Source organism: Heteronotia binoei, chromosome 17 (assembly GCF_032191835.1).
Source record: "Heteronotia binoei isolate CCM8104 ecotype False Entrance Well chromosome 17, APGP_CSIRO_Hbin_v1, whole genome shotgun sequence".
Lineage (NCBI taxonomy): Eukaryota > Metazoa > Chordata > Lepidosauria > Squamata > Gekkonidae > Heteronotia > Heteronotia binoei.
In genome coordinates, this window is record NC_083239.1 from 14258769 (window position 1) to 14402558 (window position 143790).

Genomic DNA, 143790 nt, shown 5'->3' on the forward strand with positions numbered 1-143790 from the left:
CCCATGCACAATTACAGAAACTGGATCATGCATCAATGTGTAGCAGGTGGGTACACTTAAGGAGGTACACTTACCCAAGCTTTGGATACCTACCAGAAAGTAGTACCTCTGGTCAGGACTTGAGAGAGCCAGCATCTGACTGTTTATATGCCTGTAGAGGTACACTTGAGAAGACTCAAACTGAAGCTATATTTGGTTAGTCTGCATGCTAACATCAGGCTATGTATATATCGTCTTGAATGGCTACATTCATATCTCAGAATGCCAATGAGAACCTAGTTAAAGGATAAACCAGAGCTGATCCTGGACACTTCTGTAAGGTGCTGATTGGGGTGCAGAGCCTCAACACTCTCCATAGTTCCCAATACATACACTGTTCCAAAGAAAAGCCAGGCCACAGGGAATCTTTTGGATGAGTCTACTGTATACCAGATTATACAAGGCATGCAAAAACCTGGAGCATTGCTGGCATCACCACAATCTCACTGTGCACTATTATGCAACGTTAATCTGTCAGTACACATGGTGAGCAGTCTATCAGCTCAGTGGTGGTAGTCACTCTTTGCTCTGCTTAAGACTTTTCCCTCCACAGTGTGCATAAATTGCCATCAACCCCAGTTATGGCAACCCCAGTAACAGGCATTCAAGGCAAGGGAGAAGCACAGGTGGTTTGCCATTGCCTTCCTCTACAGAGTCGTCCTCGATGGTCTCCCTTCCAAGTACCAACCCTGCTTAGTTTCCAAGAGCTGATGAGATCAGGCTATATCCTGCTGCCTTTCCTCCCTCCCTTCCTTCACAGTACAGGGTATCAAATGTTCCTGAATGTGTTGTGTGGTCTCAGCAGCCCAGACCACAAGAGCCAAAACATTTTGTTGTTTTCCTGGGTTAGGTACACCCACCATGCACCCTCCCCAAGACCCTGCCATAGTCCATGCTCCTCAGCAAGACAATTAAGAAGATAGTTATAATTTATTTTAATGCAATAGTTCTTTTAAAATGTTGCCTTCAAAAGCTTTACAAATGGAAATGGAAAATGCATGAATAACCCCTCACATAACAAAAATGTTTCAATTATATACATCCAATACCCATTCACCCACCAGGTGTCACTCACGGCAACAGTTCTCAAGTAAGATTCAAAACATCACAAAAGGAATCAGGACAGGATGTTATTTTAATGAGTGTTGGATCTTTCCTCTCACTTGTAGGAATGCCTCTAGAAACCAGAAATGTTGGCTTTTCATTGAGCAGATACAGGATTACAGGGCGAGGCAACAGTTCACATTTATCTAAAAAAAACCATCCTATTTCACCACTTCTCTAGTAACTCATATGACAAAAGCCAGTCCAGGTCAGAAGAGCAGAATCTGCTCCTCCCAACACTTATGGCCAGATTCTACTGGGACACATCTATGGGAAATGAGCAAGGAACTATCATCAACATGGGATATCAGGCTGTTTTGAAAACACTTCACTACTCCACTGAAACATCAGTCCATGTCCCATTCTCACACATCCTGTCTAAGTTGCTTTGTTCTTTCGCAAAGCAAAAATTAATCTGAATCACCTTCACTGAGACTCACTTGCCGTAAAATCACCGCTAAAGACCTGCAATGTCTAACAAGAGGCTTGATGGGTATTTGTGTAAATCCTGCAATCCATTCTCCATATCTCTGATTAACCACTCTCACAATTTTATACTGTGCGCTACAGACTAAAAATGCCAGTTTCTGCTGGTCATATTTTGGGACTCCAGACAGGAACCAGGATCATGGCGCACACTGTGCTTCACCAAGGAAGGTAGGCATTCCCACTTTAATTTAAAAGTTCTCTTATAGCCAAACATAACTGCTGCATTAAGTAGAAAAATGGCAAAGATCTTGCCTGAAGAGAATTGTAGGCTCTCATGATGCACAGAGAATGATCTCCTTGGTAAACACAATTTCATTCTCTAATGTCATTCACTAGTGAAATTCATGTTGATTTTCCCTGCCCAAAACAAATCTTAAGTGCTCTGTACCAACCCTGCATGCAAGCATTTGCATACAGCCTCATGTGACTCAATCAGATCAAGAGCTTCTTTCCATAATATTCTGAAAGAGAACTCTGGCCTCCAAACTGCTGCTCCACCCCCACCCCCCAAGACAAGCTCTCCACTGAAAAGCCAAACACAACCATTCAGAATAAATGGCTGGTCATTCAAGAAGAAAACGTGTTTTAACTATTTAGTCAATTAGTTATACAAATCATGCCTGCTCTGAGCTTTAAAAATCTGCCTCCTGAATTTATCTGCTCAGATGATTATGCTTTTAAAGACATTTCCAACATCATTTGAAAAGCAAAACTGCAAACTAAGAAAGCATGCTGTTGCCAAATCTCCTTGAGGGTCTCTAGCAGATTAGAGAAGATGGGCTGAAAACAACAGAGCACTCAAGCACTATTTTGTTCAGCACTGGAGAATGTCCACAGAAAGATCATTCACACAAGAATGCCACTTCACTCTTTTGCCCGAATACAGGCCTCTTACTTTGTTTTGGTGTTGGAAACAAAGGATATATATAAACTAAAACAATTTTTCTTCCCTACATAGCACAACTAAAGAAGCAGCATGAGTTCCACTAGCAACTCCAGCTTATTTCAAATTATAGACTGCTCTCCTTGTAATCTAGAAATGGCTTCCTGCTTCCCATAGACGTATGTGCATTCTGCCCACACACGTATGGGCAGAAAGAGGGTGGTGGTGAGAATGTACTGATTAGCTTCTTCTGCAACAAAATTAGTATCTTTAATTGGTATATGAGGATCAAAATGATAAGGTTTTAACAGTCCTGTCTATTGGTGTGGAGCCAACACATAGAAGCTACAAATGGGTACTCATTTTCTCCAAGGAGTACAAAAAATATCTTGTAGGCTATGAAGGCCTTTGATACAAATCTGGTGGAAATAAAACAGAACAAGTCAAACAGTTGCTTCCTAAGGAAATAATGTAGAACATCTTAATGAACCAAACTGGGCATCTGAATGTAACAGAAGGCATGATGTGCCTACAAATCCCAGGTGGGTGGCTCATCCCCTCCAGTTCAACAGGGAGGCTGCCCTTGGACTCACTCCTCTCCTGCAGGGAGATTGTCTTCAATCCGCCTGATAAATTTCATTCTGATTTCCGTGACTCCATCTCCTTTCAATGTGTCTTGGACAAATTTGACATCAACAGCCATCTGAACCTGTGGTATAAAAAGAAACAGAACCCCATGCTTTTGAGACACAACTAGAACACCCCACAATACTGCCTACCTAGCACAACTGGAAGCTCCACTGAAGATGGAGGACAAGGGAAATCCTTCTGTATTATTGTACAAAAGGGTTGCTGGTTACCCCCTCTCTTTACCACCCTTGCCATTTGCCATTCAAGTAGTACAGAACAGGAAGTGTTAATGGATTTTTCACAACTACAGGAACACTCTGCCCATTCCCAATTAACCGTAGTCCCAGCACAATAGTGTTACTTCTGCCAAGCAAGTATGGCCAGACATGAACAGAACTGAAGGAAACACAAATGAACACCCTCCCTCTCATCCTCTGCTGCACACTTCCATTCTAGAAAAATTTAGAGCAGACACTGCCCTTTCCAGAAAAACGTAGACATCAGCTGCAAAAACCTTGCATAAAAACACAAGAGCTGAGTGTGTGCTTTTTTGCAAGCACAGAACATGGTGGCCATTACCAGCCTGAGGAATCTTGGCTGTCATTAAAACTAATTAAAAAATAGAGCAGACCAGAATATGTGAAGAAACTGTTCAGTGAATTCTAGAGGACTAACTTCAAGTGAGCATGTGTCTGCTGATCAAGGAACAATGTTCTCGTGATCTACTCCTCAATTGGCTTTTATGGATGACCATTCTAACCCTGATCATTGTACCCTCCCTCCCTACTTACTTTCTTAGACACCATTCCATTCATTTTAAAAAACCAATCGAAATTCTTTGAACACCTGAATGCTGAAAAGAGATGAAGTCTCCCAAACCGGATCATATACATAAGTGATGTTAATGGTGTGGATGTTTCGATAGGATATAGAAGACTTGCATGAACTGCTACTTCATTCACTCCAACATGTCCTTCCTCACACAGAAAGAGCTACAGCTGCTGCTTCCTCCACCATCTCCCCCTCCTCACCATTTCCAGGGCTCCCCGCAGCACTCCACACAAGAGGTTAGAATAAATAAGAGATGAGTGGTTATCAGGCAGCTCCACAAAGTCCACTAGAGGATTGTTTTCAAGGATGAGGGAGAACTCATCACCTGCCGGGCTCCAGTTTGTGATGCTTGGGGTGATGCCCAAGTACATTTTAAAGGCTACCTGTCAAACAAGAAAAATATGAGGCAAGGAATGGACTCTGGAAGTGCCATGTTAAAAGTACTGCTGCCCAGTGAACCACCAAATGACCACCATAAGAAGCTTAGCAGTGACTATCCTAATTGAAAACTTTTGTTTAAAACAATTTTATTTAGTAACATATGGTAACAATATCTATTTCTTGCATCGTTAATAACTTCTTTTTATCTATCCCATATATTACTTTCTAGCCACTCCTCCCCTTGTTACTTGACCCCCGCCGGTGTTATTTGCTTAAAATACTAACATTTAAAGTTATCCTTAACTAATAAAAACAAAGATTAATATTCTTCTTCCTTCTAAGACTTAATCATTATCAAAAATTGTCCAATGTCCTTTTATTTTCCACTCTTTTTCTACATATCTTCTAAACTTTTTCCACTCCATCTTAAAAACTTCTAAGTCATAGTCTCTTAAAATTCTTGTTAATTTGTCCATTTCACTCCATGGCATAACTTTTACAATCCAATCCCATTTTTCTGGTATTTTTTCTTGTTCCACAACTGTGCATACAGTGTCCTAGCACCTGAAAGCAAGTACCAGATTAGTTCTATCTTCTTTTGGAAATTTTTCCATTTGTAATCCCAACAGAAAAGTCTCTGCAATTTTCTTAAATTCGTATCCCAAGATCCTAGAAATTTCTTGTTGAATCATCTGCCAATACTTTTTTGCTCTTTCACAAGTTTACCACATATGGTAGAAAGAACCTTCATGTTTTTTACATTTCCAACATCTGGCATCTTATTGTTCATCTTTGCCAACTTTTTAGGAGTCATATACCATCTGTACATCATTTTAAAACAGTTCTCTTTAATACTATGACACGTCGAAAGATTGATAGAATTCTTCCACAAATATTCCCAAGTTTCCATCTGTATTTCTTTATTTACATTAATTGCCCACTTAACCATTTGAGATTTCACTACTTCATCTTCCTTAGACCATTTTAAAAGTAATTTATATAATTTTGAAATTAATTTTTCATTGTCTCCAAGCAGAACTTTTTCCATTTCTGTTTGCTCTCTTCTTATTCCTTCAGTTTTAATATCATTTTCCACCAAGCTCTTTATTTGTTGCATTTGGAACCAATCATATTTATTATTCAACTCTTCAGCAGTTTTCAGTTCTATTTTGCCACTTTGTATTTTTAGTAGTTGATTGTATGACAACCACTTTTCTTCACCCGTCTCAGCTGTTATTTTTATTACTTCTGCTGGCACTATCCATAACGGTTTTCTCTCATCCCCATACTTCTTATATTTCATCCAAGTATTTAGCAAATTATTTCTTATATAATGGGGGGAGAAAAAACCATCCATCTTTTTTTCCCCATAGTACATATAAGCGTGCCAGCCAAATTTATTTCCATGACCTTCCAATGCTAAAAGTTTTTTGTTTAACAGCGTCACCCATTCTTTTATCCACACTAGACAAACTGCTTCATGATATAATTTTAAATCTGGTAATTGGAATCCTCCTCTCTCTTTTGCATCTATTAAGATTTTCATTTTGATCCTTGGTTTCTTCCCAGCCCACACAAACTCTGAAATTTTCCTTTGCCATTTATTAAATTGTTTACTGTCTTTCACAATCGGAATAGTTTGAAACAAATACATTATTCTTGGCAAAATATTCATCTTAATTGCAGCTATTCTGGCAAGCAATGAGAAATTAAGTTTATTCCATTTTATCATATCTTCATCCATTTTACACCATAGCTTCTTATAATTGTTTTTAAACAAGTCAATATTCTTCATTGTTATCGCCACACCCAAATATTTTACCTTAGAGGTAACTTCACATCCTGTTATCTTCTGCAGTTCCTTTTGTTTGCTTACTTGCATATTTTTACATAGAAGTTTTGATTTTCTTTATTAATACACAATCCTGCCAATTCCCCATATTCTTGTATTTTAGCTAACAACAAAGGTGTGACTTGTATGGGATTTTCATTTATAAACATTATATCATCTGCAAATGCTCTATATTTGTAAGTAAATCCTTTTACTTTTAATCCTTCTATTTCTTTATCTTCTTGGATTTGCATCAGTAAGATTTCAAGAGTCATTATAACAACAGTGGGGAAAGCGGACAGCCTTGTCTTGTACCTTTGCTAATTATCATGTCTTCTGTAAGATCTGCATTTATACATAACCTTGCACGTTGTTCAGTATATATTGCTTTTATCATCCTTATAAAGTTTTCCCCCCAACTCCATTTTCTCCATTACTGCAAACATAAAATCCCAATTTAAATTATAAAATGCTTTCTCTGCATCTGCAAAGAATAATGCTACTTCCTTTTCTGGACGTCTTTCATAATATTCTACAATATTTACAACAGTTCTAATATTGTCTCTTATTTGCCTTTTGGGGAGAAACCCCGCTTGATCTTCCTTTATAAAATTTATCAAATATTGTTTAAGCCGTTCTGCCAAGTTTCTTGTATATATTTTATAGTCATTATTTAATAGTGAGATTGGTCTATAATTTTCTACATTCGTGACACGAAATAATAGCTTCCTTCCATGTATTTGGTATTTTCCCTTTTATTCTTATCATGTTCATCAATTTCTGAAGTTTCGGAATTAACTCCTCTTTGAAGGTTTTAAAAAATTTAGTTGTATATCCATCTGGCCCAGGTCCTTTTCCATTGCATTAATTGCTGCTTCAATTTCTATTTTTTCAATTGGATCATTCAAGACTTTCCCCATATTTTCTGTTAAGGGTGCTATTTTAATCTTTTGTAAATAGTCTTCCATCTTTTCTTTCTTTATTTTAACACCCTTAAATAATTTGGCATAATACTTAAAAAATTCTCTTTTTATTCCTAATTGAAAACTTTTGATGCAAACCACTATCATCATCAAGGGTCCTCAACATGGTGCTTGCCAAGTGTTTTTAGAAAGTGGGCAAGGCTTCTTCCTAGCAGGGCTTTTGATTGGCTATACAGATTTTCAGAAACATTACTTCTGCAGCACCTATCACCGCAGCATAAAGATCTTCACTGCATGACTGAATTTAAACTGTGCATATGCAATAAAATATTTTTAAACAGAATGTTTCTTTTAAAAGGCATCCTGTTAAACGGAGCTTCTGCCTGTAATGATGAAACTCACTATTAGGGTTATGCATAACCTCACTCCCTGACATTTGACGGTTGGCTCAACCTCCGATGGCAAGCATTTTGTGGCTGGTCTTGCCTCCTGCAGCAGCCATTTTGTTGTTCTGTCCACCCCTACCCCATGTCAGAATTCCAAAGGTGCCTGCACACAAAAAGGTTGGGGAACCCTGGCTTACATCATTCAGATGGAAAATGACGGACCCATCTTATAAGAAGCAGGTTTTCTACAACAGACAGTGATGTCTCATCTTGAAAATGGTTCTGAAACAATTGAGTCATGTGCTGTATCACTGCAAACAATTTTGATTTATCTTGGTTGCCACTTTAATAGGTTAACAGAAAATATCTGATGCAAGCTGGCTTGACAATTTCTAGAAATTAAACTTAGTTGCGCCACAACTCATTTTATGTTGCTAAAAAACCAGAAGTCACAGTTACATATTACATGGAACTGTGAGTAAGCCGATCAAGCTGCGAGAAGCTGATGTGTATCAATAGAGTTGGACAAGTCCATAGTTGGTCAGGATTATGAACGTGTCTCTGAGGTCAAATGTCCTGCTCTATCCACCAGGCTAATATGCCCAAATTCCATGCCTCTCCAATTTTTTGCTTCGAAGAAGGCGCACTGCTTTTTCCATGTACTAACTGGAAAAGCCTGCATCCAGACTAGTAAGATAGACCCAACTGGGGTCAATGCAAAAACTACCTTCCTTTTAGGCTGGATGCTATACTTATTGTTACCTAACTCCACAGGCATCATACAGACACATATGGAGTAAGAGTTATTTTCACATACTTCCCTAGCGGCAGTTCCCAGCTATAAAATCCAATTTCAAACGCAGTTTTATGGCTTTGTATGAGAAGTTCAGTTAGGTAAGCTTAAAGGGACACGGGAAATAAGGGAAATTGCCTTGGTATATGTGTGCTGTCATTAGCCCTCACATCAGACTTTTTCTGAACTCTGAAGCACTCTAGGGCTTGTCAATAGAAAGTGCTAATACTGGCACATAAAATTAATTAAGCACACAATGCATGCTTCTGGACTGCACACATTCAACAAAGATTTTCTAGTGTTCTTTATATTGTTCTACATACAGCAGGAAACACTGCCTAGCATAATGCCTGGCAGCAGGAACTAAATTTTAACTACATGGCCAAAATTTCTTTATTAGACATTCACAGTAGAAATCACAGACATATTTAACAGTGGAACATATTAGGCACAATGGAACATAATCAAGGCCAGCTGTTACCTTTGCGATGACATCTGCAGTTTCTCGGAAGTCGTGGCATCTCCCCACATTGGATCGGGCCAGGAAGTCTTCTATGAGTCGAACACCTATGTTGTAACCCCTGCCAAGACAGCCAAACAGCAGCAAGCAATATAACCCAACAGCACAAGAAATCTCAGCCTTGAGGAAGAATATTCTAAATATTGTTGGGTGGGAGGGGAGAGAATGCTCATGCCATTTGCGTTATCTCTCTTTTATTAAAAAGAATACAGAATTATGGAATTAACAGTCCCCACTAAGTGTCCAGCAGAAAGGGAATCCCCCCCCCGACCCCAGCCAGATTAGTGCTTGCCAACATCTTGTTCCCTTACATTTTATCGAGCTGCTTGTTGACGTCTTCGTCATTCTCGTAGTCTTTACAGAGCTGAGTGACCAACGCCCCATAAGTCAGCGTGAAGAGCTCCGAGCTCTAGATAAATTAAAAATGCATTTAGCGTTGGCCAGACACGGAAAGTCTGCAAATGCATAAGGGACTATTATCCCGCGGGACTAGTATGGGTTGGCCTGAAGGAGAAAGGGGCAAAAAAGCTTCTGCCTGAAAAGGAACATGCTGGGCAGCAAATTCTGCAGGTACCTCTCAGCTCCACACTTTAAAGAGGGAGGGGGGGGGGACAACATTTAGCTCATTCAGAAAAAGAAAGATGTCAAACCATTCTACACACGGGTGTCAGCTGACTACTACAGAAAGGAAAGGCTACTTCAATGGATAGGTAGCTTCCAATTCCCTTCCTCCTCCTAAGGGCCTCAAGCCCCAACTTGGACAAAGCAGCCACCTACAGACTACTTAACCCATTAAAGCCTGTTCTGTTCATTGTATTGTTGGTTCATCACCTGCTCCTATATCAAAACCAAGCTGGTCTAGTTAAGAGTTGGAGTAGCCTTCTTATTCTTTTTTGAACTAGTTGCTTTATATTGCAAAAAAAAAAAAAAAATACTTATATTCCAGGCAACATGAACTTGATTTTAACTGATGAAAGTGAAGGCACCTCCCCCCGTTTATCCCGGCTATAGCTTTTCAGTTTGTCACATCTCTCAACTACTTCACATTCCACTCATGGCTGGCTACACTAGAAACAAACTGGAAACTATTTTTCATGAACTCCAGCAATAAAAACTATTCCTTATAACAGAGGTGGCTCACCTATGGCAGACATTACTTCTGAATAGGCCCCAAATGGGCTCATGGGTCAGGGGGTTTGACCGAGTGTGCTCTATGGTCCTCTCGCCTCACTCCATACATTCTGCTTGCCGTTTCATCTGGGAGGACTAGGAGCCATAATGTTTTAGAACCATAATGGCATTCTCTTATTCTCTTGATCTTGTCTCATCACTTGCCAAAGGATAGCCTCTTCTACCTTGAAAAAAACTGCTCTAAAAATAAGAACCTAAGCAGAGCCCTGTGCTGGATCAGACCAGTGGCCTATCTAATGCAGCATCCAATTTCACACAGCAATTAACAGGACACAGAAGCCAAAGCCCTCTCCTGATACTGCCTCCTAGTGCTGGATTTCAGAGATGTGCCACTTGTGAATACAGAGGTCCCCTTTAGTCACCATGGCTAGTAGCCATTGGTGGCCTGCCTTCCCCACCCCCAGAATATCTCTAGTCTCATTTTAAAGTCATCCATGCTTGTGGCCATCACTATGTCCAGTAGCTGTGAATTCTACAATTCAATTATTTGTGTAAAGAAGTACTTCCTTTTGTCCCACCTGAACCTATTGCCCATCAGCTTGGGGTGCAAGTACTAGTGTTATGGGAAAGGAAGAAAGAGTACTCCTTATCCATGCATAATTTTATAATCCTCTATTATGTCCTTCCTTTAGTCGTCATCTTTTGGAACCGAAAAGGGTAGACTATCCATCCTTCATAGGTTATCCGTAAGAGTACACTGTTCCTCCCTTTGGAGAGAGTTTGTGACAGCAATGTTTCTTTGGTATCAGGATAGGCATGCACCGGATCTGCCCATATCATCAAAGGGGAAGGAGCTGCTATGCCTCCATCACATTTTCCACATCTGGAACTGCTGAATTATTATTACTATTTTGCCATCAAGTTGCAGCTGACATATGGAGACCCTGTAGGGTTTTCAAGGCAAGACACAGTTCAAAGGTGGTTTGCCATTGCCTGACTATGTGTAGTACCTCCGATTTTCCTTGGCAGTCTCTCATCCAAATACTGACTAGGGCTGCTTAGCATCCGAGATCTGAAAAGACTGGGCTAGCCTGAAATATACTATCAAATTAAACCAGCAGTTCTAAGGAAGGTTGTTAAACCCATGCCCTTCTGTTAAAGATTGAAACTTATCAAAATGTAAATGTATCTGAAATAAATATCAACTATATAAAATGAGCAGGGCTCTGCTCAAGTTTCTATTCAGATTTCGTGTATACAGCAGAAATAGCTTGTCTCAGATTAAGAATCCTATCACCTACCATGAGATGCATAGATGCAGAAGGTGAAATGAATGGCAAATACCAATACTAGAGAATGAAAGCAGCAGGCAAGCAGAAAGGGGAGGGAGGAAAAAGACAAACATGAGAATTTAGTGAGACAACAAAGATCATACCACATTCTCACATGCTCCTTCCTACAAAGCCAAACTGCAGGAAAAAAAATGTCTGCATCAAGGTTTTTTAGCTGTTGTAAAGGATCCCAGCATGCTGTTCACACCCAGCAGCAAGCGATCAGGTCAACTACCAGCTGATCTCTTAGAAAGCTAAAAGATTCTACTTTTGTTCAGTTTTAGAAAGAGAAAAGAAACAGACTATCTGCAGCCCAAAGGCTGGAATCAGATGGGTTAAGTAGCTTGACAAGCAATGTCAAAAGACACCTTTGGCCCTAGCTAGTCCAAGTATTGGGGGGAAAGTCAATAGGCAGACATACCCACATACACAGAAAAGGTTTCATTGGTTACTAACTGAAGAATCACGGCGTTTCAGCAACTCTTCAGTAAGTCAGTTGAACAGAACGGCATATGAAGGAAGGGATATTGGTTAATATTAGTGCAAAATGCAGCTGCAAAATGCTTTCAGTTCCCGGGTTTTCCCTATCATTAGCTATTAAGAGAGAGAAAATAAATTTATGCACAATTTCACTGTTCTAGATCAAAGCTATTGCTTAATTATCTCCTAAGTTACAAAAAGAAGATGATAGGTAGCTAATTAACTTTTGAACCAAATGAGCAGAAGCCTCTTCCAAGCATCTCTGTTGGAAGAGAATACCTAAAGTGTATAAAGCATTCACGCCAGTTGGGTATTATACTTCATATCCTCCCCGCATATGAGCAAAGCTTTCCCTGTATGCTAGCCTCACCTTCTAGCCACTAGTAACCCTCACCCATTACTGGGGGGAGGGAGGAACCAAAGCATGGATACTTAAGACGTTTCACACACATCCCTATTAATGCATGACCCCAGCACGTGATAGAAGGCAGCAAGCCTGTAGTGATGTTAGCATACTACATCTTTGCAGGACTAGCCTGATGAAAACAAAGCTGAATACAGAAGGAAGGGAGATAATATGAAAACCTTTTTCTGGGTCTGCTGTCTATGCTCAACTACTCTGCTTTACTTACACTGTACTGGTAATACAGAACTAGGTTAGACTCAAGATGTATAAATACAATACATAAGATGAGATGCACACATAGATTGTGGTCCCTAATACAAAGTATTTTTATGAAACTAATAAAGTACCCCTGCAAAAACTACTTACTACCAAGCCGCAAATCAGTCTGTGGCACTCACTAATATGTATCCTGTTACAGTTACTCATGACATCTGCTCCACAATCAAGTCAGACAGCACTAAAAATTGGCATTAATTCCGGAGACTTTGTTGCAACAAAAATGAACAGGAATCTAGATGGCACCTTAAGGACTGAATAAGCTACTGAGCCATAATGTTATCCCAGGGATTCTTAACATGATTGCAAAGACGTGGTCACAAAGACAATCTATAAAGCTTCAAAGACATTCAGAGTTTTGGGGTATGAATAAGGGGGCATCCAAGATTCTAGGCAGCCCCATCTCCCCACCTGTAATGGCTTCTGACAGCCTCTAGAAGAGAGTTGCTTTATACTGCTCACTGAGCGGGCATTTGATGATAATGCTGCATAGTAGGTGGCTGGGAGTGAGTGACTTAAAATAAGTCACTGTTTAACACTGGCCCAAACTTTCTGAGGTCTAGAAAAAAGACTGCCAACCTGCATGTGGTATCTGGACATCTCCCATAATGACAACTGATTCCCAGTCTACAGGATATACTCTACAGGCTTTGGAGTGTGGGACCACAGAACATTCTACCCAATGAAGTTCCTCCCCTCCTCAGGATCCACCTCTACATTTCCAGGAAGTTTCCCAGCTTGGAGTCAGCAACCCCAGCTATCTCCAATGGCACCTGAAAAGAATCGGGGGGGGGGGGGGGGTACCCCGACGGCTACCCAACCCAGACATTCCCATATAACCCAGAACTCCCTCCAGCTCCTCCTTTTCAATGTACCCCACCACCTGACAAGTCCCACTCCTCAGTTTGTCCCTCTCTCATCCCACCAAGCCTCACCTACTCCGTCTGGCCCCTCCGGCCTCCACCCTAGGGTTGCCAAGTCCAATTTAAGAAATACCTGGGAACTTTGGGGGTGGAGCCAGGAGACTTTGGGGGTAGAGCCAGGAGACATTAGGGGTGGAGCCAGGAACAAGGGTGTGACAAGCATAATTGAACTCCAAAGGGAGTTCTGGTCATCACATTTAAAGGAACAGCACACCTTTTCAATGCCTTCCTTCCATAGGAAATCATGAAGGATAGGGGCACCTTCTTTTGGGGCTCATAGAATTGGACCCCCTGGTCCAATCTTTTTGAAATTTGGAGGGTATTTTGGGGAGAGGTACTAGATGCTGTACTGAAAATTTGGTGCCTCTACCTCAAAAAACAGCCCCCCCCCAGAGCCCCAGATACCTGCGGATCAATTCTCCATGATTGTCTATGGGAGTAAATCTCCATAGGGAATAACAGAGTTCCCAGCAGACATTTCCCTCCCCTCCCCCCGCTTTCTGACGACCCTGAAGCGGAGGGAGGGCCTCCAAACCGGGGGGATCTCCTGCCCCCACCTGGGGATTGGCAACCTTGCCCCATCCGCTCCCTCCAACCGCCACTCAAAAGCCCCGCCCCGCCCCCCAAGTCGACCTAATACTTTCTTTATGGCTTAATCCCCTTCCAGGAGCCACCACCATTCATGCTGCCTCCTGCCCTCGACCCCTCCGGGGAGCTACTCCCGCCGCATCCCTCTATACTCCTCGACCACCGTTACCATTTTCTTGCTCTCGACGCCCCCGCGACTGCCCTGCCGCGCCATCCTGCCGGCTGCGCCGTCGACTGCCTCCTCAGCCTGGCGATACCGGAAGAAGCCCCTGCGTGTGGACCTTAAAAACCTCGGACGAGCAGGAGGCCCTGCTCGGCTGCAGTTCCGCCTTCTCTCAGAACGCAGGCACTACAGCTCCCAGGATGCACCGCGCAGAGCAGGTAAGCCGCCGAGCACGCCGGGAACAAGAAGCCGCTACAGCGTTCCTCACAAGCCGAGCCGAACAAAAAGTGGAATGCCTCGAGAGACTCCCAGCTTGAACTTCCGCTTAAGTCACCATTTGCCCGAATGCTCCGTGTCGCTCTATTTTTCTGCATCTCTGTGGTGAAATCTCCACTATTTTTTCTCGCGCGTAGTTAATGTGCAAAAATTCGGGGTTTTGTTAGGCGAACAAGGGCATCTTCCCTGCTCTTCTCTCCCCGCCCGCCTCTCTTTCCTCAGAAGGGTCAGACCTGGTCAGAACGTGCCTTGAAATTACCAGAAATCATCTGCGACTTGACGGCACCTTCCCCACCCCCAAAAAACCTGGGGGTTTCTGTATGGGCGCTACGTTGTTGTTGAATTACAATTTCCAGCATCCTCTTCTGACCGCTCAAGGCTGAGGCTCAAATAGAATTCACATGATACTTTCAGTTCTGCATTGGATGGTTTCGAAGGGAAGCACATGCGGAAAGAATTAGGACAGGGAACCCTGTTTGGTGCTTTTTATTACTTAGATTGCTGTTGCCCCTCAAATGGCAGGTCTCTATGACAAACGCCTTTTAAGACTTCAACTCCCAGCATGCCGTGTAATGTAGCAGTGTGACTTGGGTCCAGAGGTGGGTGCTGTTTCCCAAGAAAACGTGTGAAGGGGAGAAACCAGAAACAGGTTCTCGAGTGCTTCACACATGCTGAATGAAGCACTTTAATTCTAGTCTCAATACACCTTAGCAATCGTTTGCCAAGTGCGTTTTGCGATTTCACACAGTGAAATCCAGTGGCAAAGTGGACTGAAGGTTGTTCATTATTCATTGTGTGTGAAAGTACTATGTTTGAAACAATGAGGAAAGTGTGATATAAGAGGCATGCAGTTAATTGTTAGAAGTTGCTGCCTAACCCCTCATAAGTGTCCATCCACATGCTAAAAAACAAACCAACCTTTGCAGGAGAAGAATAATGTATTCAATTATCACCTGGTGTCTAATTTGATCTTCCACAACAAGACAATAGAGAGAGCAGTGATACAACTTCAGATCTACCTGGATGTTTTAGCAGCTGTAGACCCCTTTCCTTTTGGTTTCAAGCTAGGCTATGGAAAGGAGAAGGTGTTGGTGGCTTTTATCTATCACCTCCATTTTAATACAGGCAACAGCTGCCCCTGTCTTACTCTTACTGGATCTATCAACATTCAACACTGCAGGTAATGCCAGCTCTTTGAGGCATTTGGAGGCAGATGTAGGGATTAAGGATTCTGTTTTGGATTGGTTTAAATAATTCTTTACTACAGGATTGTGGTTGGAGACCAATGTGAAATTGGTCTTCTGGTGTTCTTCAGGGCTCATTGTGTACAGTTCTGGATACCACACCTGAAAAAAGATATAGCATTGGAAAAGATGCAGAAAACAGCAACTAAAGTGATTAAGAGGGTAGAATGCTTTCCCCATGAAGAAAGGTTAAAGAGGTTAGAGCTCTTTGGCTTGGAGAAATGATGACTGAGGGGGGTCCCTCATCTCATACAGGCTTACATATCATCTTGCTGCTCCCTTCAGTTTTGACCCGAGGTCATCCACTCAGCTGAACTCGTCAGAGAACGTGTTCCCCCAATGGTCAAAGGTGATGGAAAGCTGAAGTCAGAGGGGCAGATAAAGGGACGGAGATAGGTTGCCAACTCCAGCTTAGGAAATTCCTGGAGATTTAAGGGGCTGGGCCTGGAGAGGGCAGGGGTGGGACCTCAGAGAGGTACAATGCCATAGTCTCCAAACCAACAATTTCCTCTTGGGAACACTGTTGCAAATCTCCAGGTGAGGGCTGGAGATCACTCAGAATTACAACTGCTCTCCAGATGCCAGAGATCAGCTCACCTTGAGTGGGGGGGGCGGGAATGAATGCCTTCACTTGGGTGGGAAGACAGCAAGGGTGGTAGACACTTGCCTAGAGGCCTTGAGTGGTACCTTTCCATGTTGATGGGAAATTCCTGGAGATTCTGTGGTGGACTTTGAGGAGCGCATAGGAGTTAGGGCTTCAGAGTGAGGTCTACTGGACCCAGTCCTTGCTGTGGAAGCTGACTGACTGATTTCAGACCAGTCACAGACTTCCAGCCTAACCTGCCTCACAGGGTTGTTGTTCAGATCAAAGAGAGCAGAAGAGAATTATGAAAGCTGCTTTGGTTCCCCACTCTGCACTGTGAAGAAAGACAGCCTATGTAGAAGCTGCAGGGAGGGGGAAGGAGATGGAAAGCTGAAGTCAGAGGGGCAGATAAAGGGAAGGAGATAGGTTGCCAACTCCAGGTTAGGGAATTCCTGGATATTTAAGGGGTGAGGTTTGAGGAGGGGTGGAACCTCAGACAGGTACAATGCCATTTCCTCCTAGGGAACCACTGGAGATCATGCCGATTTACAACTGCTCTCTAGATAGCAGTGATAAGCTCCCCTTGAAGTGGGGGGAGGTTAATGCCTTCGCTTGGGTGGGTGGGAAGACAGCAAGGGTGGCAGGCACTTGCCCAGAGCCTCCTTCTAGAGCCCGTTGTATTTTTTTTTCCACAACGGGCCTTACTCCTAGTGTCTATATAAATGGGGAATATTTTGAGACGATCAGTGTGTTTAGGGTGCAAAGGTGTTTCATTGGATTACTAAATAACAGAGATACAGAATTCTTCAATTTGTTTTATACATTCCACAGCATGGCGTAGAGGTTAAGAGCAGCATTTTCTACTCTAGAGAACCAGGTTGATTCCCCAGTCTTTCACATGAAGGCTGCTATGTGATCTTGGGCCAGTCATTCCCATCGCCCTCTACCTCACAAGGTGTTTGTGGGGAGAGGAAGGGAAGATGATTGTAAGCTACTTTGAGACTGCTTGAGGTAGAGATTATAAATCTCACTCTTCTTGAGTGGTAGAAATGCCCAAACAGAGCTGTTGTTTCCTTTTGTGGTGTGAACACTGGAATCTTACAGGATTTTCCAGTATCTGTTTATTAATAAAGTCTACAAGTTGTGGAGATCAGAAGCACATATACGGGCACTACTATTGAGCAAGCAATACCATACCAGTTTCCCAACATTTTAGGAACACTTTCCAGCAACCACAAGTTCAATAGCAGAGCATTCGCTTGGTATGCAGAAGGTCTCAGGTTCAATCTCCAGTTTAAAAAGAACTGGCAGTAGGTGATATGAAAGGCCTGTGCCTGAGACCCTGGAGACCAGCTGCCAGTTTGAGTAGGCAGTGCTCTCTTTGATGGACCAAGAGTCTGATTCAGTATAAGGCAGCGTCATGTGTTCATGTGTACGGTAAACTCCACCGCCTTCCTTCATTCAGCCACATTCGAATTCCAAACACCCTTTTTCTCTTTCAGCCTCCTCCTAGGCCAAGTGTATGTGGTGTGATGTGACTCACATGCCAGTGGCTTGATACAGCCACCAGCCATTGCAGGTCAAATATATCATCTGTCACCCAAGGCCAGTCTATACAAACAATTAAAGTCAGGATGGGTTGTTTTGCATACCCAAAGAGCATGCTTACAACACCTCCTCGCAGTTTTCGAGGAAAACTATCACAAATAATTTTGACAGGTGGCGCATGCCATAATCTTCCATGACAGCCGTTTGGCATGAGTGGTTCTTAAAGATAGGAGAGGGGAAGCTGCCTCTATTAATAAGGCAGAGTGGTAAGAGGTTGCACATTCATCCCACTGTGATGATAACTCCACATGAGACCTATCATGCATGCTTCCGAGCAGGGAAACAGAAACTGGGATACCAGAATACATTAGAAGCAGCATGTTCTATAGCAAAATAATCTAATAAACCCAGATTTCTTAGAATAGAATAGGATTGTTGTCTGTTGCATCTTGCTTTTACTGCAATGTCTTTTACCTTTTGTGACCCACTTTCTGTACTGTTCCTGGTTTGTTATGCCTGAAACAAGAATGAAATCAGTGTTAATGCTTTTTATGGGGGCCACCCAGATTGACACAAAACAATGTGCAAGCTTTTGACCTCACCAGAGCTTCCCATTGGGCTGTATGTTGAAGTCCAAAAGTATACGCACAGGGATAGAAGGCAGATTTCTCCAACCGTGATCAGTCATACTTTATTTCCAGCTGCACTGTTTTCTTATTCCATAATCCTAGTCTTGTTGCATTGTTCATAGGCTGTTTTATGCTGTCTGATTCAGTTGATTTTATGTTTTGTAATCTGTCTTGAGTCTTCATTAGAAAAGCAGACTGTAAACAGAGTAAATAAATAGTAGGATTTTACAGTAATGGGCTGAATAGTACAGAGTCTATTTAGATCTTTGAAGCTATTGGAAGCTAAGCAGAGTTAGCCCTGGTTACACTTGGACAGGACACCAAATAAGAAATCTAAGGTTGTCACACAGAGGCAGGCAATGGCCAAACTACCTCTGGACAACTCTTGCCTTGAAAACCCTATTCAGTTGCTTTAAATCAGTTTGATGGCAAAGGCAGGGGCAGGGATTTTGTTTTTCCATTGCCAGAGTGTATATTGCCTGGTTTTGCTATTTTGCAATTTGTTTATACTGTTGTTAGCTACTTGGAGCACATGGAGAGAGGTGTGATAGAAGCTTTGAAATGAATACATCCAATTATCTCAAGGAATACCATGCAGTCACATCAGTATAGCATCTTGGATATCTGGCACAGTGTTATGTTTCATAGTGTTTCAGCAGCAGTGGACACCTGAGACAAATTGCTTTTTTGCCTTATCACAATTGCATCTTACCCTCTGATCAAAATGTTGATGGAAGTTGCCCCGATGCTATTGTTGCAAAATCCTTATTGGGTAGGGAAGGCTAAGACAAGGAGGGTTACTCACCCTGTTGATTCTGTGGCTGAGCAGGGGTTTGAACCCAGCGCTTCCTAGTCCTGACTCCCCAAGGCTGTTGTACATGAGTAGACACACTCTTCTGTGGTTTTTTACATCTGTGTTTTATGTGTATGCAAGATGATTGTTATAGATGGTAGTTTATTTGTGTGTGCGTGTTGTGATTTGAAATAATAAAAATAATACATTAATGTAAGTAGGAAGTTGCCCAAAAAGACCAACACAACCACTTTTCACTTTAGAAGGCGTAACTTTTCTCAAATCACCAGGCCCAGATGGCATACATCCTAGAGTTATGAAAGAACTCAAATGTGCCCTTAAAACATGCAATATATAAAATAAAACACGCTATATATTATTAAAATCTGCCTCCATTCCTAAGGACTAGAAGGTAGCTGTAAACCCCATCTTTTAAAAGGGTTCATTTATTTATTTGGATTATAGCAATGGCTTATCCTTTGCTCCCCAGAGGTGAGAGAAGAATTGGGGGGGGGGGGGGGAGGCGGAGAAGGAACATGAGGAGTGTTGCAACCAGCTTGTCACTCTGAACCTGTTTCTCTCTCAGGTACAGCAATGGCTCCTGGCAGATCCATCATTGATGCGCTTGCCTGGTACAGAAATGTTGATTTTTAACTTATAACTAGAATGTTTTAAGATTAATGTTGTTTTTAATACCTATTGTATAACTTATTGTATGAAATGCTGTTAGCCGCCCTGAGCCTGCTTCGGCGGGGAGGGCGGGATATAAATAAAATGTTATTATTATATTATTATTATTATTATTACTGCTGTGGAGACTCTCTGGGTATTGGGGTGTCTCTGCTCATGGGAAAGACCACCCCAGGCTGGAGGGCAGGTACCTTGGCAACAATAGTAAACCTTAAAAAAATAGTTTCCTTACAAGGGGAGAACACTGGAGACCTGCCCTGCCCAGTGATGCTGAATTATTTTCAGTTGTACAAATGCAACAGCTCAGAAGCAAATTATGACTGCCTACACAATTGCAGCATAGTGCTCCAGTATACTAGACGCTGTTTTCTGCCAATCAGAAACCTTTTACAGTTTCTGTCTAGAACTTCGAACTTCCAGCAGAAAATATTCAACAAATCATGGCTTGGGGGAGGCCTGCATGGACAGGCACCTTCTCATTCTCTTCCCTTGCACATTCTGAGCAGGGCACGGCATGTGCTCTAAAGATAGGGTGTCTGCCTCAAATAGCATCTCACAGCTGAGCTGTGACAGCTCTGTGCTAAACTGTGAATTGCATCCCAGCGAAGGGTTTGAATCCCAGAAGCTTAATGCAAGCACTTTCTGTTTATCATTGGCCTTAACCCAGAACATGTTAGAGCTTTCGCAAATTATCAGCAGCTTACCTCTGCCTCTCTGTACAGGCATGTTTCCTAGGCTTTGAAGAGTTGTTGAAGGCTTAATCCATCATTAATATGTCCAGAACTATTTGGAGATAAACAAGGAAGACATTCCTTCTTTATAATTTATGAGAATGATGGCACAGAGATTTTGTTTTTGAAGACATCACCATTGTGAACAAACCACCGTTAAGTCCACACATGTCACTTACCAGTATAACTTAAAATCCAATGAAAACTTCCAGGGATGGAGGTGGTTAGGTGGTTTTTTAAGCTTCTCATCATCCTGATCCACCAAATTGTTTTCCCTGGGCAGGAGAAAACTGATGGGGATAATGGCATCATCTGGAGAGGGAGGAGAAACATTACTGAGAAAACCCAGATGCACTTTGCTGTTGACTCCTGGCTTGTTGGATACAGAATTCACCCAAGATACAGCTAGCTTTATTTAAATAGTATATTTTTCTATTGTATTTTTTGTACAGCTGTGAGATAGTTTGGGCCTCATTAGGAAGAAAACCAGGGAATAAATACTCTTGAGTACAAATGCAGATCAAAATAGCATCAGTCAGTGCGGATTGTGGGTTAATTTCATTGGTGCAATCTTAGCACCTATCTCTCTGGGTCAGCTTACCTTCCTGCAATTTACTCTACCTTTCCTTTGATAGTATTTTAATTGTAAGCATAATTCAGAAAATATCATATGCTGTGAAGTAACTGTTGTAAGTACAAATAGTTCTCAGATTTTGTTATGGTGTACAAGATTTGTGCCCATACTGGTTTCTTCTAGCAACCTCGTTAGGACATATATTTATTTCTGTAGCAGTTGTTAGTTGCTGTCAGCTAGAAAAGGAAAGTGAGATTATGAAGACCTAGGAACAGGACTTGTGGAAATGTTGTAGGGGCTGAAATCTGGAATTCCATCCCCGCACCATACAACACTATCTACTCACAAGGTTGAAGTTTTCTTCTGCTCATGGAAGAAGTCGTCTTGTAGGAGTGCCAAGGGCACCTATGGATACACCCAAAGAGGTAAATCATAGTGGGCTGAATCTAACTAGTTCTTTGGCAGTTTTTTGATCATCCAAAAAAGCTATGCTGGTGATCATGGGACCATCTCAGACAAAAACCGTGTGGAACGGGAACTATAGTAAGGAAGGATATTGGGCAAGATAAAATGAAAAAGCTGGCTGGATCCAACACAGTGCCCGCCACAATTGTTGCTCTGAATTCACACACTACTGGCTTGCATGCAAGGAATATGTAACCAAAGCAAAGGAGGGCAGATTTCACTTGTACCATTGAACAATTGTTAGAAGAGAGAATATATAACTTTTCCAGGCCTGCATGACAAGCTCAGCTTCCAAAATTTATTTTTTTTCTGTGCATGGGAGTATTGAGATTCTTCTGGCACACTTTTGATGCCTAGCAAGCATACAGATAGCTTTGGCCCAAGTCCGAGAACACTGTGAATCCAAAGGCCTATAGCAGGGGTTCTCAAACTTTTTAAATAGGGGGCCAGTTCACTGTCCCTCAGACTGTTGGAGGGCCGGACTGCCGTTACTGTACAAGGCCGCGGGCCGTCAGTTCTCCGTCTTCTGCATCTCTCTCCCTTCCCCACACCACACACCCCAGCCTGGGAACTCACCTCACCTCGGTATCACCTCACACTCTGTCTCCTCCGCCTCAGCCCAGTGCCGGAAGTGTGCGTTGCTAACGCAAGTTTAGGTCGAACGTCACTTCCGGTCTGATTTTGCCATAACCTGGCGGGCCGCATAAACGTCCTCAGCGGGCCGTAGTTTGAGGACGCCTGGCCTATAGTAATAAGCATTGATAGTAAAGCATATCTGAATGGGGCGTGCAGAAGACCCTGCTTGTGCTTGGGGGCCTGCAGGGATGTTCTCCAAATACGTGTTTATCTAGCTGTGGAGAATGTCTGTTGATGGACCCTGGCTTTGCAATTGGGATGAAATCCAGATCATCCCTTCACTCTGGTAGAGAGCAAGTCGGGTTGGATTAGATCTGACACTGCTGCAGTTCATGGCCTTCTGCTTTTCCTCTGTGTCAGACAGCAGGAATGAAGATGAAGTAATGGATAGACAAAAAAACCCACAAAAATCAGCAAACAGAGAACTTCATAATATTTGTTTTCCAGGCCTGATCTTACCAGAGTCTCAGGCAATAAAGATCTTTCCCAGTTCTCTTTGCTTGATACCTTTTAAACTGGAGAACCTGAGCCCTTATATGTGCAAATCAAGAATGCCTTGTTGAATAATGTCCTGTCCTGCATGGTTTTTGCCTGAGATGGTCCCATGATTACAAGCGTAACTTTTTGGGGTGGTCAAAAAACAGCCAAAGAGCTAATTAGATTCAGCCCACTGTGATTTACCTGTTTGGGTGTATCCAAAGGTGCCCTTGTACTCCTCAGTAATTCCACAAGAAGTCTCCTGTGAGCAGAAAACAACTTTAGCATCCAACCTTGTTTGTAGATGGTGAAAACTCTTGCACTGAAGGGGTTCAACTTGATCACAGGCCTAGTTTCAGGCTGTAGCTAGTGTTGTATTTAAAAAGGCAAGGGAGAAGGAGAGGTGGCTTGCCTCTGTGGAGCCTTCCTTGGTGGTCTCCCATACCAGTACTGACTCTGCTTAGCTTCCAACATTAGGTTATACCATGCAGCCTTCCCTTCCTAAAAGGCGGTTATTTGTGTGTCTTATGGATGCAGTGAACTTCAAGTGCAGGGCTGTTTTTTTATAGCAGGAACACGCAGGAATGCAGTTCTGGCTGGCTTGGTGTCAGAGGTGTAGCCTATTATGCAAATTTGTTTCTGCTGGGCTTTTTGTACAAAAACGAGGCCTGTGTGAAACAATTGTGATATAAGGGGTGTGTGGCTTAATATGCACATAAGGTTCTGCTGGGCTTTTTCTACAAAAAAGGCCCTGTTCAAGGGCAATAAGAACATTCCCATTTTTTTTCATAAAAGTGAATGTTTTGCCAGCAGCACCTTCCAAAATTACATACAGGCAAAAATGCAGTCAGCACAGCAGATGCTCGCTGTTTTTAGCACAGCATCCACTGGAAGACCAAGCAGTCCTGCCAAAGATGTATCCAAGTTCAGTCATATTTTTCAGCCAGAATCAGTTACTCATAGCTTGGGTCCTTTTCCAAACAAAGAGTGGGAGCCAAACTGTATAGGATATATGCTTATTATACATGATACAACCCCCCAGTCAACAATCACAGTTTCAATTGCCAAGCACCAGAACTTCAATTTTATCTTGCCCTAGTCTGAAAATGCAGTTGCTTTTCTGGTCCATACACTACCAATTGCAGTGTGTTGAGTCTATTGGAGATGGCAGTCTGTAGATCTGGATGATGCTGACTATTAGGAGGAGAATTTGCATTTGACTACGATGAAAGAGAGAAGAGCTTTGCTTGCTTTGTGCTTGCAATGGGAAAAGGAGGCTATATAGACAGTGGGTTTTCCCCACACACAGATGAAAATAGAATCACTGAACCAGGCCTCGGATTCAGTGGGAGCTTGCAGGAGCACAGCTCCTGAACCTTTCTGAGAGTTCCACCTCCTCCTTCCCACCTTCTCCATTAGATAGTAGGTGCAACTGCATAACAATCCTTGGATGAGCTCCCATTACCTATTTTTCTACAAAATGACCCCTGCACAGAACCATCCTTGTTTATTGTGCATAATCTTGCTGTCATCCTTGGTTTTCAGGGTTCTGAAACATTATAAAAGCCTGCTAAAAATGACTGATAAAAATGGCCCCAGGAAAAGAAGTGAATGTGCAGAAAATGAATGTGCACAGGGATCTTTTTAAAGAGGCAATCAGGCAATCACATATTCATACACCAGGGGTGGCCAATGGTGGCTTTCCAGTTGTTTTTTGCCTACAACTTCCATCAGTCCCAGCCAGCATGGCCAGTGGCTGGGGCTGATGGGAGTTGTAGGCAAAAAAACATCTGGAGAGCTACTATTGGCCACCACTGGCATACACACTACATTTCACTATGCTGAATAGCAAATTAAGAGGTAGGCAGAATAATCTTAATCTTGATTTTTTTTTCTCCAGGACATTTTCCTGAAGCCAATCTAGCAAGGCTATGCTTTGTCATGTTTCTTTCTCAGTCATTTCTGGCAATTCCAAATCAAGCCTCTTTTCTTTCAAATACTGTTTGATTTTTTTTTTTTAAATCAAATCTGTCCTCCTATAAAGAGGATACCCTCTCTCATGAAGCTCACTGAGATGCCTTGCAGCCTTCCTGATGAAACATTACTCAACTTGGTCTCTTTATGACATTTTTATTGGCTTCAAAGCCACTCTTTCATTCTGTTGGCTGGAGCTACCTGCCCAAATATAATCCTTTTACCTACATGTGAGTGTTGTTTTAGGTCAACCTGACAGTGCTAACAGAATTTAAACATGTACTTACCAAAGTCATAATTACGCAGATCCTGAGGAGTTATCATTTTGCTATTAGTCATATATCTTTAAAATTATCTAACACTTCAGCTGATTGTCAGCATACTTACTGAAAAAAATAAAATATTAAAAATGGCTTTTCCTTCTAACAAATGGTTAAAAATAAAATTTAAAAAAATAAATGGATAATGTCTTGCATTTTCTTTTTTAAATTGGGACTTTTATTACATATGGTTGATTTACATGGTATTGATGAATTAAAAAATGAACCAATAATTATCCAGGAATTCTTGCACTTGTGTCATCCTGTGGCCAGGAGACACTGCCTGCCTATAAGGGGGTATCCCACTGGAATAATGGGGTTCCCAGCTAAGGAAAACAAAATGGATTCTGGTCAGAAACAGGCCAAGTGTCACCACTCTTTGCAGAATGCAGAGGAATATGCTTAGGCTTGCTTTGATTACAACATAGGCTTCCTCCTGGTCTGGCTTTCTCCCCCTCCCAATGGAATGTCAAAATTCATTAAGGGATCAACAGGTAGGCATTGTTTCTGTCTTAATACTTGACCTCTGATTAATTGGCCATCTCCCTGACTCCTTACTGCTTACTCCTCCTCAGAGTATATCAACTGAATTGATTAAACCGTTAAGACATCCTGACCCATCCTGACAAATATCACTTGAGTCAGCTTCACCTATTGTCTCAACCTGGGAAACCATTCAGGTGCCCAGGATAAGCCCATCAATGACCATTAAGGTCTCCATAGTTACAGGAGGGTCTCCACCCCTCAAAACCCTATATAAACTGGGACTAAATTACATTATGTGGTCTATTCACTAAGGCACCATATGCAATTTATACCCCCCATTACTCTCTGCCATTGAGTCTATTGGGCGCGTCACACTGGTCATGCATGCTCTTTTCTCCATTTTCCTTGGTACATGGACATCTGCACTTCAGGACAGGTAATTCAACAGTCCCTAAAATCACTTCTAAATTTCCTAGTCCTTGCTTGAGTTTATTTTATTGCTTGTGTGTGTGTGATTGTAACTTTTTGCATAATTTTCTAGTAAACATTATATAAAATATATTCAATCTGGAGACTTTCTATCTGAATCCAGACCTCTGTATCGTTGGTGGATAAGATCTCAGCTCCTAATTCGCTCTACCTAAGTTTTTCTCTTGATAATTCCCCCATTTAAAAGAGGAGACCTTAAGCATTTCTGGTAACAGTTCTTAGTTTTAAACAGTCCTGTCTCTTCCTACACTGTGTGAAGTATCCTGCAAAACAGCTCATTCCTTCCAGACCATTGCTCCTTGCATATTTTACATTTTGTAAGATACTCATGCTTGGCTATGCTCACTAATATCCCTGAAATGCAAATGTTTTGGCTAACTTAATCACTTTGGATTTAGAGGTCACTTGAGTAATACTTCTTTCCAGCACCAGAGTAATTTAAATTAGATGACTTCTTTATCTGGCCTAGATTTATAGATTGTGTAACAAACCAAAATATAAAGACTGGCTGGTAGAAGAGGCCTCATTTAAAAATATCTTCAGTCCTAGTTGGTGCAGTTCCAGGAACTGCTTAATCCTTGTATTGCCTGTATCTTTGCAAGTTAAACAAAAGTGCATTAAGTGCAGCTTTCTCAATCACTGTAATAGCGAGATGGGGAAAATTGTCCTTGAAAAAGTCTCCCTTTCTTAGTTCCTTTTTCCTCCTGCTGGTCCTCCATTCAGTTAGGAGCCGCTCACTTGCATCTTCTTGTTTATTTATATCCCTTGCTTATACCCCCATCTTGCTTCCCAGTGGGGTAGGTTTGGCTGAGAAGTTGTGTGACTGGCCCAAGGCATTCAGCAAGCTTCCACGACAGAGTGGGGATTTGAACCTGGATCTCCCAGATCCTACTATAACGCTCTAACCGCTACAGAACACTGCCTAAAGCACTTGGGAATAACAAAAAAACCCCACTGTTCCTGCAGTGACTTTCTTGCAAATGTATCATAGATGGATTTGTCAGAGCACTGGAATTGTTCATGTTGGAAGCCTATTTGGAGAATGTGAAAAATGGCCCTTAAAAGCACAAGACCTCTTTTTTCTAACCTAGCCCTAGTTATGGCCTTCTGCAGATATACCCCAAGACAGTTTGGGCCTGAGGCAGACAATCTAGGGCTCCCTTCACCCACTGTGGTAAAAATACAACCAAGTAACTGAACTTCTCCTGTTCTTTCATGGTATCCCAAAGCCCGTGTCAACTGAATCAGTTACGGTCCCCAACTAAGGGCTATTATGCATGGATATTTTCCCTCACTTTTACCATGCCATGTCCGTTGGGTTTTCTTTGTCATCCTGCACTGATTTCCCTTCCTTTAGCACTGTTTACTTTCTGGTACCTGTTTTACCAGGTTTTCTGCTTTTGTGCTGGTTTTTCCTTTGTTTCTCTTCCAAGCCAAAGGTAATTCAGAAGCATACAGATTCCCATGGATTCCCCCTTGCCTTTGAAGGTCACCCCTTGAAGGTCCACACTCCTAACCACTACACCAAATTGGCTCTCAATTGAAGGTGTTTGCTGGACATTACTGCACAGCTGCAATAGGGCAATTGTGTAAATTTTTTAAAAAACCTTTGAACTCCACCCTCCATATGTTGGAAGTAGGCTTCCCAAACCTCCCGCTCTGGCGGGAGACTTCTGGGTTCCCAGCTTCATCTCCCGCTCTCCAAAAATTGGGAAGCGGGGGGTGGGGGGTGGAGGGGGGGAGAACATACCTGTAGGCTTCATGCTGTTAGCTCCTGAGCAGTTTGTAAAATGGCTGCCCCTTTAAGGCTGGGCAGGAAGCAGGAAACAGGAAGGGCTTTGGAGAACGGCCCCTCCCTTTCTTTGCTTTCGTTTTCACAGCAGGTAGATATAGCAGCGCCCGCCTCACGGCCTCACTGGATCTCTATATTTTAGTCTCTTCGGGGTATTTTTACTTGTTTATTTGATGGGACCACAGCAGCTTTGTTTATTCTTCCCACACAATATAGGCTCACGAGAACTTTAACTTAAACCACAGATTTATTGTAACAAAAAGTCTTAAACTGGGGATATGGGAGATATTTACACAGGCTTATACTTTGTTCTGTTGTTTCAGGCTTTACATTCACTTTTACTTTCTTGAGTCTTTCACAGTTACACAGTTCACAGTTTCCCGTTAACTCACTCTCCACCTCTAGCCAAGGTCTGGCCTCTTGGGATTGATGTGTCTAGTCTCACCCCTCGACTGGAGTCTCTCCTCTCAGCCCTTCTTGGTGTCTCAGACCCACATCCACTCCCTCAACCTCCTCACTAGATTTTCAGAGTGGTTCCTAGGTGTTTGTGATCGTTCCGGTCTTAACTGACTCACACACACACAGCCCTCTTGGCTGGTTTTGTCCAGCTGGCAGTCTCTGGAAGACTTCCCCGTCTCCAGCTTCTTCACAGGATCAGCTGCCCTCTCAGCCCTTCTGGCCGGCACTAACTGACCCTCTCAGTCTCTGTCAGGTCCCCACTGACAGACTTCTCTGACAGGCCTCCACTCTGTCAGACGTCAACTAACTTTTCCCTCCCTGAGAGCTCTCAGCACTTTGCCCCCACCCTCAGGTCACCTGACGCAGCCCTGTGCGTCTTCAGCTTATGGTTAACCCATTGCTTTCCGTCACAGTAGAGTTCTCCGGAAGAAGACCCAGTAAGTATTTGTGTGTGTGAGAGAGGGAGGGGGCAGAGGGGGGGGGATTCCCTGGTATGGAGGCCCCCCCTTTAGAAAGCGTGGGGGGGGGGAAATGTCTACTAGGCACTCTGTTATTCCCTATGGAGAATGATTCACATAGGGAATAATAGGGAATTGATCCGTGGGTATGGGGGGCTATTTTTTGAGGTAGAGGCACCAGATTTTTAGTATAGCATCTAGTGCCTCTCCCCAAAATACCCCCCAAGTTTCAAAACGATTGGACCAGAGGGGCCAATTCTATGAGCCCCAAAAGACGGTGCCCCTATCCTTAATTATTTCCTATGGAAGAAAGGCATTTAAAAAGGTGAGCTGTCCCTTTAAATGTGATGGCCAGAACTCCCTTGGAGTTCAATTATGCTTGTCACATCCTTGTTCTTGGCTCCACCCCCAATGTCTCCTGGCTCCACCCCCAAAGTCCCCAGATTTTTCTTTAATTGGACTTGGCAACCCTAGTTGGAAGTGATATTTCACCCTGTTTTAGAAAAGAGCTTTTAAACATTGTAGCTGCAGAATAAATACACTGGAGGAAAAAGAATGGTGTGTAAAGTGGGCACAAAATCCAAAGTCAAGATTAAAGGCTCTGAAAATCTGCAGTAAAATGTGCATGCGTAATGGGTCATAAGTGTGTAGATCTTACTGCTGATCCCAATAATGTTTTCTTAACTATCGTTTTATTCATAACAAAGAGCAACTAGATTCCTTCCACACTAGTTGATCTTCTTCGTGGTCTCTGTGCAGTCCCACACATGGGTTTTCCCGTCAGGACGAACCCTACCTCGGAGATTTTAAAAGCTAGCCTAGGCGTTATTTTTGGCGCGCACTCCCTTCCGTCCTGGGGAGCAGGCATCCACTGCGCATGCCTGGAACGGGAGGGAGGCGCCCCACCCAGCCAGTTTCTTTCCAACCGTCGCCCGGGATAGTCTTACCTCGTTGCGCTCCTCTTTTACCTCAGATCCTAGCCTTCGCTTCTTCGTCGTTTCCTCTCTTTTATTCCATTTTCCTCTTTATATTCTTATACTCTTCATTACTCTTCAAAAAAAAAAAAAAAAGAAAGAAAAAAATATCTTTCCTGCTTTTACCTCAGACCTCCCTTCCCCTACCCCCCCTCCCCCCCCGGGCGTATGGAAGGAAGGGATAGTAGAATAACCTTCAAAAGGTGTTCGCGTTGTAGGGCAAAAATCCCTACATCGGACGGACATTCACTTTGTTTATTTTGCCTGGGAGAAGCCCATAAAGTAGACGCCTGTGCGCATTGCCTTCAATTCGGCAAACAGGCGCGGAAAAACAGGGCCGCTAGACTGAGAAGTCATCTTATGGAGTCTGTGCTTCACCCTGAAATGTCGCAATCCTCTACTACAAGTAAGTCGCCTCCCCTTCTGTCTCCCCAAGGGGACGGCGCAAGGTCGGCAGCTTCAGTGGCCACTGTTCCCAGCAAGCATAAGCCCGGCGATGCCGCGAAAACCGGCGACGGCGCGAAGACGTCACAACAAACGGTCGCGCCTATTAAATTGAAAACTGGGAAGCACACCAAGAAACACAAGCACTCCGAGCCGAAGGGCCCGAAGGATTCGAGAAAACCTACCGACCCGAAGGAACCGAAAAAATCTACCGACCCGAAGGACTCGAAAAAACCTACCGCTCCGAACAAACCTTCGGAACAACACGAGTCTGACATACGTTGTGACCCGTCCACACCCGGATCCGATACCCAGGAAGCGGCCACTCCGCTTACGGACTCACCGCATCAGCAGACGGAGGAAGTTATCCCGGTTCCGTCCCGATCCCCTTCTTTGCAAGGATCCATACCAGACCCTTCGCTGGAGAAGATCCGAGACCCGCTGCAGTGGACTCAACAACACATCAACCCCAGATCGTTCCGCGATATGTCGAATCCCATCCAATATAGACACGATGCTCATCGCTACTTTGATACTCATCGATTCCCAGCCAGATCTCCGAGCATCGAGAGACATCGGTACCATCATACACGTTTCCCGGAGAGATCCCCTAGCAGGGGGAGGGACCGCTATCGCTACAACCCGAGATCTCGGTCTCCATCCATGTCCCCGAGAAGACGCTACTACACCTCGAGGTCTCCATCAATGGATTCCCATCAATGCTGCGGTTACCACCACTCTCGGTACCGTGCAGATCACCACAGGAACCAATCCAAGGAACCCGTCCAACGGAGTAAGCAGCCAACGAAACAGCCATCTCCGACTCCTTCCACTTCGACCTCTAAACCTAAGAACGCGAGTCCAACCAGACCGGACCCGCAAGCACCCGAACCTGACAACTCCGATGTTGAATCCGACGCGTCATCGGACTCGATGCAATCAATGTCCTCTCCTGGATCCCCAGCTTCAGATATTGCAAAGCCTGCAGATTTGTCACCATCCGACGGAGCCAAAACATATCTGGACTTGGTTGCAAACATGGCTTCTGCTCTTAATGTAAAGCTGACATCGGACGCGCCCAAGGTCACGGATGTAGTTCACGATTTGGTCCATTCGGACCTACCTGCCGGTTCCTTTCTGCCAATGCTTCCGGTGCATCTAGATGCCATTAAAGAAGCCTGGGACAAGCCGGCATCTATTCCTCCCACGTCAAAGCGCATCGAATCCCTATACAAGATCCAAGCTACGGAGTCGAAGTTTCTTTTCAGTCACCCGGCTCCGAACTCGATGATAGTCCACTCTTCCTCCAAATCGAAGCAGACTCGTCATCCTGTACCCCCGGAGAAGGAGGGCAGGAAATTGGACACACTGGGAAGGAAGATGTATTCCATCTCCACAGCAAACGCCAAAATCAACAATTATTTGGCATATTTTGCTGCTTACTCCCACAATCTGTCCTCCCAACTGGGCACGCTTGTCTCGGCTCTACCAGAACCTGCTCAAAAACAGGCATGCACATTATTACAGGAGCTCAATAGAGTCTCCAAACAACAGATAAATACCATTCGTCACTCCGTGGGATGCACCTCCAAGGCGATGGCTGCCTCCATTGCCTTGAGAAGGCACGCCTGGCTTCGCTCCTCTTCCCTACAACCCGACATTAAATTCAAAATCGAAGATCTCCCTTTCGACGGCCAAGGCCTTTTTAATGCCACGACAGACGACATACTCACCACAGTCGACGACAGCCGCAAACGGGCAAAAAGACTTGGTGTGACCCAACAGCAACAGCAGGGCTACAAAGCCAGACCATGGAAGCCAATGCCATTCAAACGCTCCAGGTCCCCTCGACAATCGGAATACTGGAAGCGTAAGGCTCCACCGTCTAAGCAACCTTTCAACCAGCGGCAGCAAAGACCACAACAACCTAAAAAGACTGCAACTGCATCCAAGCAGTCTCTTTGACTCTCCACCTCTGCCACCTCACAACACTTCCAGACTCCTACCGTTCTACGAGAACTGGAAGTTAATTACCACAAACAAATGGGTCCTGAATATCATTTTAAGAGGTTATTCAATAGAGTTTCATTCTCCCCCTGCAAGACACCACTTTGTTGCAACCCCTCCATCCCCTCCCCTCCAAGAAGAGATCATCACTCTTATGGCCAAGGCGGCCATAGAACCTGTCCCAGATCAGTACCATCGGACAGGCTTCTACTCCCGGTACTTTCTAGTCCCCAAGAGGGATGGAGGTCAGCGCCCGATTTTGGACCTCAGGGCTCTCAACAAGTTCATCCACCACAGAAAATTCAGGATGGTCACCCTCCAATCCATCTTGCCCCTAATCCCTCAAAATGCTTGGATGGCGCTGGTAGACTTACAGGATGCCTATTTTCACCTAACAATCCATCAAGGCCACAGAAAGTTCCTGAGATTTGCCGTGGGAAACAGACATTATCAGTTTCGAGCGCTTCCGTTCGGACTCTCCACAGCACCCAGGACTTTTACAAAGTGTATGGCGGTGGTCGCTGCATACCTCAGACAGCGCGGAATTGCAACTTACCCATACATAGACGATTGGCTCCTTGTGGGGCCTTCAAGGCCACAACTGGAAAAAGACATTGCTATAACCCTTGCACTCTTAGCAGACCTGGGTCTCCAAGTCAACCAGCAAAAATCGAATTTAATCCCCTCACAGGACATTCAATTCATAGGGGCTCGCCTCTGCACCACGGACCACAGGGCGTACCTCCCAACAGACAGAATAGCCTCTATTCACACACTAGCCACAGAAATCATGCAACAGCCAAAACAGACAGCTTTCACCATTCAACGCATGTTAGGACTCATGGCAGCGACAACGGCGGTTCTACCACATGCAAGACTCCGTATGAGGCCCCTACAAATCTGGTTTGTTCGTGCATATCGTCCCCAACGCCAATCTCAACAAACCCTCCTAACTGTCCCAAACAACATCCTTCCCTCTCTGGGATGGTGGACAGTTCGAAATCATTTGCTGACAGGCATGCCATTCTTAAGACCAAGCCCGTCAGCGGTAGTCACAACAGATGCATCAAGGTGGGGCTGGGGAGCCCATCTAAACACCCTCTCAGTCCAGGGGCAATGGACGCCATACGAACAGTCGCTCCATATCAACTGCCTGGAGCTCTTAGCCGTCCACAGAGCTCTGAAATCATTCCTGCCAACTCTTCACGGCCGTCACGTTCAAATAGCGTCCGACAACGTGGCGACTGTGTTCTATATAAACAGGCAAGGAGGGACTGCATCTACCCGTCTTTGCAAGCGAGCAATGCACCTCTGGCACTGGAGTATCGCGCATCAGATCCATCTCACTGCAGTACATCTCCCCGGTGCCCAGAACACACAAGCGGACACATTGAGCAGGTACCTCATCAACGACCACGAGTGGTCACTCCACAGGCAATACCTTCTACCAGTGTTCCAGAAATTCGGAACACCATCAATAGATGTGTTTGCTGCACCAGACAATGCACAATGTGCTCTCTTTTTTATGAGAGGTCCGCCCTCACCACAATCTGCAGGGGATGCCTTCATTCAGAGATGGACAGGTCCATTACATTTCCTCTTCCCACCGTTTCCACTGATAACACGATCAATACAGAAAATTCAACTGGACAATACAAATTGTATTCTAATCACACCGTGGTGGCCTCGCCAACCATGGTTCACAACGCTCCTTTTCCTATCGGACAATACTTACCATCACTTCCCCCGGGCCAAGAATCTCCTCTCGCAACAGAACGGCAGGGTTCTTCATCACGACCCGGACAGACTCCGCTTGACAGCTTGGAGGATACTTTCTCAGAATTCCCTGAGGGAGTGAGAAACGTCCTATTAAATGCACGAAAACCATCAACGAGAAAGTCATATTCCATGAAATGGAAAAGATTTTCCATCTACGCAACCAAGCATAACTTTAAACCTTTGTCTGCCTCTATGCCTCAAATCTTGGCCTATACATTGTCATTATCTGAAAAGGGGCTAACTCATTCGTCTTTAAAGGTGCACCTGGCAGCAATCTCAGCTTTTCACCCTCACATACAAGGACGGTCTGTATTCTCACACCCCGCTGCGAAATCCTTCTTGAAAGGAATTTTACACCTGCATCCACCATCACGACAACTGTACCCCAGTTGGAGTTTATCTCTAGTATTAAGCCAGCTAATGAAACCACCTTTTGAACCCATGGCTTCAATCCCTTTGCATCTCCTCTCGTGGAAAACGGCGCTGCTAGTCGCACTTACCTCCGCTAAAAGAGCCAGCGATATTTGTGCGTTTAGAGCAGACACGCCTTACACCATTTTTCATCACGATAGGGTAGTGTTACGACCAGATCCTACCTTCTTGCCTAAGGTAGTATCCACGTTTCACCTCCACAGGGTCACAACTCTACCCGCTTTCTTTCAACGTCCTACGGATAAGGGCCAAGAAGCCCTACACTGCCTAGATGTTAGACGGGCACTCGCCTATTACATAGATAGAACAGCATCATTCAGGAAGGACTCCAGACTCTTTGTGGCCTATGGACGGCACAATAAAGGACAAAAGATATCTCCTCAGAGACTTTCGAAATGGTTGGTTGCTGCTATAAAGCTGTGTTACAGACTAGCAAAGCAGCCGGTTCCAACTACACTACGAGCTCACTCTACAAGAGCTTTGTCAACATCATCTGCCTTAGCCAGAGGGGTCTCCATGGAAGACGTCTGCGCTGCCGCCGCCTGGTCTTCCACCTCGACCTTTGCTATGCACTACGCTCTGGACGTTCGTGCTAGGCAAGATGCCTCCTTTGGACAGGCAGTACTCCGCTCTATCTTCGACTAAGATACGATCTGGATCCGGTAAGTACCAACTTACCTTGGAGTCCAATACTTGCTTGACTGATTTGCATTAACATTGCATTAATTTTTCTCTCCTACTCTAGTGCCAGCACCCACCACCGTGCAGTTCAGCTTATCAGTCACCCATGTGTGGGACTGCACAGAGACCACGAAGAAGATAAACAGGTTACTCACCTGTAATTGATGATCTTCGAGTGGTCATCTGTGCAGTCACACACGCCCGCCCAACCATCCCCGCTGCTGGCCACTGGTACTCTGCAACCGCTCATCTACTATATCGGCGGCGGGGAAAGAAACTGGCTGGGTGGGGCGCCTCCCTCCCGTTCCAGGCATGCGCAGTGGATGCCTGCTCCCCAGGACGGAAGGGAGTGCGCGCCAAAAATAACGCCTAGGCTAGCTTTTAAAATCTCCGAGGTAGGGTTCGTCCTGACGGGAAAACCCATGTGTGTGACTGCACAGATGACCACTCGAAGATCATCAATTACAGGTGAGTAACCTGTTTTTTCGTTGTGAATGAACACCATCCAGTTCCTTGGAATCCATACAACTCATTTCCATAGAATCCATACAATCCTTATTATATGTCAGTATTTTGTGAAATTCTGGGAGATTTGGGGTGGATCCTGGGGTTGGCAGCATTTTGGGAGTGGGGATGTGATGCCATAGATTCCAACCTCCAAACCTGCCATTTTCTCCAAGGGAACTGATCTCTAGATATCAGTTGTAATTCCAGAATTCCAGGCCTCACCTTGAGCTTTATAACCATAGGCCACATACCTAATGAGGCCTGGCAAAATGCTGTTGCGGCTTGGCAACATCAGAGTACTTTCATTTATTGTACTTTCAGAGTACTTTCATTTATTCATCCCTTTCATTTATTGTGCCTTTTAAAATGGCAGAAACCATTTTAAAAGAAAGGGACAAAAAGGAAACTAATAATTAAAGGTACAGTTATAGGGCAAAGTGGGATCTAAGCTAAGTAGGCTTTTCTTCTGTGTATTTATTTATTTAAAACATTTGTCAGCTGCCTTTCTTCCTTGCAGAATGCAAAGTGGCTTAAGATACAAATAAAACGATTATAAAAAACACAATAAAATAATATGAATTGGACAAAAACGATAAGAACACACAAAAGGGCACAATTTTAAAACTCCACTTAAGGCTGCCAATAAACCCCTCCCCCCCAAAATCCGTCAAATGCAGTCCTAAATAAAACTGACCTCAGATGCCTCCTAAAGATCAAAAGTGAGGGGACACACACAACTCCCTGAGGCAGTTGTTTTATTTATCCTATAAGCTGCCTTGAGTTCCACAAGTATTTGGGTAGAGGAGGAACCTCAACTGGGTAATAATGTCATGGAGTTCTCCCTCCAAAGCAGCCATTTTCTCCAAGGGAACCAATCTTTGAAGCATAGAGATCAGTTGTAATTTCAGGAGATCTTTAGGCCCCACCTGGAGGCTGCCGTCCTAGATTATGGTTCTTTATTCCACTTCCAGACACTAGTGGAATGGCTATTCTGGAGCAATGGTAAAGGATCACAGTATATAAGATGTCATGTATTGCATTTTACTGAGTTCTTGTTGCCTGAGCTTGAGGTAGGCACTTCTTGCAAACCAGGATCCTGAAGCCTGGATGAACTGGCCAATCATGATGCCAGGCATGTAACAACATGTAACAAAGAGATGCAAATGAAGGATTCTGGAGAGAGCCAATAGGAATAACTGTTGCCTGCTGGGGGGCGTGGCTAGTCATGGCCAGATTGTATATAGTTCACAGGTTGCCTGTGTTCCTCTGTGACTGTTTCTTCTTCAGTAGAGTGTTCTTGGTTGATTCAGAACTGGCTGAACTTACTATTTGAGATAAGCAACCCTGATTATATTTAATATGCTGTTTTTCCCAAGCTTAAAATGTGTTTGGCCTTTGCAGTGCCTAGAACATTTCCCAGCCACGTGATGAAGTGATTTAAAGTATGGATTTCCAAAGTAATTGTTGTTGGTTTCTGTGAGTTGACATATTTGCTGTTGCACCAAACACTCTTGAGATCTGTGCAGGGTCTGTATTTCAGTAGGAGTAAATAAATGTCTGTTTATGAGGAATGATCTAGCCTGGGCCCAAGAAAATAATTTCCAGTCTCTGAGACCATTTCCACAAGTGCAAACCATTGCATTGGTGTTGTTAAATAATTTAAGTTTGTTAAACTTCCTGCGCAGCTTTTTGCCTCCCCATGAGTAGATCCAAATTTAGTGCCCCGTTATCCTGCAAATCCACTTTTTCAAATCCACTTTTTCCATGATTCTCCCCCTCCCCTTTGGATCTGAATTTGCAGTTTTCCAGTGAGGAATTCCCAATTTCAAATTTTGTTTTCCACAACCCTTTTGTGTTATGTGTCATGTGTCCCCCCCCCCCCCCCCCGGTTATCCCATGAGAAATCAACTAATTTTTAAGTGTAATGTTGATTGCATTATGACAATTATGACAATCATTATAAGAAGATGAATTTTGGTTTGTTTTAGTGAAAATCTCTGAAAGAGAACAGGAGACAGAGAAACAACTCAGCCGCCAGTCATCCAGTGATGTGGGCTATGGGTCCACCCAGCAAGCTTGCCAACTCCAAGTTGTCAATGTCCTGGAGATCTGGAGCTTGGCTGAGGGTGGGGTTTGGGGATGGAAAGGACCTCAGTGAGATATAATGCCATAAAGTCCACCTTCAAAGGCAACCATTTTCTCCAGGGGAACTGATCAATTTTCATTTGGGGAGATCCCCAGGCCCCACTTGGAGGTTTGGCTACAAAACAAGAAACAATGGTGTAAAGTTGAGCAACCACAGAAATAAACACTATGTACAGTTTACTTATATTGATGTGTTCTATTATTATTCTCAGAATACACACTCAACAATAGTATATCATACATATAATTTAGCAATCCCAATTAGTTCAGTAAACCCTTTAGAAAGCATCTCTAACAAAAAAAGGCCCACCTTAAGCTCTGGTTAATTTCACAGATGTGTTTCCAGCGCTGCTTGATAAATGGTGATGACATGCTTTCCTGGGCTTTTATCTAAGCATGTTTCAAGAGGCTCTCCCTTTTTCAGATCACATATATTGAGTCAGAACCACAGCTCAAATTTTTAATTGCACACGTCTACAAAAGTCAGTCTGGCAATCTAGGTTCCCAGTGAGTTGTACATGGTGTTTATTTCTGTGCTTGCCCCACCTGGAGGTTGGCAACTCTACCAGCCAGGGATATTGCCTTTGTCCCAGGTATGACAGATTCATTCACACATTAAAAGTTCCTTGGTCCCCCACAGGTCTGATCCATTACATGCTCTGGGAGTTCCATGCCTGGAACTTAATTCACGGGTTCATGCGGGCCCAGTATGGATCAAGACGGGAGGGAAAGGAGGTGTAAGACACACACACACACACACAGTGCTTTCATAACTTGAAATGGCCCTTGGAAACTGCTGGTTGCTCTGCTGGGAGGAACTTATGTTGAGACATCAGTAAATATAAGCATTCCCACTGGGGTATCTAGCAGTTTCCTGGGGTACTTCAGACACGGAAAATGGTACAGTGTGGAAGGCTTCAGAAACCTCTCCCAATGTACATTGGCTTGATCTATATCAGGCATGTGCATACCTGGGCATTATTCTAAGCATGGAATTTCCAGGCACATGTGGTCATAAAGACCCATGGTGGGCACATGAGGGACACAGAACAGACTTTGTAACGTGAATTAGCCTTAGTCAGCTACCTGCCCGGCAACAGTCAAGTCTATAACAGCCCTTTGCTCAATAACATTCTAATGAGCCACTTCAGGGACTTTATGAGCTACAAAGCTTTGTCTGAATTTGCATTGGCTTGAACAGCAGTTTCTTTTGTACAGGGAGTCAGCACCGTTTCCTTGGAGCTTATACAGATTGTGGGCGCATTGGGTCTGAGCACCTGACGTGCTCCCAAAAATAAACCAAATCTCATATCTGGTGCAACTCTTCTGCATCGCCTTATCAGTGCAGGAGTGTAAGATTTATAGGAGCAGATACACATACAGGAATCCCCAAAGCATTAATTTTCAGTTCCTGCATTGTGCAGGGGGTTGGACTAGATGACCCTTGAGGTCCCTTCCAACTCTTATGATTCTGTGACATGAAGAAGAAACTGATAAGAACTGAAGCAATTAGTGACTTGGAAGAATATAGAGAGATGGACTGTCACAAATAAATAAAAGAAAACAGAAAGCAAAGTCCCAGTTCGGGATTCCATGGAACACAGCCATAAGTACGGTATTTACTGGAACAAGTATGCTCTGAATGACCTTTCCAGGACAGAACAGTGTATTTCCCTGAAACAATATTTTTTTTTAAAACATGTTTTGGAATTTTTTTTTAAAAGATATTACTTAAGGAAAGAAGTCTGGAGACTGGTTGCAAACATATCTTGGGTCACATGTAAGAAATGTTTAACCAGTTAATGAGAAGTGCTGAGAACCAGTGTGGTGTAGCAGTTAGTGTGTCGGATTAGCATCTGGGATATCCAAGTTCAAATTTCCACTCTGCCATGGAAGCTTGTGGGTGACCTTGGGCCAGTCACACACACTCTGAACCTAGCCAACCTCACAGGGTTATTATGAGGATAAAATGGAGAAAGAATGATGTAAACTGCTTTGGGTTCCCAATGATGAGAAAGGTGTGGTATAAATGAAGTGAGTAAATAAATAATGTAAATAGTAGGGTAAGGACTGCAGTCTTATCCAGGCTTACTGGGAAGAAGGCTCATTGAAAACAATCAGACTTACTTCCAAGTAAATAACCATAGGATCAGGCATTGGGGAGTGGGGTTAAGCCATGATGTGGCAGATTTTAATCCCTTCAGTCATGAACTTTGCAGGATAGTTTTATGCAACCTAATCCTACCTTACAGAGCTGTTGTGTAAGTACTGAAGTAATGTACATGAATTGCTGTGAAATGTACTCTACAAAATTAGGACAGTTCTGTTTATATGTCGCAATTTCTCAGGAGCCCAAATTACAGAAGGACTAAAGCTAGCTGCAAATAGCACTTTTCACTTTTTTAAAAAATTGGTAGCCCTTATGGCTGGGAAGATATGTGGAAAATACCTGCTGAACTATCAGAAGCCTGAAAAGTGGCAGAATGAGACCTCCAGTAGTCTGGGGACAAGGTTTTCATTGCCCTGCATAACTCTTTGTGACTAGGTAAACCAGTATAAATTATAAAAATGGTTGAAAATTGCCAAATGTACCATGCAAAAAGGAAGAGAATTTATCTAAAGTTAATCAGGTTTCCCAGTTTATGCAGGTGCTCAAGTTCTTTTTTCTTTTGGGAAAACTTTTGATTGCTTAGGCACAGAATTTTTAGGGGGGCTAGTATTTAATGCAACACACTCCTCCCTGTATATCAGTGCTAAATGTTATTTGATTATTTTATGACAGAGTGCAAAAGCTCATTCCTGCTTTTCCCAGGATTTCTTCCCACGTTTCTGTTTCAGCACTGAAGAGAAACTTGGAAACGTCCTCGCACAGCCATGTCCTGCAAGTGCCGACTTTGGGAACAAAAACGCCGTTTCCTTCTCCTGCTATTCAGCCGGCCAAACATGAGGAGTGTGCTGGAGGGAAGCAGAAAGACCCAGGCACTGTTGAGTGTGGAGTGCACATTCTTGGGGCCTAATTATCTGATCAGAAGTAGCGCTTGACTCAGCGAGCAAAGAGAAAAAGCAACTTTAAAGGAAGCTGGGCTGAGTTCCAAAAACCTGCATGGGGCAAGAGGAGGAGGGCTCATCAAGAAGGGAGGGGAGTGGGGGACAAGCAGAGAAGGTGGTGGGAGGGTTTAAAAATCATAATAATCATAAAACTTCCTGCAGTTGTCAGGAGGGTGTGAGCCAGAGATGGAGAAAGCACTGAAAGGGGATTTGGTGTATGCAGATACAGAATTCCTGGACGCCTTAAGTTCCAGTTTGAGAACTGTGTGAAACCACACATTAGCAGAGGGAGCTGCAGGTCACTCTTTGGGACTGAAGTTCTGAAAACAGATTAGCGGGAGCTGAAATATGGGGTGTCAGAGTGATTTGGCATACCTCTTGTTGGCAGTGTGGGCAGCGATGGATCCAGCAGCGTTGGGGCTAGGATCCCATATGAAAGGGAAGGATACTCCAGAAAGGGCCCAGCACTGGGTGCAACACGGCTCCTGCACTTACACATTCCTGCTGCCTGAGGTTGGGAGCTGCCATCGTTCTCCTGCTGAGTACCAAGTGTCGAACTCACTCCAGAGGGACGCTCCTTCCCTAGCTGAGGCCAAGTGGACAGCAAAGAGACTTCAACAGCTGGAAAGCATCTTGGAGAACAACACCCAATGGCTGCAGAAGGTAGGACCTGAGACTTTACCAAGGGTGGGAGGATATTTCTGACATTCTTGTCTCAGTGCTGTCACTAAGGTGGAATAGGACCTGCAGGTAAAGGTACTGCTTTGACCTGCCAGTTTTCACCCCTCGATACCAATGCAGAGTTTGGGAAACCCTGTATCAGTTATTTAGACACAGAGATCCAGAAAGAACACATGCCTTTGGGAAAGGCACACAATCCTTGTTGGAATGAAAGGAAACTTCACAAGAGCAGAGTGGTAATGGTAGAACGTGGATGAGATTGAAGGTCGTTAGCATGGATAGGCAGTTAGTTTGGCTATCAGGTATGATGTAGTTGGTGTAGTGTGATGGCTAAGAAATGTAAGTTTGAATTTTGCTTCTGCCATCAACTCAGTGGCTTTAAGCAGGAGACTTCTTATCCTCCATGCTCAGAAAACCCTATGGGTGGCTGTGGTCAACGCTGATAAATGATTTTGGAATAGCATGTTTTGTTTTCCTTCCAAAAAAAGATACAGGCCTGGGAAAACAAAAGCTTAACTGAAAAGCTAGTGTGGTATAAGTTGCCAGGGTCTTGGACTAAATCTTGAGAGAGAGAAATTCAGAGCCCTATTCTGCCATAAAACTCACTGAGTGACGTGTCAGCCATTCTTGATCAGCATAACCTACCTTATAGGGCTGTTGTGAGAATAAAGAAGAAGGAGGAATTTGGGATGCTCTTAGCTCCTTGGAGGAAGGACAGGATAACAATGTAATTAATAAATAGCTTGTTTTGGGAATGAGGCTAGGAATTCACTTCTGAAGAGCAAGTGAAAAGCTCACTCACTTGAACTGAATGAATTCTTTTTTTGCTAAAGATCTCTTACCACACAGGTTTTTCTTAATTCTGCGTTCCGATAGACATTTTTTCCCTGTTATCAGGATGAATCTTTTTTCTAACCTCTTTTTAAAATCAAAAGCAACCAGCAAAGAAAGGAAATCCAGTAATTACATCACACTTAAATAATTCCGAACAAATGCTAAAACAAGGAATAAACTACCAACAAACATTGAATGTAATTTTCATAGTCTTATGATTAAAAGCAGGACACTTTAATTGGTAGAGGAGTCTTTTGGAATATTTTAGCTGCATTTCCTGTTCCAACAAGAGAGAAACAATTTCCAATTATTCCCTAAAATCCTATTGTTTGTCTCTTTTCCATAATCTTATCAGATGAATATCTTTCATTGCCAATAACATATTTCAGATTTGTCTCAAACCTTCTTCAAAAGACAGATATTTTGTCTTCTATTGATGGGCAAATTCCTGCCAAAATTAACATTTCTGAATGTTTTTAATAGTAACACGCACTTCTCCCATGACCTAAACAGTAAAACAAAACAAAACACATATATAGCAACCTAGAGGAGGTGAATGATAGATTTTATGCAGAAACTAGCAGTAAGGGTGATACATTGACAGCTCATTCCTAAGCAGAGTTATACCTTGCTAACTCTATGGAAGCCAATGTGATTAAAAGTCTGCAACTCTGCTTAGGATGGCACTGTTAAAGTCTGCGATGTCTAGGTCACTTTTGTAGTTCTGTAGCTTGAGTAGCCCAGGCTTGTCAGAAACTGGGAGCTAAGCAGAGTCCTTCTTGGTCCGTACTTGGATGAGAGACCCCCAAGAAAGACAGAGGTCACTATGCAGAGAAAGGCAAGGGCAAACCACCTCTGCACAGTTCTTGTGCAGAATGCCCATGGATAATTGTGGCTTGACAGCTTCATTGTCTTTCTCTTCTGGATTCTGCCCAAAGAATCTTTCCTTGGCTGTCATTTCTCTCCAAAGTAATGAAGAAGAAGATGATATTGGATTTATATCCCGCCCTCCACTCCGAAGAGTCTCAGAGCGGCTCACCATCTCCTCTACCTTCCTCCCCCACAACAGACACCCTGTGAGGTGGGTAGGGCTGAGAGGGCTATCCCAGCAGCTGCCCTTTCAAGGACAACCTCTGCCAGAGCTATGGCTGACCCAAGGCCATTCCAGCAGGTGCAAGTGGAGGAGTGAGGAATCAAACCTGGTTCTCCCAGATAAGAGTCCGCACACTTAACCACTACACCAAACTGGTTAATGTGAACCAGTGGTTAATGTGAATACCCACACCCAAGGCAACTGTTTTATAATTTATTTACAGTACACCTTTCTTGCTCTGAGATTGAAACTGGATTAAAAAATGAAATTAATAATTAGTAATTGAAAAGCAGGGTGCAGAATTAATTAAGTTGATTACAACATTAAAGTGTGATAAAACAGTAGAATACATTCAATAAACAATGCGATAAAACAGTATAAAATGCAATAAAAATGCAGGTGGCAGCCAATGCTGTAATTCTGTGAACACCACCTGACATGGTTTATTTGGTGAGAATTAGTTTTTGTGTGTTAATTGATTTGTTGCAATCTGATCCTGATAATCTTTAAGTGAGTTCAACTACTGATTTTGAGCTTTAGCCTTAGTGCAGGAACAATGAGCACAGCAACAGCAGGAGCTAACCAGCCTCTCATGTGCCAGAACAGAAGGATGTGAAACTTGAATAGTGGGTGGTTGTGGTCATGGTGTTAAATATTTCTCTGTGTTTGTATGTTTTAATGTGGAGTTTTATATGTATGTTGATGTGATTTAAAACGCAGGCTTGTAGAGTAAGAAAGAGGGGATGGATGCCCAAGCAGGGCTTTTTTTGTAGCAGGAACTCCTTTGCATATTAGGCCACACACCCCTGATATAGCCAGTCCTCCAAGAGCTTACAGGGCCTACCACAAGCTTTTGGAGGATTGGCTACATCAGGGATGTGTGGCCTAATATGCTAAGGAGTTCCTGCTACAAAAAAAAGCTCTAGGTTGAAGTATGTTATGATTGGATGGTAGCTGTACCCCCATGGAGTGGAGTCTGATGGTTCGTGGGGGAGAGACAGAGAGCAGAAATGTGTGAGAGGAGGCAGATGAGTGGCTGAAGTATGCTGTGGAGTGTTAGAGAAATCTGCATTCCATGTGGAAGTTATGAACCTAGGTGGCAAGTGAGGAAAACAAGTTTGTGCAGCTTGGTCTGTTTAAGAAACTTCAGAGAAACAAGAACTGTATACCTATCAATTACGCTAATGTATCTATCTGAAACGAAACCATTAAGTTTAATAACAATACAGAAACCTTTACACTGTTATACTTTAAAATAACTGAGTTCAAGAGAAACAACTGTTTCATTTAGAGTAAGGAGTCTCTTTTTACCCACAAGCTGTCTGCTTTGTCATTCTACCAGTTATAACTAAGCCATCCTGTTCTTTAGGTCCATTGAATCCTAAGGCAAAAGCTTTTGGTGGCAAAACTAATTAGTTAACATTTATACCCTGCCTTTCTCCCCATCAGGGCCAGCCTGCCCACTAGGCATATTAGACATTTGCCTAGGGCGCCGGGAGGAGGGCACCAAATTGGGCTCTCTCCCACTCCCATCACCCAAGACAAATGCCTAATTGCCACGGTTGCCGGCTCGCTGGCTGGCGGTGGCAATTAGGTGGTGACAGCGGCAGGCAGGCCACCTCCCCCCCCACGTGCTCAGAGGAGTGCCACCCTCGTCCTTACCCATTTCAGCAGGCATCGGAGTAGAGCATTCTCTCTTAATAGAGAGCAGGACAAAGATTCGCTCCCCCTCCCTTCTGGTTCTGGAAGGGAGGGGGGAGTGAAGCCCTGTCTATATTAAGAGAACGCTCTACTGCAATACCCATCCCCCGCCCCCGATGTGCTCAGAGGAATGACGCTAATCTTGTCCTTACCTGCTTCGACGTGGGCATCACAGTAAAGCATTCTCTTAATAGAGAGCAAAACGAGGCTTTGCTCCCCCACTCCCTTCCGGAACCGGAAGGGAAGGGGAGCGAAGCTTCATCCTGCTCTCTCTTAAGAGAGAATGTGCTACTGCAATGCCTGCTGAAGTGGGTAAGAATGAGGCTGGCGTTGCTCCTCTGAGCGCATGGGGGGGCGGGGATGGAGCGTGGTGCCACAGAGAAGAAGGAAGGGGAGCAGCAGGCAGTAAGTCTGCCTGGGGCGCCACATGCCCTTGGGCCAGCCCTGCTCCCCATCATGGACTTTACATAATTTCCCCCTCTCATAACAATCCTGTGAGATAGGTTAGTGTGTGACTGGCCCAAAATTACTCCTGTAGGGTTGCCAGATGCCTACTAGGATCTCTTGCCTGTGCTCCCCATCTCTGCCAGAGCTCAGTAAAATGGTCGGCAGTCAAATGAAGGAAAGAACAGTATCCCATGATGCTGCAGTGTTGCTTCTGGCTAAGAACCCAGAAGTGATATTGCAGTGTCGCATGGGGCTCTAGGAATTCTCCTGATCTTTGTGGTTTTTTCCATAGAGATTCAGGGAAACCTTAGAGCTTTGTATTACACAGTGCCATCACTGCCATTATGCAGCTGGCATTGATGTTGCAATGAGCCTTTTCACAGAGTCTCTTCCCCCCCCCCCAGTCCCCCACTGGTTGCCAGTGCTAGTTTGGCAGCCCTATCACCCAACAAGCTTTGATGGCAATTTGAGCTGGGGTATGCTAGATCCTAGTCTGACACTCTAACAACTACATTTTTCCCATGACAAACAAAATATATGCTATGATGACTAGATACTTTGCATTCAACTCTCTGTTTCAAAAATGAAGGCAAAAGGAGCTTGTATACATAGTCCTCAGTGGTTAGTTTGCTGGTGGTACCACTAGTGCCGAAGCCAGTGTGAAAGCTGTCTGGTCCTAGTTCATAGGTCTGGCTAAAACTTCCCTCCTGCTGGACTAACTCTACATTTCTGAGGACAAGCTCCACTGTTCTAATTGCTACCTGTAGTCTCCCTGCTTTGTAATGAGAACCTTTCAGCTAAAAGACACGTCATGGAGCCCAACAATTTTCTCCCCTGGCATTAGAGTTTCACCCATCCTTCTTCAGGCCTAGAATCACTACAGCATTTCTAAGTGCCTGGAGAAAGAAATGTCCTGTCCCAAGAATAGAGGTATAATGGGATAGAATTTACTGAGATGTTATTTACCTCCATGCTATGAAAAGCTTCAGCTGCCCATTTCTACCCATTAAGCCTTTATTCAAGGGGCAGAACATTTTTCTCCAGGAAGTTGTTGGCAACCCTATCACCATGGTCTGGCAGTGTCCGTATTTGAAGTTGGCCTAGACTAGGGATGGCAGGCCATTGCCTGGTAGCCCCAGGAGCTTTGGCAGCGGGGCAAAGGGCAGAAGGGACATCGCATGAGACATGGACATGATGTCTGGCTGAAGACCTAGATGTGTTGTCAGTGTATCAGCAGACTCTGGAAACTCTGTGGTCTTCAGGCTGGACATGATGTCAACATGAGGCAACAGCAGGTGGGAGGGCCAGCAGCAACAGAATGCCTGCCAGAACTGGGCGGATGCCAAGCATGCCTGGACCTGGTACTGGCCCATGCGGATATCACAGCTCCCACGAATAAGTTAATGTAAAATGAGAGTGTGTATCAGAACCCACCATCTTCGGAGTAGTGATAACTATTGAGATATTTGGTTAATATAGCAGAGTTTTGCCCAGTTATAGAAGTGTGATACCGAGTGCAGTAAATAAATCTCCCAAGAAATATATTGCAAAAGGTAAAAATTTACATTTGTTCAAGTACATCCAGTTCACATTCAGGTTGCAGTCAAAAGAATAGAAAGAAACCTAATCTAAAAGAGTACTTTCCCTGTCGCAAATAGCCAGCTTGTCCAGCATCACGTGCGTGGAAGTATGATGGCACTGTATCTGCAGGAGAGACTTGCAGAGACATGTGTCTCCATGGAAGGCCAGGTGAATAGAGAGGACAAAGAGAGTCAGAGGGCTTCTCCCAGGATAAGACAAAGAGAGGCAACTTATTCAAGGATGCAACACCTATACACCCTTAGAGAGATGCAGCGCCCCCCAATGTCCTGGTAAACTGAGTCATTTAATCCAACATGTCCTTTGTAGAAGAGTCCTATGGTTACTCCCATCTCAAATGGCCTTGACAATGTTTTTACAAGTCCTTGTTGCTGTGACTTTAGTACCAACTTGATCTACCAGCATTATGAACGTATTTCCATGCTGAGAAAAGTTTTACCTACTGATTTCTGCAGCTTAAAAGTGCAGGCTAGGGTTTTTCTTCTTGGGTACATTGGCAACCATAATCTCAATCAAGTAGCAGATGTGACTCAGGAACATGAAGTACAATGACCACAGTGACTCTTCCGTCTTTTATCTCAGCCCCCACTCAATGATTAAGCAACAACTGAGCCATTTTTCCACAATAAGTGTGCTTGTGTCTCTACAAATGTGCCACTTTAATCACAGCTCCTATTCTTAACCAGTTTATCATGTTAGGCAGAGGAGGAAATATCGGTGACTGGGGTGGAGGAAGGCTGATAGAAGCAGAACCAAAAAAGGGTCATATTTTCAGGAATGCATTTCATCTACTAATTTTATTTTTTACCATCATATTTTATAAAAGTCTGTTTTACTATTTAAGAGGGTTTGTATTGGTCTCTTAAAAGGGGAAAGGAACAGCATACCTCAGTTTGCAGCTTTGAACTGTAAATATTTACTACACCACAACCCTGATTCTCTCTATTCCCAGCATAAGAGGAATATTTGTACAGTGTGCAGCTGCTGAATCAGTGTGGTGTAACAATTAGAGTGTTGGACTAGGATCAGGAGACCCAGGTTCAAATCCCTGTGCCATAGAATTTTGCTGGGTGATCTTGGGCCAGTCTCTCACACACAGCCTAATTTGCCCACAAGGTTGTTCTTGCAACTCTGTTCTTGTAACTCTGAATGCAATAGTATCTGGGAGGGAAAAGGTTAAGAGAATTCTCTCACTTGGGTACACTTGGCAGTTAGCTCCATCCTCTCATCAGTTAGATGTTCATTGGTCATTGCTTGCCTTCTGTTTCATCTTATATAGGACCTCTGTTCTTTCTTACATGAGTTTGGAGCTGTAGCAAGTTAACCTTTTTGAAGTTAATCTGTTCATAATATGTCAAATGTACCTGCATGAGTATGTCATACAAGATGTGCTTCTATTTTTGTAAGCAATGTTTCTTTCTCTTGTTACCATTGGAGTCAGATCATGTTTGTTACCATTGGAGTCAGATCATGTTTGTAATTTGTTTGAACAGCATTTTCCCCTTAACTGGGAAATGTGCAAAGCTTTTGTGCTTCCAAGTCATATGATTTTGTTTATATTTAACCCAATAGGTTATGAGCCCAGAGTCAATTGGAAGCTTAGATTAAGCTTAATGCTTAAAAAGGACTTAAACTCTTTGATTAGTAGATTCCTTTTTTTTTCTTTTAAAATCCTTCATTATTCTTCTCTATGTTGATGTGATAAGGATGGCTGAATCAAATGGATAGTCGGAGGTCCCAGAACTTACTGCTGAAAACTATAGAAGCTCACTTAAAAGATTCTATATACTCCTTGAAGCTCCTTGGAGCTGCTGGAATCCTAGAAGAAAAACCAACAGAGAAAGACAAGGAATTAAACTTTTGGATAACCAAAAATGGAATTGCCAAGATCATTATTATGGGATCGCTTGATGACAGTGAGACTTCCGCAACTGAAAATTCCCAGACAGCAAAAGAAATGCTTAAGAGTCTAGAAGAGTATTACTAGTATTAAATCACAAGGAGTATGGACAAGAAAACTTTGCAAAACAAGGTACAGTAACAGAGAAAATTTTGGAAAATATATATCTGAACTGAGGCAGGTAAGAACATAAGACCATAAGAGAAGCCATGTTGGATCAGGCCAATGGCCCATCCAGTCCAACACTCTGTGTCACACAGTGGCCAAAAAAAACAACAACCCAAGTGCCATCAGGAGGTTCGCAAGTGGGCTAGAAGCCCTTCCACTCCCCCCCCCCCAAGCACCGAGAATACAGAGCATCACTACCCCAGACGGTTCCAATAATATGCTGTGGCTAATAGACCTCTGCTCCATATTTTTATCCAAACCCCTCTTATCCAAACCCCTATGCTTTCAGCTGCCACCACGTCCTGTGGCAGTGAATTCCACGTGTTAATCACCCTTTGGGTGAAGAAGTACTTCCTTTTATCCATTCTAAGCTGACTGCTCAGCAATTTCATTGAATACCCATGAGCAGGGGCGGCCCGACACCCCCACTCCATGGCCCCCCTCCCCCTCGCACCTCCTTCTCCTTCCTCCTTTTCCCACTGCATGTTAATTTCAAAGCCAGAATGGGCTCTAGTGCCCTGTTCCGGCTATCTAAAGCTCCCTCCCACTGCCTCCTCCTCCCTCCCTTTCCAACTGCATGTTAATTTCAAAGGGAGGGAGGAGAAGAAGGTGGGAGGGGGCTTTAGATAGCTGAAATGCTGCACTAGAGCCAGTTTTGGCTTTGAAATGAACATGCTGTGGGAAAGGGAGGGAGGAGGAGGAGGCGCGAGGGGGCAAACTAGGCAGTTGCGGGGGGGGGGAGGCCGATTTTGCTGCCCCTGCCCTGCCAGTGCCCTAGGCAACCGCCTAGTTTGCCTAGCGGGGGAACCGGCCCTGCCCACGAGTTCTTGTATTGTGAGAAAGGGAGAAAAAGTACTTCTTTCTCTACTTTCTCTATCCCATGCATAATCTTGTAAACCTCTATCATGTCACCCCGCAGTCGACGTTTCTCCAAGCTAAAGAGCCCCAAGCGTTTTAACCTTTCTTCATAGGGAAAGTGTTCCAAACCTTTAATCATTCTAGTTGCCCTTTTCTGGACTTTTTCCAATGCTATAATATCCTTTTTGAGGTACAGTGACCAGAATTGTACACAGTATTGCAAATGAGACTGCACCATCGATTTATACAGGGGCATTATAATACTGGCTGATTTGTTTTCAGTCCCCTTTCTAATAATTCCCAGCATGGTGTTGGCCTTTTTTATTGCAACCGTACACTGTCTTGACATTTTCAGTGAGTTATCTACCACGACCCCAAGATCTCTCTCTTGGTCAGTCTCTACCAGTTCACACCCCATCAACTTGTATTTGTAGCTAGGATTTTTGACCCCAATGTGCATTACTTTGTACTTGTCCACATTGAACCTCATCTGCCACATTGACGCCCTCTCACCCAACCTCAACAGATCCCTTTGGAGTGCCTCACAATCCTCTCTGGTTCTTACCACCTTGAACAATTTAGTGTCATCTGCAAACCAAACCACTTCACTGCTTACTCCCAACTCCAAATCATTAATGAACAAGTTAAAGAGCATGGGACCCAGTACTGAGCCCTGTGGCACCCCACTGCTTACCATCTTCCACTGCAAAGATTGCCCAGTTATACTCACTCTCTGTTTCCTATTAATTAGCCAGTTTTTGATCCACAAGAGGATTTGTCCTTTTACTCCATGACTCTCGAGCTTACTATGGAGCCTTTGATGAGGAACTTTATCAAAAGCTGTCTGGCAGTCAAGGTAAACAACATCTATTGGGTCCCCTTTGTCCACATGTTTGTTCACCCCCTCAAAGAACTGTAGCAGGTTAGTGAGGCAAGATCTTCCCTTACAGAACCCATGCTGAGTCTTCCTCAATAACTTGTGTTCATCAATGTGCCTACTCATTCTGTCCTTGATAATGGTTTCTACCAACTTTCCCAGTATTGAAGTCAGACTGACTGGCTTGTAATTTCCAGGATCTCCTCTGGAACCCTTTTTTAAAATGGGGGTGACATTTGCTACCTTCCAGTCCTCAGGAATGGAGGCAGATTTGAAAATCTAATGTTTGAAAATCTAGCAATCTGTGGCTTTAATCTAACTGATAAACAAAAGGCAATTTTTACTTTTTTTTGTTGGTTCAGTCGCACAGTCGTGTCCGACTCTTTGCGACCCCATGGACAAAGTCACACCAGGCCCTTCTGTCTTCCACCATCCTCCAAAGTCTGCTCAAATTCGTGTTTGTTACATCAGTAACGCTTCTAGCCATCTCATCTTTTGCCGTCCCCTTCTTCTTTTGCCTTCTGTCTTTCTCAGCATCAGGATCTTCTCCAGGGAGTGCTCCCTTCTCATTTGGTGGCCAAAGTATCTGAGCTTCAGCTTCAGCATCTGACCTTCCAGGGAACTGTCAGGATTGATTTCCCTTAGGACTGACTGATTTAATCTTCTTGCAGTCCAAGGGATTCTTCTCCAGCACCACATCTCAAAAGCATCTATTCTTCTGCACTCGGCCTTCCTTATGGTCCAGCTCTCACAGCCATACATTACTACTGGGAATACCATCACTTTGACTATACAGACTTTTGTTGGCAGAGTGTTTTATTATACTGCCCAGGTTCTCCATAGCTGTCCTCCCAAGGAGCAAATGTCTTTTAATTTAATAGCTACAGTCACCATCTGCAGTGACCTTGGATCCCAGATATGTGAAGTCTGTCACTACTTCAGGGGAATATTTTTCTGCATTTGTGAGTGTGCAGAGTCAAAGCCAAAAGAAATATGCAAAAACTTAAAAGGCACTAAAAGAATTGCAGGAGGAATGCTCAAAATGGTGTATTGAGTTTGAATCACTGAATGGCTAAACCTACATTTCTAGAAAGAACTTGAAAGAGCAAGTCTCACCCAGAGAAAGGGATAAAAACTAACTGCTGCATTGTTTTAATTGCAACAAAAGGGGTCACTTTGCAAAAGGACTGTGGAGAGCCACCAGCTAATGGTAGTTTTCCTAAAACTCACAAAGAACAGCACACAAGCTGTAAACAAACAGGGAGGCAAATCTAAAAATCAAATGCATGATGGTTCCAATGCAGCATAAAAAGGAAAAGGTTTTTCACTTAAGTGACCAAAAAAGCCTTATTTATGATGATGCTGAATCAGAAGCAAAAGAGCACATGGGAAGGTGTTTGTAACCTGATTGGGAAGTGTAAGAGAGTGGAAAGAATTTTGATCTGTGGAAGTGGTAGGACATGCATATTAAAGCTTGGAGAAAGCTCAGCGGGTAAAAACGAGGCTCAGAACTCCTGGGAAGCCCATTCAGCTTGAGCTTGCATAAGAGGACTTTCATTTAATTATTTCACACCAGAGAATATTTCGAATGGATTAAAGCTGCCTTCGTGGTTTTTTCAGCCCACCTCACTTGATAACACTGGGAACATGGACATCAGACCTGAAAGAAAAAGAAAAAAAGGACTTACCTGTTGAACTATTTATGGACTGAGATATTTGGTAGGCTGTGTCCTCTTCCAGTTTACTGCTTTTGTTTCATTTGTTTTCTATGTTCAGCAGTTGCACTAATAAGGAAACTAGATATTTTGCTAATTTGATGTTTTATGTCTTTATTTCTTTAAGAAATCTGTTCAGACAGTTTACACGGAAGTGTTGCTTTTGATCTCCGCTAACCTGGGAGGCTGGCAACCCCAATTCCCAGGACTTTAACAGGCCAGAGTTAGCAAGTGACAACCCTCAATAAAGTCCACACAAGTCTTGTTGCTATAGGAAAGGAAGAGAAAGCATTCTAGCTAAGTAGGCTAGGAGGGAAAGAAGTTGCCAAGAGCATATCGGCCTTATGATGACAGATCCAGGTGGGTAGCGTGTGGGTCTGAAGAACCAAATTAGAGTCCAATGGCACCTTTAAGACCAACAGAGTTTCATTCAAGGTGCAAGCTTACACATTCATGCACACTTCCTCAGGGTAGGAACAGCAGAACAGAGAGATTGTTTTGTGGGAGCACCACACGGTGCCATACAATAAAAACAGAACAGGAAAGCAGAACCCTTTGGGGGAAAAACAAAGCTGAACGAAACCATCAAGACATGTAATTAAATAAAAGTTTGTTGATCTTAAAAGTCCCATTGGCCTCAAAGTAGTTACATAAAAATGCAGGAAGAACATCTCTGAGAGTAGCAATATTGGTAAACAAAGGAAGCAGAAGAGCAGACAGGAGGAAGGCTACTTCTTTTTTAGCTCTGCTGCCCTCTCTGTAGTAGTAAAAGACATTGCTCGGTCCTTCAGTTCCAACAAAAGGTGCCATGAGATGTTTGTACTTGGTATCTTCAAGACAGCAGATCCCTTGTGATTCCAGCCCCACCCCCTCCCCACTTAACAATGTTCAGAATGTGTTACTCTTCCAGATGGGAGATCCCTGATAGCTGAAGGTAGGTTCCCACTACCTTCAGGTTAATTTTTAAGAAAATGAACACAAGAGTATTGTTATTTTGTTGCTACTCTTCAACCTAGTTGGACCCAAATGACTGCTAAAATGGTAGTGTTGGTTGTTGGTCAGTGGTACTCTTTGTGCTTCCAGGCCTAGACAGCCCCCTCTCCCAACCTCTGGTGCCAAGCATGCTCTTTAATTACATGTCTTGATGGTTTTGTTCAGCTTTGTTTTTCCCCCAAAGGGTTCTGCTTTCCTGTTCTGTTTTATTGTATGGCACCGTGTGGTGCTCCCACAAAACAATTGCTCTGTTCTGCTGTTCCTACCCCCTTAGCTGTCAGCAGTCAGGAATGGAATGGAATGGAATGGAATGCCAGAGGCCTGCCTGTTACCTTCTGCAACCTAAAACTGTAGGACTCGTTCCCAGAGGGAGAGAAACAGAGGGTCTTAGCAGCTCCATTATTCAACTCCTTTAAAATAATGACTGTGCTGTTAGTACAAGGTTATTGCTGTCTTTTTTTACACTAAAAGTCTTCCTGTTCTTGGGGTTTATTGGAAAATCCTTCTTCCTCCTCAGGAAGGCTTCCTAGCATCACCAGGCACCTGAAGAAAGAGAAGTTCTTCTTAAAGGAAACTGTCTTAAAAGAATATTAAAGGTTGATGTGGTCAGGATCTGCAAAAATGAACACCTTCCTACTCACAAAGTGTGTGAAAATGCTTTGATTGTGATCCTTTCTGAACGATGGAACCAAACTTGGTTTAGATGGGAGAAAAGATGGAAAGTGGATGGTTAAGGGACGCAGCCAAAAGCTCAGCTCCAGATTAGACTTGAAACTGGAGCAAAATCTCAATGTGGAAGCAGCACTGGCTGTTTCCAAGGCGTGTATGGGAATAATCAGATCAGGTCTTAGGGTTTCCAGGTCCCCACTGATGGTGAGAAAACTCCCAGCCTCTGTTGCCCACCCTTGTTCTGGTGAGCAGTAGAAGGAATTCTGGGGAGGGGAACAATTAGAGTTGTTGAGGCTGGGTGAGTGGACGTCAACGTGGCAGATGCGGTTCAATGTGGCCAAGTGCAAAGTAATGCACATTGGGGCCAAGAATCCCAGCTACAAATACAAGTTGATGGGGTGTGAACTGGCAGAGACTGACCATGAGAGAGATCTTGGGGTCGTGGTAGATAATTCACTGAAAATGTCAAGACAGTGTGCGTTTGCAATAAAAAAGGCCAACGCCATGCTGGGAATTATTAGGAAGGGAATTGAAAACAAATCAGCCAGTATCATAATGCCCCTGTATAAATCGATGGTGCGGTCTCATTTGGAGTACTGTGTGCAGTTCTGGTTGCTGCACCTCAAAAAGGATATTATAGCATTGGAGAAAGTTCAGAAAAGGGCAACTAGAATGATTAAAGGGCTGGAACACCTTCCCTATGAAGAAAGGTTGAAACGCTTAGGGCTCTTTAGCTTGGAGAAACGTCGACTGAGGGGTGACATGATAGAGGTTTACAAGATAATGCATGGGATGGAGAAAGTAGAGAAAGAAGTACTTTTCTCCCTTTCTCACAATACAAGAACTCGTGGGCATTCGATGAAATTGCTGAGCAGACAGGTTAAAATGGATAAAAGGAAGTACTTCTTCACCCAAAGGGTGATTAACATGTGGAATTCACTGCCACAGGAGGTGGTGGCGGCCACAAGCATGGCCACCTTCAAGAGGGGGTTAGATAAAATATGGAGCAGAGGTTCATCAGTGGCTATTAGCCACAGTGTGTGTGTGTGTGTGTGTGTGTGTGTGTGTGTGTATTTGGCTGCTGTGTGACACAGAATATTGGACTGGATGGGCCATTGGCCTGATCTAACATGGCTTCTCTTATGTTCTTATGCCAGCTCTGGATTAGTAAATACCTGGAGATTTGGAGAGAGGAGCCTGGGAGTGGAACCTAGGGAAGGTGGAATTTGGGGCAGAGATGGGCCTCCAGGGTATAATGCCATAGAGTTCACCAGCCATCACTGCCATTTTCTCCAGGGGTAACTATCTCTATTGTCTGGAGATCAGTTGTAATACTGGGAGGTGTCCAGGCACCACTTGGAGGGTGACAATCCTAGGAACAGTGCCTCTGACGTTTTAACATCACATCCCCCATGACACTCTAGGAATTGACTGAATGGTAAGTATCAGAGTTTTGAGGATCCTTGGAATGCTGCTGGTGTCAGGGACAGGGGGTGATGTCACTTCTGTGTCTTCAGTGACACTTTTCCTTCCCAGGCCTCACCCACAAAGAGCTCTCAGGGAGCATGGAACTGCCCAGGTGTGCATGTAGCTCTGATCACATCCGGTTAGGTCACGTTATACAAATACGGTTGCTGACCTCCAGACAGAGTGTGGAGATCTTGCAGGTTTGCAATTTATTTCCAGATCACAGAGATCAGTTCCCTTGGAGGAAATAGCAGCTTTGGAGGGTGGACTCTATGGCATTTATTCCTCACTGAAGTTCCTCCCCTCTCCAAACTCCACCCACTCAAGGTCTGTCCCCAAATGTCCAGGAATTTCTCAACCTAGAGTTAGCTACTGCGTGTACAAAGGTTTAGGTGAAATGCTGGCAGCCAGCGTAGTTGATAAGGAAAAGGCAAATCTTTACTTCTGAAGCGTAATTCCCTTTATTCTGCAAAGTAAAGTGGAGTTCTAACTTTTAACCACTGCCAGTTATTCTGTGGGAAGCACAAAAAGATAACAGGCTTTCCCCTGAAGTTTGATTATCTTTCTCAAAAGAATTGGCAGTGCCTCACAGTGCTTGATGATGGAAATTGCCTCACAGCCTGTCCAAGATAAGGGCCTGAATATGGAGCCAGCTCAAGTCATTTCATCTTAGTAAATAAAAAAAATGAAGATGTCCAGACTGGCTGGGGTTTCATATCTTTTGAGAAACAATGCCTAGCCCACCCAGAATGTAACTTTGGCTCTCATTTTGGCACCAGTTTGGGCCCTGTGAAATCTGGATCTCTGTTATGAGATGGCCACCACATAGTCCACCATTTATTCAATTTACGTATTTCAAAGTAGTGTAGCACATCTGTCAAACAGATGATGTATAATCACAATGAAACAGATACTAATACTAAAAAAACGCACCATAAAATCTAAAAACACAATTTAAAACTGGAAACAGCTTAAAAACATTGCCAAAAGATGTCAACAAAGTTCCATCCCTAAGAAACTAACTCCAGCTGGTTTCAGCCAGTGGGAAACAATTTCTGGGGGGGGGGGGGGGGACCACATTTTGAATAGATACCAGAAAGCCAGCAAGGATGTGGCCTGCTTGAGGAAAAAGCATTTCATGGTGAAGGTGAGGATCTGAAACATCAACCTCCCTCTGTTAAGGAACGAGAGGAGATACTCCCTGCGGTAGCCCTGACCTGGGTAGTGCAGGCTAGCCTGATTCCTGGAAGTCTCCTATCTAAGTGGTAACCAGGGCCTATCCTGTTTAGCTATCAGGCTAGCCTGGGCCATCCAGTTCAAGGCATTTTCCCCACTAAAAAGGCCTAAAGCAATTTGAGGGGAGGGGTGAGGGACACTGCAGAGAACTATAAAATGCAAAGACTCTGGGGAGAGGAATCATCCTCCCCAACCTAGTTTCATTTTTCCTCCTTCCCCCCTTCATCACAGACCCTACAGATTTGCACCTTTTCATGGTTCCTTCTCTCTCACCTACTTGTAGAGCTGACAGCCTTGGAAAATGGTGGCTTTTGGGGGTAGGCTCTATGGCATTATATTCCTGCTGAGGTAGCTCCCCTCCCTAAATCCCACTGTCCCCAGGCTCCACCCCCAAATCTCCAGGAATTTCCCAGGTTTTAGTTGGCAACCTTATGTTTTTGTTGTTGTTGTTCAGTTGCACAGTCGAGTCCGACTCTTTGCGACCCCATGAACAAAATCACACCAGGCCCTCCTGTCTTCCACCATCCTCCAAAGTCTGCTCAAATTCATGTCTGTTACATCAGTAAGGCTTTAGCATAGTCAATGAAACAGAAATAGACGTTTTTTTGATACTCCCGTGCTTTCTCCATAATCCAGCAAATGTTGGCAATTTGATCTCTAGTTCCTCTACCTCTCCGAAACCCAGCTTGAACTTCTGGTAGTTCCCAATCTACATACTGCTGAAGCCTAGCTTGTAGGATCTTTAACATGACCTTGCTGGCATGTGAAATGAGTGCAATGGTGCGATAGTCTGAACGTTCTTTGGCATTACCCTTCTTTGGGATTGGAATATAAACTGATCTTTTCCAATCCTGTGGCCACTGTTGCGTTTTCCAAATTTGTTGCACACATAATGTGTGCATCACTTTAACAGAATCATCTTTTAGGACTTTGAATAGCTCAACTGGGATACCATCATCTCCACTCGCTTTGTTATTAGTAATGCTTTCTAAGGCCCATTTGACTTCAGGATGGCTCATGGTCATCGATTTCACTGTCATGGTTGTCAAGGACAATGAAATCCTTATTGTATAATTCTTTTGTGTATTCTTGCCACCTCTTCCTGATCTCTTCTGCTTCTGTAGGTCTCTACCATTTTTGTCCTTTATCGTGGCCATCTTTGCACAAAACGTTCCATTGATTTCTCCAATTTTCTTGAAGAGATCTCTTGTCCTTCCCATTCTATTATTTTCCTCTATTGCTTTGCATTGTTCCTTCAGCAAGGCCTCCTTCTCTCTCCTTGCTATTCTCTGGAAATCTGCAGTTGGGTGAATTTTTCCTTTTCACCTTTGCCTTTTGCTTTCTTGCTTTTCTTTTTCTTTGGGATGGTGCTGATTGCTGCCTTCTGTACAATGTCACGAACCTCCGTCCATAATTCTTTAGGCACTCTGTCTATCAACTCTATTCCTTAAACCTATTCTTCACCTCCACTGTATATTCATGCGGGATGTGATCAAGGTCAAACCTGAATGGCCTAATGGCTTCCCCAGTTTTCTTCAGCTTAAGCCTGAATTTTGCAATGAGTAGCTCATGATCTGAGCCGCAGTCAGCTCCAGGTCTTGTTTTTGCTGACTGTAAGGAGCTTCTCCATCTTTGACTGCAGAGTATATAATCAATCTGATTTCTGTGTTGCCCATCAGGTGATGTCCATGTGTAGAGTCACCTTTTAGGTTGTTGGAAGAGGGTGTTTGCTATGACCAGCTTGACCAAACCCTGCTAGCCTTTGCCCAGCTTCAGTTTGTTCTCCGAGGCCAAACTTGTCAGTTATTCTGGTTACCTTTTGACTTCCTACTTTGGCATTCCAGTCCCTATGATGAGGAGGACATCTTTTTTTTATGTTAATTATATGAGGTGTAGATCTTTATAGAACTGGTCCACTTCAGCCTCTTCTGCATCACTGGTTGGGGCATAGACTTGAATTACTGTGATACTGAATGATTTGCCTTGGATACGGACCAAGATCATTCTGTCATTTTTGAGATAGCATCCCATTACTGCCTTCCTCACTCTCTTATTTACTATAAAAGCCACACCTTTTCTTCTACGGGACTCTTGCCCACAGTAATAGATGTAATGATCCTCTGAGTTAAATTCACCCTTTCCTGTCCATTTTAGTTCACTGATTCCCAAGATGTCAATGTTCAGTCTTGCCATCTCTTGTTGGACTACATTCAGTTTACTTTGATCTTACATTCCACGTTCCAATGCAGTATTGTTCTTTGCAGCATTGGACTGTTCTTTCACCATCAGACACATCCACAGCTGAGTGTCCTTTCAGCTTTGGCCCAGCCACTTCACTCGTTCTGTGGTTACTTGGGCTTGCCCTCTGCTTTTCCCCCCTGGCATATTGGGCACCTTCTGATCTGAGGGGCTCATCTTCCAGCGCCATATCTATTAGCATTTTGTTACTATCCATGGGGTTTTCTTGGCAAGGATACTGGAGTAGTTTGTCATGTCCTTCTTCAGTGGATCACATTTTGTCTGGGTTCTCAGCACCTGCTATTTAATCCATCTTTCATTCCTTTATCTTTGCAGCTTTTCTGTTTTTCCTGCTTTCTTGATTCCTTCTAGTTCTGACCCCCCCCCCCACTCCATTTTCTTCCCTTTCTTTCACCTCCCTTACTTCTTGCCAGTGAGCCAGTTTGGTGCAGTGGTTAATAGCTTCAGGACTTTAATCTTGGGAGTACGGTGCATTCAGTAAAGACATGTGATCTGGAACACCAGTCCTGGTTTTGTAATAACATTTCTGAAGCACCCCCAGTGGAGCACTTTAGAACTTTTCAACATGAGCCGGGCTCTTTACAATTTTTTTTTATTTTCAAATATTCTAGACTGTACAGTTGTTGTGATGTAGGTAAAGTTTTGCTACAGCAGGAGATGCATTGGATTTTCAGCCTGCAGACTCTGACCACAAAGGGTTTAAACAATGAATGGAATCCATCATGGTTTTTTTTAATGAAAAACAGCTGAAGTAATTATAATTTGGAGTTTGGACTGATACTTGGACTTTGTATGTGTGCACCTTTAAGGAATGCTTGTATTCTGCATAATGAGCTACACCTGTTTGGTTTGTTAAGCATTCTACCACCACACTTTGTAATTTGCAAGAACAGAGTTACTGCACAGGAGAGTTACTGTTACACGGCAGTTAGGGTTCTCGCCAGGAAGTCCGTCTTGAAGTAGAAAGATGTTGGTGTAACTTAAATATTATGTAACTGCTCTAGTACTGTACAAATGTCTTTGACCTTTCATGCAGCTTGGAAAAAGCATTTCTGTGAAACCAGGTAACAGGAATACCATCTCGTTGCTACAAAAGCTGCATTCATGGAAGATTGGATTTGGAGACATATGGATATGCCCTTCAGGCCTGCGCAGAGGAATTTTTTAGGTGAAGCGCAGTGTGCGCGGTACTGGCTCCACCCTTTCACCTGGGGGTCATCTGCCATGGCCCAGTAAGCCGGGACGCCGGCAGTGAGTCCTCCAGGTGGTAGGTGTTACATTAACGAGCTCTATCTGCCCGGGTTTGATGTTAGAGTTTTCCTTCTCTTAGGCTGACGAAGTTGGTGGGCCCAGCCTGCCCATCCGGTTATACCGCCGGACACTTCGGTCGCACCATGACGTAGCAAACTCTGTGAAAACGGGGGGGACCAGCGAGAAGGTGTTGCTACGGATGCAGTAATGCAGGAGAGGCCATTGCAGTGACCATCTGCCAGGCATAGCCAGACAGTGACCACGCGGCGTTCACTACACCGGGAGAGGAGAGGCTATGTATTGCGCATGCACTTTCCCTGGGGGGGTAGGATTCCCAGAGGGAGCCCACCCCCCACCACCCCATGTGGCACCTGTCACATCAACCATCACCAGTGGTCTGACCTAGCCTCAGATCGCAAAGCATGGAGGCACACCATCCACCAGGCTGTCTCTTCCTTTGAGAACACACGCATAGCTGGTCTTGAGGACAAAAGGAGATTGAGGAAGAATCGCACTGCTACAGGACCAACCCTAAATCAGACTTTTCCCTGCAGCCGCTGTGGCCGGACCTGCCTGTCCCACATTGGTCTTGTCAGCCACCAGCGAGCCTGCAGCAAACGTGGACTATTGCACCCTTCTTAAATCTTCGTTCGCGAAGCCAAGCCGAGAGAGAGAGGATTTGGAGAGTTCTTGGAGACATTCCATTGCATCTGGCTTTGAACCAGGGATTACCTAACAAGGACTGAATGCCTTTCTAGGATATTGAAATTTTATATAACTTTGGCATTCCCAGTCATAGCGATTTTCATGTATGTTCTGCTGTAAGAGTACTTGTAATAGGATGAGTTACTATGCATTTATGGAATACCCTTATTGAATGATTCATTATGCACTTTCAAGTGGTGTTTGAGTGTTGTGGAAGCTGGTGTGCATGGAGGCTTGTGCTTTATTTCCAAATCAAATTGATCAGTGTATCTCATTTGGGTTTCTCAATCCCCAGTTGGGGACAGGGGATCCCCCCAGTTTGGAGGCCCTCCCCCTCTTCAGGGTCGTCAGAAAGCAAGGGGAGGAGGAGGGAAATATTTGCTGGGCTCTCCATTATATCCTGTGGAGACTGGGTATCTGGGGCTCAGGGGGGCTGGGTTTTTTAGGTAGATGCACTACATTTTTTAGCTTAGCATTTGGTGCCTCTCCTCAAAACATCCCCCCCCCCAAAGTTTCAAAAAGATTGAACCAGTGGGGTCCAATTCTATGAGCTCCAAAAGAAGGCGCCCCCATCCTCCATTATTTTCAATGAAGGAAAAGCATTTAAAAGCTGCATGGTCCCTTTAAACATGATGGCCAAAACTCGCTTCAGTTTTGGTTGTCACAACCTTGCTTCTGGTTCCACCCCCAAAGTCCCCAGATATTTCCTGAGTTGGACCTGGCAACCCTAGGAGAGGAAGGGAAGCTGCTCCAAGACTCCTTTGGGTAGTGAAAGGCAGGGTATAAAAAACCTACTCCTACTCCTGTTTTGTCTTGCCTGCTTGCCTACTCCTTTCCCCAGTTCACCCCTAGTGCTGAAGTGAAACTGCAGTGACCATTTTGGATTACCAGAGTTGCTTAGGCAATCTAAATGACTGCTAAGATCTCATTAAGAAATCTGTGAGATCTCAGCTATTTAACGCTTTTAAAAATTCTCAGTTTAAGATTTTTCTGCAATCCTGAGAGTTCCCCAAATTGGTAGGAAGACCTCCTCCTCTGTACAGGGCCCTGATCTGCAGATTCAATGATCTGCATCTAGGGGATGGTCAATATTATGTTGCAAGGTCTGAAGAAAGTAGATAGAGAAATGAACAATGACAGGAAGTCCAGCAGCTAGTCAGGGTGATCATGTTTGTACATTTGTTGGTTTAATCCTCTGCATAAACAATGAGGAAGAGAAAAATATTATGCCAAGAGCTTGTGGGAGCCGAAAGCATACACACTTTCTACCTTCTATGGATGGAAAAATCTGTTTTTAGAATCAAATAACAGTTGGTAAAAATAAAAGATAGTGTGAGCTCATGAACATGAAAACTATGTGCTCATATGCACACACGCATGAAGACATTTTTTGGTTTGCGAGTGAGTGATAGAAATGTAGTGTACAATAAGGAATAGAGTTCCAGGTGCCATCAGTAATCATGTACATTCCTTGTCATAAAGCTGTTCTCTGATTGCAGCTTCCATACACCTATCTATTTAATTTATTTATTTAACAACACCTGCCCTGCATAGGTTATGTAGAGAGAGTGTGACTGGCCCAAGGTCACCCAGTCAGTTTTCACCCAGAGAGCCAGTGTGAATCAGTGGTTAAGAGTGGTGGATTCTAATCTGAAGAACAGCATTTGATTCCCCACTCCACCATATGAAGCCAGCTGGGTGATTTTGGGTCAGTCACAGTTCTCTCAGAGCTCTCTCAATTTGCCTTGTGGCAGGGCTGGTTTGGCCTCCATGTCACAACCCTGGTATTTCTTGTTGGACTCCCATCCAAGGACTAACCAAGGCTGGCCTTGCTTAGCGTCTGAGATCTGACGAGATCAGACTAGCCTGCAGTGTTCAGGCCAGGGCTCTTATTTTCTTACGAAGTAAAAGAGGTGCCACCACTTAAAAAGCCCTATTTTTGGTCACTGCTCACCTTGCAGCTGAAAGTGAGGCCGCACTGAACAGGGTTATGAGGAAGATCTTGGTGGGATGGACATATGGGAGGAGGCAGTCCTTCAGGTCTCTGGGCTAAGAGCGACCATGCCCCTGCTATGGCAGGAGACCCCCTACTGGTAGCCTTCCTTGCTTGCTGCATGCCAAGCAGCAGCCATAGAAAATTGCCTTGGAACAACAGCAGTGTCTGAGCCACTATGCTACTTCTGGTAATTCCTAAAGCTACCCTATGTCTCTTCTGAGTTTTCCCCAAAAGTGAAATAGCAGCGCACATGATGTTGTGACGCCCCCCCCCCCCACGCCAAATGTCCCTGCTCCCAATTAGGGATGCCAGCTGGCAGTTAGTCTAGGGCCGGCCCTGTTTCCATCGGGCACCCGTGGCAAGGCTAACTTCTGTCCCACCCCCCACGCAATCCATACATTCTATCCTATGGGCTCAATGTCAAAGAAATTAATCCCTATACCCATACATCTTATATAACAGCTGCCCTGAGCCCATTAGGGGAGGGCAGGATAGAAATCTGATAAAATAAATAAAAAATAAAAATAATTTCTATGCTTCAGTTTTCATGTGTTAATGTAGAAATAGTCTAGTTGAACACTAGATGTTAGGGGTTAAAGTTTTATAGTTTTTAATGTATGATAATTGTTTTAAACCTATGCTGTAACCCTCTCTGAGCCCCTTTGCGGAAAGGGTGAGATAGAAATCAACTGCTACTGCTACTACTAATAATAACTACAACAATAACAATCAGGGTTTTTTGAGCAGGAACACAGTACCAGCTGGCTTGGCATCAGGGGGTGTGGCATAATATGCAAATGAGTTCATGCTGGGCTTTCTCTACAAAAAAGCCCTGATGATGATGATGATGATTATTATTATTATTATTATTTAATAGTAATACGTCTAGTATATTCAGAAAGAATTTCACAAACTGTGTCCATTGCAGTTGTTCCTGAATCAGTAAGCAACATGAATCTTACCTGTAGGAGCAGAATAAGATGTTTGGCTTTTTTCTGTCAATTTCCCATCTAAAGATTGTTTCTCCTTGTTGGCTTGTCTTGTTAGTATTCATTTAAAATCGGTGTACACTTAAGGACACTTTCCTGGGGAGTAAGCTTCGCTGAGCAGGATTTTGAGTAGACTTGCTTCATAGTACTGTTAGGCTACAGTCCCAGGACCCCTTACTTAGGAGTAAGTCTCATGGAATTATATGGGACTTACTTCTGAGTAAACATGCTTAGAATGGTTTCTTCCTGTGTTTTAACTAGTTCTTACATTAAGATACATCTGGGTGGGCAGCCATGTTGGTCTGAAGCAGTAGAACACAGTTTGAGTCCAGGGGCACCTTTAAGCTAACAAAAGTTTATTCAAGGTATGAGCTTTTGTGTGGAGGCCCACCTCCTCAGATACATTGAAAGAGAAGTTAACATTTCATATATATATATATATATATATATATATAGGCAGATGCCTCTTCGTAGGTGAATAGCAAAGTGGCATGCAACTATGAAGATGTTTTGACCTATGCAAAGACTAGACAGCAATAACAAGCTAAATTTCTAGGTTACAATATGTTTGGATTTAATTATGGAAAAATATGTCAAAGTAGGGGACTAATGTGTAAAAGTATCTTTCTTCATCATTAAGAGTACTTGAGACTGTCAAGGATGGAGTTAGTTGACAGCATCCTTTCCTTTGAGGTGGGGTGCGGCGTTATGTCAACAGAAAACATAGCATCACATTACATTCACTATTCTAATAGACTATTCCAAAAAAATAAATCTTCCAAAATACATAGGATGTTTAGCCCTTCTTGGTGAGAATACATATGTATGGACTTAGTGAGTTTAGCCTATGTAATGAGATAAGAAACCTATATCCTTGTTAAGTCCTGGGGGGTTGTTCCAAGTTTTGTAATAACTTGTAGTTTGGTAATTTCCCTTTCCAGTCTGTTCCTGAAGTTCCTTTGCAATAAAACAGCTACTAAAATCACCCAGTGAACATCCTGGAAGGTTGAAGTGTTCTTCTACATGTTTCTCAGTCTTGTGATTCCTAATGTCAGATCTGTGTCCATTTATTCTTTGGCGTAGGGCTTTTCCTGTTTGTCCTATGTAGAGAAGTGCTGGCATTTAATGGCATATACATATAAGATGGGCAAGTAAATGAGTCTGAGATGGTGTAGTTGATGTTGTTCAGTATCGCAAGTGATTGTGATATCTGGGTGTATGTGGCAGCAAAGTTGGCAGCTGGGTTTCTTGCTAGCTCTGGTACCAGTGTCTGTGTTTAAAGTTAATTGTTGCATTATTGTGGGTGAGAAGTTATTTGAGAATGGGGGGGTTGTGTGCAAGAAAAGGTTTGCCCCCCCACCCAGTACTTGTAAAAGGGAACTTTCATTGTCTAGTAGAGATTGTAAGTCATTGATGATGCATTGAACTGTTGTGAATTGTATGTAACCACTAGCAGTGTTCTATTAATTGTCTTTGTTGGGCCTGTCTTGTAACAAGTTTTCTCTGGGTACCGTTCTGGGTTTGTTAATCTGTTTCCTGACTTTATCAGGTAGATACTTTAGTTCCCAAAAGGTTTGTTGTAGATCCCTCAGGTGGGAATTCTTGTCTGTAGGATTGAAGCAGATGCAGCTGTAGCGTGGAACCTGGCTGTATATAATGGATGGTTTGATATGTTTAGGATGGTAGCTGGAGGCATGTAGGTATGTTTGTCGTTCAGTAGGTTTCTGGTATGATGTGGTGTCTATGCATCCATTATGAAATCTTAAAGTGGTGTCCAGGAAATGCATTTCTTGCATAGATTGGTTAATTGATGGTGGAGTGAAAGTCATTGAATGTTTGGTGGAATTTGTTCAGGGCTTCTTTACTATGTGTCCAGACAATAAAAATGTCATCAGTCTAACGCAGGTATAAGAGAGGTATGAGGGGGTGAGAGTTTAGGAAGTGTTGCTCAGTGGAAGAGGGGCAGCAATTTTTGCATTTCCTTCTCCCGCTACTGACCCCTGCTTTCCCCCCCTGCACTGTTCCTGAGGATATGCTGAACTCCAGAAATAACATTTTAAATATAAATATGGGCTACAGTGGGACATGGGAATGGAAAGAAATGACTGACAGTCTTCTAAAAATATAAGTACCCTATGTCTTTGGAACCTTGTGGTTGAATAGAATTTAATGTGTATATGCAAAGTTTTAAGTTTTCCATTTTTTTAGATAGAGGGGTGCAATCTGGGGGTTAGAAGGCTTCTGTTCCTAGAAAGGCATTTGCAGAGATGGCTTGGAGGAGGGGTGGTTAGCTCCTTTAAGTGCCACATTCTGTGCTTTCTCTCCACTTCCAATGCATCTAATAACCAGCTGGAGAACTACCTCCAGGAGAGTGTGAAAGCAGAAATGACCGATGCCCACCTGAGCGCTGTGCAAAACCATACCGTGGCCATGTTGGAAATTGGCACCAGTCTCCTGAACCAAACAGCCGAGCAAGCCCGCAAGCTCACAGATGTAGAGATGCAGGTAAGAAATGGCACCATTTGGGTATGGCAGAACAGGGCAATTTACACACACACACACAAGAGACACTCTGAAAGGTTACAGAGATTTCTTGTTCAAATAACTGGGGTACACATGATTAATAGAATAGTCCTAGGAAAGTCACACCCTTCTAAGTTGGTTGAAGTCGATGGGCTTAGAAGGCTATACACATGAATAAATGAAGCTGCCTGCTGAATCAGGTCCTTGGCCCATCAAGGTCAGTATTGCTACCCAGACTGGCAGTGGCTCTCCAGGCTTTGCACATCCCCTGCTACCTGATCTTACCCGGGATTTAACAAAGACCTCCTGCATGCCAAGCAGATCCTCTATTACTGTGCCACAGCCCCTCCCAGTGTCATATTGCTTAGGATTCCCAGATGAACTTGGTATATGAGTGTTCTAAGTAAATAAATAAAATAAATGTAAATAAGCCACAGATCCTTTGGTGTTGCTTTCCCCCTTCCTATCTGTGTATGGAAGGGGTGTGCCACTTTTCCTGGGCTTGAGGTAGGGGGAGAGTGAATACTTGGCTGTTATTGGGTGCTCTAGGACTAGAGGCTGCATTTAAGAAGACTATATGCAAGAGGAGGTGAACCGTGGAGTATTATCCTGAAGCAAATTGCCTCCTTTTCTGGAATTACTTCCCCCCCTAGTGGGGGAAAACAAGCAGACTTCATTCTCATGCAGTTCCAGCCAGGTATCACTATATCTGGGGAGTGCACAAAGCAACTCTGGAGAGCAAGCCAAGATTCCTGGTTTCAATGGAGTGACCTGCTCCATTCAGACGACTGACTAACTGTAGGTTGTTTTAGCCACTGTGAACCAAGTTGCCCCCTGTCTTTTTTACACTCAGGTCTCTTTTTCCTAACAACAGGTTCTCAACCAGACCTCACGGCTGGAAATCCAAGTGTTAGAGAACTCTCTGTCTACCAACAAGCTAGAGAAACAGATGATGCTGCAAACACAGGAGATAAGCAAACTCCAAGAGAGGAACAGGTTGGCAATGAACTGTGAAGATGCTTTCGATTAATTTTCACTTTATTTCATTTGCCTGGTTGTAAAATCTGGGCTTTTTCAGGGCAAAATTCCAGAAACCCTACTTGGCAACCGATAGGTCAACTGTGATGACAGTTTGCTGCTTGGCTTTATCCAATATAGAGACCTACAACTTTAGCCATGGTCAGTAAAATGTAGGGGAAAGTGTGATAAAATCACCCAGGTTGGGGGGGGGGGTTTAGCCCAAAGCAGTGTGGGGGTGGGTGCCCTGGATCAAGGCCACAGGGTTGCAGTAGGTTTCACTTATTTCCCCCTCCTCAGTTTTTCTGATGCAGCCTGCCCTATTTTTCTCATTTTGTACTAATGGTGGGGCTTGGAGATCTCCTGGAATGACAGCTGTTCTCCAGACTATGGAGACTAGTTTCCCTGGAGGAAATAGCTGCTTTGGAAGGTGGTATTGTACCCCAATGAGGTCCCTCCTCTCCCCAAGCCTTGCCATCCCCAGACTCTACCCACAAATCTCTAGGAATTTCCTGACCTGGAGTTAGCAACCTCAACCAGTGGGTAATGTGGCATTTATAGGGTTGTCAGGTCCTTACCTCTCACTGGTGGGGGGATGGAGGGAGCCTTCCAAGAGGGGGCAGGTCTCGCCTTCAAACAGTGTTGTCAATGATGTGATGATGTCACACAAGTAACATCATGCCAGGGCACCATGCAGGGGATTCTCTGGTTTGAGGGCAAAACTCTATGGTTAAATTGCCCTCAAACCAGAGTGTCCCTGCGCGACATCCCCAGTGTGATGTCATCTCTTCTGCATGGTGTCATTGTGTCAAGGATCTTGCCGTTGTGGGGGGTCCCCTGCTGGCCAGCTGGTTGGCAGTGAGGACAAGTCCCCAAAAGTGGGGGATCCCGCACTTGGACCTGGAGGCTAGCGGCCCTAGATATTTACCTAGCTGGCTCAGGTCTCAAGTTGATAGCCCTCATTGAAGATTTATCCTCTCCAGTTTATTTCAACCATTCCTTTGTACAAACAGGATTTACTCTCTGCTGCCACCACCAGGCCCACCTGTGGCTTTGGAGGCAAATGCAGCTCAGTACTGAACCTAGTAGCACTCTTTTTTAAAAGTAAATAAAATCTTTACTGGAGGGGTAGGTGAGATGTATGAATAACCAGTAGATGAGGGTAATAGGTACCAAAGATTACATGGTTTCTTAGAGATGCTTAACAGAAAAGGAAATGAGAGAGGTGAACAGCTGCCAGGAATCCAAGCCTAAACCATGCACAAATTTACACTCATGCATTAAAATAATTGCATGGGGCTCTCCTGCATATATTTATTTATTACGTATTGTGAGTCTTTGTGGTTGCTGCTTCCTAATAAAGGACTTGTGACAACCAGTGCTAGGGCTGCAGAAACCTTTATGGATTATTAAGCAGCGTTTCAATCAGTTATGTAAACAGGCTTTTTGGTAGTGACTGGTTTTTAACAAACCCCTTGCTTTTGACAGTTTGACACTTTGGTTATAAAAGGTTGTTGACCCTTGTTTTTACAATTAGCAACCACTAAGTAAAAATCACCCATGGCCTCATTAAAAAAAATAACACCCTCTTTGTCCTAGGACCTGACTCCCCTCAACCATGTTTCTCTAAGCCACTTACAGACAGCGAATCCCAAACAGAATTTTATACTGTTATGCCTCAATAATCTTGTTGTTTTGTCTTACAAGTATGTTGGGTTGGTGTTTAGGGGGGTATTGTTCATGAATTGTTGTCTGCCTCTGGTGCCTTTCTTAAGACAGAAGGGTGAGGAGTAGATGTTCTTAATCAGTATTCAACAAGATGGTGGCCACAGGAACCATGACACCCGCAGGCACTTCTCCAGGAGTCCACCGTGTGCTCCAGGAAAGTAGGTGGGGCCATTGTGAAGGCAGAACTAGTGATTCGCTAGCTTCGTACAAATAACAAAGATTTTTACTTGGATCCTCTCCACTGCTCACTCCAGTAAACAGGACCTGTAAGCAGTTCAGCTGTGAGATGGTGGGGGCTCAGGAGCACCAGAGCTGTGGAGCACCTTATCCCTCCTTGGTCTTCTTCTGTGTGCTTATATTCTCCACCTGCTTCCTTTTGTCTGTGTCTGTGTGCTTGGCTCCTCCTCCTGTGGCAGCCATATGGTTGTGGTGCCTGCCACCCCAACTCAAAATTCCAAAGGTTCCTGCAGGTTGGAGACTCCTAAATAAATATTGCTTTCCTCTTTGCACGGAGCACTTCACTATTCCCATTCCTTCTTTTTTTTAGCTTCCTAGAAAAGAGGATCCTGGCTATGGAAGGAAAACGTGAAGAAGAACTTCAGGGACTCCGGTCTGAGAAACTGGAGATGCAGCAGCTGCTTTCCAAGCAAATGGGCTTCATTGGGGATCTGGAGCAGCGCCTGGGCATGGCCTTGCTCAACAACACAGCCCTGCAGAAACAGCAGACTTCACTGATGGAGATGGTGAAGCACCTGAAAGGCTTGGGAACCCAGTGCAACCGTAAGAAATTCACCATGACACCTACGTTCCCTTGGTTTTTCTTCCTATAGAACACAGCTAGGAGCCCAAACATGAGGCACGTCTCCTGGACAGATGTCCAGCAAATATGCAGTGGTTGTTCACTGCAGCCTGGGAATGGTTTGCATATCTGACCAGGTAATCAGTGCTCCAGAGACATCTGAAAGGTCAATATTAGCAGGACATAATTTGTAGAGAGTTTGGAAAAGGAAAGGAAAGGTCCCCTGTGCAAGCTCCAGTCGTTTCCGACTCTGGGGTGACGTTGCTTTCACAACGTTTTCATGGCAGACTTTTTACAGGGTGGTTTCCCATTGCCTTCGCCAGTCATCTACACTTTCCCCCCAGCAAGCTGGGGACTCATTTTACTAACTTCGGAAAGATGGAAGGCTAAGTCAACCTTGAGCCAACTACCTGAACCAGCTTCTGCTGGGATCGAACTCAGGTCGTGAGCAGAGCTTAGGACTGCAGTACTGCAGCTTTAATACTCTGCGCCACAGGTTTACCACAATGCAAATTGATATAAGGCAGCTCTGATGGAATGGACCCAGCCATGGCCTTCAGCATCTTGTAGAGCATCATGGTGTTAGTTTCTGGAACACTATTCTGTCTAATCTTTCTGCTTGGCTATGAAAATGAAGAATATTGGGGAATACATGCACTGGAGATGCACTGCATTGCGTTTGTCCTCTTCATAGCGACAAAAGCCTTTGCAGATACCTTCATTTCCTGGTTTTCCTTCTATTATGAAATCTTCTGTGGTGTGGTAGTTGGACCTGGGAGATCCAGGGTCAGGTCCCCACTCTGCAATGGAAACTTGCTGGGTGACCTTGGGCCAGTCACATATTCCCAGAGTAATCTACCTCACAGGACTCTTGTGAGGATAAAATTAAGGAATGAACAATGTTGTCATTTGGGAAGTAAATAAATAAGTAAAGGAAGTAAATAAATAAAATACTGTTCATAATAGCTCCTTACAAAAGTGGGGTAATCCTACTGTACTGCAACTTTTTACATTCTGCCTTGTCCCACAAAGAGAAGCAAATGGATGTGGTAGCTGTTTGAGACAAAGAAAGTGACTACAAGACCTTTGTGAGCATCAAGAAGAGAGGCCTCCATGTAGCAGTCACAGCTGTTGTCCAAGCTTTAGGGGAAAGTCAGGTTGTCCCTGATTTGATCAGCCACGGAGCTTTAGCATGCAGGATCTGTTCCCAACACAAACCTGATTAATTTTTTGATCCCCACTGGGCAGGGGAGCAGGAACAGTGACAGTGGCATAGGACATGGAATAGTTATTCCACCCAGAGGCTGCAACTATGGCCTTTTGCTTTCAGAATAGGGTTGCCAGGTCCAACTCAGAAAATATCTGGGGGCTTTGAGGGTGGAGCCAAGAGACTTTGGGGTGGAGCCAGAAGACTTTCTCATTCCCTAAAATAAATAAAAATACAGCTGTGCAGTTTTCCTGAATATAGTCTTCATTTCCTCATCCCCCAGCAGCTAAACTTCCACTAAATGAAAGTGAACACACACTCTCTCACAAAGCAACCAAAATAAACAGTTAGAAAGCACACACTCTTGTGATCTCACTTCAGCAATTTACTCACATTGCTGAATATAACCATCCACTGTATTTCAACCAGCTTTGTCAGACTAATAGGAAAACAAAAGAACAGTCTAGTGGGTGGAGTTTTCCTCCAAACAGAGGGACTGAGAGCAATGTGACTCTGTCTGCTCGCCCTGCTCCTCTGCAGCTTTTCTCTTGCCAGATTTAAAGGCACACACACATTCAGAAACATGCAAACTGCTTCTTCTTCTTTTTTGTGGCTGTTGGGTGTGGAGTTTCCCAGATGGCCAGTGGCAGGGAGGAGCCTGGAAAAGCAGGGGATCTTCTTCGTGGTCTCTGTGCATCACACCAATGGGAGAGGCGCCGGCGCCGACCCTGATCGGTAAACTTCAAAAGCTGCGGATTTCCGCCTCTCCGCCCCGCGCGCATGCGCAAACTCCCCCCTCCTTTGCGCATGCTCGCCGGGACGGGAGCGGACATCCCGCCAGTTCTCTTCTGACCGCCGCGCTGATCGGTTGATCTTTTCGCTACAGTCGGTGAACTTCGTTGGACTTTGTCTAAATCGGTTTTTTCTTAGTGTTAGCTGTAGTTAGTTGTTAGTTTAGTTAGTTAGATAGTGTTTTCTCAGCCCGTCGGAGCGTGGGGTGAGTTCCCGCCCTTCGGGGCGCCCTCCCCCGCTCAATCGGGCCTTTCCCGCCCTTCTTTTCCTGGACCTCGCATGGAAAAGCGGTGGGGCTTCTTCCGTCGCTGTTCGAAGTGCGGGAGCAAAATCGCACTACCGGACGGCCATTCCCTGTGTCTGTTGTGCCTGGGGGAACAGCACAAACCGGACTCGTGCGTTCACTGCGCCAAGTTCTCTAAACAGACAAGGAAGAACAGGGCTGCGCGATTGGCGGCAGCACTTATGGAGAGGGCATTATCACCACGTGCGCCCGCCCCCGACCAAGGGCAACCTTCGGCTGAACTGTCGACGCCGAAACCGGTCGACGCCGAAAAAGGGCCCTCTGATGCCGATCGCCCCCGCAAACGCTCGGGCTCGGCAGTCGCATCCGAATCCTCGCTGCCGGAAAAACGGCGTAAAGAGGACAAACATGCGGAGAAGGTGAAGAAGCGGAAGGCCGATAAGTCGGAGCATAAGTCCGCCTCGGGATCGGCGCCTGTCTCGACATCGGAGCCTTCGACGCCGGTTGTCCCGCCTCTCAAGCTCTTCGCCTCGCCAGTTCGTCGGCAGAGTACGCCGCCGCTCACTTCAATGTCGACGCAACTCGTCATCTCCGACTCCGAGATCGATTCGGCGCAACGGGTCGGTGTCGATAAAAGCCCAGCCGGGAGGCTCACGCCGGGACAGCGGACTCCTCGTTCTCGGAGTCCCGTTCGGGATCGACGCAGCGACTCGCACCGGGATCGGTCATCGAGCAGCAGATCTCCTCGATACCGGAAGAGGGACCCTTCTCCACATCGACCAGTGTCTCACATTCCCTGGGATCAGCGACAATGGCAGTACCTCTATAGTACCTGCCCCATGCAACATCCTTTTCCCTGGTTGCCACCGCGACAGTTGGACTGGGACCAGGCATCAGAGACCTCGTATAGGTCACGGATGTCCTGCAGAACACCTAGAAGTACGGCTCCTGCTACAATATCGAAACCGCCTGAGACCACACAGCCGATTCGACATCGGGAACCAGAGCAACATTCCACTTCCGAGGAACGGAAGACGACTTCAGTGGTTCCGGCTTCCCCACCTCGACGTCAGACGCCCGAGCAATCAGACTCACCTGAGGCATCCCCTAGGTCCATGAGGGAATCATCACCTGAAGAACAAGGCGCATCTTCTACTGGCGAACCATCCCCACCGGATAAGACCACGGAGGATCATCCCATCTCCCCTTCCGAAGACCTAAAATCGTACGGGGACTTAATCAAGCGCATGGCGCTGGCTCTGTCGTTGCCAACAGTCCAGCAACAGCCTGTGGTCACTGACAATGTGTTTGACATTGTTCAAAGGGACACCTCGACAGCGGTCGCCCTGCCCATCACCAATGTGATGCTTCATACGGCGAAGGCATCCTGGGACAAACCCGCGTCCACGCCGGTGTCGTCTCGCCGGCTGGACCATATGTACCGTCTGCAGGAGGATACAGCGGAGTTCCTGTATACACACCCCAAGCCTAATTCGATTGTGGTTTCGTCCTCGTCCAGAGCAAAGAAAACGCACTCAACCCCTCCCGACAAGGAGGGTCGCAAGCTGGACGCCGTAGGACGACGGCTATATTCCTCTGGGTCGCTGGGAATGAAGATCGCGAACTACGCTGCTTGTATGAGCAGGTATCAATATACCCTGTGGGACCAGGTCTCTTCCGTCCTTCACACTATGCCAGAGCAAAGCAGGATGGCGCTTAAGAAGCTACAGAAGGAGGGGATGGCCCTCGCTAAGCAGCAGCTAAATTCCGCAAAGCATTCAGGAGATGCTTGTGGTAAGACTATTACTACGGCCATATCTCTCCGTAGACACTCCTGGCTGCGCTCCACTGCTTTACAGCCTGATACTCAGGCGTATATTGAAGACCTTCCATTCGATGGCACAGGTCTGTTTAGTGCAACCACTGACTCGGTCCTTCAAGAGATGGACAAAAGTATAAAAGCATCCCGGAATCTGGGGGTCTCCACCTCTCGCCCGCAGACCAAGCGGCAGTGGCCGCGGCAATGGCAGAAGAAGTCCTATTCTAAGTCCCCTGAGCAACAGTGGCGCCCGAAGTCAACGCCTACCCTCTCAAGGCCTCAATACCAGCCCAAACAGAAATACTCTCCGTCCTCTGCCCAGGCCTCTAGGCAGAAGGGTGCGAAACATCAGAAACAGGGCCTTTGACTCCCCCCCGCCTACCCGTCCCCACGGGGACACGGACTCTATTCGCCTGTCCCGCTTCCTGCCTGCCTGGTCCCGTATCACCTCGGACCAGTGGGTTTTATCCGTGATCCAGTGGGGGTACGAGATAGAATTCCTCCGACTACCTCCTACTCCCAGGTTTGCTTATACTGCTCCTTCCCCCCCTCTCCAGGAAGAGGTTCACTCCCTCCTTCTCAAGCAGGCTATCGAGGAGGTCCTGAAGGATCAACACGGCCGTGGGTTCTACTCCCGCTACTTTGCGGTCCCCAAGAAGGACGGCGGCCTACGTCCCATCATGGACCTTCGGGCCCTCAACGAGTTCATAAGCTGCAACAAGTTTCGAATGACTTCCCTGTCGTGCATTCTCCCGCTGCTGGACCATGGGGAGTGGTTGGCAACCTTAGACCTGAAAGACGCTTACTTTCATGTCTCCATCCACCCTCGGCACCGCAAGTTCCTGCGCTTTACGGTCGGCAACGATCACTTCCAGTACAGGTCACTGCCCTTTGGCCTCTCGACGGCCCCGAGAGTGTTTACCAAAACGATGGTCGTCATTGCCGCCCACCTGAGGCTTCAAGGGATCTCCCTGTTCCCGTACATAGACGATTGGCTGATAGTAGCGGGGTCGAGGGAGATTCTGCTTCAGCACATCGACACCACTCTCGCCTTGTTGTCGGACTTGGGGCTCCAGGTCAACTGGAAGAAGTCGCACCTCCAACCGTCGCAGAGAGTGCAGTTCATCGGCGCAGTACTGGACACGATAGCATGCAGGGCGTTTCTACCAACAGATCGGGCAAGGGCCATTGTTCAGGCAGTTCGCGCCCTGGAACGCGCTCCAACAGTCCCCGCACGTCAAGTTCAGCGTCTACTGGGCCTCATGGCGGCCACCACTTCGGTCATTCCGAATGCGAGGCTTCGCATGCGACCGCTTCAGTTGTGGTTCCTACGGGAGTTCCGCTCCAACTTCGACCCTCCAAGTCGTCCCCTAACGGTTCCTCCGGAGGTGTTGGCGGACATTGCATGGTGGGGACAGGACTGCAATCTGATAGGAGGGGCACCCTTTCACAGGCCACAGCCCTCTGTGACGATCACGACGGATGCGTCCCTTTGGGGTTGGGGCGCACATGCGATGGGTCTATGTGTCGGGGACAGGTGGCCGGCTCATCAGGCTCTCCGGCATATCAACTACCTGGAGCTGCTGGCTGTCTTCCACGCTGTCAGGTCGTTCCAGACACTCATCACGGGCCGAGCAGTGGCAATCCTCACGGACAATACGACGGCCATGGCCTACATAAACCGCCAAGGCGGCACTGTGTCTCGCAGCCTCTGCCGGCTGGCTATGGCTATTTGGGAAGCGTGCATAGCCCAGGGGATATCACTACTTGCGACCCACCTCCCAGGTGTTCTGAACACCAGGGCGGACTTCCTCAGCAGGGGAGGTGCGTCGCTCCACGAATGGGAGCTAAACTGGAGGTTTCTGGCACCAGTTTTTCGCCTCTGGGGAACGCCCACGCTGGACGTTTTTGCGACTCGGGAGAACAGCAAATGCGAGTTTTTCTGCACCGGGGAGGAGTGGATCCCTTGTCCCTCGGGGACGGGCTCCTGATCCCGTGGACGCGCCACGAGGTGTACCTCTTTCCCCCGTTGCCGCTGATTACCAGAGTCGTCCAGAAGATCCTGCGGGAACGGCCAGTAGGCGTCCTGATAACACCATGGTGGCCGAGGCAGCAGTGGTTCCCAGTAGTCTTGCGGCTTGCCCACGGGGAGTTTCACCACTTCCCACAGGTCCCGGATCTACTGCTGTCGCACCAGGGGCAAGTGCTGCACCACGATGTGCCCCATCTGAAGTTGACGGCGTGGCGTCTGGGCGCTCGCAGCTATCGGAAAGAGCCAGGTTCGTGCTTATGAACAGCAGGAAGCCCTCAACTCGGCGATCGTATGCCTACAAGTGGTCGAAGTTCGTCCAGTTCTCCATGGGTGAGGGGCTGGAGCCGCGAACGGCCGGTCTCCCTGCAATCTTTGACTTTCTACTGTCCTTGTTGGACCGGGATCTGACGACCTCCTCGGTGAGGGTGTACCTGGCGGCCATCTCGAGCGAGCACAGGCCGATTGACGGGTATTCAGTCTTTACCCACCCGGAGACGAAGCGGTTCCTCAAAGGGGTCGCTCGACTGTATCCTGCGGTGCGGGTGCCCGCCCCATCTTGGGACTTGCTCTTGGTTCTTAGGGCCCTTATGGGGAAGCCGTTTGAACCTCTAGCTACTTGTTCGCACCAGCTGTTAGCGTGGAAGACAGCGTTTCTGGTTGCAATCACGTCGGCGAGACGAGTGGGTGAACTGATGGCACTGAGGTGCGACAAGCCCTACCTTTGCTTCTCCCCTGAAGGGGTGATGCTCCGCCCTGACGTTACGTTTCTGCCCAAGGTGGTCTCTGCGTTTCATTTGAATGCCGTAATTGACCTCCCTGTGTTCTTCCCGAACCCTTCCACGGAGGCCGAACGGCGGTTCCATGCCCTCGACGTAAAACGAGCGCTGTCCTTCTACTTACAACGTACGAAGTCGTTCAGGCGGGACTCCCGGCTCTTCGTTTCGTACGTGGCTCCTTCCCAGGGTCAGAGGATCTCGTCTCAGAGATTGTCTAAATGGATTACTGGCACCATTAGGCTGTGCTATCTTCTCCAGAAGACGCCGCTTCCGGGGCCGGTGCGGGCCCATTCGTCGCGAGCGGTGGCCACGTCGGCAGCGTTCCTGAAGGGGGTGCCGCTGCAGGACATTTGCAAGGCTGCCACATGGGCGTCGGCGCATACCTTTGTGTCGCACTATGCGCTGGATATGAGGCGGCGTCAGGACTCGGCGGTGGGCCGTGCTGTGCTACAGTCTGTCTCTTGCTGATGGACCGTTGCGCCCTCCTCCAGGTATGTCCTTGCTTGCTAGTCTCCCATTGGTGTGATGCACAGAGACCACGAAGAAGATAAACAGGTTTCCTACCTGTAACTGATGATCTTCGAGTGGTCATCTGTGCAGTCACACTACCCGCCCTCCTTCCCCTCCGCTGCCGGTCCATCCTGCATGGGCTAACACAGCGGTCAGAAGGAACTGGCGGGATGTCCGCTCCCGTCCCGGCGAGCATGCGCAAAGGAGGGGGGAGTTTGCGCATGCGCGCGGGGCGGAGAGGCGGAAATCCGCAGCTTTTGAAGTTTACCGATCAGGGTCGGCGCCGGCGCCTCTCCCATTGGTGTGACTGCACAGATGACCACTCGAAGATCATCAGTTACAGGTAGGAAACCTGTTTTTCTGCTTCTCTGATGTGAAGGCACCCAAGGAAGAAGTCAGTAGATCAGGACAACTAGGTCACATCAGAGAATTAATTATGCACCCTACTTTTCTCCCCTATAGAGATCCAAAGCATATTAACAATGTTCTCCTCTCCTCTAATATATCCTCACAACACCCTTATAAAGCTGGTTAGGCTGAGAGAGAGTGAATGTCCCAAGGTCACCCAATGGGCTTCTATGGAAGAATGGGGATTCAAAGCTGGGCATCCCAGATCCTGGCCTGACACTTTAATCACTCCACTCCACTTGAATCACTTCTTCTTTTTCTTTGTCTTTATCTTCTTGCAGTTGGCCTGGTAGTAATCTCCCTTCCTGCTTCAGTTGCAACTCAATGGCACTTTTTTTTTTGCCTTCAAGGCTCAGCCAATTTACGGTGACCCGGTAGGTTTTTCAAGGCAAGAGATATTCAGAGTTGGTTTGCCATTGCCTGCCTCTGCATAGCAGCCCCGGATTTCCTTGATGCTTTCCAATCCAAACAATGACCAGGGCTGACCCTGCTCATCTTCCAAGATCTGACAAGATTGGGCTCGCCTGGGCCATCCAGGTCAGGCACATATATGCAATACTGTGATTAAGCAAAAATGCCACCTGCTCAGAAATATAAATCTCTTATATGTTAATGCTCCAGACTTATCTGTAACCAAGATTTCAGTCCAACCATTCATAAATTGTTCATAATTCATGAGAGCCGGTTTGGTGTAGTGGTTAAGTGTGCGGACTCTTATCTGGGAGAACCGGTTTGATTCCCCACTCCTCCACTTGCACCTGCTGGCATGGCCTTGGGTCAGCCATAGCTCTGGCAGAGGTTGTCCTTGAAAGGGCAGCTGCTGTGAGAGCCCTCTCAGCCCCACCCACCTCACAGGGTGTCTGTTGTGGGGGAGGAAGGTAAAGGAGATTTGTAAGCCACTCTGAGATTCAGAGTGACAGGTGGGGTATAAATCCAATATCTTCTATCTTCTAAATACATTTTTAAAGTAACTCAGGTTCAAATATCCATAGAATTTTATGCAGTCCAAACTTGAAAGGCAGAAAGTGCTTGTAGTGCTCACATGCCCATTCTTCTTATAGGTAAAGAATACAGAGATGTCAGCCTCAATAATCCTCCATTTCAAAGAGGCCTTTGTCAAGGAGGAGTCGAGAGGAAATTCTAAACTCTTCTTATGTCTTCAAACTTTACAAGCACCAGTTCTTTGGAGATAGTAATGTCTCAAGTGGATGACAATCTTTCAAATATAAGAGATTTATATTCCTGAGTAGGTGGCATTTTTTGCTTAATCACAGTATTGTATTGTTGCTTGATCTCCTGTCCGTGATTCTCCTTTCTGGTTGGCACATACATACATAACCTACCTTGAGTCACAGTAAGAAAGGTAGACTATAAATGAAGGAAATAAATTATTAAGGAGATAGGTCTCCCCACGAAATAGGCTGCCAGACTAAGCCGCTCTTGTTCTGACCTTCACAGAGATTTCCAGCATTCCCCCAGAGGAGCACAAGGTCCTCAAGGACTGTGCAGCTGCCTATAAATCGGGTTTCACTTCCAGTGGAGTCTTCGTCCTGCAGCTTCCCAATACCACAATCACTGCTAAAGTAAGTGCAAGCAAGCCACTATTCATGTCTCCGGACAGTCTGATGTCTGGTCAGTTAATGCATATTCCAGGGTGTGAGTGGTGGATGTCCCTAAAACGGTTGGATAGTTGTCAGGGGAGGTTCCTTTTCTATCCCTTTGGCAGACAAAGATGCTCCTCAGTTCCAGACTATGATCCCAAAAAGATGTGCCTGCTCAATTCACAGCAGGCAGTTGCTGGGAGGAATTCCATCAGAAAAATTGGGGGATGGCACCCCCCTATGTCAGGTCCTGGAGGAGAACCAATGATGATTGTAACCAGTAAACAAAATTCCTGTCCCATTTTATATCCTTAAAATTCCTCCTGACCTGATGAAGGCCAATTTGGTGTAGAGGTTAAGTGCACAGACGCTTATCTGGGAGAACTGGGTTGATTCCCCACTCTTCCACATGCACCTTCTGATGTGACAAGTTCTCACAGAGTTGTTCCTCTCGAGCAGCTTCTTTCAGAGCTCTCTCAGCTCCATCTACCTCAGGGCATCTGTTGTAGGGAGAGGAAGGGAAAGGAGATTGTAAGCCACTCTGAGACTCCTTCGGGTAGTGAAGGGTAGGGTATATATTCAATCTCCTCCTCCTCCTCCTTCCTGCCAGAGTAGGCAGATCAATTCCATATGCTTAAGCTGTAGATGTGGGAGAGGGATCCAGTTGTGAAAGTAATAGAGGCATGCAAGTGAGTGTGCCAGAACCTTCTCACCTCCACAGGTTGCTTCTTTGTAGACCTTTTCTCTGGGCTTTTTATTTCTCCCATTGGAGGCTCCAGTACTGAAAGTGAGTCTTGATTGAATGGGCTGCGGATGGTAATGCAGCAGTTCTGTGCAGACTTGTGGGAGTAAGCACTGTGAGGTCACAACACTTGACCCAATAATCTGTGTAAGAATTTGCTTCACTTTGTGAATGGTGGATTTTACACTTCATGAATGTTCAGAGGTTAAGCTCGAACTAACAGTACAGGTACCTGACTGAAAAAGCAAGTTGCACTCCCAACCTGCTTTCCCAATTCCAAGCTCTCAGGAGGAGACCATAAAGCAAGTTACTACAATAATTAGGGCAGCCCAAGAGCAGGATGCTGGCTCAGTCAGTAGCCAGTGGAGAATTTTTGCCTTATCATTCCCTGATATATTTTGACAAGAAGGCTTGAGGAGCTCTCATTGTAGGGTGGGGGGCGGGGGGAGCTGAAGAAGAATTCTAAAATTTCCAGAAACCAGGAAGATATGATTTCTTGGCAAGCATTGTGTACACAAAACTAGATCCTTGTACTCTTGTGTTAGATAATCTAGAATAATTACCAATTCTTAGGGCTGCCACGTTCCCACTGGAAGGCTTCACAATGAGAGTGAGAATCACAGAGAGAGAGGGAGATAATGAAGGCACTGCCCTATGAAAATCATCCTGTAACCCAACACTTCAAACACATTCAGTGTGTTCAGGACGCAAACTTACTAATATTCATTCTTGTACCAGCAGTAGAATAATTAATTAACAATCCACGGAACAACCATAAGGTGGAACAATAATAAGACCTACACTCTACATCTCGTAGAGCAACAGATAGATCTGGCATGTGTGACAGAAACCTGGGTGCGGGAGAGTGAAACTGTCACCTTAAACCAACTTGCCCCACCATGGTTTTGGGTCCTCCATCAATCTTGGACAGGGGGGTGGGGGAGGGTCGCAATGCTCCTTCGTGATTCCTTTTATTTCAGGACACTCCCTGCACCAAATAGAACTGGCGTGGAATGTGTCGGCCTGGTGTGGGAAGTCGAGGAGAGTTTGGCTGTCTGGGTGGTGTACCGACCACCTAACGCACCCCCAGACAGCCTGCCTGCCCTGCTGGATGCGGTATCAGCCTGAGCATTAGACTTCCCCAGACTTTTAGTCCTGGGGGATTTCAATGTCCATGTTGATGATGCGACACCCTCACAGGCTTAGGACCTGGTGTCATCCATGGAGACACCAGGACTCAGCCAAATTATATCGGTTCCCATTCACCAGGCCGGCCACATGCTAGACTTGGTTTTTGGCGCCGGGATACTAGCTGATCTGATAGCCACTGATGTGGTTCCATGGTCAGATCATCATGCCCTGAAAGTCCAGTTGAACTTGCTCTCCTCCTCCTGTTTAGGCAGCAGGCAAATTTATGCTCACCTGCAGAGCCAACTGGACCCTGAGCAGCTTCAGGAGGCCCTGCGGGATCCGATGCCCCCTGGCAAGTCGTTAGATGAGCTTGTGGAGAACTGGCATTCCCAGCTCTCCACAGCTATCAACGACATCGCTCCCCAGCATCCTCTTTGTTGCCATTCCAAGGCAACCCATGGTATAACCTGGAGCTGCAGGGGATGAAATGGCAACTCAGACGACTAGAGCGAGTGTGGTGGTGTTCCTATGACGAGGAGTCAAGAGCTTCTTATAGAATGTTTTCAAAGGTCTATGAGAAGGCAGTGAAGGCCGCTAAAAAAATTTCTATGTTGCCTCCATTGCATCTACGAAATCATGCCCAGCTCAATTGTTTAGAACAATTCAGTCCTTCACGACATTGCCAATGGGCAATCAAAATGATAAGGAATTGGATATTAGCTGTGAAGCTTTTGTATCTTATTTCGCAGATAAAGTCCTGACTCTCCGCCAGTGTCTTCCAGCCACAATCGATATAGTACGGGAACTGGAGGCCTATTCTCCGTCCACTGGCCCTATCTTTGACCACTTCAATCAACTCTCCCGGGAAGATGTTGACAGGATCTGGGCTGCAGTGCAGCCTACCACCTGCCCTTTGGACCCCTGCTCCTCCTGGCTTGTAAAAGCTTATGGGGATGGTATTCAGGGCCCCTTGGCGGACATTGTCAACTTATCCCTGGTTTCTGGGGGTTTTCCAGCCAAGCTTAAAGAGGCAGTGGTCCATCCACTTAAAAAAAAACCCTCTCTGGATCCATTGATCCTAGCCAATTACCGCCCAGTTTCAAACTTCCCATTTCTGGGTAAGGTAATTGAGAAAATGGTGGCAGAGCAGTTCCAAGCCTTCCTGGAGGATAAATCAGCCCTTGATCCCTTCCAGTCCAGCTTCTGCCCTGGTCATGGGACGGAGACAGCATGGCCCTCACAGATGACCTCCGAAGGCATCTGGATCAAGGCAGGTTAGCGCTGCTATTGCTTTTAGATCTATCAGCAGCATTTGACATGGTCAGTTACAACCTAATAGCCCACTGCCTTGCCAACATTGGAGTTCAGGGGGTTGCCTTAAAGTGGTTCTCCTCCTTTCTCCGTGGTCGGGGACAAAGGGTGGTGCTTGGTGAGTAGATCTCCATGCGGTGCTTGCTGGAATGCGGAGTACCTCATGGAGCTATTCTTTCGTCAGTGATGTTTAACATCTATATGCGCCCCCTTGCCCAGATTGCCTGAGGTTTTGGGCTGGGTTGTCACCAATATACAGATGACACCCAGCTCTGTTGATGGACAGCCACCTGGACTCCACCCTGGGTCATCTGACCTTTGCTTTAGAAGCTGTGGCGGGATGGTTGAGACAAAGTCGACTGAAGCTTAATCCAGGAGGTCCTGTTCCTGGGCCAGGGGGGCCTCCAACTCCCACCCTGGGCGGTGCATCTCTTGTGCCGGCTCAGAAGGTGAAGAGTCTGGGGGTGACTCTGGATGCCTCACTTTCAATGGAGGCACAGGTTGCAGTGGTTGCTCGATGGCTTTTTATCACCTTCAGCAGGCCAGACAACTAGCACCCTACCTAGCCCCCCAGGACCTATTACAGTGATCCATGAGACAGTCACTTCCAGGCTGGATTACTGTAACTTGTTCTACATAGGCTTTCCCTTGAGACTGATCCGGAAACTTCAGCTGGTGCAAAATGCAGCAGCGCTGCTGCTGATAACAGTGCCTAGCCGGGCACACATCCAGCCAGTGCTGTGTCAACTGCACTGGTTACCAGTTAAGTACCGGATCCATTTAAAAGTTTTAGTATTTATTTTTAAGGCCTTACACAGCCTGGGACCGACATACCTATGGGACCACATCTCCCCATATATGCCCTGGAGATCACTACGATCCAGCACACCACATCTGCTGACCCGAAGGATGTCCATCTTGCCTCAACTTGGGCCAGGGCCTTTTCAGCGTTGGCCCCAGCCTGGTGGAATCAGCTCCCCTTGGAGATCTGGGCCTTCACTGAACTGTTACCTTTTTGTAGGGTCTGTAAAACAGAGCTATTCTGCCAGGCCTTTAGTTGAGGCAGCGGGTGTCCTACTGTATCGGGCGTTCCTTCCATCAGCTGGCCTTATGCTGTGGTACCATCTCTGCTGTAATATTAAATTACCTCTTTACTGTGCCAGATTCTTAATCTATAAAACATGTGTCCAACTGAGCCACCACCTTTAACTGTTTATAATCAAATTGTGTTGTTTTATTGATATGATATGCTTTTAAAGTTATTTATGCTGTTTTTATAATTCTGTTATCCTCCCTGAACCCTTTCTGGGATAGGGCAGAATATAAATAGTCTAAATAAATAAAACAAGTAAATAAATAAAATATCAGACTTATAATACAAAGTCCTTAGTGATAATTAACAGACAAGTCCATTCATGCTTTCCCCCTCTCTTCACACAAGACAGATCCCATTCCATCCATTGAAAAAGAGGATTCTGCTCCAGACAAGGTGAAAACTTCAGGCATACAGCCACACAGCAAACGAGTATTTCCAGAATATCTTGGACCCTGTTTCTCAAGAAGGGGTCCTAGATATTCCAGAAATACTCATTCGCTGTGTGGCTGCATGCCTGAAGTTTTCACCTTGTTTGCCTCATTGTGGAAAGTTACATGTACTGATGGGCTTCACGTAAGTTGCCCCCAGTGAGATTAACCAGAGTTTCCCTATTGGGAAAACAGTGCAAAGGGAGAAGGCTTTAAGTTCCCCTTCTCCCTGCATTCTGTGGCTCCAATTCAAATCAAGACCACATGTGCCAGCAATTCAGCAGGAAGCTCCCAGTGCACATCTGTCTAACAGACCTGGAGCAGACACAGGGTAGACCCATAAGCCCATAGGCTGTGGAGTAGACTGACCAATGCCCAGGTCTCAGCAGGGGATCCCCCGGTTTTTCAGGCTCCTCCTTGCCACCAGCCACCCCAACAGACACCATGTGCCTTTCAACCTTGGCAGGTTTAGAAGAGGCTTGCAACTGTTTGTGTTTCTGAATATTTGTGTGCCTTTAAATCTAGCAAGAGGAAAGCTGGAGAGGGACAGGGTGAGCAGGCAGAGCCATGTGGCTCTCAGTCCCTGTTTGTTTGGAGGCAGACTCCACCACCTAGGCCAGGGGTATCAAACTCATTTGTTATGAGGGACAGATCTGACATAAATGAGATGTTGTCGGGCCAGGCCATGTGTGTACCTGTTTAAGATTAGGTAGCAAAGAGATAAACTTTATAAAAGACACAGACAAACACAAAGATTTGTTTTTTAAAAAATACTTAAGCATGTTTATTTTAAAACATTAGCACTTGTTGGTCTTAAAGGTGCTTCCTTTATATTTCTCGTGTGCAATCCAGGGAACTGAGCAAAGGAGGCTCTGGGTCTTTCCTTCCTTCCTCAGGGGACCAGGAGGGAAAGGAGCCTCAGCCAATGGAAGGAAGAGAGCCTTACCTGAAGCCGCCCTGAGTCCGCTTGCGGAGAGGGCGGGATATAAATGTAAAGTAATAAATAAATAAATAAATACCTCAGTAGCTCTGCTGTAAGATTGAGAAAGCCTGGCAAAACAAGCCCTGCCTCCCCCCTTTCCTCCCCAAGGGATGAGCCTCAGCCAATGGAGAAAGTAGAGGTTTTGCTCTTTAGTTCCTGTGCAATTCAGCAAGTCTGGCAAAGCAAGCTGTGATGCAGAAGGAAGCAAGAGAGAGGGAGAAGGAATAAGACAACAGCCAGTCACTCGGGGGCCTGATAGGAGCCCTCTGGGGGCCTGATTCGGCCCCTGGGCCGCATGTTTGACACCCCTGCCCTAGGCTGTTCTTTTGTTTTCCTGAGGAAGTTGGTTGAAGTACAGCAGATGTTACATTCAGCAACATAAGTTAGCTGCCTCAGTGAGATCACAAAATGTGTCCTTGCTAACTGTGTTTATTTTGGCTGCTTTGTGAGATTGTGTAAGTGTGTGTTCACTTTCATTTACTGGAAATGTAGCTGCTGGGGAACAAAGAAATGAAGACTGTATTCACGGGAACAGCACTGCTGTATTTTAATTTAGTTTAGGGAATGGGAAAGTCTCCCAACTCCACCACCCCCAAAGTTTCCAGATATTTTCTGAGTTGGACATGGCAACCCTACTGTGGAGTCAAAACTTCAGGGGTCCATGTCCAGCCATGAACATGGACTATTGGATGGCGTAGGGTTGGCAGAGTTACTAACTCTTGGGGCATTGAGACCTAGGCCTAGGATGCAGAGCGATGTCTTAATTTAACAGGGTGCTTTCATTCCAGGCCTTTTGTGACATGGAAACCAGTGGAGGAGGCTGGACAGTGATCCAGCACCGAAAGGATGGCTCTGTGGATTTCCAACGCAACTGGAAGGAATATAAAATGGTAAGCATCCAAGAATTTGCATCCCCTCCTTTCCTCACAGGACAACGAAGAGGACTGGTGTGGAAAGACCTGCTGCCTCCTCTACCCCAGCAGGTCAAACACCCACTTCCTGGTTGGGGATAGGGCAGGGTCATGACATTGTCTGTAACGGCTGCTTGTGATGCAGCTAGATGTCTTGGTGCAAGATCCTAGAAGGGTAAAGAAATCACTGCTCCCTCCCTCTACCAAAAGATTGTCTTTCTGCTTGTATTTGGGGTTCACTGTTTAGGCCGGGGGGCGGAGAGCACTCAAAACCGTCCCTCATTCTAGAGCCCTTTGAAGGATGTGGCCAATGTTCCCTCTAAACTCCACCATGTTGTCAGCAGAAATTCTATACCTCATGAGTGAAAAATCTAGTAGCATTAATGTTGTGAGTATTGCTTGAATTTGTTTTTAAGATTACTTTCATTAGCTTGTAAAAATCTCAGAATAAATTCTTTTAAATTATGGTTAACCTATATTTTAAGAATAATTGAAACATTATAAAACAAAACACAAGTCAAATTTTGCCTACCCCTTTTCGTTATATTGGTAGACCTGGCCTCTGAAGGACAGGTATACATGCCCCAGTCCACTATATTAGTAGATCTGGCCTAAGACCATTATCCTGTGCTGAGCCTTTGAAAACATACCAGCACTTGGGGGGTGGGGTGGAACTCTTGCTGCCTACTTTGTGGGGTTGTTGTTTGCTTTTTACTGAAATATGACAACCAGCATTACAGGTCAAGTACAACAGAGGAGGAACAATCACTGTTAGAACCATGCCAGTCATAACAAACAGGAAGTTGCTTAAATGTTATCAATCTGCCCAAACTACTTATTTATTCAACGCAGCTTGCAAACCATACTGAAAAGTATAATAAGAGCCTGCAAAAAAAAAAATCAGTTTTTTTCCCTGCTTCGCTGTAGCATATGGGGACCATTATAGTCAACGGGCCCATAGGCTATAATGAAGAATCAATCCGGGGGTATATGGGGCTCTGGACAGGCTATTTTTGGAGGTAGAGGCACCAGATTTGCAGTTTAGATGTTGGTGCCTCTCCTCAAAAACCTTCCCAGGTTTCAAAAAGATTGGACCCAGGGGTCCAATTATATGGGCCCCAGAAGGAGGTGCCTCCATTGTTTCCAACTGAGGGGAAAATGCTTTGTGGACAGAGAACAGAAATGTGTGAGCTGGCGCAGCTTAGAAGGAACAATGGATGTGACTTGAGAATTCAAATGAGTTCCACATTGATCTAGGTAGAATTGGGGACAAAATCTACTAGGCAGTTGTGTTGTGCAAGGGAATTCATATCACGGGGTCTTGCAGAGGAGAACTTGCCAGGTCCAGTGGATGCATTCCTCCCCTCCCATTCCTTAATGCACACCAGCCTTAATTTTCTCCTGGGAAGCCCGTGAATTTGAAGGAGGAAGGAAACCACACAGCCTGCCCTTCTGAAGCTGACTTTGTGTTTGTTGCCCTTACATCAGGACTTTCAAATATCCTTGCACTTGCAGATTACCAAATGGCTTGTTAGCCAAAATGCCCTCAAAACGAGGTTGGGGAATTAGTTAGGTGGGCACCTGGCTCACTAGGAATCTTTTTACCAATATATACCAGGCTCAACCATCCAGAGGGTAATGCTCAATAAAAGGACTCTAATTTAATAAAACCAATTGTGATTTATTTAGAATAATAGTTCTTCCACACAAGATAAAAATACAATACAATCACACATTCACACAGACCTAAGAAACACAGATAGATTGATAGGGGAACATATAAGGGTAAACAGACAGGGTAATATTTACCATCGTAGTCTTCGAGGAAGGTTCCAATGGCAACATAAGAGGACAGGGGAAATGGACCCAAAACTGTGGCCAGAACTGGGGATGGATCTAGACAGCGGAACTGGGATACTGTTAGATGCTCACATGAGTGGAGTTGGGTCAGAGGTTAAATAGGCTCCCTTAGACCCCTTAGGGGACGGGAGGGGATGGGGAGGAGAGATGGGAGGCTCTGTGATGACCATGAAGGCTGGACATTAGCAGAGCCAATGGTGAGTCCTTTGGTGGCATCCAATTGGGTGTTTGCTTTGACCAATGAACTTCACCTCCGTCCTGGGCAACCTGGAAACTTCCAGGTTGCAACAAGGCCTGGGGCGGCTCCAAGGGTGTCAGTATGGAAATGGCTAGGTACTTGGGATTAAGTGGGCTTATCTGGGAAGGTGACAATAGGGAATCAAATATTGACCTAGGTATCCCCGGTGTGGACAAAAGACTTAGTTGTGACAGGAGGTGTTCTTCCTCTTTTCTCATCATCTTCTGAGCAGCCGTCTTTGTTCTGGGTTTCGTTAGACAAAAGGCTTGAGTGGTCTGGCAGGATATGCTTGGATAAGCTTATGCAAAAGCTGAAGCAGATGCTGGAGATGGAATCAGGAAAGCAAGATGGATTCTGGTGGTGTTAGCCCTTGGTTCATGGAAACAGGCTGGAAACGTGGTGGCCTGGCTTCTTCCACTGCAGCGGCCAAGACTGGGCACACAAGGAGCACTGCCACATAAGCCTTAGAAGCTGTGGGCAAAGTCCACTTCTTAGAGCAGATGTGTGAGAGTGAAATCTCCAGGCACCCTGGCAACCATACTGGTGATCACGATGTCCATATGTATGAAAAGTAGGGGGCTTTTTCCTCACAGGCTGGCTGCTGTTAGGGGAGGGACTGTAACCTAGAGGTAGAGCAGAATGTCCCAGGTTCAATCCCCAGTATCCAGTCAAAAGTATCAGGTAGGAAGTGATATGAATGACCTCTGCCATGAGACCTTGGAGAGCCACTGCCAGCCTAAGAAGATAATGCCGCTCTTGAGGGACCATGGGTCTGATTCAGTATAAGGTGGTTTCATGTATTCTTCTTAAGGGAAAGGAAGGATTGTGGCTCAGTAGTGCAGCATCTGCTTGAGATGCAGAAGGGCCTGGATTCAATCCTCAGTATCTCCAGTTAGGGATTAGGTAATAGGTGATGTGGAGGACTTCCACTTGAGTGCCTGCAAAGCTGCTGCCAGTCAGAGCAGACAAGACTGAACTTGATGGACCAAGGGTCTGATTCAGTATAAAGTAGCTGCACTTGTTCATATATATGCTGTCCCAGGAAACAGGCAGCCTTGCGCAGGCATTCTTTCAGGGAACAAGGAGCAGCCTGTCTCCTTTGCATTAAGGCTTCATCCCTGTCTCACCAATTCCATTTCTGCTAAGGTGTGGCTGCTGAAGGATTGCTGTCAGGCACCTTGCAGCCAGAAGCCAGGTCTGCCTGTCTTGTGCTGTTCTTTCCCTCCCATCTTTTGGGGGAGTGGGGACTTGGCTGGCATTGGCTGTGCTTAGTCACAGCTAGCACTAACCATGTTTCCTTGCCTTAAACCTGTTTTAAGATTTCAAACATACACCAAAAGCATCCTTCAGTTTGCCAAATTGAACCCTGCCCTTTGAGGGTGCGTTCAGGGAGACAGACACCAGTTAGACCTGCATCCTGAGATTACCATGCCACTCCTAAATTCTACAGACTGCCTGCAGTTATTTCTTTACCTATATTTCTGGTTCTGCAGGCTCCCATGTGTCTAGCAAAGGCAAACAAAAATAACAGTTCTTTCTTTGCAAAACATAAGAAAGTGACTAATTGGTGATCAAAAGTTGCTACCATTATTACCCAGCATTAAAAAAAAATTCTTCTTCTAATGCTCTCCTTTGTTTATGCTACTTCCACATGGAAGTCTAGTTCTGTTTTTTTGCTCCAGTGGGCTTTTTTGTGACAGGGGGAGGGAAGAGCCTCCACATCTCATTGTCTCTGGATCATCCCCCATGGCATGGGGGAGGAAAGTGTAGGGGAAACTACTGTGTGAACACTCTGTTGTGGCTGCAAATTCAGAGGCATTCACAATGACAACAAAAGGAACACAGAAAATCATTGCTGTGTGGATACAGCCTTAGAGATCTTCTAAGGCCAAGCATTTAAAGCTTGCTGAGAAGGTTTAAACCTTCGTGTCATCCTATAGTAAAGCTGGAGTCTATTCTCTCTACCTTTCTGTGCTAATGGAATCAACAGGGGGAAATATATGATTCACTTGCCTAAAGGTAAAGCGCCTGAAAGGACTGTGGCACTCTGACGTGACAGGCCTCTTCTTCCAGCGGACTGAATTCTCATGTACTCTCTGAGGCCCTGCTCTGCAAGGGTACTTGCCTGGATGCCAAGCCAGAGCCTACCACTTTTTTCTTTGTGCACCCAACCATGTAACTAGTATAAAGGAGACCAGGAAAGACCCAGGTCTGTGGAGAGGGGCCCTGGCTCAGTGGAAGAGCATCTGCTTGGAATGCAAAAAGTTCCAGGTTCAGTCCCTGGGATTTCCTGTTAAAAGGAACAGGCAGTAGGTGATACGAAAGACCTCTGCCTTAGTCCAGACTGAGTAGACAATACTGGCCTTGTTCTGATTCAAGATGAGGCAGCTTTGAGTGTTCCTGTGGTTTACAGTGCAACCCTAAAAATGCTTCTGTGGCTACTGATTCTGCATAGGGTAGCTTTGTGAGTTCTCGGGGCCAAAGTGATGCAGGGGAAATACATTGAGATTCTCTTTTCTAAAAAAACAACCAGAGGAGATTATTATTATTTATTAAATTTGTGAATTGCCTCATCCCAGCCAATTCCAGACTGTAAGTGATGCACTACAAAAAATACACATAAAATCAATACAGTCTATGAATTAAAAGCAATTGCAACAAGATGAGGGTGTGTGTGTTTCTGATTGTCTCTGCTGCGGGGGGAAGGGTTTTAATTATTTCCCCTCTTCCTTTATCTTGATGTAAAGCTTCTATTTGCCCCAAGTTGGGAAACATGTAGGTGTCTGTATGTACTTCATGCTGGGCAAGTAGAAGGTGAGACAATTGAAATGTTGAAAACAGTATAAGGAAAGGCTTAAATGACGCATCCTAATATTTGGACAAAAGGTGTGTTTATAAATATTTTAATGAATGAATGAAAAAAGAGCCTTGCAGCCCTGATTGGATTCCTCCTCACAACTTATATTAGCTCTTCACAAACTGTGGGAGATAAGATAATTTCATATATATTTTGTCCCTTAAGTTTAAGTCTCTGTCAACCCTCCTAGGTTGTGGTGTAGCGGCTAGAGTGTCACCCTAGGATCTGGGAGGCCCAGGTTCGAATCCCCACTCTGCTATGTAAGCTTGCTGGGTAACCTTGGGCCAGACTTAAGGTACCTCACAGAGTCGTTGTGGGGATAAAATGAAGAACAATGTTCTTTGGGCTCCCATTGGGGAGAAAGGCAGGGTATAGATGAACTAAATAAAGGATTAAATTGTTTTAGTTTGCTGCATCTCTGGGGGAGACTCTGCAGTGTCAGAGGAGTTTCTGCTACATGTTCTCACAAGAATCTGTGAATGCCTTCATGCTCATTTGTGATCCCTTGGCATTTTTATACAGGGCTTTGGGTCTCCAAATGGAGAGTATTGGCTGGGCAACGAATTTGTCCATTTGCTCACAACTCAGGGCTCCTACTCACTCCGTATCAGACTCCAAGACTGGGAAAATAATGAGGTCTATTCCCTGTATGACCACTTTTTTCTAGGCCCTGAGAAACAGAACTACCGGTGAGTCTTCCTTTACAAATTGACATGGTTCCCTTGTTAAGCAAATATCAACCTCCAGGCAATTACCCAATTTCCTTATGCTGCAGGGCCCACCGTCTCCACAAAAGAAATGAACAGAACATACAAATAGCTTCAAAATAGTTGCCACTTTTTTAGCAGGAGACAAAGAGCTCTCCAGGCACAGGCATTCTAAACAAGACAAGTGATAGGCCTCTGCTGAGAAACACAAACATCTTATACCTCAATTATTGGCAAAATATATAGCGTGATGATAGTAGGAACCAAGTGTTCCATGAGTGGATGCATGGAGGGAAACAGTTCTGGGAATCACCAGGGGGAAATGTAACATGTAAGGCAAAAGCCGTTTGGAGATGTTGTTGTACAGCATTAGTGGAATTCTCTGTTTCACAATTCAGCCTCCTGTGATACATTTATAAAGCGCTGCCATTTTTCAAATGTTACAGTAAACACACAAAATCACCCCAGATGCAGGGAAGGGTTCTTAGCAAACACCAAATTGCTTCTTTAGAAACTTTCAGCAGCAAGTCAGTCATTGCTAGGCATTCACCAAGAGTTCTCAGAATGTCAGCACCATCAATGTGCAAAGAGGAGATACAGTATCCTGCCACAGAGCAGTTACCATGGAAGGGCCTAAAGCCCCAGCACAGGATAGGGAAAGAGTCTGAGTGCATCCTACTGTTCTCCAGTCTGAAACAGCCCAAGAAGATGCAGATATGTTAATATTAATTTAGAAATGCCAAAATCAATAGTATTTGTCTGACAGTAAAACTGTATATGTAGATAGCAGCTGGCATCTTGCAGGAGATTGGGGTGGGATAGGGACATAGTGTCCCTCTATTGAGTCAAAAGCATTATGTCATGTCCAGGGCAAACCTGGAAGTGACATCACACCACTCTAGAATTCAGCAGAAGCTCTATGGTTTGGTTTTCACCTCATCCTAGAGTGGTGTGATGTCATGTACAGCTCTACAATAGGCCAGGCAGGCCCATAGCCAGAAAAGTTTAGATGGGGGGGCAGGGGATAAAATTTTAGGTGAAGGGGGCTGTGGGGCACAACATGATATCACAAACTTAAAAAAAACCTGGGCAGCCTGCTGGTACTCCATGGTGGTACTCCAAGAGTGTGTGCACCAGTGTGTTTATGAGCAAAAAAGCCACAGGAGAGCAGGGAAAGTGGCAGGAAAAAGGGGAGAGCAGCAGGAGAGCAGGGAAGGTGGCATGAGAGCGAGAAAACAGTAGGAGAGCAGAGAAGCCAGCACAAGAGCGGGGAAGGCAGCAGCGGAGCGGGGAAGGCAGCACTGTGGCAAGAGAGCAGGGAAGGTGGCAGAAGAGCAACGGCATCAAGTGACAGTGGAGGGGCCAGTAAGATAAACAGGGGCCTCCCTGTTTTTTGGGGCCTCCACCTCTAGCTATGGGCCTGTTTCCAGGTTCACCTCAAAAACGATGACATGCTGACAATATGATAATGATTTGTTTTCCTTATTCCCCACCCCCCATTGGCCTAGTGAGCGGTGGTAGGGGCTGAATAGGTCTCCTGGTATAATGGAAGACCTGGCAACCCAGACAAAACAGCGTTTTGTGAGTTGCAGGAAAATGTGCATTTTAACATAATGCCCAGATCTAACCTCAGGATGGAGGACATTCTTCCAGTTTAAGGAGCCTTCCTCCAACTTAAGCAGCTCTTCCATTGAAGGTAGGCACCTTAGGCTGGACAAAGTGGGAAAACAGCGGTAGGATCCACACCAATGTTTCAGAAATTCTGTGGTAAGGCATGCCATCTAGTTGTTAAGCAAGTGCTTTGTCCCTTTGCCTCTGCAGCTCAGTGAATCTGCACGCCTTCAGCCAGACAAGTGTACTCAGTTCCAAGTGTCAGAGAAGAGACAATTGCCAGAGGATTCTAGTTAACACCTGTTTGCTTGTTTGCCCTGCTCTCTGCAGGCTTTATGTGCGGAGGTACAGTGGCACAGCGGGACGCACAAGCAGCCTTAGTCTCTTGGGGATGGACTTCAGCACCAAGGACGTTGACAACGACAATTGTCTCTGCAAGTGTGCACAGATGCTGAGTGGAGGTAAAAAACTGAAGCAAGGCAGTGTGGCAGACGACTCTGGTATTGCATTCCAGATGTGGATGATCCAAGTCCACTGCTGAACCCTGGGTTGGTGAGCTGCTTTGATGCCCAAACGACATTGGTCCACAAGTTGGATTCCCTGACTCAGCTCGCCTTCCCCACAGCCAGATGGCAGCTGTGAGGAAGTAATTGGGATAAAGGCATGGAGGGAGAGAAGGGGCTTCGGCCTCCTGCCTAGCTGCATTCTCCTGAGCTCAAACAACCGCCATGGTGGGGTTTTATTTGTCCTATTGTAGAGGTGTATGTGCAGTTATCTCAATGTCTCAGAAGAAGGATGGGGAATTAACAACCAGGCTACACATTAAGCTTCCCAGTCCTGACTCATTTTCTCCATAGCCATACAGCAGCTGCAGGGAAAGATGTTTTTAAAGTCTCCAGGGGCCCCACTCCTCCACTTGCAGCTGTTGAAATGGCCTTGGGTCAGCCATAGTTCTCACAGAGTTGTCCTTGAAAGGTCAGCTTCTGTGAGAGCTCTCTCAGCCCCACCTACCTCACAGGGTGTCTGTTGTGGGGGAGGAAGATAAAGGAGATTATGAGTCACTCTGAGACTCGGAGTGGAGGACGGAATATAAATCCAGTTTCTTCTTTTTTCTTTAAAAATGCTTTCTCCACATCAATAAAAACATTTACATAATACATTCACAATTAAAATAATAACACTTTGGGTTTGGGAAGCTCATCAAAAACATAATGTCATTACATCTAATCCTAGTGAAGGGGGAGAACCTAGGATTTCTCTCAGTCAGTGCTTCTGGTTTCCAGGGGTGAGAAGGTGTTTGGATGGAGACCAGTTCCAGGCAAATGGAACCGCAGAGATAGGGATGTAGAATGACTCCCCCCATCCCCCCATTCTTGTTACAGAATTTTGAAGGTTTGAATGAGGAATCTGGGGTGTGTGAGAAGGGGGTTATTTTCATGGCTTTGGCCAGGATACCACAATCCTGAACACACTTGAAGCACCACCTCTCCCTCCATATTCCCAAGCAACAGCTTTGTACTTCCCAGCAAGGTCTACTGTTAGTACCTTCTTTGCCCAAGACACATTCAGCAACAGTCTGGGCTCAGGCTTTTTCTGCGGCCTCCCATTGCCTCTGGAACAGTTTCCTGGAAGAGGTCAGAAGAGCTCCAAACCTCCCAGTTCTCCGGCAAAACAAAGCTGTTCCACAGAGCCTTGGGGGCAACCGGAACTTACGCAAAGTATACCCTGTTTGTAGGACCCACACAAGTATACCCTGTTTGTGGTAACGTAAGGTGTTTTTAAGGATTTTAAAAACTCAGTTGTTTTCATGTTAGTTTTATCAATGCTTTTTTATATTGTTGTTGCCTGCTTTGGCTTCTGAGATGATTGGGGAGAAAGGCATGTCATGCAACCTTTTCTTCTTCTGCACCCCATTCCAGGCTGGTGGTTTGATGCTTGCGGGCCCTCTAACTTGAACGGCCTTTATCACCTGCCCAACCCCACCAGCAACCGCATGAACGGTATCAAGTGGCATTACTGGAAGGGCCCAAACTACAGTCTCAAGATGACAACCATGATGATCCGCCCTGTGGATTTCAGAGAGGAATAAGGGACCAACCCCTGGGCTGCCACAGGACTGGCACACACCGGTGAATTCAGCACACGCCTTTTGGTGGCTCGGCGGCTCTCTTCAAATATTTGTGACTCAGCAGAGGATGCTGGGATTATGAAGGCCATTGCAGTTGACATTGGTGACTGTAGGGGGTGTGAGCACAGGGTGATCATCAGACCCTCTCCCCCTTGCAAGGAGTAAACACAGAACACAGGGGTCTCACAGAAAATTCAGCATCCTAAGATTTAAAGAGGCTTAACTTTCCCCTCCACTGAGGGAAAAAAAACCCTAGGGTATGAATGCTTGCAGAGATAAGGATGACAGTGTCTGGGTAATGTCTGGCAAACTCTCAAATGCCAGAGGAAGGCCAAAGGGCTTCAAGTGCTCCTGCTCAGCTCCTGGTTCTGCCTCCCCCCCCCCTCTCTACTAGAAGCAGAATAAATTATGCCAGTAAATCCACATTTATTTAATTTGTTTAATTCCAAATCAAGGATGATGCAACAACCATTTTTATATGCTTTCCATTAGTAGATCTAAACCATTCTCTTGCACACCTAATAACTCACACATGGTGGCTGCCATTCCGCCCCCCCCCCAAGAATGTTCTCCATCCCTCCATTTTCCAAGGGCCAAACGAAGAGAGATGAATGTCTTGACAGTTTGTGGTTTTTTCCCTTAAAAGCAGAAGCAAGAGGCCTTGAATTTGTGTTTGTGAGGAGGTGATTTAGACCCTTGAAAACTGGGATGTGGGATGGTAAATATTCCTCCAGCACATCAACCGTGGCCTAACCGATGGATGGATGGATGGATGGATGGATGGATGGATGGATGGATGGATGGATAAAGAGATCTGATCACGTATCTACTGAATCTCATATAGCTTGGCCCAGAGAAATCTGATTTCGACTTTCACAGCCAAATGAAAAAAGCTGTTGAAAGAGTTTAGCTAATTTCCCCCCTCTGGCAGCTTTTTCTTGGAAGGTTTGCTCTTGCGCAGCATTCAGACTGTTTTTTAACTTTTGAGAGTATGTCCACTGTCAAGTCGGCAGATTCAATAACGAGTCTTTGTTGTAACAAAGTAGCTAGTTTATTGATATCATGGTTCTTGACTACAGTGAGATTGAAAGACTAAAGATCATACAGTAGAATGCAATCATATAAGGTATACTTCAAAGGGATTCTTGAGGGAGGGGTACTATGCAGGGCACATTCACTCATTGATGTTACAATTTCTTTCTCAGGCCTGCTTTGGCCTTGAGCGTCTCTTGGCTCCAACCTCCCCCAATGCCCAGCCTGAGAAGGCCCGATAAACTCTTTCACATATTCCCATTTCAAAGCAAAACTACATAACAAAGGAAAGGAGGGGGGGTGAGGAGAGTTCAAGCTAGCAGCATTGGAATACAGTATAGCTTTACCCAGGATGCTTCTCTCCTGAACCAAAGATTGAGTGTAGGCCTGACCAAAGTTAAGAGCAGACTTGACATCCACCCAATGGCATTCCGTAATCACTCATCTACTGTCCAGATTTGCCTCTGCTTTGCTCTGTTATTTTCCAATCCTGGAATACCATGTTGTGCAAATATTCCTTTCTGGGTGGCAGTCAGTGAGTTGCTAGAAGTTACTTATCAGTGCACATATTTCTAGAAATCAAGAATCATAGTCTGTGATTATTAAATAATCCTTGGAATTCCATGTAAATAAATCAGTGGCCATGTTCTGGTATGCTGTATTGGGAAACTATGTTGACTCAGTGGTTCTGGTTGTTGGTGCGGCCCAGGAGTGGCCAAACTTGGTTAATGTAAGAGCCACATAAAATAAACATCAAATGTTTGGAGGAAAGGAAGGAAGGGGAAATAGATAGGAGAGGGAGGAGGGAGAGAGAGGTGGGAAGAAAACAACTTTAAATGGATTCTTCAAGCCACTGGCTTGGCTTGGAGAAGTGATTTAAAGAGAGAAAATGCCTTCTCCGAGTCGACCAATGGGGTAGTGGGAGCGTCAAGATGTGTATCGGGAAACTGTGTGTGGACTCCGTGGTCCTGGTTGTTGGTGTGGCCCACGTGGCTCCTGAACTGCGGTTTGGCCACCCCTTGTGTGGCCTATTGTAAGCTGCCTTGAGTACCACTAGGTAGAAAGATGATTAATACATGTTTTAAATAAATAAATAATATCTTAGGCAGGTGAAATAGCTTTCTTCCATATTTGATATGTCTTGATTAATCCTGGGCCAGTACATCAGTTCTCAAGCTAACCTTTTGCACTTTCCAGTGCTTAAACAGCCTTATGGGTTCTTGCAGCATTTTGTCTGTGGAGGATGCTACTTTACTCCTATTAAAGAGTACTGCATCTATCACTGTGAGTTCATGATTACAATTCCAGTATGATTTTCAGATAACTACTATAGTTTCTGGCCCTTGGGCATTCAAAACTTGGATCAGAGTCTGCAATGTTGGATCTCTTTTAATATGCTATAACTCAGGGCTTTGTTTGAGCAGGGACACAATTCCAGCTGGCTTGGCATTAGGGAGTATGCCCTGATATGCAAATGAGTTCCTGCTGGGCTTTTTCTACAAAAAGCGCTCTGCTACAAGTGTTTATTTGCCTCTGGAAACAAATCATAATCATGCCACAAAAGCTTTCATCACTCTCTTTTTTTCTGCTGTCACAATGGAGGGAACTGCTGGAAAGTGCTTCCTCAGTGAACAGTAATTTCATTGGTGTATAGGTCAAAGCCAAATCATATTCTGTAGCTTGATCATCATTCTTTGGATTTGTAAGTGATTTAATAAAGTTATAAAAAGTTTATGACCTGTTTCCACAACCACTGTGTATAAATTTCTTTATTAAATCTTTCACATGCATATGGTATACTGAGCAGTCGTTTCTCAATCTATGGCCGTAGAATTAAGTCCGTAGCTAGCACTTTCTTTTTATTTGGTCTCACCCCTTCCATAGAAGCAGTGTCTTTTACAAATATCAGTTCTGTGCAGTTTGCAGCTCTAATACCATTCAGGACTTCCCAGTATAATTGATAATGATCTTGTTGTCCATGTATGTGCCCACTCCACTGATATGCTAATATAGTGTGTGTACTGTCTTATGATATACTTCTGGGGCTAGGGTTGCCAAGTCCAATTCAAGAAATACTTGGGGACTTTGGGAGTGGAGCCAGGAGACTTTGGGGGCAGAGCCAGGAGCAAGGGTGTGACAAGCATAATTGAACTCCAAGAGAGTTCTGGCCATCACATTTAAAGGGACAGCACACCTTTTTAAATGCCTTCCTTCCATAGGAAATAATGAAGGATAGGGGCACCTTCTTTTGGGGCTCATAGAATTGGACCCCCTAGTTCAATCACTTTGAAACCTGGGGGGTATTTTGGGGAGAGGCACTAGATGCTATACTGAAAATTTGGTGCCTCTACCTCAAAAACCAGCCCCCCCCAGAGCCCCCGATACCTCCAGGTCAATTCCCCATTATACCCTATGAGAATCGATCTCCACATAGGGAATAATAGAGTGCCCAGCAGACATTTCCCTCCCCCACCCCTGTTTCTGGTGACTCTGAAGCGAGGGATTGGCATTTCTACTCACGAGTTGCTGCCAACTTCTTCAAAGTAACACAGACACACCATCCCAAGAGGAAGCCTTTCAATCGGAGACTGAAGCCTCCGGAGGTGGAAAGTCACATGGTGGCTGTGGGGGCGGGGCTTCCCCCCACCGGCCAGCTGACTAGGGGCATGAAGGAGCCTGGGAAAGCAGGAGAACCCCCACTGGGACTGAGGATTGGCAAGCCTAACTGGGGCAGATGTGTCAAAGAACTGCACCTTTGCTCAATTCCTCACTCTTTAATTAAACATCGCTCAGGCTTAATATTAAACAACTCTAGGCCTGCACTTTGGGTTGAGAAGATCAAAATGGAAACATCTGGCTGTTGACATGGAATGACACATTGAATTTGTGCCTTTGAATAACAGAGACAAATGGTGCCACACAATTTGGTCATTGGAAGGTTTGTGACCTAAAACATACCTCACTCCTTCTTTTGATGCTTTGATTTACACTACAGATGGGAAGCACCCTGTGGTAAATCTGTTGTCACAAGTCCATATCAAGATAACTTCAGTAGCCTGATTTCTGGATTGGCTAAAGGGCCCCAAATTTTGGACTTTAAGAAGTTTAGCATTTGTGTCCTTTGTTGGTGTTGGAGCATCCAGCTTCAGCTGGCTATCCAGAGGGCTAACTTTTCCATAGATCAGTTGCTAGCCTAACGTGCACATACACACCCACTCCTCTTCTGGACCAAGAGACTTGAAACCTTAAACGACTTACTTCAACCAAGAAGAGTAACAACTGGTAACTTTGAACTAATGTCTTACTGTGTAGTTAGAACCTTAATTGGTAGCTTTATTGTTTTCTTTCTTACTGCTAAGTTCCTTCAAAATATTCTTGCACTCCTTAATAAAATACCTACTTGATTATATTTGGTGTTCTGGGCTTTAAGTGCTACAATATAAATTCAGTGCTATCATGTATGGTCATCTCAGTTTTGGGACAGTAAGTACATTGAGGTAATGAGGCAAGTCAAATTGCATAGGAAACTTAATTCCCAGATGAATTGGAGAGCATCTTCTGTTTGCATTATTTTGAAGAGAATCCCAATCCTGTTTAAGGAGTTTCTCTATAAGCAGTACTCATCTTTTTCTATTATGTTTTTTTTTTATTTCCAGGATTCTAGTTTGTTTATTTTTGTGTCAACAATTCTATGCCACTTTGACCAACAGCACTCACTAACTGCTAGTTTTGTGAAGGCTGGAAGAACTTCAGAATGGGACAGTTTGTATTTAAAACTGGCCATAGTTTTCCAGGTCAAGGTTGAGAAATTTCGAAGGCCCAATTCAAGTCTCACAACTGCAGAAGCTATGCAGAATGGTAGTGCAAATATTTTGCAGATTAAAGTTTGTTGCAGTTTGTCAAGTTGTTCTGTTGGGCCCAGGAACCAGATCTGGAAGCCATACAGTAAGCATGGTAACGCAAGAGCCTTATAAGCTTTCAAGAATGCTGGCAAGCATTGGGCTCCTTGAATGAAGAAAAACGTCCTTAAGGCTAAGCCAACTTTCTTCTTGAGGTAGTACACATGCTAGCCTTGGTCCAAGATATATTTGACTGGAAGACTACTCCGAGGTATCTAAATTCATGAACCTGTTGTAGTTTGTATGCACCAATTTTCCATCTTTCATTTGACCACTTTGATGATTTTGTAAACACCGTGATCTTGGATTTCTTTTCATTAATTTCCAGTAGTTCTCTGTTGCAGTGGTCAATGAATGTTCTTATAGCATGTTTTAAGCCAACCCAAGTTATAGAGTTTATTATCTTGATTTAGTGAATTACACTCTTCACATTTGCAAGATGCCTTAACTGATTGGCTTGGACAGGATGATGCTCTGGGCCAAGAGTAGATAGGGTTCAGGAGAGGTACTTCAGCCTTGGACCCTCATCTAGTTCTATATCACCTGATAGAACAATACACCAATTTCCCAAAGGACACCCTTTACATAGGATTTATTGATCTGAAAGGGACTTCTGATGCCATACCCAGAACAAGACTCTGGAGAAAGCTGCACACCACAATTGCTAAAAGGCTGCTATGGCTCATGCAGCAATAGGGCTGCCAAGTTCCTGGGTCGGGCCAGGCTTCCCCCACCCAGGAAGTTCCTAACCCACTGGCCCACATTGGGCCAGCAGGGGGGTATCCTCCCCGAACTTCACTGCCGCGATGACGTCACATGCAGTGATGTCATTGTGCCGGTGACATCGCATGCCAGCCACTCTAGGAGCTTCCGGGAAAACTCTATGGTTTCCCTGAACGCTCTAGCAATTTGGGAGGGAAAACGCTGTGGTACCTATTATACCATAGAGTTTCCATCCCAAATTGCTAGAGCATCTGGGAAAACCATAGAGTTTTCCTAGAAGCGCCTAGAGCAGCTGGCATGCAACATCGCCGGCGTGACATCACTTGCATGTGACATCATCCCACCCTGTGCACTCTGCGTGTGCAAAAACAGTCCCTCACCAAAGGCTGCGGGGGACTTGGCAACCCTATGCAGCAACTTCATGCAGACCTTACAGCTCAGGTCCTTCGTGCCTATGGTAGCAACCTGACTGAGCCACTTTACCTAGATAAAGAGGTTAGGCAGGACTGCCATTTGACTCCTTTTTTGTTCAAACTATAAATGGATGATCTCTCAGCCTGCTTTAATGACTTTTGCCACCACCCTATTTGGTAAGGCTGCCAAGCCCCCAGTCCGGGCAAGGGTTCCCCCACCCGGGAGGTTCCCAACCCACTGGCCCACATTGCACCGGCAGGGGTAACCTCCCACAACGTCATCAGCACGATGAAATCACCTGGAAGTGATATCGTTGCACAGGCACCATTGAGCAGCGTCCACTCTAGGCATTTCTAGGAAAACTCTATGGTTTTCCCGGACGCTCTAGCCCAGGGGTGGCTAACGGTAGCTCTCCAGATGTTTTTTTCCTATAACTCCCATCAACCCCAGCCAGCATGGCCAATGGCTTGGGCTGATGGGAGTTGTAGGCAAAAAAACATCTGGAGAGTTACCGTTGGCCACCCCTGCTCTAGCCATAGGTACAATAGGTACCATAGAGTTTTCCCCTCCCAAACGGCTAGAGCATCCGGGAAAACCATGGAGTTTTCCTGGAAACGCCTTGAGTGGACGCCACGCAATGTTGCTGGCATTATGATGTCACTTCTGGGTGATGTCATCGCACTGCACACGCAAAGCACACAAAAAGATAGTCCCCCAATGGAGGCAGAGAGGTACTTGGCAACCCTACTATTTGGCCAACTGCAATATTCTAGTTATGCTTTATGCTGATGACACCCCTGCTCTCTCGGACATGAGTTGGTCTGCAGAAATCATTAAACGTTTTCTCAGAATACTGTATTAAAAAAGGCCTGAAAATAAACTACCAGAAAACTAAAGCAGTTGTTTTCTCCTTGAAAGGAGGAATCCTTAAGTGTTCAAATAGACTCTGAATGGGGAAGACATTCAGCAAGTGAAGGAGATTTCATATTTAGGTAGCCTTTTCACTAACCTAAAATGGGTGCCTCATCGGTCACCGATAAAGAGAAAAACAAAAACCTGTGCCAACAGCATACTAAACTTTTTTTTCAAAATGGCAGTGAGAACTATGTTCCAGGTGCTGTTCAGGTCTTTAACTTAAAAGTCACTCCCATTATCCTTTATGGAGTAGCCAGAAAGATTGTCTTGGTAAATGAAAACATTGACCATCTTCTCTTACATTTTCAGAGAAAACTATTAAACATCCCTTGCTATGTGTAGCTCTCTATTCAGAACTCAGCCGACATTCCCTGGAGGCAAGGGCTTGGTTACAAGCATTTAGACTGTTCATCAAGTCATACTTGAGCAGCAAGGGATACCTGGCACTCCTGAAAGAAGACTCTTATGGTCAATGTGATTTAAGAGTGTTGTTGAGAAACTGCTGACTCTTGATGTTAACCTGGACACTATCCAAGCCTTGGGTATTCATGCAGCATTTGCTTTGGTGATAAATTGCGTAAAATCACTCACCAAAGCTCTGTCTTTATAGCATGCTGCACCTACCCATCCCAATTTTTTGGTATTCCACCATCAAAATCTGGTTTGCTGTTGTTCTGTAGCATTATAACATTAAAGTAATCTATTGCCATGATCCTCTCATTCCTCTGAATTTTGAGCTTTTATTTAAAAAGTGTCTTTAGCCCTTTTCATAGCAGATATATAAGTGGGAAAGAATGTATTTGGAACAAGAAAGGGTTAAATCAGGGGTGTAAAACTCCCAGGCCATGGGCCACACCTGGCCCGCCCAGAGCTTTAATCAGGCCCACAGGTCTCTTTTCTCCCCTTCCTCCCCCTTCTGTCCTCCTCCTCTGAAGCTCTGATGCTACAGATTACATTTCCAGCTCTTTCTGCCTTGTCTTTGCTGCCTTCTGGGCTTACAAAGCTGCAAGGAAAACAGGGAATGGATTTCCCATTGAGGTCTATGTGTCCACAGATTTTAAAGGAAAATCCATTCTGTGTTTTCCATGCAACTTTGTGCTGCCATGTATTTCAATGGACTGGAGCTAAGGCTGCGTTTTGCAGCTTTTTCCAGCAAAATTATGGCCAGTTGAAGCTCTTTGAAAATAAAGGGTTGCTCCTTTGAGCCAGCTTGTCTCTTGGGGAGGGACGGTGGCTCAGTGGTAGAGCATCTGCTTGGTAAGCAGAAGGTCCCAGGTTCAATCCCTGGCATCTCCAAAAAAGGGTCCAGGCAAAAAAGTGTGAAAAACCTCAGCTTGAGACCCTGGAGAGCCGCTGCCAGTCTGAGTAGACAATACTGACTTTGATGGATCAAGGGTCTGATTCAGTATAAGGCAGCTTCATATGTTCATATGAATGAACTGGTGCCTAGTGAGTACTCTAACCTGGGAGCCCACATCCAAAGGGGGATATTATACTGGAGAGAGCCATTGCCAATGTGAGTAGATTGGGTGAGGAGGAGGAGAGAAGCTTGCAATACCTAACCATTTCATGTTTTCCCAGGTTTAGAGCATTTTATATTTTTAGTTTCTGCTGTGATCTTTGTGCTTTTTCTTCATGTTTTATTGAAAAAATTGCATTGCCCTGTTTGACTCCCAAGTGCGGTAAATTGCATTGCCAAATCCCAGTATTCCCCCACCTTGCAAATATGGGACCAATGGAGAAATACACTCTCTCCAGCCTCCTCACCATTGATGGCCTTTTTGGGACAATCTTGGTTCCCCCTAGGCAAGGACAAGCTATACTCTATTGATTTTAAGTCTTTCCTCTCAGAGGAACACGCATCTTTTTTAGACAGACCTTTTAATTTGACTGAGCTAAACTCAGTTATTTCCAAGATTAAGAATAATAAGGCTACGGGGAGGGACAGATTCCCAATAGAATTTTATAAACATTTTAAATCCTCTTTGTTAACACCGTTACTAGACATCTGCAACTCAGTAATGGAAGAGGGTCACCTTCCCCCAAGCTGGTTAGAATCATGGATGATTGTAATTCATAAACAAGGAAAAGACAAACGTAACCCCGCCCTCTATCGTCCTATCTTAAAATCAATAGAGCTTAAATAGGTCTCAATTTGCTGTAGGTTTGGGTTATTTGATTCATATAGCTTTGTATAGAAATTAAAAAAGGTTTCAGAGATCTTTTTGGAAGATGAGTGTACAACTCCTTGTAGAGTTGTAATTGCATGTATCATATTCTGGGACCTTTTCTGAGTAATACGATGTTTCAAAAGTCTAATTGATTTAGAGGTTTTAGTTACATATCTTTGTTTAAGAATTTAAAAAATTTTCTGAATAGCAGAGGATTCTAACAATTCTAGTTGTTTTCTGGTCTGATTTAATTTTTTCAAGGTTTTTTTGCCACCATATATAGAGTGTTTGGCTTGTAATAAAGCAAAACGGTCATTTAGGTCCTCAATTGATTTCCTTTTGGCTTTATTACACGCCGAGGCAATGGAAATGAAATTGCCTCTCATCACAGCTTTAAAGGCATCCCACACATAAGCTTGGGGTACCCCACACTGGGCATTTAAAGAAAAGTAAGATTGGATTTGTTCTGTCATGTTTTTGCTTATTACCTCATTTGAGAGTAGTAGTTTGTTGAGGGACCAGTTGGGGCCTTTTCCGTCTGACTCCTGAGCTGGCAGGAGGCTTCCCAACCCTCCCGCCCTGGCAGGGGACCCCAGGATTTCCACCCTCTTCCCCCGCTCCCCAAAAAAACGGAAGCAGGGGGAGGGGGGGAAACGGCGCCGAGGAGCATGGCGAGCCGCCCCATCCCGGAGCGGGCGAGGCTGCCGCGCCACTGCCGCCCCCTCCCCGCCCACCACAGCTGCTCCTCCGAGATGGGCCCAGGCTGAGCCCATCTCGGAGGAGCAGCCAAGAGGCGGCAGCAGCGCAGGCAAAACCAGAGAAGGGGAGGGCAGAGACAGGCCAGGAGCATGGCGAGCCGCGAATCCGGGCCCTTCTAGGACCCGGACTCACGGCTCGCCACGCCCCCCGGCCTGCCTCCACCCCCCCTCCGATTCCACACCAGAGGTGGAGAGGAGCAGGCAAAGCCGCCGCGCCGCTGCCGCCACCCCCCCCCCCCCCACCGCAGCTGCTCCTCCGAGATGGGCTCAGCCTGAGCCCATCTTGGAGGAGCAGCCATGGCAAGCGGAGAAGAGGCGGCAGCTGCGCAGCGGCGTCGCCCGCTCCGAGACGGGGTGGCTCGCCACGCTCCCTGGCACCGTTTCCTCCCCTCCCCCCTAGCTCCAGCCCAGTGTCTCCTGGCTCCACCCCCAAAGTCCCCAGATATTTCTGGGATTGGACTTGGCAATCCTAGCTGGCAGGTCACATGGCACCAGGGAGTGATCTGAAATACTTTGTACTTCAGTACTTGCATTTTCAATCAGATTGATCAATGAAGGAGAAACTAATAAAAAAATCAGTTCTATAATAAGAATTATGGACATTAGAAAAAAGGTATAGTCTCTGCTCTTAGGATTCAAAGTACACCAAACGTTAATTAAATTACAGGAATGAAAAATAGAATTTAGTTCTGTAAGGGAGGATGATTTTCCTTTTGAGGGACTGATATAATTTTATTTATCTAGTTTCAGATCTGCCACAAAATTTAGGTCTCCTCCCACAAGAACATTGCCATGCTGGAATGATCGCAATTCCGAAAATGTTTCCCTGAGAAAATTTAGTTGACCACTATTTGGTGCATAGATTGAGACAATAGTGGTACTGACTCCATCCAGTTCACCTTTGACAAATAAAAATCTGCCCTTCGGATCTTTCTTTCTTCAAACAAACGGAGTATGCTTTGAAATCAAAATGGCTACCCCCCTGGCTTTAGAGGAGCCAGGAGCCTGATAAGATTGAGAGAACCAACGAGATTTGAGTATATTAGGAACTGTAACCTTTAGCTGCATTTCCTGAAGACACACTATATTAAGTTTACCCTTCTCAAGATAATTGGCAATCCTTTTACGTTTAATGGGGTTTTTAAAGCCTCTACAGTTCCACGAGGCAAACTTTAGGCTGCGTGACATTATGTTAGTAGTAGTACCTTAAAGGCTTGGAAAAAGCTAAGAAGACTGAACAACCAAATTGGTTTTTCAACTTGTATCCCACCACACTCTGCAGTCACCAGCACTTAAAACTAATGCTGGCCGTTAAACCAATACTGAATAAATAACCAAACACAACACCCCAATCTTGGGAACCAGTTTCACCAGCCCTCTTATCCCTAGGAGGGAAAGGGAGAAATACACTAGGTACTCCCTTTGAGTGAAACTAAAAACACCTTCAGGGGAACAATGGTGTTACAATTCACAGTCAGAAAAATTGAACAACCCAAGCATTCCCCCCCACAAGTAAAGAAAAAAAAAACAGGCTCTTTGTAAAATGACTTAACCCTGTTCAGCTAAGAATACAGGAGTAAATATTAAGTAGTGAAATATTTTTGTAGTTAACCACTTATTTAACATATTTTGTAACCCCAATAAATCTTTTAAAAAACCACAGCAACTGTAAACATATATAAAGAGGTGTATACTATACTATCTGTGTTATTACTTTTAAGAACTCTTTTTAACATTTGATTTCCCCACAACTGATTAAATTTAAAAATCCTATTTCATTCACTGTAATTAATATATTTACATGTAAAACTGATTAGTCCATTTCATTGTATATAAATCTAACTAAATTTGAAAGTATATCCACTCATTCATACAAGCAACACTTTCCATTGTTTCAACTTACACATAGCTAGCATCCATGCCCCATTTGCCTTCACCATACTAGCCCTCAGAGATAGTCATAATCACTCTTTCCCCCTATCAGACATACCTCACCAAGTTCTTTACTCTCACTCCTCTCAAGAATAAGGTTACTTCTAGCCTTTCATTTTACACCTGTTATGTACAATCATTCTCCTCCTAATCTTCTGTCATGCCTACTAGCAAACCACATTCATTCTGTCAAGCATCTTCAGGGCCCCATTCATTCTCACCTCTTTTAAGATTAGGTCTTGCGTTTTGGGGAAGACAAAATGAACACGTACGTCTCTAGGCCTCCCTCTCCTCGCCGTCGCCATTGCTCCCAGTCTTTGCACTTCATGCTCCCCTCTTCCACTTTCAGAGCAGATTTAAGCCATTTAGACATAAAAGCAGCCAGATCAGCAGACCCTTCCTCGTCCTCTTCCAGGCCCCGAAATTTGAGGTTTGAAGCTCTAAAGCGATTTTCCAGGACTAATATTCTATTTTCTAGTAGGGTATCTTTTCTCTTGAGAGATTTAACATCGTCTTGAAGCACTAAGGCCGCTTCAGCCAATTGCTCCGCCATTTTCGTGGTTACAGAGAGTTCCTCCGACAGCTCTTGAACTTTGGACTGGATGGGCTTAAGGAAGGAGTCAAGTGATTCATTAAAATAGCGATGAATGTCTGCTCTTAGGAGATTAAGGTCCCTCTTGCTAATCGGAGTGTCCTCATCATCTATGTTAGGGCTTGGTGAGTTGTTGTTATTGGCCGCCATATTTAGTAGTGATCTGGTTATAGGCCTACTAACCTCTCCCGAGAGGTCTGTTTTGAAGAAATCTGCAACTGACTTTTTTACCCTCTGAGTGGTTTTCTTTTTATTTCTGTTATGCTGTCCCATCGAAAGTAAGATTGTCGATGAGGCCTGGTGACTATAAATTTGACAATATAGGGGGAATGATCAGGAGCCCGATCAAAGTGCGTCCGCCATGCTCCAGCAGTGCTCCCCCCCCCACTATTGTTGTATTTTAACTGTTTTATTGTGACTGTAATCCACCCTGAGCCCACATGGGAAAGGGCAGAATATAAATCTACCTAATAAATAACTAAATAAACAATCACCTGCAAATGATACTGTGTGGAAAGAAACAAAAGACCATGTAGATAAGATGAGCTGTAGCAAAATAAACAGGTGTGGAAGAGCCCAAACTAGTATATAGTAACAATAGAATGCTATAGCAATCTAGCAGTTACCTTTAAAAAAAAAAACCCAAAGAAAGTCCACCATTGGCATAGGGGGCAATGCCTCTCACAGAGGCTGAGGCAAAGAAAATGGCACCAATGTGGTCACAACCTTTAAAAATGCATGCCTTCCATCCGCACCGTATGCAAACATACTTTGACTTTCCAAAAAGACTGCACCCAACCAGATCTGGTTAAAATTCTGCTCCAGTTTGGATGCCAAGCCAGAACAAAACATGGTTCAGCGAGTCTGGATTATAAAAGTGGTAAATTTATTAGAAAGACTAAGTATAAAAACATAAGAAGAGCCCTGTTAGGTCAGACCAGTGGTCTATTTAGTCCACCATCCTGTCTCACACAGTGGCCAACCAGTTCCTCTGGAGGGCCAACAACAGGGCAGAGAGGCCGAGGCCTTCCCTTGATGTTGCCTCCTGGCTCTGGAATTCAGGGGCTCAGTGCCTCTGAATGTGGAGGTTCCCCTCAGTCGCCATGGCTAGTAGCCATTGATAGACCTCTCCTCTATGAATCTATACAATCCCCCTTTAATCCCCGTTTATTCCTGTGACCATCCCTACATCTTCTGAGAGTTAATTCCACATTTGAATTATTCTCAATTCCTTTCCTAATTATCCCAAACATAGAGGTTGTTTTTTTTTACTGCTGCAGCACACTGGCTTGACACTTTCATTGAGTTATCCACTATGACCCCACGATCTTTTCCCCTCTCAGTCTCAGCAAGTTGAGACCCTATTAGCATATACTTAAATTGGGGATTTTCTGTCCCAGTGTGCATCACCTTACACTTACCAACACTGAACTTCATTTGCCACATGGTTGCACACTCAGTTTGTAGAGGCCCTCTTGGGGCCTTTCACAGTCAGCCTTTCACCATCCTGAATAATTTGGTATCATCTGCAAGCTTTGCTGCTACACTGTTCATCCACATTTCCAGATCACGGATGAATAAAATAGCACCAGCCCCAATACTGATCCCTGTTGGGACCCCACTGCTTGCTTCCCTTCACTGTGACTGTCAGTTGATTTCTACTCTTTGCTTCCTGCCATTAAACCAGTTTTAATACATTATTTATTTATTACATTAAGTTTATAACCTGTCCTCTTATCCTATGACTAAGTTTACTCAGGAGTCTTTGGTGAGGTACCTACCTTGTCAAAAGCCCTTTGAAGTCCAGTTAGATAATGTCTGCTAGGTTCCATGCTTGTTCACTTTATCAAAGAACTCCAAAGGTTGGTCAGGCAAGACTTTCCTTTGCAGAAGCCACGCTGATTTTCCCTCAGCAAACTTTGTCCCTCCTATCAGTTTTTATCAATGATTTATTAGAATTAGACATTACAGGCTTCCCACTGGGGAGAAAAGTGAGGTATAAATGAAGTAAACAAATAAAGCTAGGGAACCTGAGAAGAATGGCAACAAAACAGAGGCCATGTGAACAGCTTCCCCTCAGCTCTAGCAACTACCTGCATTTGAGGTGGGGAGGCTAGAGCTCCACTATCCAATCCTGGTGGCACCACAACCTCTGTAACCTGTTTCCTGAGATTTTTCAGGGGACCAAAGGTGATAACTAACACTCTTGTATTCTGCAAAGGGGAACAGAAGGCCAATCTAGTCTGTCCCCTCCCCAAATGCGGATTCAGTTATCAGGTATCCTGTTAAAAGTCTGCCGTGAAAACGTTGTGAAAGCAACATCACCCCAGAGTCGAAAACGACTGGTGCTTGCACAGGGGACTACCTTTACCTTTATGTATCAGTATGAAAACTGGACAGTGAAGAAAGCTGAACAAAGTTTGAGTCCAGTGACCCTTTAAGACGCAACGAAGTTTTATTCAAGGTATAAGCTTTCATGTGCATGCACATTTCTTCAGTTACAATTACATGGAAGTTACCAGACCATACATACAGGTAGAGGGTAAGCAGTAAATTAGTATACAGTGGGGCTTTTTTTGAGCAGGAATGCACAAGAATGCAGTTCTGGCTTGGCATCAGGAGGTGTGGCCTAATATGCAAATGAGTTTCTGCTGGGGGGGTTTCTACAAAAAAAGCCCTGATAACAGGAATAACAAACTTATATATGGTTACCATTGTTTGGGTTTAATTCTGGGGGAACACATTACGAATGAAATAAACATCAAAGTTGGAGATGTACCCTTTTTAATTGTGGAATTAATTTGTGGTGTTGAAGAATTTTATGGATATCATAGACTGCCTAAAAGACAGTAGGTGGCTTCCAGATCAAATCAACCCTGAACTCTCTGTAGAAGTTAAAATGACTAAACCGAGGCTATCATACTTTGGAAAAGTTGAAGGCAGCAGGAAATAGCTTTAACCTTGTTGTAACCTGCCCTGAGGCTCTCAGAAGGGGAGGATAGAAATTGAATAAATAAATAAACGAGATGGTTGTTTGGAGGTCAATAATTCATAGGGGTACTATACTTGGTGGCACTTATTTATTTATTTTATCAGATTTATATCCCGCCCTCCCCTGACGGACTCAGGGGACACTTAGCACACATAATACATATTGCATTGCTGTGAAAAAGCAATTCACTGGATGTCAACAAAGGGATGAAGGTCTCTAGTCTGGCCAATTAAACAAGGCATCATATTGGAAGTTTACTATAATCTTCACCTGGCCACCAGCAGGCCCTGCAAATCTTCCATTACTAAATCTCAGGCCCCGCAATGCCAGAGGCCCTCCATGGTCCAGAGTCCTGTGGCAGCTGCAGATCCGTACAGGATGCTTTCAGTGAGGTTCTAAGAAACTGGAGTGTGGATGTGAAAGAGGTTAAGAATGGCTACACGCCATGCTGATGCACCTCTTGTTTCCAAGAGAGACCCTTGAGATGGGGCCAGTGAAAGGTTCACAAGAGCTTCAAGGTGACTGCCGCTGCTGTGTATCCCCCCACAGCATCAGGTACTGACAGGACCAGATCTACATGTTTTTTGAGGGGGGTGGGGCAAAATTAAAAAATGATGCCCCCTCATTAGGGTTGCCAAGTGCAATTTAAGAAATATCTGGGGACTTTGGGGGTGGAGCCAGGAGACATTAGCGGTGGAGCCGAGATCAAGGCTGTGACAAGCATAATTGAAATCCAAAGAGAGTTCTGGCCATCACATTTAAAGGGACGGCACACCTTTTCAATGCCTTCCTTCCATAGGAAATAATGAAGGATAGGGGCACCTTCTTTGGGGGCTCATAGAATTGGACCCCCTGGTCCAATCGTTTTGAAACTTGGGAGATATTTTGGGGAGAGGCACTAGATGCTGTACTGAAAATTTGGTGCCTCTACCTCAAAAAACAGCCCCCGCAAAGCCCCAGATACCCGCAGATCAATTCTCCATGATTTTCGATGGGAATAAATCTCCATGGGGAATAACAGAGTTCCCAGCAGACATTTCCCTCCCCTCCCCTCCCCCCCCCCCCCCCGCTTTCTGGCGACCCTGAAGCGGGGGGTGGGCCTCCAAACCGGGGGATCCCCTGCCCCCACCTGGGGATTGGCAACCCTACCCCTCAAGGACCCATTCTATCTAATGGGCCCTTAGAATACAATGGACTCCATGCTGAACGTGGTGCTCCGCCCCCCGCGTTGGCGCCAGGGGCAAGCCCCCCGCCTCTGCTCCCCCCCCCCCCCCTAGATCCGGCCCTGCTGACAGGCTGAACATTCCTTGCTCGTAACAGACTCAGCGCAGGTTCCTTTTTCGGGAGCCGTCCTGTGACAGGTAAAGTCATTGCGGAAAATGGGTCTTGCTTCGGGCCGCTTCCACCTTGCGCTCGAGAGAGTGCAGAAAGCGCGAGCGATCGCCGCCCTCCGGGAGACAGCTGGGGCTCCGCGGCCTGCGGGGAAGGGGGGGGGGGCGGCCTGGGGCGGGAATTTCCGGTCGCGGCAGCCCCGCACAATCAGACGGCGGCTTGGCTGCCCACCCGCCAGGGCGCCTCCTGGGCCCGGCTTGCACCGTCCGCTGGTCTCCTGCAGCCTAGTCCGAGGGAGGGCGTGGCCAGGGGGGGCGGGGAGCCCTCCGATGCTCCGCCCGCCGCCTCTGCCCTTCCCACCTGGCGTGGGCGGCGCACCAGCCCCGGGGCTTGGGAGCCGACAGCGGCGGCGGCGGGGGGCGTGATCGCGGCTGCCTCTCCTAACCCTGCCCGACTGAGGCGGCAGCAGCAGCAGCTCCTCCTTTGCGCGGCCGCGCTGGGCTTTCCGAGGCCGCCGGGAGAAGGTAAGGGGAACCCCGGCAGCACCTCGAGTTTCCTCGCGTCTTCCGGGAGGGGCTGCACTGCAGGGAATGAGCGTGGCGGAGAAGTAGCGAGTCGCCCTTAAGGGCAGCCTCCCCCGAGAGGGAGCAAAGCAGGCTTTCGGCTGCGCTCCAGGACTGTCCAGGAGAGCGCAGCTCTTGGCCGTTGAGTCCCTTGGGTTGGAATAGTTTGACAGCTGCGAGAGCCAGTGTGATGTAGCAGTTGGGAACGGTGGACTCTATAACCTGGAGAGCTGGGTCTGATTCCCCACTACTCCGCATGAAACCTGCCTGTCACAGTTCTCTCCGAACTCTCTCAGCCCCACTTACCTCACAGGGTGCCTGCTGTGGGAAGAGGAAGGAAGAAGTGATTGAAAGCCGCCTGGAGTCTCCTTAAGGTAAAGAAAAGCAGGGTATAAAAACCTACTCTCCTGGAAGATGGAGGGGAGGAAGTGTTGTGCAATGGCCCTGCAGAGTGTGAAAGCTCTTCAGGCCCGCTAGCCGTGGTGGGCATGGCCTGAGATGTTTCTTGCACACCTGCTGTAAACCTGCATTGCAGCTCCCTCTGAAGAAAGACAGGGGCTGTGGTGGATCAGGGTTTGTAGCTGCAATCTAAAGAAAGTATTCCTCTCCCTTTCCTTCATATCTTGGTTCTTTTTCAAAAGTTATGTTTTCTTGTGCACAGCCTGAAGAAGAGTTTTGGTGAACTCAACAGCTTGTTAGTTAACTGGAAAAATAACTGTTTAATATTTATTTAGGGTCCTTGCACGTTGAAGCGATGGCAGTTTTTGTATAACAGAGGCAACCTCAGAGAAATCCTGTTATTAGGTCCAACTACTTACTTCACAAAATAGTGAGCAAGCTTGTAAATCAGGCTGGATGGGACTGTCTTATACCACTCCTTCCCTAGTCATGTTACCTTTTCATCTTAACCTGTTTGACAGTAATTCCAGAGAGGTAGCAATGTTGCTTTGTTTGAAATGCAGCTAGGCTTCAGTTTCTTTTACTGTTGCCAGTCTTATGCAGGTGTAACTCAGAATCTGTTCTGTGGGGCTTCCCCCCCCCCTCAGTCAGCCTCTGAGTGCTAACCCATAGGTAAGTGACTATTTCTGCCATGTGTGAAGGGGGGAAGGATGGGAAATAGGTAGGCTTTCAAGCTCTTCTCCACCACCATAGAGGTCACCTGGAGACCTAGAGTGGGGAAAGAGAGCCTAAGAGCCAAGGGAGCCACTGGAAGGAGGGACAGAATTAAAGAGGGTGATGCAGGGTTCCCCCTTAGTTTTATAGCTCTTGTAGGAGTTGTATTTACTAATCCTGGTGTCAAGGCAAAGAGAGATGCATAATGATGGTCAGTGATTTATGTTTCCTTTTCCCGCTGCTGCCAAAAAATTAATTCCCTAACCTTTCCCTATGCTGGTCTTATGGGGAATGTTATTCCCAGCTTTTGTTTTTTAAAAAATCTCCTTCTAGCATTGTCATGTTGTAAAATGCATACAGATGTATTTCATCTTTCGGTGCAAAGAAAGAGTTGCATCCAGCCAGCTTTTCCCCTGATGAAAAAAAAGAGGCAGGAATCTCCTCGGATCACCAAAATGACTGTGGTGAGAATTATTAGATCTAAGGAGGGGAATTAGTGGGAAAACTGTCTGGATCTAAATTCAGCTTTTATTCAGGCTCAGCTATACCGGTAGCCAATAAGATTATCTGAATCTGTATTCGGTTTAAATATAGATTTGGTGGGTTGACTTGGTTTCTGCTGAATGTACGCCTCTAGTCACCAGCGTGCCAGCCTTCCCTCCCAATTCCTTTCATAGAGGTTTAATATGTAGAAATGCACAGCAGAGGCTGTGACAGGCTTCTTGGAACTGAAGGGACCCACATAGCCTCATGATTTTGGGGAGCTGGTTTGTTATGTAAACTTTTGCTAAGTCTTAGTGGAACAAGTGTAAAGGCTTTGGGTTTGCTGCTGTGAGGTTAAGTTTTGAGGTGCGAGAAAAGAACATGAAGACCATCGAGGCAAGAGTTGTATGTAATTAACAAAGATTCTTCTGGCAAACCTAGAACTCTTTCGGATAATTTTTGTGGCTCCCAGAGGCTGAAGAGGAACTTAATGCAGGCATGATCATGTTGTAAAATGTATACAGATGTATTTTATCTTTTGGTGCACAGAAAGTACTAAGAGTTTTAATAATGCATGTATAATACTAGTTCATGTCTTGTGGCTCTCAAACATCTGACATTTATTCTATGTGGCTTTCATGTTAAGCAAGTTTGGCCACCCCTGCACTAGAAGAACCCCACTCTCAGCACATGCAAAATATTTCTCATGTGGAGGGGAAATGGACTATATTCTGGTCCATACAAGTTGCTGGCTTGTACTGTGAGAAGAACTGTTTTGTCCAGTCCAATAGTACCTGGACGGAAACGGAGACCAAAGGTTGTATGAATCATCCATAGGTGACCCTCTTTGCTGTCTAACTGGGATGCTGTTCTGAAGGAAGAGTCAGTGTGGTATAGTGTTTAGAGTTCAAGTAGGATCCGGCAGCACTGGGTTCAAATTCCCACTCTGCCTTGAAGCTTTCTGGGTTATTTCAGGCCTAGAAGAAGAAGAAGGATATTGGATTTATATCCCACCCTCCACTCCGAAGAGTCTCAGAACGGCTCACAATCTCCTTTGCCTTCCTCCCCCACAACAGACACCCTGTGAGGTGGGTGGGGCTGGAGAGGGCTCTCACAGCAGCTGCCCTTTCAAGGACAACCTCTGCCAGAGCTATGGCTGACCCAAGGCCATTCCAGCAGGTGCAAGCGGAGGAGTGGGGAATCAAACCCAGTTCTCCCAGATAAGAGTCCGCATACTTAACCACTACACCAAACTGGCTCTCCAGTAGCTGGCTCAAGGTTGACTTAGATTAGATTAGATTAGATTAGATAATTTTATTTATATCCCGCCCTCCCCGCCGGGGCAGGCTCAGGGCGGCTAACAGTAACAGTAACATTCCATTGTATAAAAACAAGGTTACATTCAACATTAAAATTCTAATAGATTTAAAATTAATTACAGTTATAAAAGTGCTAATGCTATTGCTATTTGTTCTTTATTATGATGGCGGTATCATTAGTACTTAATTTTCTACATCATCGAAAGCCAGTCGGAAGAGGAAAGTCTTGCAGGCCCTGCGGAATTGTTCAAGATCCCGCAGGGCCCGCATTTCCTCTGGAAGTTGGTTCCATAAGCTCGGGGCCACAGAGGAGAAGGCCCGATTGCGGGTGCATTGCAACTTCACCTCTCTTGGTCCGGGGATAGTCAGCAAGTTTTTTCCAGCTGACCTCAGTGCTCTCTGGGGTTCATATAGGGAGAGACGGTCCCTGAGGTAGACAGGTCCTCGACCATATAGGGCTTTAAAGGTAATGACCAGCACTTTGTAACGAACCCGGTATATAACTGGCAGCCAGTGCAGCTCGCGCAGCCCAGGCTGTATGTGCTCCCATTTAGGGAGCCCCAACAGTAGCCTGGCCGCTGCGCTCTGCACCAGCTGCAGCTTCCGGGTTCGGTACAGAGGCAGCCCCATGTAGAGGGCATTACAGTAATCCAGTCTCGAGGTGACCGTTGCGTGAAGTACCGTTGCCAGATCTTGGCGCTCTAGGAAGGGAGCCAACTGCCTTGCCCGCCTCAGGTGGAAGAAGGCTGACTTGGCAGTGGCTGCAATCTGGGCCTCCATTGATAATGAAGGCTCCAGTAAAACTCCCAGACTCCTAACCCGGTGCGCCGCTTTCAGCGGCGCCCCGTCGAAGACCGGAAGAGGTGTTTCCCCTTCCCGGGCGCCCCGACCCAGACAAAGGACTTCTGTCTTCGCTGGGTTCAATTTCAGCCCGCTCCTCCTCAACCACATTGCCATATCCTGCAGGGCCCGGTCTAGATTCTCAGGGACGCAGTCAGGCCGGCCGTCCATTAGCAGATAGAGTTGGGTGTCATCTGCATATTGATGGCACCCAAGTCCGTATCTCCTGGCAATCTGGGCAAGAGGGCGCATGTAGATATTGAATAATATTGGTGAGAGAACTGCCCCCTGAGGCACTCCACAGTCCAGTGTGCGCCTCCGGGACCGCTCGCCACCAATTGCCACCCTTTGTCCCCGATCCTCGAGGAAGGAGGAGAGCCATTGTAAGGCAGACCCCCTCACCCCTATATCGGCGAGGCGGCGGGTCAGTAGCCGATGGTCGACCGTGTCGAACGCGGCCGACAGGTCTAACAGCATCAGCACCGCCACACCGCCCCGATCCAGATGCCGTTGGAGATCGTCTACTGTCTCCGTCCCATAGCCCTACTGTCTCCGTCCCATAGCCCGGGCGAAAGCCGGACTGGCAAGGGTCTAGGATGGAAGCGTCATCCAGAAAGCTCTGCAACTGCGACGCCACTGCCCTCTCAATTATTTTACCTAAAAACGGTAAATTAGAGACCGGTCGGTAGTTTGCCAATTCGGCCGGATCTGCTGTAGTTTTTTTCAGGAGGGGTCGGACCAAAGCCTCTTTCAGGGATGATGGAAAACGCCCCTCTGAGAGGGATCTATTTATGATGTCCCGTAAAGGACATTCAAGCTCCCTCAGGCAAGATTTAATTAGCCAGGAGGGGCATGGGTCCAGATCGCAAGTTGTAGGGCGCGCAGAGGAGAGGATTCCGTCAACTTCCTCCAGGCTGAGCGGGTCGAAATGATCCAGAGTTAAATCAGAAGACAGGCAAGGGGCCTCGGGCTCATGTACTGTATCTAAGGTGATGGGCAGGTCCTGGCGGAGCGACGTGATTTTGTCTGCAAAAAATTTCGCAAAAGCCTCACAGCCTATTTCTAATTCTCTTACGTTTGGTCTGCCTTGGGGCAGAGTAGTTAAGTGTCCAATTATTTTGAATAATTGTGCCGGGCGCGAATTTGCAGACGCAATCTTGGCCGCAAAGTACTTCTTCTTTGCGGCCTTGACTGCCATCTCATACGACCTCATAAGCGTTCTGTAGGATGTTCTCGCCGCTTCGCCACGAGTGCGCCGCCACTGCCTCTCTAGTCGTCGGAGTCCTTGTTTCAACCGGCGTAGCTCCAGGGTATACCAAGGAGCCAGCCTTGAACGAGGGCGCAGAGGACGTCGGGGTGCGATCTCGTTGATTGCCCCAGATAGCCGGTCTTGCCAGGCATCAACCAGGGCGTCAAGGGAATCACAAGGGGGCCAAGGATCCCGAAGAGCCGTTTGGAACCGTTCCGGGTCCATCAGGCTCCGCGGGCGAGCCAAAATAGGCTCTCCGCCCTTACAGGGTTGTGGTAGCGTCTCCATACGAGCCTTGAGGGCTAAGTGATCCGACCATGGTATCGCCTCCGTTGCGATTTCGTTCACTTTAATCCCGGCCGCAAAGATCAGATCTAATGTGTGCCCCGCCTGATGCGTGGGAGTCGTAACAAATTGGGAGAGTCCTAGTGTCGCCATGGAAGACACTAGGTCCATCGCCTGAGTGGAAGCCGCGTCATCGGCGTGGACATTGAAGTCGCCCAGGACCAGAAGCCCCGGGCACTCCAACGCCCAGCCGGACACCGCCTCCATCAGGGATGGTAAGGCGCTGGCCGGTGCGTTAGGCGGACGGTACACCAGCCAGATCGCCAACCTCTCCCCGACATCCAACGCAAGGCCGACACATTCAACACCATCGATCTTTGGGGCCGGGAGGGCCCTGAAGGAGTAAGCCTCCCGTATGAATATCGCCACCCCGCCCCCCCCGCCCGCTAATCCGCGACTGGTGGAAGACCGAGTAACCTGGGGGGGTCATCTGGGAGAGTGCCATTGTCTCTCCCTCTTGAACCCAGGTCTCGGTCACGCAAGCCAGGTCTGCATCCTGCCGAAGCAGGAAGTCCTTAATGGTCTCGATCTTATTGTTTATAGACCTGGCGTTGCATAACACCAGTGTCGGACGCGGGCAATTTTTCTTGGTCCCCCTACTTGTCACCGTTGGGATGGGAAGTAGACTAGAAGGGGGCCGAGCACTGTTTTGTCTCTGTCTCCTTCTCTCATATATCCGTCCATTCCCACCGTCGTATCTTCCCCTCCCCAGGAGCACTGGAATCCCCTGACCAGTCATCCCGAGCCTATTCTTTGATGGTTATGTTAGATTCAGCTGGCTAATTTACAAGCACAGCACAGATCCCCAGCACAGATCCCCAGCCCACCCCCGTCCTCAGTTCCTAACTGTCCAGATCACCAAAACTTTCCTAATTGATCAGTAGATAGATAATTCTTACTTAGCACAGTACTGAAAACCCAATTCTTAAATTTAAAGTGCTAACATGCGTAAGTAATCAATAAATTAGTTAATCCTATATGCATTTAAAATACACAATAATTCTTACTTAGCACAGTACTAAAAACCTAATTCTTGAATTTAAAGTGCTAACATGCATGAATAATCAATAAATTATTAATCCTATATGCATTTAAATACATAAAAGTACAAAATAATAATCCAATTTCAAATCAATTCAAATTCCTAATCCAATTTCTAATCAAATTAAATTAGTTCATCGTTGGTAAAATCTAATAGGTGATCAATAGTTAATTAGGCAGTATAAATGAAGTTAAGGGGGTGGGGTAGGGTATAGTTCTTAAAGTGCTGTTAGTTGGTGTAAAAGATTTTTTGAAAAACGAATGTCCAGGTTTTAGGCGTCTTCGGGGCTTCGTGGCCGCTTTAAAGTGCAGGTGCTGTTCCCTGATAGAGAGACAGTTCTTTTGGGTGCTGACTTAGCCTTCCATCCTTTTGTGGTAGGTAAAATGAGTACCCAGCTTGCTGGCAGTAAAGTGTAGATGACTGGGGAAGGCAATAGCAAACCACCCCATAAAAAGTCTGCCAAGAAAACGTTATGATGTGACGTCACCCTATGGGTTGGTAACGACCCGGTGCTTGCACAGGGGATTAACTTTACCTTTTTATACAGGTTGACCTACCTCAGTGTTGTGAAAATAAAAAAGAGGAGTTGAGAATGCTTTTGCAAGCTATTTGTGAGAAGTTCCTCCATATAAATGCCTAAAACTAAAAAAAAGAGGAAGGGTTTTGCAGTTGGGTGGGTGGGACATTGTTCTTGGGTGGAGTGGCATTGCCTTGCATAACAAACTTCACACACATCTTCTTTCTGAAGCACCAGAAGTCATGGTCTTGATCAGTGTCGCTGCCCTTTTGCTATTGGCTGGGCTGAGCAGAGGGAAGGATTTCCCCTTCAAGGACCCAACCTTGCCTTGGGAGAAGCGAGTGGATGACCTGGTGAACAGGCTGACGCTGGAAGAGATGGTCTTGCAGGTAAGAGAAAGAGTTTCAGCCAAGTGGGCAGGCAGTGGGAGGGATTGAGGTAGGCTTGCCAACTCTGGGGTGTGAAATTCCTGGAGATTGGGGGGTGGAGCCTGGGGGGGGAGAGCTTTGGGAGGGGAGAGAGCAGGGTATAATGCCACAGAGTCCACCCTCCCGAGCAGCTGCTTTCTCTAAGGGAACTGAGGAAAGAAAGATACTTAAGTATTGATTGAACACCCACTCATCCAATATAGCCAGGATTTGAACACTTAGGTTGGGACAAGCAAGCCGAATCGATCTGTTAATACCATCTTTTCCGCCCCCACCTTATGTGAGCTATGGCTTAATTGTCTTAATTTTAAACTGTTTTAACTATTTTAATTGTTTTAAATTGATTTGATTGTTTTATTGTGTTGGAAGTCGCCCTGAGCCCACTATGGAAAATCTACGGAAATAAAATCAATCATAAATAATAAAGATATTATAGCTGTAGTTCCTGCACTGACAGGTGGTTGGACTCGATGACTCATGTGGTCCCTTCCAACTTTGACATTAAATAAATAAATAAATCTCTCCATCATCTGGGGATCTCCAAGCTCCACCTGGAAGATGGCAGCCCTATAATTTGTGCACAGGAGTGGCCAAGCTGGCAAGCTTGGAATTGGGCCTCTGCAGCATCCTGCAAACCCCTCCAAAGTCCCTCTTTGTCCAGATTTATATATCGTGTTCTGCACCTCCCCTTGTCTAATTTCGGATTTTCATCCTGCACTTTTGAGGCCTGTTGTGCACCATTATATCAATATGCCAATTACTGGTTTTTTAAAAAAACAAAGCAAAATATAAAAAGCTTCTACTGGCGTGCAAGTGTGTGTTTTTGTGGAGAGGGAATTGCTGCCTTGGGGCAGTTTTCTGTGTATTGGAGGGCACGAGGGTGGAAACCATCCACCCCTTGGTGGTGGTGGGAGGTATGGTAGGCTTCTTTGCTCTGGCTGCTGTTTCCTTGCTGACTGAAGTGCCGAGGGGCCCGCCCTGTTGTAGCCTGAAGCCCTGGTGTCTTTGTTTCTCCAGATGTCCCGAGGGGGTTCCAAGAACAACGGGCCAGCACCCCCCATTGAGCGGCTAGGCATTGGGCCCTACAGCTGGATCACAGAGTGTCTGCACGGAGATGGGCTTGCTCCTGGTTGGGCAACTGCCTTCCCCCAGGCCTTGGGCTTGGCTGCATCCTTCAGGTATGTTCTCTGGGAAGGGACCATGACTCAGTGGAAGAGCCTCTGTTTTGCATCTTCAGTTACACAGACAAGGCAGTAGTCTTGTGAAAGACCTGGACTTAAGACCCTGGAGAGTTGCAGCCCGTCTGAGTAGTCAGTGACTTTGGCCAGCAGTCAGATTCAAAGTAAGACAGCTTCATATGTGTGTGCCTGCTATTGAGATGGTGTGAGATGGGGGTGTCTCCCTACCCTCTGTGGCAAACCAAACTGGTTTCAGCTTTTCCCCTTCCTAATCTCCCCAAAGGACTATTCCCAGCAAACTGTTTTTGTTTTTGGTTCTGGCTGCAGTTTCTCTAAGAGTTACCTTTTTTTGTTTGTTTGTTTTCATGACAGACAGGAATTGAACATTGTCCCCAACACTATGCTGGGGAAAACTACCCTGGCTGAATTCTAGCTTTTTGAAAAAGGAACCCAGCTAAGAAAACAAAAGTGGCTGTTTTGGTTAAACATGGCTAGAGACAGATTGTTGTATTTCTTCATCCACGTGCAAAGCTGCCTTAGACTGAACCAGATCCTTGGTCTATCAAAGAACAGCCTTGTCTGCTCTGGCTGGCAGCAGCTCCCCAGAGTTGCAGACAAAGGTCTTTCCTACCACTTACTATCCAGTACTCAATTGGAGATGGCAGGATTTGAAACTGGGACTTTCGGTATACCAAGCAAATGCTCTACCACTGAGCCGCAGTTCTACTCCTCGTAGTGTGCATGCTTCTTGCATTTTCAAATGGATATAAGTTCAAAGGTCTGTTTGGTCTTAGGGAACAAAAGGGTTTTTGCATCTGTGCCATGAAGAGCAGCATTGGTTCCTTCAGAGCAGGGCCATCTTTCTAAAAAGCTAATTTTTGGACTAGTTTTGGCTCAGGTGAGATCACATGGGAGATTTGACCTAGCCATGCCTCCCCTCTAGATTGAATGTGTGCAATCATGTGCACACATCTGCCCCGGGAGTCCCGCCCATACTTACCTTGTTTTAGGATGGGCTGGGGCTGGATTAAATAGCTCCTGGGGCTTCCGTATAGCAATTCTCTAAACGCCTGTCTGAATGGCGGGGGTGCTTGATGCACCTGCCCCGCACGCATTCGAACAGTCTGACTGCTCCTCTTGCTCACGTGTGGCAGCAGGGCAGGGGCTGTGTGGATCCCACAGCATGCATCAAAGAGCACCAGCTGGAATGCTGCTGCACTAATTTCCCAATGTGATCCCATCCCACCCACTGTCTCAACCGTAAGAGTGCTGATGGGGGATTGTGTATTTTGAAGATTCTTCTTTGTGAGAAATTTCTCTGCACTTGGAGTGTTATGTTTGGAACCAGGCTAGGCTACGACCCATTTTTATCTGCTGAAGAGCATTCCGTCACCTGGGGGAGGAGGAGCTGGCTCACAATGGTACTCACTTTGTAACTTTGGAGAGCTGCACTTGCAACTACCTTCAACCAAAAAATGCTTGCAGCTTACCTGTTTGTCCACCAATGGCTGTTTCAGGGTGGGCATCAGCTGCCAATCACAAGCCCCATCAGGCAATGGTCTTCCCAATTATCTTGCCATATTGGGGAACAGTACTCAGAAGAGCCGCGTGTAGTATGTCAAGGTGACTCCCTAGCCACTGACTAGCATTGTTTTAGAAGTTGCTCCACTTCTAAAGATGTCTAGACATTTTCCAAAAAAGGAACAGCCCCCCCCCCCCCAAAAAAAAAAGAACTCCCTCAGTTTTTGCAGTGGAGAAACTGGGACTGAAAAACACTTCAGTGAAAAATGTTCTCTTTCAGAATGAGTGGAATGCTTTTTGTCTACAGCTAATATGCAACATCACCCCAGAGTCGAAAACGACTGGTGCTTGCACAGGGAACTACCTTTACCTTTAATATGCTGTAATGTGCATCATGATAATAAACTCTAGAAGTTGTTTGTGTTCTAAAGTGTTATCTAATATCTAAATATGCCCCTAGTCCTAATGTGAATGTATGAGAGTATTTATGTCCAAATCTAGTTTCATATGTTGATTACAAATATTTTCCCATTTTTTATCTTTTATTCTCTACCTCCCAGATCATCAAAACTATATTATATGTTTTAAAAGGCAGAGAGTGCAGGAGTCTGCTGTGTGTGCTCTCTTTCTGTCTCTCATCGAATAATTTTTTTCACTCTTGCTTATAGAAAACCAGGTGTTTATCATTTTAACCTACACAGATATGTTAAATGGTACAATTGTATTTGCTTCCCACCTACATAATTGATGCATTTTGACATCAAACAGTAAAATAAATTTAGGGTTGAAAGTCTTGCATATAGTTTTTTCCTCCAAATTTAATTTTTTCCTAGGTGGAAAAGGATGGGGTTTCTCCTCACATCTTCAAAATTTTCAGAAGGTTTACACTCTAGCAGTTCTACATGTTTACCACTTCACTATGAATTAAAAAGGTAAAGGTGGTCCCCTGTGCAAGTACCAGTCGTTTCCAACTCTGGGGTGACATCACATCATGACATTTTCATGGCAGACTTTTTATGGGGTGGTTTTGTCATTGCCTTCCCCAGTCTTCTACACTTTACCCCCAGCAAGCTAGGTACTCATTTTTCCAACCTCGGAAGCATGGAAGGCTGAGTCAACCTTGAGTGGGCTACCTGAACCCAGCTTCCACTGGGATCAAACTCAGGTTGTGAGCAGAGCTTACCACTCTGCACCATGGGGGCTGTACAGTATGAATTACATTTACACTTTATTGGGTCTTGTGTTTTCACAGCAATAATGCAGTAATCACAATGAGATTTTCCTATGTGGTCAAGGAAATCTTCAGTGCAGCATCCAACAATATGTACATATCCTAGACAACTGTTCTCTTCAGACTCAAAGAACCATTTTTTCTTCCCTTCTCTGCCTGCTTCTTTTCTCTCCCAACAGCCCTGAACTCATCCATCGTGTGGCCAATGCAACAGCCACAGAAGTTCGAGCCAAACATAATCATTTTGTCTCCCTTGGTTACTATGGAGACCATACAGGCCTCAGCTGCTTCAGCCCCGTATTAAACATCATGAGGCATCCACTGTGGGGCAGGAACCAGGTACCGTGATCCCAAAATGGGGGGAAGTTATCTTTATTGGGGGATATGGAGCAAGTGGGGGTCAAGTAAGCCTCAAATGGTGTTTAATTTGACAGTTACTCTGGTAGCTGTAGCCATTGAGGGCTAAAGTAGTGAATTCAGATTAAAGTCTCTTGAATTCAAGAATTGTGGGGGTGAGGAACTGTGGCACAGTGGTATAGCTTAACTTGATGCTGAAGACTGGAGCTCTTTCATTATTTATACCAAGTAGGTATATTAGTGATGGAACTGACAGATGGAGAGCAACCCCCCCCCCCCCCCCAGCAGAGAGGGAAAATGACCCATGTTTGCCTGTCTGTGTCTTCCTCAGGAAACCTATGGAGAGGATCCATTCCTGACTTCCCAGCTGGCTGTAGCTTTTGTAACTGGATTGCAGGGCAATCATCCCCGCTACGTCAAGGCCAGTGCTGGATGCAAACACTTTGATGTCCATGGGGGCCCAGAGAACATCCCTGTATCTCGTCTTCATTTTAATGCTAAGGTGAGCATGGTGGTAGCTGGTGATGGTAGGTGTGGTGGCTAAGAGCAGGTAGAGGTTTATGAACTATGCATGGGGTAGAGAGAGTGGAACTTTTTCTCCCTCTCCCAAAATACTAGAACTCTGGGGCACCCAGAGCAGTTGATGGGCAGTAGATTCAGAATGAACAAAAGGAAATACTTCCTTACTCAATGAGTGATTAAAATATGGAATTTGCTGCCACAGGATGAAGTGATGACCCCAGGTATGAAAGGGGATTAGATGGATTCATGGAGGAGAGGTCTGTCAGTGGCTACTGTCCACAGGAACGAATGGGAACCTTAACATTCAGAGGCAGCCAATCCCTGAATACCACTGCAAAGTGGCAGTGTCAGGGGAAGGCCTCAGCCTTGGTGCCCTGGTTGTTGGTCCTCTAGAGTTGGCCACGTGTGAAACAGGATGATGGACTAGATGGACCAGTGATCTGATCCAGCAGGGCTTTTCTTATGCATGTAGAGCTGAGGACCAAAGGTTAGGAGGCCTTTTCTAGTGCACAGACATCTTGTGTGTGTGTTCTTCCTGCTTCTGCTCTAGTCTGCTTTCATAGAGTGGTTCTTCCCTTCTGTCCCTCTTGGTGCTTGAGTGATGCTTATACCTTCTTGGGATGCCTGAGGTCTAAGACACAGGAAACACACAAGAAATACACAGGAAACACATCAGACCTGCTCTGAAGAGGTATCTTACACTGGGGCTGGGAAGAACATTGAAGAGAAAAAGAATTAGAAGCCAGAAGTGATCTTGTAATGGATGGCTCTGCAGATTTCTTGGAGATGCCATGCCTGGGACTTATCTACAAATGAGTAGAATGTGATGGCAAGAGCTGATGGTGGGTGGGGGTGACTGGAACTGATTTTTCAATAGGACCTTGCATTACTATACTATGTATGCAAGAAAAGATGGAGTTCTGTGCTTCTGTGGCAGGTGGCAGAACGTGACTGGCGCATGACCTTTTTGCCCCAATTTGAGGCATGTGCGCGTGCCGGAACATTTAGCTTCATGTGCAGCTACAACAGGTGTGTGTTTCTGTATACTCTTGATATGTTTGGGAAGGAGGCATAAGAATTTAGTGGACTAAAGTATTTTTGCAAGACTTTCTTTTTTCTGTAGGTGGGGATTGGAAGAGTTAGTTGTTTTAGAGATAAGAAATATGCTGGCCTGGCTTCTCTTGGGTGGGGAGTCTGGTCTACTGAATTAGAGACTGGCAACCTGGACAGCTGGGTTCTCTAGGACTAGGAATTGACCCCATCCAGGAGCTTACAGCATGAGTAAAACTCAAGAGTTGGGGCTTCTGCATTCTCCTGGATTGGGTTGTTTTCCCTTTGACTTTTGTAGCCAGTTTCACAAGAGTAGTCTGTTAATAGCAGGCGAAGTAATTATCTCCTCTTGCAAAAGCTTACCGGCTCCTCTTCTTATAGAAGGCAATACCTTTACAGCAGGTTGTAAATCTCTCTTCCAAATTCACAGCAATTCTTGCTGAGTCACTAGTATTGAGCAGTCGCTAATATTGAGTTCCCTTCCCAGTACTTTGAGCCTCCTCAGCCAAATATCAAGCACCTTAATATATGAAGTTAGGAATGTGTAGGAGGAGACCTTTTCCAGCAGAAGAAAGCAAGTCTTAACTGAACTGAGAAGATAAATTCCTTATTGTCAGTTTAGTTTCTCTATGCTTGTACAAGGAACAGCAGAACCCAGATAGCAATAGAACATAAATAAAAAAGGATCAGGAATACTACTATTCTGGTGCCATCTTAACTCCCAAAGGGTAGTCATGTTGATCTGCAGTTGAAGAGTCCAGAATTTGGAGTCCACTAGCACCTTAGAGACAAAAAAACCTTATAAGCTTTGGAGAGTCAAATTTTCCTCTGTCAGATACATATTTGATAAAGGGAGCTTTGATTCTCAAAAGCTTATACTGCAAAATCTTGTTCTGTAGGATGCTATTAGACTCAAATCTAGCGTTTCTTTTGTAGCTGGATCCTCGGATAACATCAATTAAGAATTGCAATAGCTGGCCAACCTCACGTGGTTATTGCAAGAATTACTGACATAACAAAGGTCCCAGAATACTTCTACAGGTGCTATATACATGTTGGATGCTGTTGGGGGGTTAGAGCAGTGAGCTGAAAGATGCCAACAGCAGCAGCTGAAAGACACTTTGAAGGCCATTGATGGACTTCTGTTGTTCCTGCCCAGGATTAACGGAATTCCAGCCTGTGCTAACAAGAAGCTTTTGACGGACATCCTGCGCAAAGAATGGGGCTTCAATGGGTATGTGGTGAGCGATGAGGGAGCTGTGGAGCTGATAATGTTTGGACATCTCTACACCACCAGCTTCCTAGAGACTGCCATAGGTGAGCAGGGTAGGGTGGAGCAGAGAAGGAGATTCTTAACCTGCCGGTAAGAGGTCCGCTTCAGCTATCCATATTATTGGTTCAGTTCCTTGTGACCCATTCTTGTGTCCTTCAGGCCAGTCCTTTGGTCAAATGTCCCCATTGGTTCCCTCCCCGATCTCCAGGAACTTCCTTCACACCCTCACTGTTGGGAAAGTGGGATGTGCAGCATCTCCCTTCACCAATGAGAGAATGAAACCTGAATTTTCTCATGCCAGCCATGCGATTCTCATCCTTGTAGCCAGGGGATCAATGTGACTGTCCTCCCTTACAGAGATGCCTGCTGTAAGGGTTGCCTTAAGGTATTGTGTATTGCCAATACACTGGTTTTGTACATGTAGGGATTATAGGGAAACTTTGTCCACAGGCAAATGTTCAGCCATGCAAACATCTCCATAGTCCATGATCAGCTTTACTGCCTTTGTAGGCTCTTGTGCCATTGCGAATGTGTGTGTTGTCCAATCCAGTTCTCATAGGTTGCTCAAGCCAGAATACTGTAGTAGGTAGGGTGTCACACTAGGATCCAGGAAACTAGGATTTAAGTTTGCCCTCAGCTATGGAGTTTGTTGGGTGACCGTTGGCTGAGAGCTCAGACTGGCCCAGCTTACTTTACAGTGTTGTCTTGAGGATAAAATGGGGGGAAAGGACAATGTGTGCCCCTCTGAGCTCCTTGGAGGAAGGGCAGTGTAAAATGCACTAGATAAATAGGTCAGTTTGCAGATTTTATGTGGGGTCTCACTCGCTCATGACTTTCACTTCTCCTGTCTGCAGTTTCCGTGAATGCTGGATGTAATCTGGAAGTATCCTATGGGTTGAGGAACAATGTGTTCACTCACATAGCTAAGGCTGTTGCCAAAGGGAACATATCCTTGGAGGTAAGCTGCCCTTCTTCTCACCATAAGGTAGAACAAGCAAACTGTTGTGTTTTTTTTTGTAATTTCTAGCTTTGAAGTATCTCCCCCATCCCACACTCATTTGCTTCATTCATTTCTGCTTTTCAGCTTGTTTCAGTCTAGTGCTTACTTTCTTTGCCCATAAAATAGTTTGAGAAAAGCACAGTGAATAAATAAACATTCGAAGAGTCCATTTTCCTTTGGAGTGGCATTTGGGTTATGAACAATGTTCCCTCTAAGCTGCAAAGTCTTGTGAGCAAAAATTCTACTTTGTGAGTTACTGGCATTAAAGTTGTGAGCTACTGCATAAATTGTGCTCTGGGGTCATCCTTCCTGAGCTAAGACAAAAATGTGTGAGCTGGAGGCTAAAAATCTGTGGGCTAGCTCACACTAACTCAGCTTAGAGGGAACACTGGTTGTGATGCAGATTCAAGTCCAGTGGCACCCTAAAGACCACAGAATTTCAAGGGTATCTCCCTTCATTAGACAGGAATGGAGATCGATATGCACTTATATCCCAGTCAAAAAGTAGGAGAGGTGTTTCAAAGAAGGGAGTCAGGATGCAGATGTGTGTGGATCTGTTTTGCTTTTTAGTTAATACTCCAAGCACAGGAACCAAATTAATGCATCAGGCACAATACCATTATTTTGTGGGGTGTGAGGAGAAATCGGTTGACTTGTTCTGATACAGATAACATAAACATCACCTAACACTCCAGATGGCTGTGAGAACTTGGTTCCCCTTGCTGAACACATTGTGGTTTCACCAGCCAACTGTGCTCTTTCTTCTTGCCCTTTCTGCAGACGATCAAAGACCGCATCCGCCCACTCTTTCTCACCCGGATGCGTCTGGGTGAGTTTGACCCGCCAGCTATGAACCCCTACAATGCTCTGGGTCTTAAGGACGTTCAGACCAAGGCCCACCACCAATTGGCTGTTGATGCTGCCATCCAATCCTTCGTACTGCTAAAAAACAACCATGGGACTCTGCCCCTTAACGCCAAGGAAATCTTTGGAAAGAAGGTTGCGGTAAGAATTTGGTGAAGATGAAGTGACAGGGAGGGTACCTCGTTCTTACATATGAACATATGAAGCTGCCTTATACTGAATCAGACCCTTGGTCCATCAAAGTCAGTATTGTCTTCTCAGACTGGCAGCGGCTCTCCAGGGTCTCAAGCTGAGGTTTTTCACACCTATTTGCCTGGGCCCTTTTTTTGGAGATCCCGGGGATTGAACCTGGGACCTTCTGCTTCCCAAGCAGATGCTCTACCACTGAGCCACAGGGTCTCCTTCATTCAGGCAGTGTTTGGGCATTTGTTGCAGTTGAAATTTTAATAGTGCAATGACGATATGTACAGAACCATTCCCCCATGGCATCAGGATCACAGGTAGGGTTGCCAGCTTCTAAATGGGGCAGAGCCATTGCTTTTCTTGGAGAAGGTCTCAAAAGAGCATCTGTTGAACATGCTTCAGTTGTAGATAGATAGTGTTGCCAGTTTCCCAAAAGAATTACAACTGATTTCCAGACTACAGAAATAATTTCCTGCGGAGGAAGCAGCAGATCTGGAAGATGGACTTTATGACAACATATCCCTGCTGAATTCCCTCCCAAATGCCCCTTCCTCTAGCATTGCACCCAAATCTCTATGAATTTCTGAAGCAGAGTTGGCAGCTCCACCCCACAGTTTGACTATTTCTCCCAGAGGTGGGACAAGTAGCAAGTGTGCCTGTAAGTAAGTGGTGCAGATATGGTTTGCATGATGAAAGTCTGTCATTCAGCCTCTGGTAACTTCATCAAGGAGTTAGATAACAGGGTTAAAGGAGACTTGGGCCTGTAAACTTGTGGAGTTGCTGTTGCTGGCTGGCTGGCCTAATAGATGAATTAGTTTATTACTGGTAATCTCTTGAGTCAGAAGGGAGCCTGCCAACAATTGTATAATGGACTAATGAATGAAACGTCAGTGAATGAAACTTTTACTATCTGTTCCCCCACATTAACGAGTGAACCATATTGGTTTATAAATTGTTATTATTAGTTTATTTCTATTCCGCCCCTTCCCCCTTTTGGGGGGCCCAGAGCAAAGTACAGCAATTTGAATTAAAATCACAATAAAATCATAATAAAATCAACTTCAACTATCAGTAAAGTGCAACAGGTTAGTTTAGAATGATGATATAAAGCAAGATAGTATAGCACCACAATACAGTGGTGCAGTGGGCCGTGAGGGCGTAGGGGAGGCCAACCGATCTAATAGATGGATAGATGCCCGCTGCCTCATCCAAAGCCCTGGCAGAACAGCTCTGTTTTACAGGCCCTACGAAAGGCCAGCAAGCCAGGTAGGGCCCAGATCTCCATAGGGAGCTGATTCCACCAGGTCGAGGCCAGGACCGAAAAAGTCCTGGCCCTGGTGGAGGCAAGACGGGCATCCCTTGGCCGGGGACTTTCAGAAGATCTTGGGAGGCCGAACGAAGTGACCTCCGGGGCGTGTATGGAAGGAGATGGTCCTGTAGGTATGTTGGTCCCAGGCCACGTAAGGCTTTAAAAGTTAAAACTAGCACCTTGAAGTGGATCCGGTACTCTATAGGCAGCCAGTGCAGGTTGCGGAATGCTGTCCGTATGCTCACCCATATAGGTGATGCAGTCAGCAGGCGAGCCGCCGCATTCTGCACCCGCTGCAGTTTCCGTATCAGTTTCAGGGGCAAGCCAGCGCAGAGCAAGTTACAGTAGTCCAGCCTGGAAGTGACCCTTGCATGGGTCACTGTAGCCAGTGGGAACAGGCTGTTGTTGACTGAACCTTATAAAATGAATAGATCTTAAAAATCTCTCACTGTTTTTGTCTATCTCAATAAATTGACTTTGTAGTTAGTAATCATGGTAGAAGGCAGGTCTCAGCAGGAAAGTGTTTCCTACCTTCTGGGCCATCACCGAGAAGAACTTGTTCTGAGCTTCCACTGTTGGTTCTTCCTCTGTAGACTGGACAGACAATGCACTTCTTAATGTTTGCAACCCACTAAGCACTCAGATGCCTTAAACTGAGCGTAGAAGTAACAATGTCGTTGAGAACACCGCTGGCTACAGGCACTTTACAAGCAAACAAACCGCTCTGTTCTTAAGAAATACTGCTCAGTGTAGTCTGCATTGCAGTCTTGAGGTTACCAGAACAAATGATAGAGAGAGGCTTCTACCTTCATGCCAGGCCTCAGATCCATGTAGCAACTGTCCCATTCATCTTCTGTATATGGCTCAATGGAGCTTGAATCCTACTATGACTTCTCATTTCTTCTTGGCAGGTGGTTGGCCCTTTTGCAGACAACCAAATGATTCTCTTTGGGGACTATGCTCCGGTTCCGGAACCCCAGTACATTCATACCCCAAGGTAAGACTAAGAAAGAGCTCTTCAGCCTCAGAAACTGAGGTAGCTGAGGTACATATTTTTGTCCAAATACCACTCAGTCTTGACTTGGGCATACAGAATGGTGCTTTTCTTGCCAGCTGGTAAAAGATCTGAGCTGGAAGGCTGTGGGCTGAAGAGACACCAGCTGCCCTATCTACTGCTGCTCTATAAATGTGCCCACTGGATCGGCCTGTAAGGTAGCATAAGAGGGCCTTTTGCAAAAATATAGTGTACATAGGTGCATCAGATAGGTAGGCAGCATTTATTGCATGTGTCCAAAGGCTGTTACAATTAGGATGCACAGAAGTGAACATAGACAAACTGCAGCAAAACCAATAACAATATAAAGTTACAAGCATATGAAAAAATCATTTAAAAAACACATAAGAACCTCTTCACTTTGTATAAATAAAGTCAGGGCTTTTTTTGTAGCAAGAACTCCTTTGCATATTAGGCCACATATTAATGTAGCCAATGCTCCTGGAGCTTACAGTAGACCCTGTACTAAGAGCCCTGTAAGCTCTTGGTGGATTGGCTACATCAAGGGTGTGTGACATAATATGCAAAGAAGTTCCTGCTACGAAAAAAGCCCTGAATAAAGTATTTCAGCTTTTAGAAACAGTTCAAGCCTGTATTTTATTGGCTACCTAGACAAACTGTGCCACTGTATAAGAAACATACTGGTCTGAATCAGAGAGCAGGAAAATTAGTTTCTCTACTGCAGAAGAGGAATGTGTGCCTTTTAAAATCAATGAGAAATTTATCAACAATATTTTTTTTGTTTGTGGCATACACAATGGGCAAAGGACAGAACACAATATAATTTGGAGGATCTTCTGGGATCAGGGCTCCATAAATACATGGATACACCATGTGCATCTAGTATTGTGTGGGGCTTGTCCAATATTGATGGATGCATTCATGTGGGCCATATGTAGACACTTTGGGGTCAGCAAATACGCACAATCCTGACTATCACCCATAAAGTGAGGCTTCAATCCTACGGGACACTTTTTCCATTGAATAAAATGGGACTTAACTGCTGAGTAAATCAGCTTAGGATTCCTCCCAAAGAGCTCTTTTTCATCTTTGTCTGGTACAGGAAAGGTCTGGCAATGATCTCGGCTCATGTCAACTTTGCTGCTGGATGTGCCTTCCCCATATGTGACCACTACTCCCTTGCTGAGGTGAAGTCCGCAGTTGAGGGAGCAGACATTGTGGTGGTGTGCTTAGGCACAGGTGAGCGGTCCAGTTTCCTTCCTGCACGTCTGTTAGAACAATCTCATGGTCTTCGCTCAAAGATCGGGGGGGACACAGCTAGAGCATCTGCTTTGCACGCTAAAGGTTCCAGGCTCAATCCCCACAGTCTCCAGTTAGAAGGGTCAGGTAATGGGTGCTGCAGACCTGCCTGAGACTTCAGAGAGCCACTGCCAGTCAGAGTAGAAGATCTTGATGAACTGACAGCATCTTTATAAGTTCAAGGTGTAGCTCTTCAATTGCACTTCAGGCAGAACAGTGTAAGGAAGATGTCCTCTTGCTGCAGTGACTGTACTCCAGAGTTATAGGGTCACCTGTAACCAGGGCTTTTATTGTAGAAAAAGCCCAGCAGGAACTCATTTGCATTTTAGGCCACACACCCCGATGTCACCCATTTAGTACAGTGCCATCAGCTGCATTTCATGGATGTGTTCTCACACAGCTCAGTGAGAGACCTTGTTTCACCCCCCTCCAAACACGGCCAGAGAGAGAGAGAGCCACGTGCAGCAGAGCGAGTAGCGGCAGGCCCAGCTTCTCCCAGGAGAGGGTGCTCGTGGGCAGTTTTGTGTGTCTTGCTGTCTTCACAAGCTGCCCGTTGGAGGCTGGAGGTAGCAGAGAGACAGAGAGCGTGATATGGGAGCACATGGCTGCCTAGTGCCTTCCCTCTGCCAGAGACCTTTTTTCTGAGCTGGGTTCCTGGCCAAGCTAGCTGGAACCACGTTCCTGTGCATTCCTGCTAAAAAAAAAAAAAAGCCTTGCCTTTAACCTACCTCACAGGATGTCTGTGTAAATCAAACTCTTCTCATCAACTGATGTTTTTAACCATCATGATTTGTGGGAGCAATGTACTCATAGGCACATGAACTGCCTTATACTGATGGCCTCTGTGGCAACATATGGGCCATCAAAGTCAGTATTGTCTGCTCAGACTGGCGGCAACTCTCCAGGATCTCAAGCTGAGATCTTTCACATCACCTCCTACATGGTCCTTTTAACCAGAGATGCTGGGGATTGAACCTGGGACCTTCTACATCCCAAGCAGACGCTCTGCCAGTGACCCACAGCCTCTCCCATCTTGACTGTGAAATCTACATAGGGTATGATGCTTTCCAAGAGGTTCTGTACATTATTCCTAAGTGCACATTTGCCCAGGTGAAAATAAAAGGGCTGCATTAGTCACCAAGAGCTTAAAATAAGGCCAAAGCCAGTCATGCAAGTAAAGTAAAACATATTTTATTAGTTAAAATTCCCTTCACATTTGACAGACTTCTTCAGGGGAATCAGTCTTGCAGTGCTGCTTCTAGGACCAGAGGTGGCCTCCGTGGGTGGGGAAGGAGTTGACTATGTTCAGGTGCTCCCAAACTGGAGGAGATTCCTATAGCAAAACGCGTGCAAAACGATGGGTGGGGCAGAGATCTGGGTTCGGCTTAGGGGTGTGGGCACCTCCAGCCCCACGCCTGGTCAGAGGCCATGGATACCATGGATTGCCAAAAAACCAGATTAGTGGGTTCTAGACCAAATCAAGCCTGAACTCTCCCTGGAAGCTAAAATGACTAAACCAAAGCTATCATACTTTAGTCACATGATGAGAAAACAAGAGTCACTGGAAAAGACAATAATACTAGGAAAAGTTGAAGGTAGATGGAAAAGAGGGAGACCTGACATGAGATGGAAAACACTCAATACAGGAAGCCACAGCCCTCATTTTGCGAGACCTGAGCACAGCTGTTAATGATAGAACGTTTTGGAGGTTAATTCATGGAATTGCCATGAGTCAGGTGCGACTTCTCTTGCAGTGCTTCTTCTAGGACATATCACTTTTCTCCCCAGTGAAGACCCCAAGCAGCTTACAAACATCACTCTCCCTTCCTCCATCCTCATAACAACAGAACCTTGTTGGGTAGGTTAGGCTGAGGCAGTGTAACTGGCTGAAGGCTACCCCGAGTTGCCATGGCTGAGTGGGAATATGAATCTGGTTTTTCAAGCCCCTAGTCTGACACTCTGATCACTTTACCACACTGGCTGTCTTTAACGGCTCTTAATTTGCCCTGGAGTTACGCAGAGCTTTTACTGCCCACAGAGCCTGGTCTGAAAGTTGGGAAGCAAAATGCAATTTGGCAGAGTCCAGAGAAGAGCAGGTGGTAGGGTGAAAAGCCACCAGTGGGTAGCCAGAATTATACATGAACAAACTCAGGGTTTGAAGAAAGGGGTGGGTACTCAAGGACCTAGAATGGAATCTGACTCACCTAGTTTTGTTCATCTCAGAATAGTTTGGAGAACAAGGTGGATGAGCAGACCTCAGAGCAAACCCTCATGGGTCTCGGTCTCTCTGGAACATGCCAGGTTTGGAGGGGAGTGTAAGCAAGGGAGAATTTACAGAGATTTCCCACCTTGTGGTGGCATTTGTGCATACAACAATTGTGTGTTCAAAGGGTCTGCTGTCAAACTCCCTGCAGCCCCCTGAGAGGTGCTAGAACCATCTACCACTTGAACTATTTCCTTGTTTATGTTTTCTTTGTGAGATTGGTGGGCTCTTCTCTATCCTTCCAGGATACTTCCGTTAGACTCTTCTTCAGTTTGCAAAGGGAGGCTGTCCAGAGAGAAGGAAGGAGGACATGGAAGGATTTCTGTTTGACACTGTGCTTCCTTCTGCTTAGGAATTGATCTGGAGATGGAAGCCAATGACCGGACGGACTTGGCGCTGCCTGGGCACCAGCTACAACTTTTGCAAGATGCCGTGGCCTTAGGTGAGTCTGATGTTCATAACAGCAGCTCTTGTGACCACCAATGTCAAAACTGACGGCAGCAGTGGGGAAGGCAGGACCAGGTTGCAAGGACACCTGGTTGCTCAGGGCCCTGAGTTCTAGTGCTGGCCAAGGGACATGGGTTTCAAAAGGGCTCCAACAAGAAGTAACATCACCATGCTGTTCCAAGGTAGCTCAAATACAATGGGGCCAAGCCAGAGCTCAGGCATCCAGAGGACTGGAAACATGCCAGGTTTGGAGGGCATATCGAGGTCTAGCAGGGAGACAGAAGCTGTAACACAGTTTAAGGTGAAGGCCAAGTGCAAGGTCAAACATTGGCTGGGGTCATGTATCAGATGGAGGTAGTGCATTATTCCCACCACCGTCAAATGGCTCAAACTGAAGATTACATCCTGGAGATGTTAGCTTTATACCTTCAGGATGAATCTCATTGGTCTCTTTAGTCAGCTGATCTCTACGCTCATTGGCTCCTACGGTGAGTGTAGTTCCTCTGCTGGCCATCTCCAGGATGGTGCTGAGAGGCAGACATGAAAAAGCCAGTGAAGCAGTGGAACTTTCTGACCCAGGGTTCCAATTTAGAACTCTGCAGTGCCCGAGATCCTAGCATTCTTTGCTCCACAAGTGTCTCCTGCTGATGGGCAGTTTGTGAACCTAGTAATGTGGGTCTGTTCACTCAGGTATGCCCTTTATCCCATCTTGCTGTCCCAGTGCAGCCCTTCTTAGCTTTGTGCTTCTTTGGCTGCTAGCGTCCTATGACAAATATTTAATGTCAATTATTTTGCAGGGGGAGGGGAGAGGTTGGGTTAACAAGCAAACTAATGAAAATTCTGGAGCATTTGTACACACCAGCCTATTTATCAAAAACCTCCTGTTCTTTCCATTCCAGCTAATGGCCGTCCAGTTATTCTGCTCCTGTTCAACGCATGCCCACTTGATATTAGCTGGGCCAAGTCTCATGATGGCGTCTCCGCCATCTTGGCCTGTTTTTTTCCTGCACAGGCTACTGGCCTGGCTATTGCCAAGGTGCTGGTAGGAGCAGAAGGCGCCAGCCCAGCTGGCAGACTCCCCGCCACATGGCCAGCAGGTATGCACCAGGTAAGGCTGAGGTGGCAGGCCAGGAAAAGTTCTGCTGTTTTATCTTTATGGATATATAAATGAGCCTTTGGAGTTGAGCAGCTGAAGTGCTTTAATAAGGAAAGAGCTTTGACAAGGCTGTTTCTAGTTACGGAGCACAAACAGGAACTGGGTAAAAAGTTCTTTGGCTCTGCCTGGTAATTTGGTCTCCTATGAGCACATACAAGCACATACACACGAAGCTGTTTTCTGTTGGGTCTGGCTCTTGGTCTACTCTGACTGGCAGGTACTCTCCATGGTCTCCAGCAGAAGCCTTTCCCATCACCTACCACCTGATCCTTTTAAATGGGGTGCTGGGGATTGAACCTGGGACTTTCTGCATGCAAATCAGATGCACTACCACTGAGCCGTAGCCCCTTTGTAGCTGCTTTCCACATAGTCAGACCAGTGGTCTATCTGGGCCAGTGCTTCCTGCTCTTACTGGCAGCAGCTCTGAAGGGTCTCACACAGATGTTTTTCATATCACCTGCTTCCTAATCCTTTTAATGTGGAAGATGCCAAGGACTGAAGCTGAGACTTCCAGCATGCGAATCAGATGCTCTACCACTGAGTCAAGACCCCACCCATGAGATGGAAGCAGTCATGCTGGTCCTTTAGCCCTAGCTATGTTCAAAATATGGCCACTGTTAAAAATTCATTGCCCAACAGAGAACCAGGAGGAGGATTCCTTTCCTGAACTCATGTTCTTGTGCAGCACTTTTGTTGAAGAAGGCAGGGCAGGGAGGACAAGTCACTGGCTTAGTACCAACTTCTATCTTTTATTGGGGGGGGGGGGCAGAAGGTTGTGTAGCTCCAAACACAAGGCCATCTATGGGGCCTTGCAGAAGAACTAAGGGCTGAACTACATGATACTGCTTGATGAACTACTTGGTGAAGTCCTGCCATTTTATGGAAGTGATAACACTGGCGGGGGTGGTGGTGGTATAAGGGCCCATAATGCCCCTGGGCCCATTTTGGAGGGGAAAATGATGAAGAGGGTGCAGGAGTCTTTCCTCTCCCCACCTTGTATTGGATCTAACCAGAATTCCTCCTCCACAGTGCTGTTAAAAGGAGTTCCACAGTGGGGCATCCTCAGGATCACTGTATCATCTTGTTTGGCCCTAAGGTTTGGCTTGGCTGTTGCCTGGAACTTGCACACTACCCATCATGCCCCTCTTCATCCTTCTTTCCTGGGCTCTTCCTCTGTTTCTTCCATTCACTCTTCATGTCCACCTGCAGGTTCCCCCTATTGAAAACTACACAATGGCAGGCCGGACTTATCGCTATTATGGAGACGAGGCTCCGCTCTACCCCTTTGGCTATGGGCTCTCCTTTACCACCTTCCGCTACAGTGATCTGGTCACAGGTGCCGACGTTGTGCCCGTTTGCAGCAACCTCAGTGTGTCTGTGGTAGTGGAGAATGTTGGCACCAGAGATGGCAGCGAGGTGAGCATCAGATGTGGCTTGCATGCGTACCTACAGGAGAATTGATAGGATTTATTCATCTAGATATTTACATCTTGCTTTTCTCTCCACAGTGGGGACCCAAAGTGGCTTATGTGACATCAGTTTTATCCAGCTGTATGTTAGGCTGAGAGTGTGTGACTGCTCCAAGTCTCCTAGCAAGCATTCCATGGCAGAGTGTGGATTTAAACTTGGATCTCCCAGATCCTAGTCCAACACTCTAATAACTACACCACACGAGGAACAGTTGCAGTGAGGAATAGAATTCTGATCAGTCAAGGGCAGAGGGAGCTGAGGAGAATAACCTGTCTTGGGAAAGGAAAAGGAAGTCATTGGGTCCCCTTATGTATCTCAAGGCAGAATCTTGCCCCCCTTCTCTAATAAATCTATCTGATCCATGCCAGAAAAGGAATTGCAGGAAAAAGGTCAGCCAGGAAAAGGTGTATGTGACCATTTTGGAGTTGGTTGAAAGGGTTTAGAGAAGATGATACCTGTGGCAGCTATAATATTCCTGATATCTAGTAGAAAGGGGGCATGATTTCTGGATAGTGCCATGGCCACCATATGGAGACTAGTAGGAAGGTGAGTCTTGATCTTTTCTCTTCTTAACAACTTCTTCTCTCTTCAGGTGGTACAGCTGTACCTTCGCTGGGGAAATGCGTCCATTCCAGTGCCACGCTGGCAGCTGGTTGGTTTCCGCCGGGTGGCCGTACCAGTGGGTCATGCAGTGAAGGTGCCATTCCAGTTGTCTTACCAACAGAGAGCAGTGTGGTTAGGGGAGTGGCTAGTGGAGCCTGGCAGCTTCACTCTGTTTGCCGGTGGGCAGCAGCCCTTCCAGGAGACTCATGCCCCTTCTAACATCCTTCAAGCTGGTTTTGCTGTCACTGGGAGGGCTCAGGGAACCAGCCAGTGCTAGGAACTGGAACTGAGGAGGAGCACTCTGTTGGGTAGTTCATCTGGCCAGCAAATACGTCCAAAACAAATTTTCAGATAAAGCAAAGCACAGAAATACCTTGGCATGCGAAGAAGCAGATATACTGTAAAACATTACGAATTTCAGGTCTTGGTTGTTCAGGCTTGCTTTTTTTGCCAAGTGAGCAGCATGGAAATTGGCAGTTTTGGTCTCGGTGGGTTCCAGAAGCCATTGAATTGGGATCCTGGCAGCTGACGGGAAAGAAGAATTAAGAAGAATGATTAAAGCCTTTTTTCCAACATAAGAAATAGTCACACCTAGGTTTTTAGGAGGTTTTTTTTGCTCCTTGTGCCTTTGATTACTTTCAATAAAACTGAATTTGAAATAAAGGGTCACATGGTTGTGAGAAGAGGGTTCTTGAAAGAGAATGATGGTTTCACTTGTACCTAGACATATGAGGGCTGTATCTACACAGCAGCCAACATTCATTTGTTCATGTGGCATTGCTGGTTGGAATGGAGTGGAGGGATCAAGATCTTTTAACACAGAAGTACAGCAATCCTGCCAGGATGCTTTGTGGAAAGCCACATCAGAGGAACTGCAATAAAACCGATCACCGTTTACAGCAAAGTCTGGGTTTCTCTGCTCTAAACAGCTGTGAATTAGAACACATCTGCCTCCCCCACCCCACCCCTGGTTTCTTCTTTACTTCCACAGCCTTCCTTCCAGGGGAGGGACCTCAGGTAATTTCAGCCCAGGGAATGAAAAGTTTCATGACGAATATGGGTGTTGTCAATGTTCTCTGGTTAGGTATTCTTAGAATGCGTGCCCATATTCACAAGGTGGAGCTCTTTGCACAAGCTTTATCTGCCTTATCTCCCTGCACACAACACAACCTTCCCCCTCAGGCCTTTGCTGAATCCTCTGACCAAGAAGGCATGGGTGAGAATCACACTCACCAAACTTGCTGCATGCAACAGTGGCTAGATCTCATTTACATCATTTTTGCCTTGGGGGAGATCACAGTTGGGGGTGGGGTGGGGCACAGTTTGCATTACCCCAAGGAAGAATAATCATCAGATTTATTCCTTTCTCTCCACTTTTCTCCCCTGCAGGAACCCAAGTTGACTTAGAACATTTCCCCTTCATTTTATCCTCACAACAACCCTGGGAGGCAGGTTAGGTTGAGAGGGTGTGACTTCTCCAAGGTCACCCAGCAACTTTCCAGTGGGTCTTCTGAATCCATCTGACACTCTTGACTACTACACCATGCTAGTGATCAGCTGGTCCTTCCAGTTAAAGCTGGTGGAATAAGGTTGGGGGAACAAAGCATGACCAGGAGGTATTTTGAGTAGGCTGGAGGTTCTTTTCAGATTCCCCAAATCAAGAGAATAGATGATGGAGTTCCCTCAGGGGTAATGATAAAATCGAGGCTGTGTTTCCTTATGGACGGAAGGTCCTGGGAGAGGGGAGCAGGAGAACATAACAGCTAAATGGGTCTGTCAGTGCTAGAGAATGTTAGTGCAGTTTTTTGTTTTGTTTTTTTGCAAGGATTCTCAGGGTGCTTCCCAAAGGAATCAGGACTGCCCTGTCTTCCTAAGCCACCTCAGCCAGTGCTGAAAACCATGCCACAACATTTTGAAGGATCTCAGCATTCCCACCTTTGATCGGCTTGTAGTACATCGCTCTAAGGAAAATTCATAGAAGGTAGATGGCAAGCAGACATGGGTATGAACTGAACCACGAATTGCAGTTTGGGCATGAATTGGTCCAGGCCTTGGTGCTTTGTTTGGTTCGTTTTTGCGTTTCATTTTTCCAGACAGCCTAGTGCTGATTCAGTCAATTCCTAGGCAATGCTGGGAGTGAACTTCTGAGAACCCCAGAAACACCTATAGCAGTTGTCCATAGCTTGATTGGCAGCTCTGTGAACCAATCACAGAGCTCCCTTTCTGCAGCCTGAAGAGTTGTGAGACCTGAAGCTGAGCTCTCCTGGGGGCATCTGCTTTGGGGAACTATAACTCAGACATTCCAAATCCAGTCTTCGCCAAACTTGGAGGGTGGGTGGAGGAGAGCCTGCTGAAGACTCCCAGTGAGTTTTACACTTCCTGATCCAATTAAACATGAACTGGGTCAGAAATCAAACAAATAATGAAATGAACCACCATCTTCCCCAGTTTGCACCCATCTCTAATGGCAAGCATTTGTTTGGTTATAAGGACAAGGTGGGGGAGGGTCTCATTCATATACTGTATAGATACATAAGTGAAAACTTTCATGCCAGACTTCTACAAAAATGAACATGTTTCCTTTAAAACCAGTGAAATAAAACCAGGACTTCAGTGGCATCTTAAAGACTACCAATTACATGCCAGAGTTAAGCTTTGCTGTGTCAGCACTGACTTCATCATATGCATTGGAGTAGGGTAAGTTTTCTTAATTATATTAAAAATGCAGTAAAGGTAGGATGTTTACCAATCTCCTTTAAATTTATTAATAGCAGCTAGATTAAGGTTTTTTGCCAAATACTTAAGAACACACAAGCTGAAATAGAATGATTAATGATGTAAATGGAAGTGCTCCAATTAACTTCAATGAATAACAAGGTTCTTGATGCCAAATGCACTTAGAGCAAATCAATTTTAAAATGACAACATAGAAGTCAGAATCTTGCTGCAGCCAAAACTAACTAAAACCGGAAACACTTTTGCAACACAAAGCTTGTTCAAGTAAATCTTTAAAGCTCATGCCAAAAGGCCAGAGTCCTGCTTCTAGCAATTTGGTGGGTAGGTGTTGCCACAGTTTGGTGGCTGCCACCCAGAATGCTGCTTTCTGCAATGGCCAGAGCCTGTAATAGAGAGGTCACTAAATAAGTGCAACGTACAACAAAAGGAATATCGTATGAATAATCCAGTCCTACCTTGGGCATATGGCACTCACCAACATTCTGTTGTAGAAATATCTCAAGTGGAAGATCTGCAAAGAACCAGCAAGGTGAAGGAGAGAAACTACTGGACCCAATTTGGGGATACTGCAGGCTTGTAGGGATTTGAGCAGATGCTCGCCTGCTGTGGCACTCAATCTATTCCTCCTGGTGCAGGCAGCTCCCATCTTTGGTTTAGCCAGCCTCATCTGTTGCCACCACACCAACGTATCTACTACAATGCCTTGGGGCAGGTTTCCACAGTCATGCAGAGCCAGGAGAAGATTGCTATGCTGTTGCAAAAATAAGGGGACACGTTCAGGGCTGAATCTCGCCTCAGATAGGTGCATGTCGGAGCCTGCAGGTAGGCTCATGCAAGATGCCTTCTTGGGGAGAAATCTTCCTTGCCTCCAATGGTGAAAAGAGAAATGATGTCATAGTGTGGGCAGCAGCATGACCCCAGGGATTATGATGATTTAAAAATGTCCATCATTATGATGGGTGTGCATGTGAGTGCCTGCGTGTAGAGGACGGTTTAGTATCTGAAATGGCTCCTTGGGGCAAGGTGGACTTTGTGCATTGCACATGCTCCAGGGTATCCCTTTCATTGGTGACCAGGATATCTGGCATCAGGGCTGGAGAGAAGGGTTTTGGGGGGAGGCTGGGAGTTCACTATGCATCACCAAGTGCAATGCTTTACATTGTTTGATACACTTCAGATGGATAGGTTAGTCTAGAGCAGAATGAATAGATTCCCCTCAATAAGTAGTCTAGTATTGGGCCTAGGTAAGGCACTAGTTCGTTGACAACAGCGGTGGTTTAAGCCGCCTCAGGGACTGGAGGCAAGTGGACCAAAAAAGTGCATACACACATGCACATCTGCCTGCCGTCTCCATCCCAAACACAGCCCGCCTGGAGCTGAATCGAAGCCGCCTCAGAAAGGCACCACTTTAAAAGTTTGAGGTGGCTTCAAGGTGCTTCCCCGGCCGCCTGGAGGGGAGTGGCTGAGAGGCACACGACTGCTCTGGAAGCTTCTGGGCGCACGCAGCCCATCCCTGTTTTGGGGGTGGGCCGCGTGTCATCTGGATGCTCCCTCTCGGACACTCCTTCCGGCTGGCTCTCTCTGTGGTGGTTTGATGCCCCCTGAGCCAGCTGTCTGTTGTTGGCTGTTAATTGCTAGGGGTGTGAAGATGAGGCTGGTGCTTCTTCAGACCCCCTTGGCTGAGAGGTTGGTTGTAGGGCCAAACTAGAAGAGACATAAAAACTTTAGTGATAGGACCTTGCTTTTTTGTTTTTTTAAGTGGAGCTACAGTTGCCAGCTCCAGGTTAGGAAAGTGAGATTTCAGTGTGGAGCCTGAATAACGTAAGGTTCAGGGAGATGGGCCTTAGTGGGTTATAATGCCATAGAGTCAATTCCACTCCAAAGCAGCCATTTTCTCCATAGGTACTGATCTCTGTAGATTGGTGATCTAGTTGTAAATAGCAGATCTCCAGGACTCACCTGGAGGTTGCCACCTTAAGAGGGGCTGCTAACTAACCTTTTTTTTAAGC

The 143790-nt window shown here is 45.5% G+C and overlaps 3 protein-coding genes across 4 annotated transcripts; 2 read left to right on the plus strand and 1 right to left on the minus strand.

Annotated features, from left to right (window-relative positions):
• Positions 1–950: 950 nt before the first annotated feature.
• TRAPPC3 (trafficking protein particle complex subunit 3) lies at positions 951–14354 on the minus strand. The gene is made up of 5 exons (XM_060258068.1): positions 14115–14354; positions 9122–9219; positions 8772–8871; positions 4177–4359; positions 951–3224 (listed from the first exon to the last, which is right to left on the minus strand). The coding sequence occupies exons 1-5, from the start codon at positions 14157–14159 to the stop codon at positions 3105–3107; spliced, it is 546 nt and encodes a 181-aa protein (XP_060114051.1). The 5' UTR covers positions 14160–14354; the 3' UTR covers positions 951–3104.
• Positions 14355–40903: 26549 nt separating this feature from the next.
• LOC132586119 (angiopoietin-2-like) lies at positions 40904–95661 on the plus strand. 2 transcript variants are annotated; one of them, XM_060258070.1, is made up of 9 exons: positions 40904–41412; positions 66537–66692; positions 67585–67706; positions 70003–70235; positions 79501–79625; positions 86122–86223; positions 91722–91888; positions 93848–93978; positions 95437–95661. In XM_060258070.1, exons 1-9 carry the CDS (start codon positions 41098–41100, stop codon positions 95604–95606), a joined length of 1521 nt encoding a protein of 506 aa, XP_060114053.1. In that variant the 5' UTR covers positions 40904–41097; the 3' UTR covers positions 95607–95661. The 2 variants fall into 2 exon arrangements, with proteins under 2 accessions (XP_060114053.1, XP_060114054.1); XM_060258071.1 differs by having other exon boundaries at positions 79522–79625.
• Positions 95662–120081: 24420 nt separating this feature from the next.
• LOC132586188 (uncharacterized) lies at positions 120082–139708 on the plus strand. Its single transcript, XM_060258171.1, has 14 exons — positions 120082–120265; positions 121322–121482; positions 124414–124573; positions 124923–125093; positions 126051–126142; positions 127323–127480; positions 128291–128394; positions 129217–129441; positions 131704–131789; positions 132910–133046; positions 135722–135811; positions 136716–136924; positions 138182–138388; positions 139035–139708. Exons 1-14 carry the CDS (start codon positions 120119–120121, stop codon positions 139320–139322), a joined length of 2235 nt encoding a protein of 744 aa, XP_060114154.1. The 5' UTR covers positions 120082–120118; the 3' UTR covers positions 139323–139708.
• The last annotated feature ends 4082 nt before the right edge of the window (positions 139709–143790 follow it).

Excerpts from the sequence above, each read along its gene's own strand:
- TRAPPC3 (XM_060258068.1), bottom strand. The coding sequence starts at position 14,159 with ATGGCGCGGCAGGGCAGTCGCGGGGGCGTCGAGAGCAAGAAAATG. Across the intron at positions 8,872-9,121 it reads AACAAGCAGCTCGATAAAAT|GGGTTACAACATAGGTGTTC; the intron begins GTAAGGGAACAA and ends CTGTCTTGGCAG. Across the intron at positions 3,225-4,176 it reads TGCGGGGAGCCCTGGAAATG|GTTCAGATGGCTGTTGATGT; the intron begins GTGAGGAGGGGG and ends TTTATACCACAG.
- LOC132586119 (XM_060258070.1), top strand. The coding sequence starts at position 41,098 with ATGGGGTGTCAGAGTGATTTGGCATACCTCTTGTTGGCAGTGTGGGCA. Across the intron at positions 67,707-70,002 it reads AAACTCCAAGAGAGGAACAG|CTTCCTAGAAAAGAGGATCC; the intron begins GTTGGCAATGAA and ends TCTTTTTTTTAG. Across the intron at positions 93,979-95,436 it reads TGCACAGATGCTGAGTGGAG|GCTGGTGGTTTGATGCTTGC; the intron begins GTAAAAAACTGA and ends ACCCCATTCCAG.
- LOC132586188 (XM_060258171.1), top strand. The coding sequence starts at position 120,119 with ATGGTCTTGATCAGTGTCGCTGCCCTTTTGCTATTGGCTGGGCTGAGC. Across the intron at positions 125,094-126,050 it reads GTCTTCATTTTAATGCTAAG|GTGGCAGAACGTGACTGGCG; the intron begins GTGAGCATGGTG and ends CTTCTGTGGCAG. Across the intron at positions 131,790-132,909 it reads CAGTACATTCATACCCCAAG|GAAAGGTCTGGCAATGATCT; the intron begins GTAAGACTAAGA and ends TGTCTGGTACAG.